The sequence below is a fragment of the Vulpes vulpes genome, chromosome 6 (assembly GCF_048418805.1).
Source record: "Vulpes vulpes isolate BD-2025 chromosome 6, VulVul3, whole genome shotgun sequence".
NCBI lineage: Eukaryota > Metazoa > Chordata > Mammalia > Carnivora > Canidae > Vulpes > Vulpes vulpes.
This window is the reverse complement of record NC_132785.1, coordinates 45,144,372-45,263,381: the sequence shown is the minus strand read 5'-3', so window position 1 is coordinate 45,263,381 and position 119,010 is coordinate 45,144,372. Positions and strand designations below refer to the sequence as shown.

Here is a 119,010-nt window from a genome sequence, read left to right as displayed (position 1 = left end):
TTTTTCTGTGTCATTTGTTTTTGCACGTATTTTTGCATACACTTTTACTTCCAGTGCCATTATATTTAATATGGCTTAGCCTTTATCATTTATCTAGTCTCAGGATATGACCTTGACAAGCATTAGGAACATATCATGAAAAATCAGTGGAAAGATAGAAAGGACAAGACAGCGGAAGAGTAGGGGTCCTCAACTCATCTGGTCCCACAAACTTACCTAGATAACTTTCAAAACATCCTGAGCACCTATGAATCTGACCTGAGATTTAAAGAGAGAACAGCTGGAATGCTACAGAGAGAAAAGTTTTTGCTTCTAATAAGGTAGGAAGGGGAAAAAAATAAAAAAGAATCAAGTGGGGGATGGAGCTATTCTATTTATAAATAGAGTCATGGAGCCTGGCTAAGGCCAGGCAGTGAAAGCCTCCAGCGCACAAAACCCCAGCCCCAGAGAAGCAGGAACTTTAAAAACCCTCACTGGAGTTTTCCCTGACAGAAAAGTGCTTAGCAGGGAAATTGGGCAGAATCGCAGGAGGAGCAGTGGAGCCTCAAGATCCCTGGAATCACTATAGGAGGAGCGGTGCCTGCAGGAAAGCTCACTATGAACCATGGTGCGATATCGGTAAAGAGCTGGAGTGCCGCAGCCCTCTGGGCCGTTTCAGAGAAGCCGGTCGGTTAGGCGGGTTGGCTCTGGAGCTGCCCTTACACTAGAGTTTGCCAACAGAGGGAGGTGGCTGTACTCCATTCCCTTTGGGAGAGGCGGTCCCCAGGAGTGCAGGTCCAATGGTGCAGAGCCCGGGATCCCAGGGCACCCTGGGATAGACAAATGGACAAAGTCAGTGATCCTCTGCCTACCCCCGCCCCCCCGCCCCCGGGACAGTTAGATGCAGGGAGGGCACAGAAAAGTGAAAACTCTCCTGCCACTGGGCGCCCTGCAAACTGTGCAGATCAGAGCACCTGCGCCTGCCGGCAGGAGTACATCTAAGCCAGTGTGGATTGGGAGACTGTAGTTAGTTACTTGTGGGGAGCTCGACTCCAGCACTGGAAATCTGGCCTCCACTTTTTTTTTTTTTTTTTTTTTTTTTACCTTTGTTTCACCTTGTGCCTGGGAGAGGCGGGGTCTCTAAGGAACAAAGGCTTCACAGGATACACAGCTCATGCTGAGCCTAGCACCTGACAAGTGGGCATCTCCACCCAGGCACAGACAACTAAGAATTAGCACAGCAGACCCATACCCCAGAAGAACTGCTGGAAGTACAAGGGAAAAGCAAGTTTACTGAACAAGCAGCACTGGAAAGCTCTAGGACTGAGGGAAAATAGTATATAGAACTAAAGGGTCCTTTTTTGTCCTTTATCCATTATGACTTGTTTTTATATCAGACTAAAAATTTCCAATATTTTCTTCTCTTTTCCTACCTTAACTATAATATTTTACCAACTCTTCATTTTTAAGTTTTTTTCCTTTTTGACTTCCATTTTTCCACAATTATGTGTTTTAGAAATATCTTTCACTTCTGGATTCCCTTCAACATATTCAATTTAATTTGGTAGATATATGAGATATGGGTATTTCTTTTTTGTTTTTTGTTTTTTCTGCCTTTTGTTTTAAGGTGGTAGAAGTTAATACCTCCTAACACACGACCAGAATACACCAAGAACCAAGTGGAACACCATGTTGGTTCATTCTATGAGATTATATTCTCTCTTCATTCCCATTCTGCCCCCCTCTTTAATCTTGTTTATGTTTTTGTGGTGAATGTTGGGGCTTTTTATAAGTATTGATGGTTTATATAAATTTGAGATTGAGCATATTCTAAAACACAGAACAAAATACACTCAGAACCAAGAGGATGACCCTCTAGGACCTCTCAGGTAGACTACTTTCTCTCTCCACTACCACTTCCTCACCACCACCATCCCCCCCTTTTTTTCTATTTTATTTACTTTTTTTTCCTTCTTTGTTTTTGGTTTTTGGCTTTTTACTACTTTGTTTCAAAAATTTTCACTTTAGTGGTCCTTTTGTTCTGTTCTTTTTCTTTTATTTTTCTAGTCTCTGATCTCTTCAGAAATCATCGAGGGTGTATTTTACTTAGGTTGTGGTTGATATTTTTGATTCAGCCCACTCATACAGCCAGTCTGTGCTGGAAAAAATGACTAGAAGGAAAAGTTCACCACAAAAGAAAGAACTGGAAACAATACTCTCTGCCACAGAGTTATAGAATTTGGATTTAAAAACAATGTCAGAAATTCACTTCAGAAGTACAATTATAAAGCTACTGGTGGCTCTGGAAAAAAGTGTAAAGGACTTTAGAGACTTCGTTACTGCAGAATTGAGATCTAATCAGACCAAAATTAAAAACAGATTAAATGAGATTCAATCCAAACTGAATGCTCTAACTGGTAGGGTTAATGAGGTGGAAGAAAGAGTGAGTGACATAGAAGACAAGTTGATGGTAAGGAAGGAAGCTGAGGAAAGAGAAAAACAATTAGGCCCACAAGGAAAGGCTTAGGGAAATAAATGATAGCTTGAGAAGGAAGAATAGACATATAATTGTATTGAGATTCCAGAAGAGGCTGAGAGAGGACCACAAAGTATATTTGAAAAAATCATAGCTGAGAACTTCCCAAATCTGGGGAAGGAAACAGGCATCCAGATCCAAGAGATAGAGAGGATCCTTCCCCCCACCCCCCAAAAAATCAATAAAAACCATTCAATACCTCGACATTTAATAGTGAAACTTAACAAATTCCAAAGACAAAGAGAAAATTCTTAAAGCAGCAGGAGACAAGAGATTCTTAACTTATATGGGGAGAAATATCAGATTAACAGCAGACTTCTCTACAGAGACCTGGCAGGCCAGAAAGGGCTGGCAGGATATATTCAGGGTACTGAATGAGAAGAACATGCAGCCAAGAATACTTTATCCAGCAAGGCTGTCATTCAGAATAGAAGGAGAGATAAAGAACTTCCAGGATAGGCAAAAACTGAAAGAATACATGACCACCAAACCAGCTCTGCAAGAAATATTAAAGGAGATGCTGTAAAAAAGGAAGAGGGAGCCTAAAGAAACAATCCACAAAAACAGGGACTGAATAGGTAATACAAAGATACTAAATTCATATCTTTCAATAGTTACTCTGAACGTGACTGGGCTAAATGATCTCATCAAAAGACACAGGGTATCAGACTGGATAAAAAAAGCAAGATCCATCTACATGCTATCTACAAGAGACTTGTTTTAGACCTAAGGACACCTCCAGCCTGAAAATGAAGAGGTGGAGAACCATTTACCATTCAAATGGTCCTCAAAAGAAAGCTGGGGTAGCAATCCTCATATCAGATAAATTAGAGTTTATATCAAAGACTGTAGTAAGAGATGAAGAGAGACACTATATCATACTTAAATGGTCTACCCAACAAGAAGACCTAACAATCATGAATATTTATGCCCTTAAGGTGGGAGCTGTCAAGTATATCAATCAGTTAATAACCAAAGTAAAGAGATACTTAGATAATAATATACTAATAGTAGGAGACTTCAATGCAGCACTTTCAGCAAATGACAGATCTTCCAAGAAGCATCCCCAAAGAAACAAGGGCCTTAAATGATACACTGAACCAAATAGATTTCACAGATATATACAGAACTTTCCATCCAACTGCAGCTGAATACACATTCTTCTCAAGTGCACATGGAACCTTCTCCAAAATAGACCAGATACTGGGTCACATATCAGGTCTCAACTGATACCAAAAGATTGGGATTGTCCCCTGCATGTTTTCAGACCACAATGCTTTGAAACTAGAATTCAGTCACAAGAAGAAATTTGGAAGACACTCAAACACACAGAGGTTAAAGACCATCCTACTAAAAGATGAATGGGTGAACCAGGAAATTAGAGAAGAACTAAAAAGATTCATGGAAACTCATGAAAATGAAGATACAACCATTCAAAATCTTTGGGATACAGCAAAAGCAGTCCTAAGAGGGAAATACATCACAATACAAGCCTCCCTCAAAAAAATTGGAAAAAAAATACACAAGCTAACCTCACACCTAAAGGAATTGGAGAAATAACAGCAAATAAAGCCTAGACCAAGCAGAAGAAGAGGGATCATAAAGATCCTAGCAGAAATCAATGAAATAGAGACCAGAAGAACTGTAGAACAGGTCAACAAAACCAGGAGCTGGTTCTTTGAAAGAATTAATAAGAGATAAACCCCTGGACAGCCTTATTAAAAAGAAAAGAGAAAAGACTCAAATTAATAAAATCACGAATGAAAGAGGAGAGATCACAACCAATACCAAGGAAATACAAACGATTAAAAAATGTATTATGAACAGCTATATGCCAACAAATTAGGCAATTTAGAAGAAATGGATGCATTTCTGGAAAATCACAAATTACCAAAACTGGAACAAGAAGAAATAGAAAACATGAACAGGCCAATAACCAGCAAGGAAATTGAAGCAGTCATCAAGAAACTCCCAAGACAGAAAAGTCCAGGCCCAGATGGCTTTCCAGGGGAATTCTATCAAACATTTAAAGAATGAATAATATATATATTACTAAAGCTGTGTTGAAAGATAGAAAGGGAGGGAATACTTCTAAACTCGTTTATGAGGCCAGCATCACCTTGATTCCAAAACCAGATGAAGACCCCACCAAAAAGGAGAATTATAGACCAATATCCCTGATGAACATGGATGCAAAAATTCTCACCAACATAGTAGCCAAGAGGATCCAACAGTACATTAAGAAGATTATTCACCATGACCAAGTGGGATTTATCTCTGGGATGCAAAAGTGGTTCAACACTCATAAAACAACATGATAGATCACATCAATAAGAGAAGAAACAAGAACCATATAATCCTCTCAATAGATGCAGAGAAAGCATTTGACAAAATACAGCATCCATTCCTGATTAAAACTCTTCAAAGTGTAGGGATAGAGGGAACATTCTTCAATATCTTAAAAGCCATTTATGAAAAGCCCACAACGAATATCATTCTCAATGAGGAAAAACTGAGAGCCTTTCCCTTAAGATCAGGAACATGACAGGGATGTCCAGTCTCACTACTGTTATTCAACATAGTACTAGAAGTCCTAGCTTCAGCAATCAGGCAACAAAAAGAAATAAAAGGCATTTAGATGGGCAAAGAAGAAGTCAAACTCTCCCTCTTTGCTGATGACATGATACTGTATATAGAAAACCCAAAAGACTCCACCCCAAGATTTCTAGAACTCATACAGCAATTCAGCAATGTGCAGGATACAAAATCAATGCCCAGAAATCAGTGGCATTTCTATACACTAACAATGAGACTGAAGAAAGAGAAATTAAGGAGTCAATCCCATTTACAATTGTACCCAAAAGCATAAGATACCTAGGAATAAACCTAACCAAAGAGGTAAAGGGTCTATACCCTAAAAATTACAAAACACTTCTGGAAGAAATTGAGGAAGACAGAAAGAGATGGCAAAACATTCCATACTCATGGATTGGAAGAATAAATATTGTGAAAATGTCTGTGCTACCCAGGGCAATTTACACGTTCAGTGCAATCCCTATTAAAATACCATGGACTTTCTTCAGAGAGTTGGAACAAATCATCTTAAGATTTGTATGGAATCACAAAAGACCCTGAATAGCCAGAAGAATATTGAAAAAGAAAACTAATGGCCAGGGGCATCACAATGCCGGATTTCAAGCTGTACTACAAAGCTGTGATCATGAAGACAGTGTGGTACAGGCACAAAAACAGACACATAGATCAATGGAACAGAATAGAGAACCCAGAAATGGGCCCTCAACATTATGGTCAACTAATATTCGACAAAGCAGGGAAAACTATCCACTGGAAAAAAAAGTCTATTCAATAAATGGTGCTGGGTAGATTGGATAGCCACATGCAGAAGAGTGGAACTAGACCATTCTCTTACACCAGACACAAAGATAAACTCAAAATGGATGAAATATCTAAATGTGAGACAAGAATCCATCAAAATCCTATAGGAGAACACAGGCAACAATCTTTTTGAACTTGGCCATAGCAACTTCTTGCAAGATACATCTATGAAGGAAAGGGAAACAAAAGCAAAAATGAAATATAGGCACATAATCAGGATAAAAAGCTTCTGCACAGCAAAAGAAACAGTCAGCAAAACTAAAAGACAACCTATAGAATGGGAGAAGGTATTGTAAATGACATATCAGATAAAAGGCTAGTATCCAAGATCTATAAAGAACTTATTAAACTCAATAGCAAAGAAACAGTCTGATCATGAAATGGGCAAAAGACATGAACGGAAATTTCACCAAAGAAGACATACACATGGCCAAAAAGTACATGACAAAATGCTCTGCATACTTGCCATCAGGGAAATACAAATCAAAACCACAATGAGATACCACCTCACACCAGTGAGAATGGGGAAAATTAACAAGGCAGGAAATAATAAATGTTGGAGAGGATGTGGAGAAAGGGGAACCCTCTTGCACTGTTGGTGGGAATGTGAACTGGTACAGCCACTCTGGAAAACTGTGTGGAGGCTCCTCAAAGAGTTAAAAATAGACCTGCCCTACGACCCAGGAATTGCACTACTGGGGATTTGCCCCAAAGATACAGATGTAGTGAAAAGCTGAGAAACCTGCACCCCAAAGTTTATAGCAGCAATGTCCACAATAGCCAAGCTGGAAGGAGCCACGATGTCCCTCTACAGATGAATGGATAAAGGAGATGTGGTCTATGTATACAATGGAATATTAATCAGCCATCAGAAGAGATGAATATCCACCATTTGCTTCGATGTGGATGGAACTGGAGGGTATTATGCCGAGTGAAATAAATCAGTTGGAGAAGGACAATAATCATATGGTTTCACTCATATGTAGAATATAAGAAATAGTGAAAGGGATTATAAGGGAAAGGAGGGGAACTGAGTGGGAAAAATTAGAGAGGGAGACAAACCTTGAGAGTCCTAACTCTGGGAAACAAAGAGTTGCAGAAGGGGAGGTGGGTGGGGGGAATGGGGTAACTGGGTGATGGGCACTGAGGAGAGCACTTGATGGGATGAGCACTGGGTGTTATACTATATGTTGGGAAATCGAATTTAAATAAAACAAATATAAAAAAATAAGAAATTTAAAATAAAAACCAGTAGGGGAAAACTTTATGCAAAAAGTGTAAAAAAATGGAATGTTCTACATCATATGTCATTAGAGAAGTACAGATTAAAACAAAAACTAAATACCTATTAGAATGGTCAGAGTCTAGAACACTGACACCACCAAATGCTGAAAAGGATGTAGAGCAACAAGAACTCTCATACATTGCTAGTGGTAATGCAAATGGTAATACCATATGATCCAGCAGTTGCACCCCTTGGCATTTACCCAAATGAGCTGAAACTTCTGTCCACAGAAAAACCTGCATGCAGATGTTTATATTAACTTTATTCATAGTTGTCAAAACTTGGGAGCAACCAAGATGTCCTTCAGCAGGGGAATGGATAAATAAACTGGTGCATCCAAACTATATGAATTGTCAAGCTCTGAAAGGACATGGAGGAAAGTTAAATGCATATTACTAAGAAGCCATTCTGAAAGGAATGTGCAGGAAACAGATGCTTCCTGCACATTCAATAAAAGAAGAAGCAAGATTGGACAGGATGATGGTTCTGGCTAAGGCTCTGTAGGCAGAAAGGGCAAAGCCATATGAAAAAGTATTATGAGAATAAACCACTGGCCCTTTGAGGATGGAAAGGACTCAACGGAGAGGCTTGCCACCCAGCAACTGGTTGGTTTCCTCAAGGAATAGTGTCATACTGGGGGCTCAGCCTTTGTCTGTTGCCAGCAGGTTGGATGTGCGGAAGTGGCAGCAGCCAGACTGGCATTGGTAAGTGAGAGTCCATGCTGGGGGTGCCAAGGGAAGGTTCCCTCTCTCCGACTGTGGTGAATCCATTCAGATGCCCACTGTGGCAGTTCTGGGGTAGTTGATGGTGAAGGCTAGCCAAAGTTAAGTAACCAACTCACTTTGTCTACCGGATGGTTAAGTGCCCCTTCCATGGTGTTTGCTCTCTAGTGGACATTAACACAGATCTTCACACTTCCCAGCCACCCCCCATGTGGCATTCACATACCTCCAAACCTGCCTTCTTATCTCTGCATCTCTAGTCCTGTTCCTTCCAAGTTCCCAGTGTGGCAGGGATACTTGCTGCCCCTTCCAACCCCACCCCACAGCTTAGACCTGCTGCAGGGCCCTTTCCTTGCTCCAGATAGCCTCTGTGTCACTAAGTTTACAGACTAGGGCATTATCCATAAGTGTGGAATGTGTTGCCTCCAGATTCCAGGGAGGCCCACCAGGCACTGCACTTCCTTCTTTGTGGAAGGGGTGCAAGAGGAAGCAGTTTGATTTTCACCACTGGACTTCTAAGAATATACTGAAATGGCAAGTCCTGAATCTTCATGGGATTGACCTTCCACCCTCTAGGCTGCATGTGAATTACCAAAGCCAGCTGTGTGCTAACCCCTCCTGCTAATCCTGCCGATCAGCATGATGCCATTAGTTAGTTTAATAGATCAATATGACCTTCTGCAGGATGGTCAGAAGACATGGTCAGGCCCAAGTCTCTTCAGGGAGCAGACTCAGTAACATCGTTCTGAGGCAAAACTGTAAATGCACCTGGATTCTGATCTTCTTTTTTGATTGAGATAAAAAATAACACATTCACCAGATCCATAGCTGGATACCATGTTCCAGGGAACTTGTAATCAGCTCTAGCAAAAGAGCAAAAGATGATGCCACAGGAGCACGGCAGCTGCCATGGGAGCTACTATTGATTGCACTGGCACCTCCCTGCAGCCTTTCTCCAGAATCCATCCAGACTGGTGAATTCAGTGGAGAGTTGATTAGGGATGCAGCCCTGGGTCCTTGTGACCCTTCAGGGTGGCGCTCATCTTCATGACCTCCTCTGAGTTGTGATTTTTTTTTAAAAATTCATTTATTTGAGAGAGAGAGAGACAGCACATGCAAGTGGGAGGAGAGAGAGAGAGAGAGAGACAAAGCAGACTCCGGGGACGCCTGGGCGGCTCAGTGGTTGAGCGCGTGCCTTCTGCCCAGGGCGACATCCTGGAGTTCCAGAATTGAGTCCACATCGGGCTCCAGTATGGAGCCTGCTTCTCCCTCTGTCTCTGCCTCTCTCTCTCTCTCTCTCTCTCTCTCTCTCTGTCTCTGTCTCATGAATAAATAAACAAATAATCTTAAAAAAAAAAAAAAAAAAAAAGCAGACTCCAAGCTGAGTGTGTGAGGCTGGATCCCATGACCCTAAGCCAAAATTAAGAGTTGGATGCTCAGAGCCACCCAGGTGCCCTGCGATTTTGTTTTTGACTTACTATCTCTGCTAGAGGAGGGGTTCAGGCTATTTAGAAAAACCTAGGCCCCTGACACTTAGCATAGGAATATGGGGGTAGATACCCACAAAGATTTTGACTCTTTGAAGTTTTTTAACTATTAAGGTCTGAGTTTGGTCGCAGGTTTTTTTCTGTTCTCCTATCTTAAGAAATAAGGCCCCCACACTTAATCATCACTTGTTTGTTAACTACCCTCAGCTTTTCCTCACCCTCTGTGGGTCATCTGTGTGACTCAGTAACATCCAGCAAATTCCATTGTCCTCATATGTCTTCTTTCCTGAACTTTTCAAATGCTTGAATTATTGCAAGTTTTAGCATTTGGGTGCGAGAGACAATTTGTGCCCCATGCCCCACTCAGGATGGCATTCTTGTGACCAGCCAGGCAGACAGTGATGTTTCCAAACCTGACTTACCATCTGCTTTGTTGGACCAATTCTTGGAACCATCTGTGTCAGTTGGATCCTCTGGGGAGTGGTGACTGAGACAGAGGTAGGGATGCAAGCAGTTTATTGTGAGGAGGGGTAATGCTTGTGAAAGATGTGCAAGGGAGGATGCTTAACTGGGCAGAAGGGATTCTTAAGCTGCACAGTGCAGGTCAGACAGCTGTAGAAAGGAAGGGTGGGAAGGGCAGGTAGGGAGAGCCTCAGCCCGCAATGCACATCTGCCCAAACAAATGCTAGCCAACTCCATAGGGAGCTCCAGAGCAAAGATGACCTGGCAGAGAAGTCGCGAACTGGGCAGAAATACCAGGTGCCCCGTTGTGCTCACTCCTGGGCTGGAGGCTGCTGTGAAAGAACTGAGGTGGATCCTGATGGCTCTGCAGACAGAGGCTGTCTGCTAACTGCATTCTTGGCAGCTGAATGGCAAGCTCCATCTTGAAGGGAAATTCACATGGTGAGACCTCCAGAGCCGCTGCAAGGCTGTTTGCCATGGGGAAGGGGTCTTGGGGCTTATCAGCTCCTTATATAGACTTTCAACCAAATAGTTTGGTTTTAGGCCAGTGCCTTACCCTCCTGCATGTCCCCTGTGCCCACCTTCCACAGCTCCTGGTGCTATAGGGGCCTTTGTTGAGGTCAGCTAGCCCAACCTAGAGGTTCAGAGAACACTTTCTACAGATGACGTTTGAGTTGTGTGGTGTTTTAAAGGATGAAGCACAGTCAGTAGAGGAAACTGAGGAGGATCCCAGCAGGAGGGCCAGCGCCATGGAAGCACCAAGCTGTGAATGATACCGTGTGTCCTTGGAGCAGAGGTCCTCAGTATTACTCTAGCACGGACATTCTGACAATGTGTCTCCAGTTAGAAACATAAAAACTGTAATGTGATACCACTTCATACCCCATTAGGATGGCTATTATTTTAAAAAACAAAATAATAAATAAATAATAAACACTATAAATAAATAAACGGTAAGGATACAGAGAAACTGGAACCCTGGTGCTGATGTGGGAGAGCTAGGTTCTTGTCTCACGGAATCGAAGAATGAATCTTGAGGACAAAGGTGAGTAAAGTGGTAGAGTTTCATTAAGTATGGATACAGAAAAAGCTCTCAGGAGTGAGAGGGGTCCCTACAGGGTTGCCACTGGGGGCATGTAAGGTTGGTTTTTTATTGAAAGCTATCCAGGGAACCTAAATCCTTTTAACACGTTTATTGATAGCATCATCCGGGGAGAACTAGTGATAACATCTCTAATGGTTTACTTCCTTATTAAGATCTGGAAATTCTTCCTTGGTCACAATGAAGACCCCACCTCTGACACCTAGGATCCAGTGGTCTGGTTGGTTTCTTTATCTCTGTTTTCCTTTCACCTTCACATTTTGGGGATTTTTGTGAGCCTGATCCCATGGCCCCCTACCTATCTCTCCCTACCTCGTCCCAACTGTCCCTCACTCAGTACATTGCTGGTGGGAATGTAAAATGGTGCAGCCACTGTGGAAGACAGTATGGCAAGTCCACAAAAAGTGAGACAAAGAATCACCATATGACTCAGCAATTCCACTTCTCAGTTATGTGCCTGAAAAAGTGGAAAGCAGGGGTTTGAACATACACTTGCACACCAACATTCATAGTGATATTCACAATGGCCAGAAGGTAGAAACAAACTACATGTATATCTCTAGATGAGTGGCTAAGTAAGATGTGATATATACAAATGATGGAATGGTATAAGTCCACTTATACCTAAAAATGGACAAATTCATAGACACAGAAACTAGTATAGAGGTTTCCAAGGAGCCAGGGGAAGGGGAGATGGGGATGTAATTGTTTAATGGCTCAGAGTTTCTGTTTGGGAGATGAAAAAGTGCTGAAAGTGCATAATAGTGATGGATCGTGCACTTAAAAGTAGTTAAGAAGGTAAATATTATCTTGTGTCTATTTTGCTACAATAATAATATTTTTTAAAGGTGTCCCCCAGATCAACTGCGTCTCTAGCACTTGTTAGAAATGCCAGTTCCTGGGCCCTACCCCAGACTTACAGAATCAGAACTTTGGCTGCAATCCCCCATGTTTGAGCACCACTGCTCTCTAACATTAGAGGGGAAGTGAAGCTACAGAGGAATGCAAGGTCCAGGGCCAGATCATTGAAGGCCTTGTGTGTCCCAAAAGAATGCTCGGACCTCATCCTGTCACCAGACAGCTAACTCAAGATTTTAAAGAAGAAATTGACTTTGTTAGATTTGTGGAACTAAACTTTTTCCTGTTTTCAAAAATAATGTGTGCTTATTACAGAAAGCTTGGAAAACTAAATTGATAAAAAAAGAAAATCAGGCAGCCCCGGTGGCGCAGTGATTTAGCGCCACCTGAAGCCAGGGGTGTGATTGAGTCCCACGGGCTCCCCATGTGGAGCCTGCTTCTCCTTCTGCCTGTGTCTCTGCCTCCCTCTCTCTGTGTCTCAATATATAAATAAAATCTTAAAAAAATAAAATAAAATCACCCATGATCTATCACTGGGCGATAACCCCTGTTAATATTTAGATGTATATTCTTCATTTCTTGGAGCATATATACACATTTTCAAAAAACCCAACATGGGATCATAATGGAGACATACTGTTTTGGAATCTGCTTTTTTTTCTCACTAAGCAATATATCATGAATGTTTTTACATATTATGAGATCTTTTGCCATTTTTATTGACTGCAGAATTACGTTTTTGATAGCTTATTCTGGCAACAGTATGGAAGATGAATTTGAGATTCTGGCAAGATTGAGCTCCTGCAGGGACCCGAGTTATGAAGCTGTTGCAATAAATCAGGCTGGTGATGATCAGGCCGAAAGCACAGCGCTGTGAACAGGTGGTGTCGAGACAGACGAGAGAACTCTTTAGATCAAAAAATTTGATTGATTATGCAGGGGAGGTTCACTTTCTTGTTGGGTGGTATTTTAATGTTTTGGATGTTGAATTTTTAAAAGAATGGTAAATTACATTGGGGGAAGACATTGAGCTATTAGAGATCCATGGGATGTCCAAGCAGACGAGATATCTAACAAACTGGCCAACAGGTGAATTAGAGCTCAAATTGGTGGGCAGGATTCAAGATCTACAGGTGCATATTTAGGGGTTACATAGCTATTAAAATGCTAAGAGTGGGGGTGAATGGGTGACGGGCACTGAGGGGGCACTTGACGGGATGAGCACTGGGTGTTATTCTGTATGTTGGTAAATTGAACACCAATCAAAAATGAATTTATTATAAAAAAATAAAATGCTGAGAGTGGATTAAATCTTCCCACGTAAAATGGCAAGGGGGGCAGCACCGATGCACAGACAAGCCATGAGAAACACCAAGATCTAAGTTGTAGGCAGAGGAGTCAAGGATAAAACTTAGAAGAAATGATTTAAAAAAAAAAAAAAAAAGAGGAGCGGAAGAGAATAGGGGGAAGTAATAATACAGAAACCAAAGGGGTTCAATATTCAATAACTAGCAGGGGGCTGGCTGAAGTTCAGAAAGGCAAAGACTTTAAAAGGTGTCTGTTTTGGCAACATGTAGGCAAACTTTCTAGACATTTTAGTGGAGTGTTGGAGAGAAGGAGAGCATGTGGGTGATGAAAATTGAGTAGTGATCAGGGATCGAAGTTTGGAGAAATGAAATTGAGACCAGTTTTTCAGGGAACTGGGAAAGGTCTAGAAATGGCCAGCCCTGAGGAAGATGTAGGGTCATGGAAGATGTGCATTAAAAATACATTTGGTCTTTGTCCCAGGCTCCGGGCACAGCTCCTAAAAGCCTAGGAATTTCCTGAGTGATAGGAGTGTCTTTGTTATTCCTAGTGAGCAGCTTCAGATCACAAGGGAGTTCATCTAAAGAGGTGACTTTGTGTTGGGACTCTGAGATAGCCTGAGGACAGGGCTGGTCATTGGAAAGATCAGGTAATTTGGGCATGGGATTTTTCAGCCCCGCCCACTGACCTCAGCAAGAGGCAAAGAGCCTGCAGATCAAGCTCTATAAAAAACTTTTTTTTTTTTTTCTTTTATGATAGTCACAGAGAGAGAAAAAGAGAGAGGCAGAGACATAGGCAGAGGGAGAAGCAAACTCCATGCACCGGGAGCCCGATGTGGGATTCGATCCCGGGTCTCCAGGATCGCGCCCTGGGCCAAAGGCAGGCGCCAAACCACTGCACCACCCAGGGATCCCTATAAAAAACTCTTAAACCAGATTTGCTGAGCTTCCAGGTTGGCGAACAGGTGGAGACGCTGGGAGAGGGTGCACCCAGGGAGGGTGTGCAAGCTCTGCACTCTTTATTCCACATCTTGCCCATACATCTCTTCCATCTGGCTGTTCCTGACTTGTATGCTTTCTGATAAGCTGGGAAATGTCAGTCAAGTGTTTCCCTGAGTTCTGTGAGCTATTCTAGCAAGTTATCAAGCCCCACAAAGGTGTCATGGGAACCTTCAAGTTAGTGCCAACTGGTCAGAAGCAGAGTGAACACCCTGGACTTGCCAGGAGTGTCTGAAGTTCGGTGGTCTGGTGAGACTGAGCCCTTGTCAAGTATGGGATCCAGTGGGATCCAGTGGGAACTCCAGTTGGTTAGTGTCAATGGAACTACATGGTTGGATCCCAGCTGGTGTCCCCAGCGAATTGAAGAACTGCTTGGTGTGGGAAAAACCCACACATGTGGTGGCCAGAAGTGTGAGTGGGGTAATAATAGAGTAGAGGAGGCAATCTAGTTTTTTTTCTTTTTTCCCCAGAAGGATTTTTCAGAAGCCATTCTATTTTGTTGTTAGCACCGCAGGGACTTCTCTAATAGTCTAAACTGCAAGCTGGGCCACAGAGGAGGAAAGATTGATGATCAGGGGTGGGTAATTACTGGGGTGCAATGTCTGAGGACATGGGCGTCATCGAGAAGGACTAGTTTCTGGGGTGAGGGGACTGAGATCGGCGGTGTCCACCTCATTGTCTAGGGCCAGGAAAGGCAGGAGTTGAGAATAGTTTGGCTATAGAGATATTGGGGAAGGAGCATGAGGGAATTTGCCTCAATTTCTTGGCCTCAGTGAGGCCTCCATAGCCTCAATTTCTTCTTGAGAGTAATGGAGGAAACGACAGGTGGGTGGGAGTTTTGAAAAGACTCAGGGGAACATGAAGGAGAGCTCTCTGCCACTGCCAAGGTGAAGGCGCAGCCAAGTCAAGGCCATGAGGTTTCAGTGGCGCCTGTTAGAGCTACTGAAAGAGCTGCTGCATCGACCTGTCTCTGTATACACCTCTCCCCCCCTACCCTCAGGTGTGTGTGGTTCTGAAGGGCTTGGCTTAGAAATGCTGTTTGGGGTTTTAGAGGCACAGGCATCCCAAGTTGGAAAGGCACCACGGCTGAACTGCCAGCTGTGGATATTAAACAACTCTTTAATCAGTGCCAAGTCAAAAGATGCAAACATTCTGTTGTTTTATTGCACTTCTATAATCTTTAGCGAGCTTAAGTCTCTCTGTGTATGTTTATTGGCCACTTGTGTTCCTTTTTCTCTGAACTGCCTGTTTGTGTTGCTGGTTTTTCAACCAGGGCGTTTGAAGCAGATCTCTTTTAATGACATGATTAAACATTAATTGGAACATCTGCTTTGATGTCATCTCCCCTGACATGGGCTTCAGGGACCATCCAGTCCTGCTCCCACCTCAGACCCCAGTCAGATCAGCCTCAGTGGTCTGTCTCATCATGCTCCACGCGGCTTCACTGCTCCTCCTACTCGGTCTGCACCCACAATGGTCCCAAATGGTGGAGACTCATTCCCAGCACTCTTAATTCTGTTGCCTGTGCCCTCTTGATGCTTCATTTATCGTTTATCCATTCATTCATTTACTCATTCAAACTCTTGAATACCTACTGTGTTTCAGGCACTGTCTTTACTTAGCCCAACCTTGAACGAACCTAACCTTTCTCCTTGCCTAATTCTATTCCTAAACTATAAGATATTGCTGAAAAAAAAAAAAATGTCTGAGTTTTACATACAAGTGCCACCAGCTTACCAGCTGGGCCCTCAAAACTGTCAGCGATGTTCTCATCTGCTCCCGCTTATCTCCCCTTTATACACCATAGAGAAGGTGCTCTCAATTTTTATCAGTGTTACATTTCTGACCCGATTGGGATCTCACTCATTCTCAGCCCATTCTTGTGTGACTGTTGTAGAAAAAAGGCAAAATGATATCACGGTCACAAGTGCTGGAGTTGTTGTCTCCTGGGCCAGAGACGAAATGTGAAAACTGGTGCTCACCTTTGAACACTCTTGAGTAACCCTTGAGCAGATGTGTTCAAGCTCACAAAATCCTAGATACCTAGATCCATTGGTCCTATGAATTTCCTTCCACCGTTCTGTGACTGAGAAGATTCTGGAAGAGGATCAGCCAGGGTGAGCGCCAGGACAACCATGTCTATACAGACTGCCTTCTGGACTGTCACTTGCTTGGAGTGACTGAGCAAGGGATCAGTCACATGGCATCCATACAGCTCCTAAGTTGTTGAGGAAGCATAAGCCCACCTATCTAAACCTGGGATGGAGAACTATGGTGTCCTAGGGTTATTTTGCTAGCCTCCTACTGGCCGTGAACAAAGTGAGCACCAGGGTTAGTTGTAAGGCTGTCCTAACCTGTTTCTCTGGACACTGCCTTTGAGCTGTCAAAATGGGCAGCTGAAAGTTAGCATCCCCACTGGACAACCATGAAACACCACAAAGGATCAGGAGACCCCAACACTTTCAAGTTCAAAGCCCAGTTCACCACTTTTGCTTCTTGATCTTTTGCACATTTCTTCAACAGGGGCTCAATATCCTCCTTTGTAAAAATGGGAATAGCAGTTATTGTGAATTCTATTTTATCTTTAAAAAATATTTATTTATTCATGAGAGACACACAGAGAGGGAGGCAGAGACATAGGCAGAGGGAGAAGCAGGCTCCCTGTGGGGACCCTGATGTGGGACTGGATCCTGGGATGCTGGGATCTGGACCACCTGAATCAAAGGCAGATGCTCATACACTGAGCCACCTAGGTGCCCCATTTACTGTGAATTTTAAATAAGGTAATGCATGTAAAATACTCAGACAGTGCCCGGTACATAAATAAAAAGCATTTATTTTTACTTTCCAGGGGAAAAAAATAGAGAAAATAGGAGTCTCTGGTCCCTAAACAAAAAATTGTTCCCTGTGTCCTGTCTCCTGTCTCAATTTCACAACAAACTCTCGAGAGCGCCCTCTCCACTCAGTCTGTTCACCTCCTGTTTCCCTGACTTTTGCCCCGTTACTTTACCAAGTCTGTTTTCACCATCTGCAGTCAATGTCCTAAATGGGAAGCCAAAGGCCAATTTTCTTCCTCATTCCCTGGCAGCAAGTGGCCCTCATCATGCCCCATGTGTTACAATATATTCTTCTTTGGCCTTTGGAGGCACCACTCTTCCATCTTGTTCCCTATTCCCCTCCTCTCTCCTTGTTGCCTGCTGCTTCTGCTTCTGTCCATTCCCTAAATTGACATTGTGGACTGGATCAGTCTGGGTTGTAAGGAGCAGTCGTGTGCATTGCAGAAGGCTTAATAGCATCGCTGGCCTCTACTCTTCCTCCGGTTGTGACAAACAAGAATGCCTTCAGACTTTGCCAACTGTCCCCTGGTGAGCAAAATCAACTCAGCTGAGAACCACTGCCCCAAGTGATGATGTTCCCAGAATTCCTTCCTCGGCACCCTTACTCACATGCTCTCCTGGTGGGGTCTCATTCATTCCTGTCACCTCAACTGCCATCTTCATGGTGACCATGATAACTACATTTCATTTTCCCAGCACTGCCTTTTTTTCTGGATTCTAGGCTCAGAGTTCTTATTGCATCCTGGTCCACCCATCTGTATTCCAGAAGATGGAATCAACTTCCCAACTTTTACAGATACACAAGAGAACTCCTCTCCTCCACAGCCTTGGATTAGTCGGCTTCCTATGTTCGCAGGCTTGTAAAAAGGTTATTACCATCCAGTCTATCCAAAGCCACCAACTGTGATGCCATCATTGACTTTCTCTTACTGTCTATGTCTACAGTCATTAAATGCTGCCAATTCCTCCTTGACCATCTCTGAAATCTGGCATCTCTTCTAAAGCTCCCATTACACTGCCTTACACTTAATGCTATTCTCTCCACTGGTTTCCACTCCAGAAGGTCTCCACTCAGACTTTTCCTTCACACTTTCCTGGACTTTGATTTTTAGAAATCAAACCACTTCCTGGTTCCCTGACACTCAATCCTTCAGATTTCAGAAAGTGATGCACACACAGGTTCTTCCTCCTTCGTGGTAGCTCCATCCCAGCAGCCCTCATAAGTGTCCACCGAAATGCCATCTATTCCCGGCAAGCTGGCCTTACCTGCAGATGCTAAGGTTCTGTCCTCTATCTTATCATCGCTCTCTATTAAAATGATTCACGAGTTTATGGGGTTGTGTGCTCTATCAGACTTGACGCTCCTGGGAGTGCAATCATCCCTGTATCCCACCACCTGGACACTCAGCATCTCTATCGTCTGTGGGGTTTTAAAGGAGCAGAGTCTGTGTCATGTCTCTTTGACTCTCTGGTTTTCTCTCTGTCTCTCTTTCCATCCATCCAATTTCCTTCATCTTCTCTCCATCCTCAGTCCAGGCAGAGCCTCTTGCTTTTTCACACTCCACCAGCCACTTAAAGCACACCTTTTCCTTGAACCTCAAATGTTAAGAGATAAACCAGTTTTGCAAGTCTTGAGCTGGCTACTGATTTCACTTATATTTTGTTGTTGTGTAGAAGGACTGATCTTTAATCCTCACGTTGGTTCTTCATTGTAGAAACGTATCTTTTGTGAAAATTAATAAAAGGAAACCTCATTTAGAATGGAATGGGGTGGGGTGAGGTGGGGGGGTGGAGGTGGCTGCAGGGGGAGCTCTCACGCCAGCACTAGTTTTCCATTGCAGACCCAAGAAGAGGGGGACCTTGCTAGTCCATACTATTTTCCTATCCCAGCAGGAGGAAAGAAGGAAGTTTTTTCTATCCCTCTGCTCCCCACCCTGGAACAGCCCAGCCCATGAGAAACAGTCACAGCTCAGCCAATGAGAAGCCACTATAGTTCCAACTCCAATTTTACTCCAGTGGACCTTCAGTTTATAAGAACCCCTCCCAAGCTCCCCTTTTTCCTCTATTAAAGAGCTGTCCTCTCTTTTGTTCTCTAGAGGTGCCTATGGTTTTGCCTTAGCCTGTTTGCCTGGAATGCCTTGCCTGGCTATTCCCAACGAACCCATATTTGCTGGTAAAAATAACTGGCAGTTTCATTTTTTAAGGTTAACACTTTGAATAATGTCTCTTTGATCTTTTCTTGGCTCTAATAGTATTTCTAATACTCTTGTGTTTATAGCTAAACTCATTATGTTCTAATTGACACACTTTTAAAAAGATGAGTTCTACCCACCCTTAGAAAACTTTTTATTTTACCAATGTAATCTTTCTATCCTAAATGCAGAAAGTGGGAAGACCCCTTTTCATCATCCTGACTTAAGTAGGTCAGTTTTGAGGAGCAAAAGAAATAATTCTAATTCATGGTCTCCTTCCCTTGGCTCTAAACTGGTGGAAAACCCTTCAATTGAATGTCTAATAACAGTTCTATACTTTGCTCAGTCCCCCATCTATTACTGACTTGGAGTGAAAATTTTGCTCACTTAATGAAGATAGCTGTGAGGATTAACTACAGGGGTAGGAGAGGAGAAAAAGCACATTTTCAGGTTAAAATGCTGAATAAAATTTACAGAGTCGAGAAATAGTAAATAAAAGAGGCCACATAAGCCCTTGAGAAATGTCTTTCTCTTTCCAGCAAATTTTAAAACTTTGATTAATGGTCCTGGAGTTCTGGCTTTCATTTTTTTTTTTTTAATAGAATAAACTTAGGTGAAAATATAAAGCAATTTCTTTTCCTGGAAAAAAAGTCTCTAAAGTAGAATGTTCATTTAGCTATTCGGAGGTTACAGGTGAAAATTCTATGTGTTAATGCTTAGAAAATACACATTTCCCTTACATACATCTTCTACTCTGCAAGTTTTCTGTTTGCCCTGGGAGCATTCTAAAGAAGTATGCTACTTCTGACTTACTCAAATATTTCAGTTATCATAAAAAAAGAATAGTGAACCACACAGCTAAAATTAAATTAGTTTAAAATTCTCAGGAGTTGAAATTATGGTTGCTTAAGTTAATGGACTAATCAAACTATAGTTTTAGATGATGTTTCTGCAATATTCTAATTACTACAATCTGATTTTCCTTAGTAATCGTGAAGGTCAAAACTGAAAGCCTGATTCAAAAAGGAAATTAAAAGTTAAGAATAAAAGACAAGGAAGACTTTTTTTTTATCCCCAACATATGTCATGATAGATTATTAAGTTGACCTTGTAAAGCGAACTAAAGATTTTGCTGTAAATCACATTGGAGTTGACTCTAAGATATGGAAACCACATTCCAAATCTTCTTGAAACAGAATGGCTTTATTTAATTGTGTTATTTTTCTTCGAAAAAAGGTGATTCATTATATATTAAATAAACAAAAAATAATCTCTATACATGTTTTGGTTTTATGCCTTTGGAAAGCTTTCATGTGAGTAAAAGCAGAAGTAAGGGGAAGAAATCTTTTGTCAGATCACATTTCCCGATTTGGTGATTCCAAAAATATGTTCCTTGTATATTTAGGACAAATCTTAGCAAAAGATGGACAAAAGGGACTACTAAGACTGATTATGGATTTTGGGAAGGGCTTCTCTAGTCTTACAAAATATATCCCTAAGTCACCATTCTGATACCCAAAATCCCATTAATAAGGAACAAAGTTCTTCAATCTTTAGTGGAAAGTAGCATTATATTCAGAAATTTCTAGGATCTGTAAGATAAGACCAATATTTACCTTTTTTTCAAATATTTATTATGAAAAATATAAAATTGTAAAAGTGAAAGAAATATTTCTCCACCTGGCTTCAACAACTGTTAACATTTTCCTATTGGTTTGATTTGTATGTGTGTGTGTTTGACACATTTGAAAATAAAGTGGAAAAAAAAAAAGAAAAGAAAGTGGGACATCATGACACTTTAGCCCAAAATACTTTAATTTAGCATTTCTAAAAAAATAACAGTTCCCTACATGAAGGCATTTCCCTACATGTTGGCAATATACCATATCATACTTAAGAAAATTAGTAGTTATTTCCTTTTTTTAAAAAAAGTAACTGGAGTCTTTTTTTTTTTTTTTTCACGTATTCATGAAAGACACAGAGAGGGAGGCAGAGACATAGGCAGAGGGAGAAGCAGGTTCCCTGCAGGGAGTGTGATGCAGGACTGGATCCCAGGACCCTGGGATCACACGACCTGAGCTGAAGGCGGACGCTCAACTGCTGCACCACCCAGATGCCCCAGTAGTTATGTCCTAGTAGACATATTTACATTTCTCCCCATTTCCCTAAGAATTAGCAAGAATATGCCCCCAAAACATGCCACTTAGGCATCAACAGGGATCCCTGGGTGGCGCAGTGGTTTGGCGCCTGCCTTTGGCCCAGGGCGCGATCCTGGAGACCCGGGATCGAATCCCACATCAGGCTCCCGGTGCATGGAGCCTGCTTCTCCCTCTGCCTGTGTCTCTGCCTCTCTCTCTCTCTCTGTGACTATCATAAATAAATAAAAAATTAAAAAAAAAAAAAAAGATTATTTTGAGCTTAAGGCAATTGAGAAGAAGCTGAGATGAGAAAAGCTCTGCTTTCCCACTATTTGCCTAAAAGCCGGACATAAATTTGTAAAGATGCCCCCCTCCCTTCTTACTGGGAAGGACAGAAGTTAATCACCAGTGATTACAACAGTACAGCCTGGCCAGCCCACAAATGGCACTAGAAGAATCTATGTAACAAATTTCACTAACAAACTTCTTCTGCATTGGTTTCCCGTACATTTACCTTCCCACAATTTGCTGCCCTAGGAACTCGGTCTTTTCCCTTTGCCTTGTCACTTGTCTACAGATTTATTGTTCTTTTGTTGAGATGCTTGAGTTACTCATCAACGGGTACTCCCATGAACAAATGGGTGCGGTGCCCAGGTTAGTAAATCCCTGTTTACATTTCTTTTATTAATCTGTCTTTTGTCAGTTTCATTACTAGGGCTCCTGCTGAGAAGCCAGGAGAGTAGTGGGGAAAAGTGTTTTCCTCCCCTGCATCCCCCAAAGTCTCTTATTTAGAGCTCTCTTTTTTCCTTTCTATAACAAGATCCAATAAAGATCCACACATTACTTTTGGTTACATTGTTTTAGCCTCTTAAATATAGAGATGTTTTTGTTTGCATACTGTTGACACTTTGAAGACATCGGGCCAGATGTCTTACTGTCTCATACTCTGGATTTATCTAGTTATTTTCATGGTGTTATCTAATTTATTTCTCCACTTCTGAATTTCATATAAACTGGAAGTTAGTTCTACCTCGAAGCTTGAGTAGTTTCAGGTCAAACATTTTTTCTGGCAAGAAGGCTTCCTAGGTGATGCTATGTATATTACGTTAGAGCACAGTAGGAGGACCAAAAAAATGAGGAGAAGGATGTCTCTTTATAGCGAAGTATAAATGATTTCTAGCAGGTCCTTTTCTGAAACCCAGATTTTTATTATGAGGAAGTGAGTTGAAAGCAATTAGGCCTCAAAATCCTCAGAGCAATATTGGCCTAAAGGTTCTTCATTTGCTGGGGAAATGAGCCAGGTTAGTGGAAGTGGCAAAATTCAATGTTGAGTAAGGTCAAGAAGACCATTTGCTCCAAAAGCAAATGTCCCCAAAGTATATGTGGGTCGTAGATGGAAATGAACTGTCATATTGTGATAAAGTTGGTCTAATATGGGACAAGCAGGGTGCAGTGTGGCAGCTCTGGCCAGGGAGCTTAGACTGAGTGTCTCATCTCTGTCACCAAATAACTGTGACACTGGGAATCATTAACCACTTTCATCAACTCACACATGGGGTAGAGACCACTGTCTCAGGTGCTCTGAGGTCACTTTGTAAATATTATGTAAGCAACCAATATGATTGTCAGAGGCTACCTCTTGCGGAGAGAAGGAACAACGCTTTGATTTCTTGCATTCCTCATGGGGCAAGCAGAGAAGCATCAGTCATACCTCCTCATCCAATCATTCAGACAGTCATTGTTCAGAGAGCAATATGCACAGTGTGAAGAGGGTGCTTCTGTCTGGGGTGATGGGTCCCTTCCCGCCCATCAAGGAGGATTTGGACGCTGGACTATGAATGGGAAAACACACAGAATGAATGATGCAGGGGAGCTGCAGCCCCTTCTAAATCACATGCAGCCTTATGTGTTGGGGAACTTTTCCAATTGCTAATGATGGGAAAGGGGTAGATACCTGAGAGGTCAAATATGGCATTAGGACCCTGCTTTCTGCCCTTTAATTGAGGAGAGCTCTGGAAAAGTGCCCAACTGCAGGACAGAGGAGAGCACATCTGATGAGGCTTCTGCCTCAAACTGGGGAGTCCTGCCCAAGTCTGGAGCACAGCAAGCAGCCAAAACCACTGTCTTTTGCTCTTAGCCCATCCCACCCATCCACAAACATGCTCTAGAAAAACTCTGGCCTGTGTGTGCAAGGATGATGGGGAGAAAAGGTAGAGACTTCCTCTGACTTGTCGCCAAGGCTCCTGAGTAAAACCCAGGTGGGTCAGGAATTGGCCAATCGCTGGACACAGAGTTGGGGTGTAAGGATGCAAAACAACAGGACTGCAGACGTGGATGAAAGCAGTACAGAGTCAAGAAGGCAAGATACTTGGAAGGGTGGGGGCACATTGGGGTCAAAGAGCACAGGGGCTTCTGAGTCCTGGCCTCTTTTCCTGAATCTCTGGTCATTTTACACCACCATCTCGGGCATCTTCACTGGCACAAAGGAACAGACTGATTTATTTCTTGTTTCTGTTGTCATCATCAAGGGATTTAGGAAACTCCTGTGCTAAGTTTACTTTTTCTTACTTCTTTGGGTGAATAACCAGGCTTTACCCCTTAAATCACTGCCTAGAGGTGGAGTGGGGAGACAGGGCAGAGATGCAATGGGGGGCTGGCCCACTTCATCAAGAAAGAGGCAAACAATTAAGCTAACAGTATTATAAAGCACCCAAGCCTCTGAAACTCAAGCCCTGGAATCCAAATTTTCTGGCCTGTGGGGCATTGTGCAAAATCCACATGGTTAGTTAGGCATTTGTTTGATGGATGTGGGAGGATTGGATCAGAATATACGAAAAGCTCGGTAGGTTGTTCTTGAGTATAATTTACTTGATTGTTTCTGGCCTGGTAAGTACACCCAGAGGCTTTATACTGATGTATGTGATTCAACAAAAACAAAAAACAATAAGGTCTTTATAGACTTGTGGTTTAATGGCTTTAAATAAACTAACTTCTTTTGGATCAATTCAGTACACGGATGATATTTACAATCTATTAACTTTCTTTGCAACTTCTCCCTAAGTTACCACTTTAATATACAAATTTGGAGAAATCACTTTATATCCCTCAAGCAAAATTATTATTTTCTACACACAGGGAACTTCAAAATGCATAGACGTGCCCATAATCATATACCAGGAAAAAGCTGAGCCCTAACCCTAGATTCCAGTTTCAGATTTAGACTCTCATGTTAATTTATATTTATGTATGTATGCATGTACTGTTTTAAAAAGATATTATTTGTTTATTCATGAGACACACAGAGAGAGGCAGAGACATAGGCAGAGGGAGAAGCAGGCTCCCTCCGGGGAGCCCAATGCGAGACTTGATTCCAGGACCCTGGGATCACGACCTGAGCTAAAGGCAGACACTCAACCACTGAGCCACCCAGGCATCCCTCATGCCAACTTTTAATTGAAATAGGAATTTTCTTTTAAAAAAATATTATGAGCCTTGGTGCAAGCTAAAGAATATGCTCTATATCAGTCATTTCTGCACCCAATTAATTGTGCAACTAGTCTGGACTGAAAAGTGTCTCTTTGGTCCCAATTCATATGTTGAATCCCGTTTTGCCACTGTAACTGTATTTAGAAATAGGGTTTTTAGGAGGTAATTAAAGTAAAAAAACTCACACGGTGGGGTCCTAATCCAATGAGATTGGTGGCTTTATAAGAAGAGGAAGAGAGAGGTCTCTCTCTGTCTGCACAGGCAGCAAAGAAAGGCCGGGTGAGCATACAGAGAGGGAAATCTGCAAGCCAGCAAGACCACTCATGAGGACAATTGGCTGGCACTGTGATCTTGGACTTCACAGCATCCAAACTGTTAGACAATAAATTTCTGTACCCCATTGATGGTGCTTTCTTGCAGCAGCCCAAGCTGAGCAAGATAGTAACCTCAACTAAATTATTTATAATGCCTCTGGGCCTCAGTTTTCTGATATGTAAAAATGTGTGGATCCTACTAAACTACCCTAAATTCTCTTCCATTCTCCAACATTCTAATCTGTGACAACTGAAATTATCTGGCTTCAGAAAAGCACCAAATTTTTATTAAATTTTTTTTTAATTCTGAATTTCCAATGTTCAGAATAGTTACAAAGTGGTATAGAGAAGTCTTGTATATCTTTTACCCAAATCCATGAACTTTTAATATTGTTCTCCATATGCTTTTTCATATTTTCTCTGTATTTATACATATATTATTTGTTTGCTGAACCACTTGAGGATAGACTGCAGATATGATATCTCTTCATTCTTTAATAGTTCAGTATGTATTCCCTAAAACCATGGATATTTTCTTACCTAATGACTGTTGTCAGCTCAAGGAAATTTAACAGTGGTATAACACTTCTATATAATCTATAGCCCATGTTCCAGTGTCTTCGATTTTTCTGTTAAGATCCTTTAAAACATTTTTCCCTCCCAAATGGGAATCATTCTAGGATGAAATACTGCTCTTTATCATGCTGCTATCATGTCTCCTTCTCCTGCCTCCATCTGGAAAGGTTCCTTGGCTTGTCTTTCTTTTCATGAGCATGAGTTTTGAAGACTACAGGCCAGTCATTTACTAGAATGACCTTCGCTTTGGATTTATTTAATGTTGCCTCATGATTCAAGTCAGGAAGTGCATTCCTGGCTCGATCTCTATATAAGTGACATTGTGTCCTTTCCAGGGAATCACATTAGGAGGCACATGATATCTGAATGTCCTTCATTGGTGATGTTAATCTTAATGGCTAGATCAAGGCATTGTCTAGTTTCTCCACTGTATGTATAGTTTCTATTTTTCCCTTGGCAACTATTATGCAATCTATGGAGAGACATTTTTGAGACCACATAGTGGTCCTGCCCATCATGTGACTTCCCCCCAGACTTAGCATCCACTGAGGATTCTTGACCAAATCAAGCTTTACTATGATGCTTGAAAAATGATAATGTCCGTTGTTATCATTCCCTCCACATTTATCAATCCATGCTAGTCATTCACCTGTAAACCAGAACCCTCAGTCTGGTTCTCCCCTTTATTATTGTACTAGTGGGTCTCTATTTAACCAAAGGGTAAATAATCTATGAATTTCCTTATTTATTTTGATGTTCTGATTAGCCCAGATATGGTCATCAGGAACTCTTTCAAACTAGCTCTTACATTCTTTTGATACACTCCCAGGTTTTTAACACTTTTGAGAAATATTGACTAAAGTAAGTGCTGTGTGTGTGTGTGCAAAGCTAAGGACAAATTATCAACTGACAGCAGCTAGCTCAAAAATTTATTAGATGCTATACCAAAATACAACATATTATCTTTAGTTGTATTATTCTTAGGTCTTCCAGTTAGTTGTCATAATTGGTTTTCATAGTTATCATAGGTAATTAGACTGGATTGCCAAAATCCTAGGGCTAATTTGGAAGACAGGACTGCAGCCTATGCAAAGCTTCCTTTCAACATGGAGTCTTCAAGATCTTACCTTTATCCAAGTGCCAACATCTTTATCATCTGTCCTTTACTCTGATGTGCGTGTACAAATTTTCACATCACTTTAGCCCTTGGCACTTGGTTTCTGTAGAATATCTGTTGGTTCTTCTTGCCTCTGCAATCTTGCTGAACAAAGCCACATTTTCTCCCAAATTCAGTAATAATTTTCATTTCTGCTATCAACACTAAGGCACTACGAGGTCTTCAAACTTTCATCATACTCTAAGTCTCCATAATTTTTTCTAATGCTCCCAGACCAACAGTTCCTTCTATTAAATATTTAGGCCCAAATAACTTATAAAGTATTTGTGTCCAAAAACTTTGTAACTGTTTGGAAGAATTCTACATAAATTGAAAGAAAGTTTTATTATTATTTTATCTTTAGATAACCATCATTACTTACCAATGGGGTGTATGCACCCGTTGGATAGTCCACAATTTCACAAGCCTTGAGGCAGATTGGACATCACCGCTTTTATTTCCTGCAACACATTTATTTTCATGGACAATTACTTTTTATCAGAACTGCTAAAAACCTAACTTTGCAGAGTGATGATGTCACTGAAAGCAATGTAGAGTGATCTATTGCTGAGACTATGAACTGCCTAGTAGTTTGAGCAGTGTCCCACAGATGTCTAGTTATCACTGTTTCCCTCAAAAATGTAAAATACTCTGTGCTGCAGTACTTCAGGGTGCTTTACTGCACAGTTTGGGAACCACGAAACTCAATCCTGGAGACCTTCAATCTCCTTTGTAAAAGAGCAACAAAAGTACTGAGTTGACGTTAATGGTAAAACTTAGTAGTGTTCATTATGCAGCCTCAAGCTGTGGGACTTTTTCACTATTTATAAATTGGGTGATCATATCATTTATTTTTACAGATACAGGACACTTTTAAGAGTGAAAGAGATATTACTGTGACAGTGTTCTCAGTGTTCTGGAAAACAGGCGTACAGGGCTGTCCTGGGCAAACGGAGCTTGTGTGGCCCCCCAGCTCACCCTGAATGCATGCATCCCAACACTTGCATTCTGAAATCCACCTTTACTCAACAAATGACCCGTACTACAATGTAGTTTCTACGATTTTGTAATTTGCCAAAGGATCTGATCACAGCACGTTGTAAATATGTAAAGTTCATCGGTGGCGCTCTTCTCTTCTCTGTCCTATTCTTTTTCTTCCATCTCCTCTCGGTCGCTGAGCCTTTTCTTTTCCTCTACTCCCACTTCAAATCCCATCAAAAACTTACCTGTCAAAAAAATAAAAATAAAAAAATAAAAAAACAAAAAAGAAAAACCTTACCTGTCACTTTCCTAGTCTGCCGGGTTCAAGTCTTTCCCGCAGGGCTTTGAGGACAATGTGAAAGACAGCTACGTTCAAGACTCACACGAAAGCCTGTAAAAGTCCTCTTTTCTCATCCCTTTATGTATGACCTGCACAAGGCAGCTGCTCCAAATTGCTCCTTCCTCCACACTCAGCCCCACAAAGCCTCCGCAGATCGACGTCCACACCCGAGTTTCCTTGGGTCTCTTTCCTCTCCTTAGCCATGACTTCTTTTAAATCTCAAGCTCTACTCTTACCTGGATTTGACACAACAGAGGAGCTCAGGAAGCGACTCTCCACCTTAGAGACCGCAAAGTCTTCCAATATTCAATCTTTCACCCACCCCTCCCTTTTTTCCCCCCTTTCTTTCCCATTCGAATGCATTCACCCACCCATGCATCCCTCAAAATTGCCTGTGAAAGTTCCACTTAAATGCAAAGCTCTATGGGGCGGGCTAAAAGGGCGTTAAAATAGGTGAATCGTGACTTGCTTTTAGAGAATCACAAATTAATCGGAGAGGAAAAAAAAAAATATATATATATATAGAAAGAGCAATAGGCTGTTTGGGCTTTGCGGAATGTGTGTGGCGGGCACGCAGCGGATGCCCCGGGGACAGGTCTGGGGGTGCAGGAAGCAGCGCTGGCACCGGGGAAATGGGCGCTAATGGGCTCGCCGAGCTTTGTGCCAGGCCAGCTCGGTGCAAAGTGCTGGTAGGTTCGAGGCGGTTCCCAGGAGCGAGCGTCCCTGGCAGGCTGCGTTCGGCCCCACGCTCCGGCCCGCCCGTCCGCTCCCAGGCCCGGCAGGCGCGGGTCGGCGGGAAGGGCCTGGAGGCCGAGCCTGCGGGGACCCCCCCCCCCCCCCCCATGCCCGCGGTCGCTACTCAGAAGCCGGAAATGCGGACTGTGCTGGGGAGAGTCAGGGCGCGTCCGCGGCGGGCGGTCCGGGCCGTAAGGAGCGAGGCGGCACCCGGGCGGAACCGCGCCTGCGAGCGCCGGGAAGGCCCCTCCGAGCGGCCGCGGGCGACGGAAGGGGCGGGCGCAGAGCGCAGTAATAGCCCGTTCCACGGCCGAGCGGGAGGCCGCCGAAATAGCTCAGTTGGGAGAGCGTTAGACTGAAGATCTAAAGGTCCCTGGTTCGATCCCGGGTTTCGGCAACGCCCCTTTTTTACCCACGTGCAGTCAAATTTCGAGCGAATCCCTTCTCGGGGTAACCCAGCCCGTGAAGGCCGGCCCGCTTGAAAACCGGGACTCGAAGGGTCCGCGAAACGAGAAGCGGAAACGGCCTCTCCGGGCGCCCCCGGGGACCACGGCCGCGCGCACCCCACTTGCGGGGCGCCTTCCCGGAGGCGCTGCTGCGCGTGCGCGGATCGGAGCCCGGGCCGGGGAGGCGGGCGGGGGCGGGGCCGGGGAGCTCGGCGGCGCGGGGCCTGCAGCGCGCGGTTCCCGGGGCCGCCCTGGCTCGGGGCCTGGCGTGACGACGCTTTCCAGGTGTCTGGAGCGGCGAGAAGGAGACTTTCACCCCCATTGCATTCCCCGGAGCATCCATCCCAGTTGGAGAAGCTGTTAAACCTTGCACCCAAACAACTCTATGTAGAGCGTCGACCGTTGGTTCTCAAAGTGTGGTCCCCGGCCCAGCAGCCGCGTCTTCAACTGGAAACCAGCCAGGAATGCCGAGCTGCGCCCCGGCTCACATCGACTCCCTGCATCGGAAACCGGTTTCCAGCGCCAGGGGTTTTAACGAGCCCTGCGAGTGGGATTCTGAAGCAGCTCCGGGTTTGAGGACCCACTTATGTAGACGTCCCTTTGCATTTCTAAAAGGGCCCTTTCCTAAGACTGTTTCTGTGAACAAGGCTTTTCCTTTTGCTGTCTTGTATCCTCCAAGTCTGAAATAAAACTTTTGACACGTGCTCGAAATACATCTTTTTCTGAGTTTTTGCTTTCACAGTGAGTGTGTGTGTTGGGGGTGGGATCAGCTCTCCTGGCTAATCCTAAACCCTCCTATTCTATATAGTGTGGCTTCTGGGAGCTGAGCCAGGACCCAAGGGGAGCAAGCAGTTGCAAGGATGTAGATTTGAATTAAAGGAGGAAGAAATTTCAAGTGAGTTGCTGGTCAACACATGAAAGAAAGTAACTTCTGGAGTTTATGCAGTAGGCCTTGCATATCTAATGGTTCTGCTGTTTTGAATTAAAGGAGGAAGAAATTTCAAGTGAGTTGCTGGTCAACACATGAAAGAGTAACTTCTGGAGTTTATGCAGTAGGACTTGCATATCTAATGGTTCTGTTGTTTTGAGAGGGTACTTCGCATTTATGAAGTACTGTGTACTCTCAGGTTATTAATTCATTCATCAATTGAGCCTTAATTTTTGACTTCCCACTACGTGCCAGGAATTATTTGATCTGCATAATTACCTGATGAAGTATGCATCATTATCTTCATTTTACACATATTAGTCCTTGTAGGATTGCAAAGATTAAACCTAATGTGTATCAGGCATCTAACATCTGCTACCTCTTAAATGTTAGTATACCTGAATAATTGTTGGCATGTTTGGTTAAGATGTGTGCATAAAAATGAGGGGAGCTCTAGGAAGAAACTAAAAGCCTTTGCTGGTTCATCTGAAAAGCCATCATGGGGAAGTGGGTGTTGGTTGGGCCCTCAGAGGCAGATTTCTTGAACAGGGAAAAACCAAACAGGTGCAACCAGCTGTCTGCATGTTTACATGCAAGGGGCATGGCGGGGATACTGGAAGTGAGAGGGGCTGTTCATTTCATACAACCTGAGGGTTGGCTACCCTGCCGGGCAGACAATACTCTCAAGTATTTGCAACTGGACATTTGGTATTTGGGGAGGCTAGAGGCATATATCAGATTGGAAGTCTGAAGAGGAAAAGGTAAAAGGGGATCTTTGGGCAGGCCCCCACTGGGGTGTGGTTGTAAAGGTTTTGTTGGACTTGGGGGAGCAAGGAATGAACGCAAAGAAGATAGGCAGCATTTAAAATTGTTTATGTATGTATGTATATATTGTAAATTAATTATATAATACATACATTTTTTTTTTTTTTACCTTAAGAAGTCTAAAGATGTAACTTGCTCATTTTCATTGCTTTTCATTGACATGGGAAGTGCTCTGATAGATGTTAAACACTGTCACTTCCCAGAGTGAAGTCTGAGAAAGACAATGTGATTCGTCTCCTGGGGATTCCCTGACACCTGCACTGGGAGAGCTCTTTAGAACTGAGGAGGGGCATTTTTTTGTGTGTGTCTGTCGGCCATTTGTATGTCTTCTTTGGAGAAATGTCTGTTCATGTCTTCTGCCCATTTCTTGACTGGATTGTTTGTTTTTTGGGGTGTAAGAAGACATACACATGGCCATCAGACACATGAAACAATGCTCAATCAACATCAACTGTCATCAAGGAAATACAGATCCAAACCACAATGAGATACCAATCTACACCAGTTAGAATGGCTAAAATTAACAAGACAGGAAAGAACAAATGTTGGTGAGGATGTGCAAAAAGGGAAATCCTCTTACACTGTTGGTGGGAATGCAACCTGGTGCAGCCACTGTGGAGAAATAGTATGGAGGTTCCTCAAGAAGTTAAAAACAGAGCTATGCTACGATCCAGCAATTGCATTACTGGGTATTTACCCCAAAGATAGAGATGTAGTGAAATGATGGAACACCTGCACCCCAATGTTCATAGCAGCAATGTTCACAATAGCCAAACTGTGGAAGGAGCTGAGATATCTATCGACAGATAGATGAATAAAGATGTGGCATGTGTGTGTGTGTGTGTGTGTGTATACATATATATATATACACACACACACACACAATGGAATATTACTCAGCCATCAGAAAGGATGAGTACTTACCATTTACATCGACACGGATGGAACTGGAGGGTGTTATGCTCAGTGAAATAAGTCAACTGGAGAAAGACAATGGTCACATGGTTTCACTCATATGAGGAATAGAAGAAATAGCACAGAGGATCATAAGGCAAGGGAGGGGAAACTAAATAGGAAGTCATGAGAGGGTGACAAACCACAAGAGACTCTTAACTCTGGGAAACAAACTGAGGATCTCTGAAGGGGAGGTAGGTGGGGGGATGGGGTAACTGGGTGATGGGCATTAAGGAGGGCACGTGATGTGATGAGCACTGGATGTTATACGCAACTGATGAATTATGAAAACTACATCTGAAACTAATGATGTACTGTATGTTGGTTAGTTGAATTTATATTAAAAAAATTGGGGAGGGGGTGAAGGGTGAAGGTGTGGAGTTAGCCCTTTAGGAAAAAAATGCTTTCTATGGGAAGGATGTGATCACATTGCACATTTATCAGTTAATGCTCAGCCCAGTTCTCTATAGTCCCAAAAAGGTTCTGAACGTCCAGTCTTGCTTCAGGCCATTTATCCAGTGTGGAAGTAAGTGGAGAGGCATCTGCTCACATTTCCTTGACAAGTTTTTAGAAATAGAAAAAAAAGTTTTTAGAAAGAAACCTGGGATATCTGGCTCAGGTGACAAATTTCTAAGGGAGACACAAGCACATTGCTAAATGACGTTTATTCCTTAATTATCCTGGATACTGTATGCATTTTAGGCCAGAATTAAGATATAGTGAAGCTGTTATAATTATTACATATACAATAAAACTAGATGGGCATTTAATAATCCATTGGGGGCCTTTTGTGTAATCAATAGATACATCAATACTCATTTTATTAGTCTTGGGTGATGGGTCTACTTTTTTTTTAACTGTATAGTGGTTTATAGCTGTTTAGTTTTGTGTTATATTTGGTACTATCTTAGATTTATATGTTGAGCCTTGGTCAGAAATACAACTCCTGTTTGGATTTGCCTCAGATTCCAGGAACGTATGGGTCCTGCATGATAATCCTTACTATGTGGCGTCAGAATGGATTACCTTGTGTAAGTGTAGCTCACCGATCTAACTGAAATCTTGGAGTATTGTTTGCAGTCCTAGGTATTGGAGCCCAGGAAATGAAGCAGGAAGTTTGAGCAAAGGCAAGGGTAATAGACACCCAAGTCAGGTATTACTTCCGTAAATTCCAATTTCCATATATGAGTTGTCTTAATGCAGGGTGCACAAATATTTGACTATTCATTGCAGAAATATATTCTACAGTGCATTTTGAGCAATTCTTCTCCCTACATACTTATTGGGTCTCTATCAAGAATATCCAGAGTCACCGTTTCTGGAATGCTCTTACGTGCTGGGAATTCTGATGAGCATGTTTCATACATAATCCTACTAAACTTGTCAATAACTCCATCAGGTAGGAAGCATAGTTGAATATAAATGAAAAAAAAAAGTACGTAGGTGTGTCTTTATAAAAAGCCAGCATAATTCTGAGATGTATCAAAATGAAAAATGAGCCATAAATATAAAGGAGTAGTTTTTTTGTACACTGTGTTAGTGAGACTCATGTTACAGCATTTCATTCAGTTCTGATTAACTCAATTTAAGAGGAGTTAGCAAAGAAGAAAAACATGGTTAAGGAAGTCCTAGGAGATTTATTTTACTTTATTTTTTAAAGATTTTATTAATTTATTCATGAGGAACACAGAGAGAGGCAGAGACACAGGCAGAGGGAGAAACCAGCTCCCCTTGGGGAGCTGGATGCAGGACTCTATCCCAGGGCCCTGGGATCATGACCGGAACCAAAGGCAGACACTCAACCACTGAGCCACAAGGCATCCCGAGAAGATTTATTATAAAAATAATAAAAAATGGGGCGACTGGGTGTTGCAGTTGGTCAAGCTCCTGACTCTTGGTTTCAGCTCCGGTCCTGTTCTCAAGGTTGTGAGATCAGCCCTGTCTCCAGCTCATTGCTGGGGGTGTGGAGCCTGCTTGGGATTCTCTGCCTCTCCCTATATCCCTCCTGCTCAGGCTAACATGCTCTCTCTCTAACATCTTTACAAAACAAAAAAACAACAAAAGGATATGAAATAGACTTGCCAAGATAAAAGAAATCTAAGAGGAACTTGATTACACTCTTCAAATTACTGTTTTGCAGGAGTGTATGATTTCCAGGGAGATGCTACAAGAAGAACAGGTTTAGATGAAGGCAGGAAAGGTAAAGAGAGGAATTGTGATCAGATATTTGGCCCATTTTGTGATAGAAAAGAGTCTGACTAAGATAGGGTAGATTAGAGAATTGCTGTTAATAGTTTATCAGTGCTTCAGAAGACTGCTAGTCAACCTTCGGGATTTAAGGGAGGAAGAAAAAAAAAAAAAAACACTTTTTCCCACTACCTTCTTAGCTTCTCAGTTGGGGCCCTGGAATTTAGACGACAGAAGAGATTAACAAGAAAAGAACCTCAACAGGCAGAAGGTTATTAACTTGTGCACTGCACACACATGTGGGAATACCCAGTGATGAGTAGCTCAGACGGGTGGTTAGAACTTAGACTTCCATGGCATCTTAACAAAAGAATAATACATTTGTAGAGCAGTGACAAGACAAAGGAAAAAGACTACCGTTCTAGGGTGGCAAATGGTGGGAAGGTAAACGTATGGGAAACTAATGGCAGATAAGGCTAGTTAGTAAAGTTTGTTACATAGCTTCCTCTGGTGCCACTTGTAGGCTGATCAGGGCATACTCTTGTCTTTGGTGGTTAACTTCTGTCCTTCCTGGTAGGACATGGGGTTGGCGAGGAACTTCTTCACAAATTTATGTCCTGCTTTTGGGCAAATGGGGAAGAGCAGTCAGCTTCTTGTCAATTGGCTTCAGATTAAAATAATCTTTATGCTAAAGTAGCATGTTTTGGGTGGAGTATTCATACTCTTCAGACACTTTCAAAAAAATCGGAGTTGTGATTGTTTTCTAAGTGTTACTGCCGATAGGTCAGGAAGGAAGCAGGTGGGATAGCATGGTGTCGACTGAAAGAAAACCAGCCTCAAAGTAGGTTAGTAAATGCTTTATCAGTTGTCCTACACAGGATGACAGCCTGGGAGAGAGTCTTTCAGCTTGCTCCAGGCTCTGTTCTGAGGCTCGTTAGCTACAGGGGACCATAAATACAAAAAAAAAAAGGAAAAGGGTACACGTACTTGCAAATGATTCTCCAAATAGTTGTGCATCATAACGTATAATCTGTTTGCTCGGAAAAATTAAAGTTTCTGATTCCCATATGGACATGGGAAGACCCTTAAGTCATCTTAGGTTTCTATCATATCTGATTGTTCAAAAATATTGCCTGCTTGCCTCTGCTTAACTGGTTTTCCAGTTCATTCTGTTTTTGATTTCTCTTGAAGGTCATGTGAGATGGTCAAGGAGGATGACATCAGTCACCTGCGGCAGTTTTAGTGCACATTGGGGTGTGGACATTGCTGGCAGAGACCCTAAAAAGGATGGTGACCACATTGGGATGCATCCTATTCTCTCTTAATAGTAAGTGTGTCTAAAAACAATTTGGCATTTGAACCTGTCTGACATGAGTTAGTGTGCATGAGAAATCACGTACTCTAGTGAGACAAAAAATTTTAAAGGCACTTTGCATCCTGAGATAAACCAAGGCAGTCTTCCAGAGGATTCCCCCTGTCCAGTAAGAGTTCCCATAATAAATGAAACCATAGTTGTTCCTGAAGTTACTGGCTCTACATCAAAGATAATTTTATCCATGACAATTTCAATGTTGATGGTGACTTTTTAAGATAAAATACTGTGAAAAGAATCTCTTGTTTCCCCCTAGAAACAAACTAAATGTAAACTGGGTAATATTGCTTGTGTGTAGATGTGTGTGCATTTCAATTTTTTTTTTTTTTTTGGTTAATTTCAGTTTTTTTGCTTGCTTTTGTTTTTAAGCCACTCTTTTTAAAACTTGGACTCCCTTATTAAACTTCTTAGCGAGTAAACTACTTTCTTTCTTTTTTTTTTCCTAAATGCTTTTCTCAGAGAAAGTATCTACTTAAAGATGAACCCTGGTGTTAGGAAAGTGAAGATTTTGGGCCTCCAATAGAGTTTCAGGCAAATTGCAATGTGTGGAGATGAATATATGAAGCGCTGGCTGGATGTTGTGAGAATTCAGGAAAGAAGTTTGCTATCCCATTCTTGATGGCCTTGAATGAAGGTAATAGGCATATAAAGGGGAATCCTGAGAATGACATGAAAAGTACATCTCTATTTTAGCCCTGAGCCTCGTTCCCCTCTGCAGAGGCCAACATTGTTAGGAGCTTCTAGTATCTCCTACAGTAAATAATTTCCACATAGGCAGGTATGTCTATATATTTTATTTTATATGGTGTCATTACTCACACTATTATAAAGCTTTTAAAAGCATACATTACCTCTCCTTTTTTTCTTTTTCTTTTTTTTCTCTTAACCAGTTGTAAACCTGGGCTGAACTTTTAAGCCATATTTAGTGTCCAGTAAAGTATTCAGAGATAATCTCACCCAAGAGCAATGATGTTTTCATTCCCTAATTGAAGGAAGTTCTAAAGATACAATTGTAAAAGACTTTAATATTCCATCCATAAACTGTATCTAAATTCGATGGGTCTGATCTCTTATTTTAGGAACAATAATTAACAGAAAAAAATTGGTTTTATTCTTTTTCCAAAATGAAGCCCTGATTTGTGGAGTAGGTTAAGCTGTTATCAGGCAGGAATGAAATACAGGTATCCAGCAGCATGGAAACATTTTGCTTTTAAGCATTTTCTTATGTCAAGTTGGTAAATTGCTCAGAAAAAATAGAATCGGATGTTTGTTTATTCTACATCTTACTCCTCCAGCGTCTCCTCGAATTCATAGCTGTTTTTCAAATTCTCTCAAGTTTTGCTTCAGCATGAAACCTTTCCCACAGTTTAAGCTGATCCGGATCTCTCCTATTTTGACCTCCCAGAGAGCTCACAATCTATCGCTCACTGGGCATAGGACTCTGCTCCAGCTTTCACTTTCTGTTTTGAATGTGTGCTCATTTCCTTATGGCAAAACGCCACCTGCTGTAAAAGGCGGCTTTGGCTTCAGGAAGGGATACTTCAGAGTTTCCACGTTCCAGCAAGAAAATGCTAGTATTATTGAGCAGTGGTGGGGGCTGCAAGAGGGCAGGTGACCTGGGATGACTGGTCACCCTAGACGGTGGGGTGGTGCTGGGTTCACAGCATGAGAGAAAGAGGGTGAAAACAGCAGAGACGTGAAACCAGGCAGGCTTGGAGCAGGGCAGTCACAAATCCTCTCTTCTGTGGCGCTGGGGTGACGGTGGGAAGCAGAAGGGCAGCTCTGACAACTCATCTGGCAGGTTATGGCAGGGAATCCTCAGAAAAGGGCTTTTTATCTCAGGCACAGAGAGAAACTTCAAGCCAGCCTGAATACAACTCTGTTCCTTTGAAATCTGGGTTCTGAGCTGCCTGCGTGCTGGGCAATGGAGGGGTGTTACTCTCGGCCAATCTGGCTGCAGGATTGGAGTCACAGCCTTAACCTCTTGCACTGTGAAAGCAGGCAGATGAGACACCATCACTGTGAAGAGGAGGAAATGCATCCCAGCAGGAGGCGGAGGAGAAGGGGAAGGAAACCAAGCCCCCCTGTCTGCTGTGTGTGCCTGTGACACGGGGAGTGGTTCCTAGCGCAGCCCCTGGAGGCAGGTGCCTGAGCCTCAGCTCCGACTCCACCTGTTGGCTGAGTAGTTCTTTAGTTCCAGAACCCTGCTCAGTTTCAGCCTCTCCAGCTGCAAAATAGAGAAAAAGTAAACGACTTCTTTTCTTTTTTAAATTTTTTAAAATAAAATTAAAAAATTTTATTAAAGATTTTATTTATTTGAAAGAGACAGTGAACGAGAGAGAGAGAGAGAGAGAGAGAGAGAGAGAGCAAAAGCAGGGGCAGAGGGAGAGGGAGAAGCAGGCTCCTTGCTGAGCAGGAAGCCTGAGGTGGGCCTTATCCCAGGAATCTAGGATCATGACTTGAGTGGAAGACAGATGCTTAACAGAATGAGCCACCCAGACACCCAGACACATTTTCTAGCACTACGGTGAGATGGAAGCCTGTCACATAGGACAAGTGCTTAATGCCAGACACATGGCGTGTTCAGTAAGTGCACCTGCACTCCACTCCCGGCCCGGGGTGGCATTGTCCGCATCAGCTCTTCTGTCTCCCCAGGGAAGGCTAAGTGTTCCATCACAGCACCTTGTCCATGTAGCCATCTAGGTAATATTTTGTTGAATCTCACAGGTCCTTTTTTCCCTGGCTACTATTATTTCCTGAAGACCTGGATCCATGTTCATAGCAGAGAGCACCTAGCAGGTACTCAATGCCTATTTAGTCAACAATAATGGCAAATAGTTTTGCCCCAACTATTTACTGAAGGCCTCAGGAATTGGAAGGAATCTTGCTTACCTGACTGGGGATGTTCCACATATTTTCACAAAAAGTCTCAGGTTTCTGGGCACCCTGACTGGAACTCTTGCCTATCAGGTTTCTCTCATCTCCTACCTGGCCACATGGACCTAAACACCAGAATTGTGTTTAACATAACACACTCCACCTTTGCACAAATACATCTCCTCCCTTTACTCCCCTCCCCCATCAGGGTGGCTCACCACCATCTCAGCCCCTGGCTGTATTTGTTTTTATTAGATCCCCTACCAAGAGAATGAATTCTTCTGAGGGTCTAGACTGAGGTTTCTGTTCCTTTTCTCTGCTTTTATAGGATCTAGCCCTGTGCCAGAAACATTTCAGGTTCTCAAGCCATGCTTCTTGACATCTATGATTTGATGATAAGCAACTCTTTCAGAGGGACTGTAACGGTGGTGTGGTTAATCTAAGATTGTGGACTGTTTTCAGTATTTTCTTCTTTTGTTTATCTGTATTTTGCAAAATTGCTCATTTGTGTAGTTTAAAAAACAGGGTGCGAAAATGCTCTAACCCTACAACAAAGCAGAACAGGAGAGCAGGAAGCTGAGATTCTTCATTGGTCTCCATAATGAGCGTGGTTTGTCTTGATCTGATAGAGACAAGTTGAGGCATCTTGGAGGCTAGGATCTGCCAGAAGCACTAACCCGGGTTAACTTAGGCCACACACCCGTGAGCTAGGATCCTAGTCACACATCACATGGTGCCATTCCTTATAATGACATTCAATAAATATCTTCACAACAACAGCAGTAACATTCTCTCCATCTTTCAAGTTACTTAAGATGTTCTGACTGCTCTTTTAAGAGAAAGATTCAAATAACTTTTCAGATAAACACATGTTAAAAACCTTCCAGGTGTAACTGAGGAATTAAGAGCTACATAAAGGTTTTGTGAAAGCAAACAGTCCAACATAAATAGAAACACATCTTAATACTGGAAACATTTTACTTAATCCACCAATTATCACTTCATTCATTTCTGTGGGGTTACGAGCCTGTGCATGTGTTGGTCTTCAGCAGGTGAGCTTGGGAGGTCCCCTTTGAAGAGCAGCTGCTGGACACCACAGGCCTTGGCAGCTCCCAGAACATTATTCTGTCCATTATCCATGTTCTATCATCAGGTCCAGGCCTTTTGATGAAAAGATTCTTGAAGGTTGGACCTGTCAACTCTGGATCATAGACCATGTCTATTATTGACCTTTAGAGTGGCTGCCACATTTCTGTGCACATCCTTGGGTTCAGTGGGGGCCTTAGATAAAGAGCTTACTTTCTCTGTATGTAGGGTGATTTTGTGTCACTACCAGCCTCAGAGCTAGAAGCACAGCCCAACTTTTCCCTGGCGTTGAGGGCCATACTATTGCCAGCTGACACCTCTTTGGGATGCCTGATGAGGAGCTGAATGGACTTTAGATTTCAGTTTTCCATAGAGCCTCTGCTGGGGTGGCCAGTGGTATCTTTTCTTGAAGAGGGCAACCAGGTGCATGGGTGGCTCAGTCAGTGAAGACTGTTGGTTTCAGTTTAGGTCATGATTTCAAGGTCATGGGATCGCGCACTGCATTATGCTCCATGCTCAGCAGGGAGTCTGCTTGAAATTCTCTCTCTCCCTCTCCCTTTGCCCTTCCCCTTGCTTGTGCTCTCTCCCAAACAAACAAATAAATTTTTTAAATTTTTTATTATTTTTTAATTTTTTAAAAGATTTTACTTATTTATTCATCAGACACACACACACACACACACAGAGAGAGAGAGAGAGAGAGAGAGAGAGAGAGAGAGGAAGAGGCAGAGACACAAGCAGAGGGAAAAGCAGGCTCCATGCAGAGAGCCCAATGTGGGACTTGATCCTGGGTCTCCAGGATCCCACCCTGGGCTGAAGGCAGGTGCTAAACTGCTGAGCCACCCAGGCGTCCCAAAATAATTTTTTTTTTTAAAGAAGAGGGCAACCTACCATGAGCTATGGCATTTTGAAGTAGTGACATACTCTTAGCACTTCTTTGTGATTTACCATGCTATACCAACTTGAAGGTATAGAAGGGGTCACAATATTGGTAATAACTCAGAATTTACTGGCTTTTGCCCCAACTATTTACTGAAGGCCTCAGGAATTGGAAGGAATCTTGCTTACCTGACTGGGGATGTTCCACATATTTTCACAAAAAGTCTCAGGTTTCTGGGCACCCTGACTAGAACTCTTGCCTATCAGGTTTCTCTCATCTCCTACCTGGCCACATGGACCTTCCCATGCTTCGGCTGGACACTTACATGGGTACATTAGTGCCCTCAGGGTATTGAGTGTTGCTGGGCTCTCCATGGGAGAGCTGCTGGTGGCTCCCAGTTCTGATAGTCTTATGGTATAAAACAACCCACCAGCAGTGGATGGGAGATATGTCATCATCCCATATTCAGGACACTGGCTGGGCAGAGATTACTGAAATCTGGAAGGATAGGCCATATTCAAAACCCCACATAAATGCCATTGATTCTGCTTATAAGATGCACAATGGTTTAGAGCCCAGATTCTGGTGCCAGACTGCAGCCTAGCTTTGCATCTTGGCTTTGCCACTGACCTTATAGAGGAAGTCATAAATCTCTCCTTGCCTTAGTTCCCTCACCTGTAAAGTAGGGATAATAATAATAATTGCTAATAATAATAATATTTCCTTCATAGGATTTTTGTGATCATTAAATTCGTAATGTATGTAACCAAACCTTAGAGGCTGGCACATACTAAGCTCTAAAAAGGCATTTGTTATAGTACTGTGCCAATTATTTGTCACGTAAAAATATCTCAACTCCCGGAAAATTTAGTACAAAGACATAAATGGAATGAAATTATCCAAAGGAAGTATCATTTTAGTATTCTCGGCTATGCAGAGGCCTCCAGAATTGTGTTTAACATAACACACTCCACCTTTGCACAAAGCCCTGCAGAGGCAGAAGGAGCACCCCCTCTCCCTAAAATGAGACTAGAATGAAAGAGGCACGTTTCCCTGTGATACGAGGGAAAGATACAAGATGAGATGGGAAGTAATTCCAAAAACCCAGGAAAGGGGCCTGTATTCATTCACTGGGGCTGCCATGACCACAGACTTGGTAGCTATTGTCTCGCAGCTGTGAAAGCTGAGTTCCAAGATCAAGGTGTCAGCATGGTTGGCTCCTTCTGAGGCTCCGAAGGAGAATGGATTCTGTGCCTCTCACCTGGCTCCTGGTTGTTTGCTAGCAATCCCTTGGCGTACAGAGGCAGTACTTGATCTCTGCCTTCATCTTTACATGGTGTTCTCCCTCTATGTCTATCTGTGTCCACATTTTCCCTTTTTATAAGGACACCCGTTGTATCGGGTGATTACATCTGCAACAACTCTAGTTCCAAACATGGTGATATTCTGAGATACTGGGGGTTAGGACTTCAAACTCTGAATTTTGGCCCGGGGGCTGTGGGACGCAATTCAATCCATAATGAAATGCTGTTGGGGATCTCCAGAAACAACCCCTAAGGATGAACCAAGAGAAGATTCCATTATTTCTTGGGGGACAAACGTAACTGAGCAACACATGCTTCAAATGGAATAAAGTGTCTTTTGATTGAAGGAAAGGGTCACCAAGGAGCCTGCACAGTGATGCTGGCTCTCGGCTTACCTTCTCCCACTCCAGCATACTGGGCTCTGAGTCTATGCATCTGAAGGGCCCCAAAGCCATTTGCAAACAACACCAGTGAGGGGCTGGGCTGAACAAAGGCCGAGGACTGATAAGAAATGGCAGGCCCTGTGGCAAAGGTCCCAAGCTGGCCTGGTCCTGGATTCTCTGCAGCCACACATCCTTCTCATCCTGAGTGGACAGGAGACCATTTGCACAGTGGCTCCCTGGCATGCCTGCCACACTTTGTGCAGTGTTGCTTTTACTTATCCAGCCATTCTGAAGATGCTGAAGCCCACTGAACTTCTCTGTGTCTGTGAGGAGATTTGCTGGGTGGATCACAGCTTTCAAGAGAAAGTAAGGAACTGATATTTCATGGTTAGCCCCAATCACAGCTCATTTTGAGTTTTGCAGGTGAGAGTCCTTCCTGGGTAGACTGGAAGGAGACCGTCTTTTTGCTGGTATAAAGTGAGGGAGAGGGAGACAGTAATAAACTCATTTTACTGAATTTAAATCCACAGATGGGTTCCAAACTCTTTTTTTTTTTCTCTTTCCCCCACTCCCAAAGTGGTTTCCAGATTTTGTATACACATCCATACACACTAGCCTTGGATACATCAATGGTTATTGTTAACAAATCACTTTGATTTAGGCTTGGGGGAAATAAAAGATGATTAAAAAAGAAAGTTCTCAGGGTGCCTTGATGGCTCAGTTGGTTAAGCGTCTACCTTTGGCTCAGGTCATGATCTCAGGGTTCTGGGATCAAGCCCTGCATTGGTCTCCCTGCTCACCGGGGAGTCTGCTTCTCCTTCTCCCACTGCCCCTCCCTCCGATTTTATCTCACTCTCTCTCAAACAAATAAAATCTTTAAAAAAGATTCTCAGAATGTCTTCTGAAAAGTAAAATAATTTGGGGCCATTTCTCCCCAGCCAAAGGAGCAGGACAATTTAAACAACAGGAGGGAACTGGCTATTGTATGAATTTGCAGCAAAGCATAGGGGCTCATCTGGGGGTTTAAATACAGAAGGAAGTTCTCCTTCTCCCTTCAGACCAGGCCAAGTGTGTATCTGATCATATTGGTGCTGCTTAGAAATGGCATCGTTGTTCAACCTCAACTAGGCACTTAGCCAGGTGGGGGGGGGAGGATGGGAAGATGAAATGCTTAACAAAGAACTGTTGTTTTGCTTCTTAAGGAATGGGTCAACTCCAGTAGAAGCTGCCATATAAGTGATAAATGCACTTTGAAGATGCAGAGCCAAGATCCCCTACCCCTTGCTGGTGACTCTATTTTGTGAGCAAGTAAATGTCATGGAAATGAGCTTTTATTTGTCATCTTCTCTCAGCATCTTCCAAGACACAAAAAGCATACCTGAAGCTATGGACCTTCACATACCCTGGTTGTTTGACAGGCTAGTACTCATTGCAGCTCAGTTGTATCAGGAGAAGTGTGGACTCAATTCAGAAGATCTGAATTTGAATCCCAGCTCTGCCCATAACTGTGTGGCTATAAATCTTTGCTAAGGCGTCTAACTTCTTCAGGCTCATCTGTGCAATGTACACCTGCCACCTGGGATTGTTGTGAGCTGCAGATTATATTGTTCAGGTTCAAATGAAATCACATATGTTCACACACTCTGTAGGCTAGCAAAGCAGCTCTGAATGAAGGTTGTTATTATATGTTATTACGCTTTTATTATTTAGCACTGAATTCACAATGACTCTATCAAGGAAAAATAGCAATGGATAAGCAAAATGTAAGTATACTCATATAATAAAATATTGTTCAACCATAAAAAGGAATGAAGTCCTGATAATATGCTATAGCAAGGATGAACCTTGAAAACATAACGCTAAGTGAAAGAAATCACTCACAGAAAGACTACATATGATTCCATTTCTATGAAATATTTGAAATACACAAATCTATAGAGACAGAAAGTGGATTAGTGGTTGCTAAGGGCTGGGACAAAGTAGGGCTTGAGGGGGTGATAACTAATGAGTATGGAGTTTCTTTCTGCAGTAATGAAATGTTCTAAAATTGATTGTTGTGATGGCAGCAGAGCTCCGTGAATGCACCAAAAACCATCAAAGTGGGCACTTTAAACAGGTTAATTGTACCTCATATGAATTATAACTCAGTAAAGCCGTTACCTAAAAAACAAACAGCAGCAATTGAAATTACTATGGGTTTCTTAACCTGAAACAGAATCTTTCTTCATACTCATTAAAGATATTTGAGTTCCTTTACTCACAATTATCATAGCTAATCTTACTAAGAGCTAACAAAGAGTCAGGTTCTGTGTTGCAAGCATTGTCTGTTTCATGCTCACAACACAGGTTTTTGTCCTCCTTTTACAGATACGTAACAAAAGCTCAGAGAGGTTAAGCAGCTTACCCTAGATCACACAGCTAGTGAGTTTTCACAGTTGGGTTTGAGAGCAAACTGATGGACTCTCCAGCCTCCATTTTTCCCATGTGTCCTCACGTCTTCATTGAGAACGTATGTGAAAATGTTTTGGATTCTATTCTGTCTCTATGATCTTTCCACTAAGTTTAAGTGGATATGGCTAATCTAAATATTTACATGAGAAAAAATAAAGCAAAATCTACTTTTTTGGAGGAGTAATTATTCCAGATAAGTACAAACTTAGTACCAGCAATTCCATCTGACTTTATGTAATGGCAGGTGTATAATTTGATCTCAAGATCATTTGAGGAAGGTGTATGTTTCTTAGCCTTTTCTTCCACCTTCATAGAAAGCTGAGCTTCAGATGTTATTTAATGCCTACATGTTAACCCCTTTTCAGAGGAAAAAGGAAGGTAGGTTAAATTAACTGGGGGAATCATTCCAGATTTGTACAAGATTTGGGGTGTGCAGTATGGCCTTGTGCGAGAACTTGTCACTAATCCACAAGGCTATCTGCCATGAATCCCCTGTTTCTCCACACTCAGAACTGCTTTCCCTTTGATGCGGGGTCGGAGGCTGTTTGCAGCACCGTGGAAGGCCTCGCCACCAGAATAGATTAATTTTGTCATTACCCTTTCTCCATTTCTGTCTTTAACCAGAAAAAAGAGGTTAATTGTGTGCCATTTCTCAGGAGAATGAGGTATCAGCATTTTAATTCCTGATATTTTATGAATTGTGGGCAGCTAATTAAAACTTAAAGATTAGAGGAGCTATTTTGGCGAAGAGGCCATTTGCAGGCTTGTGAAATGAGGAGAACAAAGGGCTGTCTTTTCTTTTTCTTCCTACAGCTTAAATGAACCTTCATGCTGAAATAGAGCCTTGGATTGTTTTACATACTGAGGATTCATTGTATTGATTCTAATTTTAATTTTGCAGCAAGTGGCGCAGTATCTGAAAGGAACTGAGAGGTTACCATCGAGATCATTGGAATTGTGAAATAGCAAGATTTGTGTTTGGGGGCTCTCTTTGACCCTTCTTGACTTTTAAGAGACGTCTTAAAGTCAGAGAGGAACCACTCACAGATGCTGTTAGATGTCCTTAATTGCCATGTCAGAGCTCACTCTGTATTTAGATCATCTCTTCTGTTCTCTCTCCCTGCTGGAGTTGCTTCGTGGTGGATTAATGGACCTGCCATAAGCATTGGGCTTTGTCTCCGCTTCTTTCTTATCTGATTGACTTTCAAGCTATCTCATTTCTTTGGACAGCACTGAAATCACCAAAGGGCCCACATCTTTGGGATGTGAGTCAGGAAACCACCAGTCCCAACCCTACTTCATGCAAAGGACAAAGAAGATGCATCTTGGGTGGGTGCAGTCCCCACAGATGCGCTGCATTGCAAGCCAAGTGTGGGTGGATTTTTGCTCCTATCCACCTCCTGACTCTCTGTTCCCTTGAGCAGGACAGAACCCCCACAGTGGATTACAGTGGCCATGATTCAAATAATTCTATCTTAAGTTTCTTAGCCATGTGACTCAATTTACTTACTTCTGGATGTAAAATCATTTCTTCTTTCTAAGATGGGATTAAGTTAGGTGAGTTGAAGCAAGTGTCCAGTGCAAATTCATCACACGCAAAACCAGGCTGGACTTATCCTTTCTGTCCCCAGCCTCCTATTTTTTTCCTTCAATCCAAGAAGTAACTAGGGCTAAGAAATAACCAGAATGGGGGGGAGAGGGACAGGTCAAGCAATGGAGAAAGGCCGTTCTATCCACGCAGAAGAGTGTGGGCAAAGACTCTGAAACTGGAAAGAATCTGGTACATTCTAAGAATTGAAATAAGACCAGCAAGACTGAAGCTTGGTGATTAAGGAGAGGCACAGGGCAAGATGGAACTGCAGGGAGGGGAAGAGGCCAAGTCTTGGGGGGCCTTGAGTTCATGCTAAGGATTTGGGGTCTTCCCCTGTAAAGAACTAGGATCCATTCAGATATTCAGATTTAAGCCACAGGTGTGAGATGATCAAACCAGGATTTTAAATAATAACTCTAGAGGGGAATGACAATAAGTGTGGGAGATCTGTACAGAGGTTATGGGCCCTGCTCAGGCAATGGACAGCACTGAGTAGAACGTGGCATTGAGAGGGCACCTGGGTGGCTCAGTTGGTTAAACATCTGCTTTAGACTTAGTTCATGATCCCAGGCTCCTGGGATCGACCTCCATGTTGGGCTCTCTGCTCAGTGGGGAGTCTGCTTGTCTCCCTCTCCCTCTGCTTGCTCTTCTGCCTGCTTGTGCTCTCTCTGTGTCAAATCAATCAATACATATATATATACATATATATTTAAAGAACAAGGCATTGGTGAAAAAGTAGAGAAAAGTTTTGACAAAACTTTAGGAAGCATAATCAATAGTATTTGGTGATGGGTTGGCCAAGAGCATTCCTCTTTTCCTTTAGGAGGACAGGTGGAAAGGAGGAATTTATTGGAGATGAAGCCCAGATAGTGGATGGATGTTCACATGGACCTGGAATTGGACAAAGGCAAGAGTGGTAATGGTCAACTGTCAAAGTCTTCAGAGGATGAGTAAAAGTGATTGGAAGTTGGAAGAAGACAGAAAAGTATGAGATATTGTTGGCAGGTAGAATAAAACTCAAAGAGTGGAAGAGAAATGGTTCCGAAGCTCCTTCCCACCCATGCCACTCCACCACTTGCCCTCTTGTAATTTAGCAAATGATTACATCTGGGGACAATTACAGAAATTACATATGTAGTATGCCTTGAGATATCTTAGTTGCAATGGTGAATCTTCATACAAACTTTGTTTTTTAGAACATACTTTCAATATTAGTTTATTTTGCCTTTCCTTCAATGATCTTAAACATTACTTGGTTGGTAAAAATGGATTGCTTTTAAAAATTTATTCCTTTAAAAAGTTTTTTTTTCCTCCCATGGCAAATGAGAAAAACCATGAAATCTTTAACACAAAGAAGTATTGCTTAGTTCACTTACTTCGAATCATGTGGTTTTCATCAGACATATTTCCCTTCTGGGCTGCAGTTATAGAAGGTTTAAATTTAATGTAGAAAATAGCCTCCCCAATTTGTAACTCAGGCTCTCATTCTGCCAGTTTTCCTCCCCACCCACCCACCTCCACTTGACCATCATCTCTTTCTACTTTGAGTTAATTGGGGCTCAAAATACTTGCCAACAGATCCTGTTCCATAATAAGCCCTAACATGAGGTGTGGGAGTTGCAGGGACCACCTGAATCTGGGGTCTGAGTCTGCTTTAAAGTTAGAGACTGGGTGGCCAGCATTGGGAAGTTTGCTCTATGGCCTTATATTTGGGCTAGTGGCAGATACTGTATTTCTCACTTCTCTCTTTATAGTCTCTGGGTGACCTAAAGTTTGAGCCCTACAACTTTCAAATCTGTCTTTCCAGCCAAGAACTCATTCTTGCTGTCTGAACGCATATATCGAAGATCTCCCTTGGCGTGAGGGGGTACACACAGCATACCCCAACTCAACTTTCCATTCTCCCAGCTGAACTCTCACGTGAGCACCTAATAATGGTGGTCTAGACATCTGCTGGCTCCTTCTTGGCGATTGCCTGCATTGCTGCTGCAGCCTGAGGTCCAGCCTTTCTATAAATTCTTGAGATTTAAAATAGTTTTTCCTCTGGGTAGCAACCATAGAGCTTCTGAGGACCACCGCTCACCCTTCTTGAGATTTTGTAAGTCCTTCATTCCTTGTATTAAAACCCTTCATACTGACGGGGGCACTTGATGGGATGAGCACTGGGTGTTATGCTATATGTTGGCAAATCAAACTCCAACAAAACAAAACAAAACAAAACAACAAATGACATACCACAATTTACAAAAAATAAAAATAAGAATAAATAAAACCCTTCATGCTTGGAATACATAGGGTGGCTTCCTGACCAGTGCTGTCCAATTCTGTAATTATTAGTGGCCTCACCATCCACTCTGCTAGCTAAGGCTTAAGCTTGGGGAGGGTCCTTCACAAACCTGTCCCTCACTTCCCATGTCCAGTTGATTTCCAAGTTCTGCTTATTCTCTTGTACCTCCTTAATATAATGTGAACTTGTCTATCCTCTTCATTCCTCACTGTTGCCAGCTTGGTTTAGAAACTGATTTATTTAGTAATTTGATTATTTTAATGGGCTTCTAACTAATTTTTCTGCCTTCTGTATCTCCTTGAACCCCGTCTATTTTTTCCACACTCTTGTGAGATGAATCTTTCTAAAATACCGCTCTGATTATGTTACCTAAAGTCACTCAAACTCCTCACTGCCTTTAGTATACCAACCACACTCCTCTGCTTCCAACCACATTGAAGGTCTCAAGAGCACAGGCCTTACTCATTTCTTTGTCCTTCTCTGTGATCCGCCCTTTGCCTATTTACTCCCTGCTTTGCCAGGTTGACTCCTATTTACTGCAGGCAGGCACAGTCTTTCCTGACACTGTCCTGAAGTCTGGGTCACATGCCTCCTCCTATGCTATTATAGTCCTGGGAATGTGCAAAATCTTCAGCGACTCAACCCAGCCAAGGGATCCCCGTGGGTGATCTCCTGGGAGCTTGCTGCTGACTCCACTTACCTTAGATTCTGCAGTGGTCAGGCCTGCGTCTGCAGGCTGGAAGGGAGAAAAGAGGGCGAGGTTCAGAAAGTCAGCCTGAATTCATATATGGTGAGCCTACCTACTTCTGCTCTTGTGTCCCAGGGCGTAAGAAGTGACACAACATTGTTTTCATCTCTGACAGTCCTGCGTCCTTGAGGATGCCCAGGACTCATCAGAAAGGCACAGTCCTTCGCCCTGCACCATGAGTGACACAGAACCACAGAATGAGACAGAGGAAATGAGGATAACAGTCCTTTGCAGTTTTTAATGACACAGGTGAAATGGCACTTAACGGAGGAGCCAAACCAGCATTCTTGGGACGTGCTCGTGGTCTCTTCCATGCTTTTGCTCACACTGTTGCCTCCGCCTTGGAAAGCCCCTCTTCCTCCTTTCTGTGCATTCCATCTGTTTCACCTTCCTTTTCAAATCTTACTACATGAAGGAAGGGTCCCTGATTACGGTAGTCCCCACTAATCTCTCTCTCTTCTGAAGTTCTAATGGGCTTGGATACCTTGTTTGCACTCTGTTGCTTTAAATGATTCATGTGTTTCCTTACTATCTCCTAATTATTTTCACATGTATATACATTGACACGCACCCACAGCTGTATGTTTAGAGAAATATAATATTCATCGTGGCACCGTATTATAAATATCACAGAGATTGCTAAATGGGAAAATGAATGGGGATTATTTAAGATTGGGCAGAAGCATCCCAGGCTTAGTTAATGTTGGTGAGCAAAATCATATACTCTGTAGGATCTCAATTTCACTAAATACTTTGCATCCTTTTCTTATTTCTGGTTTCTCAACTGTTCATGATCACTAGGATTTATATTGATGTATTTTTCTTTTTAGATGCAAGAACAATTCTCCTTTAATAAATTACAAGGTTTATTTGAATGATGTCTTTCTTTGGGTGGTGATTTTGTCTGGAAGAATCATGCACTATTATTGTTACCCAATTATATTTTCACTTCTTCAGAGACTATTTTGTGGTGTTTCTTTTCCTTTTCTTTTTTTAAAAAAAAGTTTATTTATTTATTCATGAGAGACACAGAGAGAGGCAGAGACATAGGTAGAGGGGGAAGCAGACTCCCTGTGGGGAGCCCGATGTAGGACTTGATCCCAGGACCCCAGGATCACGACCTGAGCCAAAGGCAGACACTAAACTCTTGAGCCACACTGGTGCCCCTATTTTGTAGTGTTTCATATAGTCCTGGGCACGTACTTAAATTTTATGGTTTTAATAAACATGATAAAGCTATTTTCTTTACATATTTATTTATTTATTTGAGAGAGAGAGAGTGAGCACACACGAGTAGGAGGAGGAGCAGAGAATCTTCAAGCAGACTTCCCACTGATTGGGAAGCCCACCTGGGGCTCTATCCTCGACCCATGAGATCACGACCTGAGCTGAAACCAAGTCTGATGCTCAACTAATTGAGCCACCCCAACATGATGAAATTCTTACTAAAAGTGACAATATGTATGGAGCAGAGAGCACAGTTTCTGACATGCAGCAACTGCTCAATACCTGTTGCTGTTATTGTCATTGTTGGGATGATGATAATGATGATGGTCATGAAGATATTATTATTATGCACTGGACACTGAGTGAGACACTGGGGATATAAAGACATATCAGGGATGGCTATTGCCTTTAAGAGGCTCATAGTCTGATGGCAAAAGTGGACACGGTAAAAAGACAGCATGGTGCCCACTGGGGCATATGATGCAAGGAGACACAGGTGGCTATGAGAGCATGTGTGGCCTCCTTATCGAGTCTGAGGGTTGGGTTGGCTGGGGAAGGCTTTACAGGAGGAGCTCAGGAGTCCTGAAGAATGAAAGCTATGCCAGCATAGGAGAACCAGAAGAACATTCCAGGCAGAGAGTATAGTTTGGGCAAAGATCCAGAGTCCTGGGAGAGTGGGTGCATTGTCTGCATCTGTGGCTCAACACAGCTGGAGGGGCAGTGCCAGGTGGGAACCAGGAAAAGGCAGGTAAGGACAGTATCCTATCTAAAGGCCTGAGAGACTCCTCAGGCCCCTGAGGGCATGAAGGGACATTTGAGCAGGGGAGATTTGGATTTTAAAACATCCAACTGTCGTTAGCTGCCTACCATAGGTTAGTGAGGAGGTCAGGAGAGCCTGCTAAAAGGCTGTGAGGGCAGTAACAGTAGAAATGGAGTACAGTGGGAGTTCTGAGAGAAAGTTAAGAAGTCAGAGGGGTGGGAGTTGATCCACAGGGTTTGGGGAAGATGTGAAGAGAGAGGAGCAGGGAAGCGCTGCAGGCTTCTGGTCTGCTGACCCAGTAGATGTGGACAGTACACAGGCAGAGCTGCAGGAAGAGTAAGAATAGATTTTGTGAAGATGTGTGACACTGAAGTTCAGAAAAGAAACAGGTGCTGGAGAAACATGCCTGAGGGTGATCAGTGTACAGGTGGTAAAAGCCATGAGAAGAGATGGCATCATTCATCAAGTGTGTAGAGAAGCTCTTTCTAGTTGGAATACAACATAAGCCATGAGATAGGCCTTTAGATAGGATACTGTCCTTACCTGCCTCTTCCTGGTTCCCACCTGGCACTGCCCCTCCAGCTGTGTTGAGCCACAGATGCAGACAATGCACCCACTCTCCCAGGACTCTGGATCTTTGCCCAAACTATAATCTCTGCCTGGAATGTTCTTCTCGTTCTCCTGTGCTGGCATAGCTTTCATTCTTCAGGACTCCCGAGCTCTTCCTGCAAAGCCTTCCCCAACCAATCCAACCCTCAGACTGGATAAGGAGGCCCCACATGGTCTCATGCTCTAATTTAAAATTTTCTAACAACCACATTAAAAAGTAAAAATAAATAGGTAAAATGAATTTTAATAACATATTTCATTTAACTCTATCTGAAATGTCATCATTCCAACATGCGCTCAATAGAAAAGTTATTAAGGAATCACTTCACGTGCTTTTCTTCATCCTAGTCTTTGAAATCTGCTATGCATTTTACACCTATAGCACATCATATTTGGATTCATCACATTTTAAGTTCTTGATGGCTACATGTGACAGGTGGCCACTGTGTTGGACAGGGCGGGTAGAGAGTGCTAGTTCTTTACTTTGGCTTGGTGAGCTTTTAAATATGCTGATGCCCAGATGCACTGAGTCCAGTTACATCAGGATACCCAGGGTGAGACCCACTCATTAGTACTTTATTAAAAGCTACCCAGTAATTCCAATATGAAGAGGACCAAGCCCTCATTCTGCAGAATGGCACTGATAATAAGGGATGGAAAGAGGATCTGGAAAGGGGTTTGCAGAGGGGCCAGAGAAGGAGGAAGAAACCAGTCAAGAGAGGTAGCTTAAGAAGCAAAGGGAGAGTTTCGAGGAGGAAGCTGCTACTAGAGAGGTTACAACTGGATATTGTTCATTGGGTTGGTGTTGGCTGGGGATGCATCATTAATGTTCTTGTCGAGAACAACTGAATTTACTTTTACACAAATTTTCACCGAGTGCCTGCACTGTGCCAGGCCACCTGGTTCCTGATTCAGTGGAGCTTATGGCATAGTGGTAATAGTAGAGATACTATTAGGAGCACTTACTTATAAGCCAGGGACTGGGTGAAGCATTTGGTAAGCATTAGCTCTCGCATTTGATTCCCATAGCACTCTTATGAGATGGGAGCTGTTATTCTTCCATTTTATGGATGGGAAGCCTGAGGTTTATAGATGTTAAGTAACTGGCCCAGAGCAAGTGTATCACTCAGGGGAGGCTGAGTTTTGCTCAGGTCACATTCCCAAATCTAAGTGGGTTAAAACAAGAAAGATAATTTTTCTCACTCACACTGCATGACCATCAGGAACAGCTGGGAGCTCTGCTCTACACTGTTCTTATTTTATAACCAAGCTGCAAATCACACACTGATTTTACAGCTTTCAGGTCACTACCCAGAGCAAGTCACATGATGTGGTGGGGAATGTCTAATCCTACCACGCAGGAGAAAAGATCTGGAAATATTTGGGTAAAGAGCACCAGTGACCACCACAATCAGGGGATGGGAACCAGGATTTATCCCCAGGCAGGCTAACTCCAGAGATGATTTCTCTCTCTTTTGAACAGATTTATGTATTTATTTATTTGAGAAGGGGGAAAGGGCAGAGAGAGAGGGAGGGAGAGAGAGAACCTCAATCAGAGTCCCCACTGAGCATGGAGCCTCAAGGTGGGGCTCTATCTCATGACCCTGAGATCATGACCTAAGCTGAAATCAAGAGTTGGATGCTCAACTGACTGAACCACCCAGGTATCCCTAGAGATGATCTCTTCTTCATCACACTGCACAGCCTTCTACTTATAGGTGAGGGCTGACCAGGACCATCAGGGACAGAAGTTCACAAAAGTGAGTCTTCCAAATTTTAGAGCTCATGTGGCTGGAGGCTCCCCTCAACTTTTTGCCATATGGGTTTTGTGAATAAGGCAGCTTACTTCAGAAATGGTTTAAGCAGAGAAGGAAATGGAGGGTTTGCTAGCAAGATGGAAGTCTGTATTTTACAGCCAAATGATAAAGTGGCATTCTGTTATTTTTGTCATATTCTATTTTCTCTGCTTTTGTGCCATACTCATTCTCTTTCAACTCTGACTACCTAAAACATCTCTCGGTATCCTCCCTTTCTTAGTCTTAGGGCTGACAAAAAAAGTACTCTTCCATGAGACCAAGATGACACATGACCACATAGATTACATTCTAGAACCAGTTACATTTGTTTTTTTTTTTAAAGGCATTTCAAAAATGGATGTTTGGCCAAATCTAGACTTTGACACTGAATATGATAAAGAATGCTGTTAGATTACTCAAGAATTTTAAATGGTTTGCACCCAGCAATATGGCTATAGTGTCTAATCTGGATGTGCTTTTATCTTTATTTAACAAAGAAGCAAAATTTTTGAAGCTGAAAAAGACCTTAGAATAATGCAGACCAAACTCCAACTCCCCTTGTTCTTCAGTTGAAGAAACCAGGACCTAGTAAGATTATAGTAGAATTGGCATGTCAGGAACCCCAGGCCAGGACATCAAATCCTACATTCTTTCCCCAAAGAGTACTTCTGTAACAAAATGGATCATTTGTTCTTATAAAAATTTTTCTCAACTTTTTGGTTTACCAGGGTTTCATTCCTTTACTCATCAAACTGAAATGAGCACTCATTCTGTTCCTAACATGTGCTAGGGATACAAAGATGAATGAAATATGTCTCAATTCTGATGTAACACAGAGACTAGGGAAAGAGGGATGTGTGAACACACCATCTGATGGGAAAAAGATCTAAGGGAGTTATCCATAAGGTATCTTGGATACCGAGAGAGGAAGCCAATACAAATTACTTTTTAGTATTTTTCACACAGCTAAAGACAAAAGACATCTTTTTGGCATGTCACAAATGTTGCATTGGAAATCTATGTCAGTGGTGGTTATGGATGTTTTGAGGGGGGCAGTCTTGATTCCCATTCCTGTCCATTGAATTCCAGTAACAAGCATCTCCTGAATCAAAAACAAATACACCAACACCACCAAGGGTGTGCACTGTGTTGGCTGAGAACCTCTGCCTAAGCTAACAGACAAGCATCAGCCTGCAATAAAGCCGCTGAACTCGCTCTGAGAAACAAACAGAAGCTGAGTGGTGCTTTCCAAATGGTATGAAGCATTGAGAATAGGAGTGTAGATTTGGAGCCAATGATTTTGGCTGATGATTAAGTACATTAGCCAAACACAAACACAAGCATCACCTTCTATAAAAATAGCAAAGATCTCACCATTTTACAGTAGCATCTTAGTAATTCCACATCTCACAAGTCTGGCTTTGGATCAGGATAGTCTAATGTTTATTTTTGCTTTGACTTTGATAAATGAGTTCACTAAGCAAAAGCATAAACAAACAGAGGAAGAAACTGGTTACCTCACTTAAGCACAATCAACATCGCTCATTTTGCAGGTAAAAAACAAACATGTAACTTGTGAAGGATTCTAGTAGTTATGGAAGTCAAGGCCCCAGCTTGATAATTATACGACCAATTTTAAAAAGGAGCATAATGAATATGTATTAGTTTGCCACAACAAATGACCACAAACTTGGTGGTTTACTGCAATAAAAACTTACTCTCTCACAGCCGTGGAGGCCAGAAATCTGAGATCAAGATGTAGGCAGTCTGCTCTCTCTCTGGAGTTTCCAGGGGAGAATTTCTTGTTGTCTCTTCCAGCTTCTGCTGGCTCCAGCCAGGTCCTTTCCAAGCTCTTTGATTTTCCAGCCACATTTCAGTGGTCTGTCTCAGGGCCTTTGTTATACTGTTCCCTATGCTTGGGACACTACTTTCCTCCTCATCCTCGAGTTCTGATGTTCTTGCCACTGTTCCACAGCCCTGTCACTTCCTCTACCTCAGTGTGTCCATGTACCATGAATGCAAGAATCATGGCTTGTCTTTATTATTGTGAGCCTGGTTCTGAGCACAGTGTCTGACATACAGTAGGTAACTAGTAAACATGATTTCAAGGAACGAATCAATAATGAAGGGAGGAAGGACAGATGGAAGGGTGAGAAGGTCAAGTTATCTTCTATGTACTAGGTGTGTGAACTTGTTTAATTTTCCCAACCACCTGATCACATAGCTGTTATGCATACCATCTTCTTTTTATAAATGGTAAAAACAGAGGCGTGGGAAGGAGAAAGTGCTCAAACTGCTTTAAAAGCTTTTCGGAGCAATTATTTAGAAAGAAAGAAACTAAAAATGACCTGTGTGAGGTTGGCAGTGGGAGAAAAGTCTGGAAAGAGAGCCACCAAATGTTAATTAGGGTCATCTCTGAGTGATGAATTGTATTATTAAGCGTTTGCTCTTCTTGTTCATCTGAATGATTTTAAAAAAATGAAACAATATTTAACAGATGAAAGGCAGCTGCATTGGGCTGGAGTACAGGGGGATACAAGCATCTCCGATGGGAAGGGTGCAAGTCTGGAACACAGAATGGTCCAGAGCTGCTAGGAGAGAGTAGTTTAATGTACTTCATGTCTTGGAGCTTGAGGTTAGACCTAGGAGTCAAATGACTTATAATTTCATTTATTTGTGTCCAGTGGAAAACTGGAATGGCATTTAACCACTGATGCTACACTTATTTTTCAAGAAGAGTCAGGAATATTCTGTGCATTTCTAATTCATGCAGATGGTTTTGCTTTTGAGCATCTTGAAGAGAATGTTGCTCTCTCTGCTGTGGTCACCAACAGCCATTGTTTTGTGCTTCAGAGGGAAAAAATCCTTCCTCTGTACTCTTAGTGCTTCTGGAATGGGAATAAGTAGCTCACACTTTTAGCTTTCCTTACACTAAATTTTATTTAGGAGGGTAAATGTACAGCTCCCTAGCTTTTTGCTTCAACTCTGATTTACTTATTTAGGTTTCTCCAACAATTTTAACTGTAGGATTGAACAGATAATCAGCAAAGTCCCTCTCATTATGCCAGGCCCACCTGTTTTCTCTCACTAAAGGATTAAACAGGATACTTAGTGTGTGGTGGAGTTCTCCATACATTTACCTACATGCAACTCTTGACACGCCAATCTCGGTGGTCTGACTGATCCAGCATTTTCCCTTCCTGGGGGGAAAGGAGACTTGTGATTGTCTTGCTGTTGTTGCCCATCCTATTTTTGTTTCCTGAGGATAGAAGCTCTATTTAGGCCCCCTAAAGATACCCTGGTTCTTACAATTTTGGAATCTTCCCATCTGAAAAGTGTTGAGCAGGTGCATTAGTCAGTATTCTCCAGAGAACAGAACCAATAGAATGTGTATGTGTGTGTATGTGTTCGTTTATGTATGTAGAGATGTGAGTGTCTCTCTCTTTCTATATATATACATCTATCTATCTATCTATCTATCTACCATCTATCTATTTCTCAGTCAAGAGATATTTAAGGGATTGGTTCACGTGGTTATGGAAGCTGGCAAGTCTGAAATCTGCAGGGTGAGCCAGCAGGCTGAAGGCCCAGGAGACAACTGATGTTGCAGTTCAGGTCCAAAAGCCATCCACTAGCAGAATTCCTTCTTGCTCAGCGAGGTCAATCTTTGTTGTATTAGGGCCTTCAACTGATTGGGTGAGGCCCACCCAGTTTGTGGAGAATAATCTACTTTTCTCCAAATCCACCGATTCAGTGGAGATTCCTTATTTATCCCTGGCTCATCCGTTGAGGTTGTTTTGACATCTTGTGATATGCTGTAGTGAAATTTAGTTTTAATTATGTGAGGCTCTGCTGTCTTTCTTTAAAATTACCAAGGGAGCAGATGGATATCATGGGGGAGAAAATTACACAGGAAGCATTTTATTAAAAGAGTATTCGGAAGGAAACAAGTGAAACAAATGAAAAATGCTGGCAGTGTGTAAGTCCAGTTGGCTCCATTTTTGAGACCATTCTGGTTCTGGATAACTTTTTTCAAGCTCTGGCCCCAGCCTAGGTCTTGTCTTCTCTTCTCTATCAGATTTTCTAACACTTCTCCAACTGTGAATCATTCCTAGGAGGCTTGTGAGCATTCATTTGTAAGACTTGGGGATTTAGCTCTATTTGGAATCTATGGAGTCCACCTATGCTTTGGTAAACAGCAAGCCAACATTTGGCACAGGCGTTTTGGAGGCACCGTGGATCATGGCTGCCCCAAGGCATGGGGATCATGGTGATCTGGGGTCATTGGGAAACTAGCCTAGGATGATTTGGCTGGCATACAACTGGTCATCTTTGGAAATTTCTGAACAGTAGTAGGGAGCAGTAGGACTTTGGTTTTATATTGATTACTGACAGCTGACCGGATTTCACACAATGCTGCCATCCTAATGCTTTGGCAGTTAAAACGGCTCAACATATCACGTCCAAAATACACCATATGCAAATATTTTCTTTCCTTCACAGCTTCTGTTCCTATGCCTTAGCACATTCAAATTATGTGCCTTACCACCAGCCCATACTTGAAGAAGATCCTTGAGATCCATACATGCCATAGTAACATCCCTGAGATGGGTGAAAATGTTGATAACATGCCAGAATCCATTCCAAAAACAACTAGCATAGAATACACCTCTTTAGCTCTCAGTTGCTTAATCTGGATTGCACTTTACAAGGTTCAGAACAAGGTCAGAAGATAGGGTTGGGTAAGAGCACCATGTCATGGAAGGTAAGTGGATGTTGATGACAGAGTGAATGGAGAATGAGAAAGGGAGAGAGAAGAGTCAGTTGGCAATGCCCAGAGGCATGCAGGCATGTTGCACACATCTGGGAAGAGCCTGCTATCTAAGCTTATTTCATACAACCGACTTACCAGGCAAGGTCCCTGGGCATCGCAGAGGAGTCTTTGTGTGAATGCTGAAGAGGTGCATATTACATTATTTATAATCAGGTTTAAAAGAAATTCTTCATAATTGAAATCTAAAAGATCATGTAAACCTCTTATGACTCTAAAAAGGCTTATACAGTTAAACCATATTTCCCTCTCGCTTTGAGACACTGTCATTCTTCTATTCTCTACAGTTGTAGAGTGATTAATATAGAGTGAATTACAATTAACATTTAACAGAAATACTGTGTCATAACACAGTCCAGGAAAGTCTTATGTTATATTCTTATTATCTCTCCAAATTTATGCATCTTACATTTTGACAAGCTCTCCCTAACCCACCAAAGTTTAAATTCTGATGTGTCCTTTGAGTTTTGACTTTAATGATGAAATCATTTCTTGGGCACTTGGTACTCTGCTTTTGGGAGGGGAGATGGTGCAATGTTTCTGGAAGGCAATTTGGAAAGATGTAACAAAAGCATTACAAATAAACATGTACTTCAACACAACAGTCCGACTTCTAGGAATTTTACCTGTGAAAATGATCAGAGATGAATACAAAGATTAGTTGACAAGGATGTTTGTTGCAGAATTATTAATACAGGTGGAAAACTGCAAACAATACTACATGTCCAAAGATAGGGGAATTGATTAAAGCAATTATGATAACATCACAATTACTTACTGTGCAGTGAGTTATTATACAGCCCTTAAAATTGGATGAGAAAATGTGCATAATACACTGTTCAGTGGAAACAAATTATACTACAGGGCAGCCTGGGTGGCTCAGCGGTTTAGCGCCGCCTTCAGCCCAGGGCCTGATCCTGGAGACCTGGGATCGAGTCCCATGTCAGGCTCCCTGCATGGGGCCTGCTTCTCCCTCTGCCTGTGTCTCTGCCTCTCTCTCTCTCTCTCTCTCTCTCTCTCTCTCTCTCTCTCATGAATAAATAAATAAAATCTTTAAAAAGAAACAAATTATACCACAGAACATAATATGTTCATTTAAAAAAAATTATGTTTATGTACTGAAAAAAGATTGAAGGTATAAACATCAAAATGTAAACTGTAGTTATCTTTGAAGAAGGTATAATGGGTGAATGCCTTCCTCTTTGGCTTCCCTAATATGTTATAAACCTTCTACAATTAAACGAGTCATTCCTTTGCCAGAGAGTAAATATGAGATCAATGCTAAGGAAGACCTACAAGAAACCAGACAGCAAAGGGCTGAAGAAGATTTTATACATGGATGCCCTAATTTTGCCACACAGGGAAGAGTGGGTGCACATGAGGAAGGTGGGTGGGAAAGGAAGATCAGTGAATAATCCCAATTAAAGGCAATCTTGAGTAGAACCCTGCCTAGGAAATCTCCAAAAATAAAAAATATAAATTAGTGTCAGAAGACCCTCAGTGGAAGGAGGGTGTCAGACTGCACCTAAAATAGATTGAAAGAGCCCAAACCAAAGGATGGAGACTGGGGATGGAGGGACAAAGAAATGAGATCAGAACTCCAGGGAAAAATCTCCTGGGATCTGCCAGGAACAAGACCCTGGGAGGCCAACCCCAAAGGCAGCTGTCACTGACTCTAAGACTCACAGGGTGAGAGCCTGGAGGGTTGCAAGTGGGTTTAAAGCAGAGTTGCTGGGGTTTCCCATTTTGGGGGATGAGCTTGAGATTTGAGCTGTGAGGGGAATCTCCTCATTTGGTAATTGTTAGCACCTTAATTTTTTTTTAATTGGTAGATTATTTTGCTAGAGTTAGTTTTAGGTTTGCATAAAAACTGAGCAGAAAGTAGAGGGATTTTCAGTATACTCTCTCACCTCTGCCCCTAGTTTCCACTGTCATTTAACATCTTATGTTATCGAGGTACATTCCTTACAGTTGATGAGCCAATATCAATACATTATTGTGAACTGAAGTCCATGGTTTATACTAAGGTCAACTCTTTGTGTTACACACTGTATGGTTGCTGACAAGTGTCTCTATCATTATAGTATCATTCAGAATAATTTCACTGGCCTAAAGATCCTCTGTGCTCTGCTCATTCATCCCTCTCTCTCTTCCCCTTAACCCCCAGCACCATAATTTTGTCTTTTCCACAATGATGTAGAATTGGAATCATACAGTTTGTCGCCTTTTCAATAGGCTTTATTTACTAAGTAACATGCATTTTGGTCTCTATATTGTCTTTTCATGCCTTGATAAGGCTTTTTTTTAAAATTTTTATTTATTTATGATAGTCACAGAGAGAGAGAGGGAGAGAGAGAGAGGCAGAGACATAGGCAGAGGGAGAAGCAGGCTCCATGCACCGGGAGCCTGATGTGGGACTCGATCCTGGGTCTCCATGATCGTGCCCTGGGCCAAAGGCAGACGCCAAACCGCTGCGCCACCCAGGGATCCCCTTGATAAGGCTTTTAAAAAAATATGTGACTAGAATTCCATTTATGGATGTACCATACAGTTTGTTTATGCATACATCTGTTGAAGGGCATCGCAGTTGCTTCTAGCACATTTATTTGTTTTTACAGCTTTGTTGAGATACAATTGATATACAATAAACTGCACACATTGCAAGTCTAACATTTGTTGAGTTTTCACGAAGTACTTATACACCAGTGAGACACACAATATATATACACAATGAATGTATATATATCTACTACCTCAAAGTTTCCCCATAGCCTTTTATAATTCCTTCTTCACACCCTTACCTGCCACCTTGTCCTCATGTGAACACTCTGATTTCTATCACTTGAGGTTAGTTTGTGTTTACTAAATGTTTATATAAATGGAATCATACAGTATGAACTCATTTTGTCTGATTTTTTTTTCATTAAGCACAAGGGAGGGGGGAAGCCTTTCCCCTGGATTCTATAGAGGTCTAAATTTCAAGAAATTGGCAAGTCTCCTGAGGATGTCAATAAAAAATATGTAGCCAGAGGTTTTTCCTAATGTTAACTATCCCCTCATTGGATATCTCCTTATATTTGACTTTAGTTATGACAATAGCTAAAACTGTTCTTTCCTTCAGAATCATGTTGTAAAAGAGTTTCCAACCTCTTTGGTAGAGCCATGAAGCATTTTCATGACCTGATACAATGAACCTTCCAAGCCCAAATGAATCCTCTGGGTGCTGCCACTGCCTATGAGACTGCCATGTTTTGATACGACTGACACAGTTTTGACTGAGTGAAGCATGCAGCCTTCTTTAGTCTGTACTTTGACAACTGCAAATTATGGAAAAGCGTATTCATTGTGTAATTAAATGGAGAATAAAAGTAGATTATAAAAATGTGTGTATTATAATTCCAATTTGATTAAAAAGACTACTGAAGGAATGAATAATTATACTCATCTGGAATGATAAACAGCAAAAGATTAATTAGATTTTTTTTCTCAGTGGTGCAATTGAGTGATTTAAGTTTTCTTCTTCATCCTTTTCTGTGTTTTGCAAATTTTCTAATGACTTGTGTATTCGTATCAGAAATGGTGTGAAAAAATTTTATATTAAGCCCCAAATTTGGGCTTTTGATTTGCAAGAAATCAGCAAGTTATTTGAAATAGTTCCCATCTCCAACTACCTTGAACCCAAGGCAACAAGTGTCGTTATTTATTATCCATCATTCATGCATTCAGTTATGCCTCCAACAAACATTTGTTATTCAGTAACTAGGTGCTAGGCTCTGTGTTAGATATTGGATATAAAGATGAACAAAATAGCCATCCTTTTCCCTTAGAAAGGACCCTTATAGTTAGTCAGTTATATGGGTCAGTTCATTGATCTGAATGGGTCAGTCCATGGGGCTGCTTAAGATTTCATCCAGGAAATAGGCCTTGGAAGAGAAGGAGATATGTGCTGCTCTTGGTTTTCAAGGATGTGAACCCATTCCAAAGACAAATGTTATTCTGATTGTACTGGTGCTTCCATCGGTCAACTGCAAAAACAAGGAAGGGCCTTAAAGTGCTTTAGTGCTCTGGCAACTGTTGTTCTACCAGTATGCTTGCTGACTCCTCCTTCTAGAGATTTTTTAAAGTTAATTTTTACTTTAAATTGTAAGTTCCTATATGCAGTTGTAAGAGAATGATACAAAGAGATTCTATGTGCCTCTTATTCAATTGCTCCTAATGGTAACATCTTGCAGAGCTATAGTACAGTATCACATGTTCTGGAGCAGTTAATATTGGGAAAAGGAAAAACAGACAGCTTTGACCCCTCATCAAACTTTGAACATCACAGGTACCTCTCCCTTTCTTAGCAGGATTCTGAAACATTGGCTCTGTCTCTCACACTATTTAATAAAGGTGTTCCTTGAGATAGATTTTTTTCTTGACATCTTAAAATATTTAAATATTTCCTTAAAGGGTGATGTGACAATCACCTTAAATTTGGATTATCTTCTTGGATGAGGTTAACATATAAATGTGAAAGAACATCAGGTTGTGGGGACTCCGGGCAGAATAACTTCACCTGGGAACATTAAGTATGTTTGTAGGAATACAACTGTTGGAGGGAATATTCCCGAAGGAGATCATCCAGCTGTGCCCAGTCTCAAAGGAGCTTGATAGTGGAAACCAGAAGTGAATGCAGTCTCCAGCCACAGCCAGCCAGTCTCCAATGTCTTGCCAGACATGAGGAGGCTTCTCTTTCTTCTATAAGAAGAGGAGCAGCCACACTTGGAAACCCTAAAGAGTCAGTTCAAGGAAAACATCTAGGAGGGGAAGACAGGCAAAGTGTTTCCAGAAGGAGCCCAACCCACCTCCCAATTCAGAAGACAGTGAAGGAGCTCCCACAGTCTTTCCAGTGTGATGGAGATGCAAGGAAGTCAGGAGGCCACCTGATGTTTAGCCGAAGTTTAGCCTTACAGGCACAGTACTTCCTTGACCTCATTCGTAAATTCATTTAATAAATAGCATTGAGCACTTGCTATCTGTCCATCCATCACTGTTGAATTGGCAGAGAGACAAGAATTAAGAGTGACTTTTAAATATGAGATGCTTGAGGCAAAGATGGGGGGGGGGAAGTATCCTTATTGGAGAGAGACATCTCATATTTTACTTATCCCAATTGCCTGGTGTCAGGAAAGAGCACTGCACTACGAATCAGGAGACTGAGGCTTTGTTGCTAGACTAGTTGGGTGGGCCTTGGCTTTCTCAGTTGAGAGTTCTATCTAAATTATTTTTAATGATTTCTCGTCACATCTATATTTTGTGAGGTGATAGAGTTCAGAGACCATGGGTAAACTCCTGGTATTGTCTGACACAGGCTAACCTTTACAGAAGTGGGTTCCCCTCCACCCAGTCTGGAATTTTTGATGAAATTAAGCAGAGTTCAACATGTCACTGGAAATTAGCTAAGGCTTATATGATGGTGTCATCCTGGTTTCTCTTCAGTCTCCTTCTCATCCATGGGACCCACTCCATCTCTCCTTCTAAATTCAACAGTTTTGAGAATGTAGTAAGGGTGACCTAGTTGTGAAAAGAGAATGTGCTTGTAAGCTTTGATGACCGGGTTTACCTCTTACCATCTGTTATGGGCTCAATTGTGTCCCCCGTCAACAAATTTATATGTTGAAGTCCTAAACCCAGTACCTCAGAATGCAAGCCTATTTGTGAATGGGCCATTTGCAGGTCTAATTAGACATACTACGAAGTCATGCTGGAGAAAAATGGGCCCAAACTGATATACCACTGTCCTGATAAGTAGGGGAAATTTGGATACATACGAGCACATGAGGAAAAGGTTGGAGCTGTGTTGCCACAAACCAAGGAACCACCAGAAGCTGGGAATGAATCCTGGAATGGATCCTTCCTTCCCTGCTGCTTTCAGAGTGAGCCTGGCCTGGCCAGCAACCTGAGCTCCAACTTTCAGCTTCCAGATCCGTGAGAGAATAAATGCCTATTATTCAAGTCACTCAGTCTGTGATACTTTGTGTTAAAGCAGTCAAACAAAGAGGCGGTAGGTCTAAGGTGGCCCTAATGCGTTGGTAGTCTACATAAGCAAACCCAAATCCAAGCCAGAGTGAATTCTTGTGAAAGATTACAAACAACTAGTCTCAAACAGCCAAGGGAGTTTTCCCAAAGAATGCAACCACATGAAGTATTGCCAATCCAATAATTTCCTTGCTTTGCTTTCCGATTTTCTGTGGAAAAGCCTTGCGCCCAGCTCCTGTTGGGGGGAGTGCTCCTAATCACTTCTGGTTTGGAGTTACCCAGTTTGAATTGATGTTTACTCAAATCAACTCTTAAAAATTTTAAATGCTTCAGTTTATCTTTCAATGGCTCCTTATGACAGCCATAGCAAACTAATAGACCATCTGTGCAATCTTAGATAACTCACACAAATTCTATGAGCTCAAATTTTCTCAGTGGAAATTGAAGACAGATAGGGAGGTTTTGTTTTGTTTTAACTGTTCACCCTCCCTGATTCCTGGTCCCCTTACACACCATGACTTTGCTTGTTCAAGTAGTTTTCTATTTGCCCAGGACTTCTGTGAGGATAAACATGTTTCCACTGAGAAGAGTGTTCACCCCTCCATCATTTCTGCATCTTCTCCTGAGTTCTGACCTGGTCTTTCAACTACCCTGCTCAAGACAGAATCCATTTCCATGGCATAAATCCAATAGATTTTGTGACTGTAAAAATATATTATTATAAGCTTCTTTTATAACTAAAGCTAAACCAAAACCCCCATGAAATTATCTTGTTGTGTCTGTTTTTCTTATACTAGAGCATGTTTTAGAAATGAAAAATTCATAACAGGGAAATTTATATTTAGCAGGCAGCTGTCTGCCATGATTTGTAAGAACATAATTCTTTTTTGTAGCTTATGAAATGAATTGGAAGTTTATTCTTTTGGGCTGTGTGTGTGTGTGTGCACTTGGCTTATTAAAAGTAACTGAATTAGAGCAGCTGAGATTAAATGAGAAAGAGTCATTTTCAAAGAGAATACCAGACACCATGATTATATGCTTTTTGACAGCAGTTATAAAATAATGTGCTTCATATAAAGCACCAGATTCGGATCAAGTCATTTTTGAAGAAGATATATTTTTCTTATTTTTAATGATAGAATTCATTTTTGTCAGCTCTTAAAATTAATAAGAATGGTTTCAAATCTGGTTTATCCATAGTCTCTTTGGCTTTATTTAAGTTTTGTTCACACATATCCTTGTTATAATTGATGGAGATTCATAAGTTCCAAGGCTAAGAGAATACCATATCTAAAAACATAACATATCATTTAATTAATCCTGCAGAATCTAAGAAAGAACAATTCCAGAGCGCCTGGCTGACTCAGTTGGAGGAACATGTGACTCTTGATTTCAGGGTCATGAGTTTGAGTCCCAGGTTGGTGTAGAGATTACTTAAATACAACTAAAAAAACAAAAACAAAAACAAAACAAAACAACAAAAACAATTCCTTTCATTTCTAGGTAGTAACATTGCATTATGGATGAGAATATTTTCTATATGCCAAAGTGAGAAGCACTGATTTAGTTTCCAGAGAGAAACATATTAGAGGAAGTACTTATAATTAGGTTCTTGGATTAGGTGTGTTTATGTGTATAGGTATGAATGCATGTGTGTGCATGCATATGTGTGTATTAATTGATAAATCCTGCGATAAAGATTCAGTGGGGAGGATTTTTCAGTATCCTGGTGAGATTTTCCCCCTTCTTTGTTGTCCATTGAAATAGAGGTATTATAGGCTATTGATTAGGAGGATAATGGCCCTCCAAACAAATAAAAAATGGCATAATGGGTCAGGCCAATGATTTGCCAGTACAGAAATTTAAAAAGTTGATTGTGGTCTCAATGGATTTTTTTCTGAAAATAATAATTATAGTCACTCTTCGCTGAGTACCTACTGTATGCCAGGTTCTGCTAGGCAATTTATATGTAGTGCTATATTTAACCCTTAGAATTAAACCTAGTAGATATTATCATCTTGGGCTGATAGATGAGGAACCTGGGGCTAACAGAAGGTAACCACATTGTCCAAGGTCATCAAACTAGGAAGTGGCAGGGTCCAAATCAATAAAACCAATCTGGATTGTGCCAAAGCCATGGTGCTTTTCCTAAACTTACAGAAAAAGCTCTTCTACATAATGTCATTCTCACAAATGCTCCTTGTTCTACATTTTTTAACTTAAAATTTTTGATGTCTGATTAAAAAAAAATAAGTACTGTATATGCATGGTTCAAAATTCAAAATGTACAAAAATATCAATCAAAAATAAGTCTCTTTTCCTCTCTGATTTCCCAGCCCTTTGCTTGCTTCCCAGAGATAGGCAACTTATTTCCTGTGTATGCCCTATACATTTACACACAGCTAGATAGGCACAGCCTCTCCCTTCTCTCCCTCCCCTAACTCAGCATAATGAACATGACCATAATGACCATTATGTTTTTCACTTGACAATGTATTTTGGTGATCCTTCTAGATCCCAAACAGTTTTAGTCACACCTTTATAAACTCTGGTGGATCTGTTAGTATTAGAATTGGCCAGAAGAGTTTACATTTTCAGCCCATACAATTTCTTGCAAACTTGCTGGGTTTGATCAGAAGTGGGCAGAAAGGGGAATTACCTTCCTTTTTCCCACAAATCCATATTTTGAAGGAGGAGTAGCTATATTACCTATCCAAGTGGGTCATTAAATTATAGGGGTACACACACACACACAAATCTAAATTGGATACCTGTTACTAGGGTGAAGGATAAAAGAACGAAAGGATAAAAATAAGAATTGGAGGGCACCAGTGTGCATAACAAAGAGCTGAGATGAACATAAAGATGAGCAATGCAAAGTCTGAAATTAAAAAATGTGTTTGATGTATCAACACAGCCTTAACGACAGACTATCCCAAAATGCACACAGTGGGGAACAACTACATCCAACTGAAATACTAGAAACCACACAGCACATTCCTAACCCTTAATTTCTCTGAAGAACAATTTATAACACCAAGAAAAGAAAAGCTCTTAGATGTAGAAAGCAAAACCCTTATCAGGACAGATGCCCAGCATTTAGGAAACAATTTGGACACAGGGGAAAAAAATAATCTCTTTTCCCCATGATGTGGCAGCAGAGAATAGATCAAAAAGCATCAGGCAGAGGAGTCCAGCAGGGAACAAAAACAGGGAGGATTTTCACATTCAGAGGCATAGAGAAAAGAGCAGGCAACTCACAGTCAGGCAGAAGAAAGATGTAAATCATTTTTTCTGTATTAACCTTAGCAACAGCTCTAAAACATTTACTGCCCCATTGGGTGGCTTACCAGGCTTTGAGCCATGTCTTCTTCCTTTGAATGTAGGAAAGCACAGGCTGGCATCCTACTGTAAAGTTTTGCATGCCCACCCTGCACCATTCACTCATAAACTCCCTAAAGTATCTGATTTAATTCACTCCCAGAAACACCCATTGAATCCTTCTTATGTGCAAGAAGATGCTAAGTGCTGAGATGCAAAATGAAAGTGTGCAGAACATTCTTTTTATTAAGCTGCTTCCCTCTACTCTAAAACACATTGCTTTTTAATAAGGCACTCTCTGCTCTCAGATTATTTAGCTCTGTGATATACAGCTTACTCTCTACTGCGTTTCAGAACATTCTTTAGAATAGTCTTTGATTTTATGGTTTCCAGTGGTAGCAAACAGTCTCAATCTGCCCATGAGACATTTCCTCCTGGATCCTGGTCTTCAGTTTCTAGCAAAGAGTTTTGCTTTTGTAAACAAGGCAATATTTAATGACAGCTGTGCTTATGATGTGACATCTTCTTAGCTTATCTTGGCTTGGTTCTTAGATTTCTGGTTACTTGCACCAACTTCTCCAAGAATTCTTGAATTCTTCTCTAACCCCTGGCTTACTTATAAACAACTACTTGGCTGGGTGGCTTCTTACCTTTGGACCTTCACAGCAGTATATGTGTGATATTTAGAGATTTGAGATAGGCTGGAAAAAAAACGCATAAATTTGCAAAAGGATAAAATAAGAATCCCAGAATCCAGGAACATATGGGAATGAAAATATCAAACTAGATAAATACTGTGAGAATCAGTTGCTTGACATGAGGGCTGCAGATTGGCTCTAAGTTTCATAACTAGTCAATGCAAAGAAAGAAACACCATTGTAAGATCCACGTGGTCTAAAAGTCCAGGATAAGCTAGTTGCTATGTGGAAACACAGCTTTCCTGGATATTGAGCCCTGTGAGAAATCTCTCCCCTAGATCCTCATAAAGTGGCATCAAGAGGTGTATTAGATGACATCAAAAATGCTTTAGAAGTCCCACCTAGTTGTTTCCCATAACACGCCTTCATGTTGGCTGATGGCTTGATATCAAAAGGTAATTCTAATTTAATAGAGACAAAAGTAAACTCTTGCATTTTGACCCTGTTATGGACTGAATGGTGTTCCCTCAAAATTAACACGTTGAAACCCTAATCCTCAGTACCACAGAATGTGACTGTATACGGAGATGGGGCCTTTAAAGAGGTGAAGTTAAAACAAGGTTTTTTTGGGGGGGGCCCTAATCCAATCTGACTGGTGTCCGTACAAGAAGAGGATGTCTGGACACACAAGGAGGCATCAGGGCCCGTGCACGCAGGGGAGAAACCATGAGAGGGACAGCCATTTGCCAGCCAGGGGGAAGGGCTTCAGATGAAACCAGTCCTGCTGGCACCTTAGTCTTGGACCTCCCGGCCTCAGTACTGTGAGAAATAAATTTCTGTTTATTGTGCCATTTTATTATGGCAACCCCAGCAAAGTAATACAGACCCCAAAGGCAAGTCCATAAGAAAAGAATAGGGGATGGAGATAGGAGAGACACTTGACTTTGAAGAAGTTTCATGAAAGCTATATGAAAGAAGAGTAGGGATTTAAGATGATTTTAAATGCAGTAAACTACTTGCTGACCCTCCCTGTAGGAGTTCTCTTTACAGAGTCCCTGTCTTTGAGAACAGCAGTCTTGCCCATGAGGCTTGCATTTGCCAGTAGAGTGAGCAGAAATGAGCGAGGTAGACTACTTACAAGCAGTGGCCCATCACTGACTTCTTTGTTAAAAGATGAGCAGCATCAGGAGAGTAAGGAAACAGTGCTCCTTCACCCTGAGTCCTGGGGTGAAGGCAGTGTGGAGCATAACTAGAGCTGATGAGTAGTAAACATTGTTTCACAAGCCAATGAGATTTTGAGGTCTTTACTGCCACATGACTTAGCTTAAGCTTACAGATACAAAATTGTTGAGTGATGTGGCTACTAAGCAAAGCTCACAAGCTAATTTTTTAGTCATCTTAGGTTGTATAAGGAACATTGAATTAACTCATGGGAAACGTGCATCAAGGGGTCAAAAAAGGCAAGCTGAATTTTCCAGAAAAGGAGAGTATAGGCTAATGGGAGGATTTAAAATTAGGTCATATGAAGGAAAAATGTAAGCAACTGAGGAAATTTCATTGGAAAAAAGAGAAGATAAGGAAGAAAATTCTATAAAAAGTGGACTGTATCCATTCTAGGGAGCTGGGGTGGGGAAGTTCCCAAGGGCTTTTGCTGGAAACATTGGCAAAGGAAATTTTCACTATTTATATTTAAATTCAAATTATATTAAATATTAAATACTTACTAAAAATGAAGGATTTACTAACCTTTAGAACTATTTCTTAAAGGAATCTCCTTACTAGAGGCGTTTAACCAGACACTGCTGATATCTTGTTAGAAATATTGAGGAGGGGGCAGTCCCGGTGGCTTAGCGGTTTAGCACCGCCTGCAGCCCAGGGCATGATCCTGGAATCCCGGGATCGAGTCCCATGTCAGGCTCCCTGCATGGAGCCCGCTTTTCCCTCTGCCTGTGTCTCTGCCTCTCTCTCCTTCCTTTCTCTCTCTGTGTTTCTATGAATAAATAAAATTTTAAAAAAGAAATATTGAGGAGGGAATTTGTTGTTGGTGGTGATGTGGTGGGAGCCAAGTGTGGAGTGTTGGACCAGACCAGTGGTTTTCAAACATAACAAATCTTATGAGGAACCCTTAATACTATAGTGGTATTTAGTAGTCTAAATTTACTTTATTTAGTTAAATTAATAACATTTAATTTGTATAAAGTCAATCCCTTTAATGGTGAGACTCTTCTGATGAACATAAAAAATTGAACTGAGGAAATTTACTCACCAGCTGTTATCAAGCAGTCTCTTTGCCACATACTGTTTTTAGTGCTAGGGAAAGCAACATGGTTAGGTCTCTTGCTTCCCTGGAATTTATACCAGGATAGAAGACACAGATTATCAGAAACTAAACCAACAAGAAGGATAATTTTAGATAGTCATAAGTGCTCTGAAGAAAAATAATGCAATCGGTGGAGAGTAGCTACCTGGTGTAGTCACAGTAGAGTGAGTGGTCTGGGATGACCTCTCTCAGGAGCTAACATTTGAGCTGACACCTGAGTGACAAGGAGGGTTCTGAAGAAGAACATTCCAGGCAGTGGGAATGGCAAAAGAAAGACCAACTTGGAAATGAACGTGTATTTGAGTACTAGAGAGATGGGTGCGCTCTGTGATGGCCGAACAAGAAGGAAAGAGAGATGGGCAAGGCACAGACCATGGAGGATCTTACATACCAGTTCTTCTCAAACTGTCCATGGCAAAGAGCTTAAAAAACAATTAAAATTTTCTTTCAGCTATAGGCCAACATGTAATCAAATGTGACTAGTCTATAGGTTGTGCTACAAGATCATGTCCATGCAAGTTTGACAATTCTCTAAGTAGATCTCCTCTTCAATGAGATGAGTCCATTGATCATGTGCCTGAACAATGTCGCAATGCCAAATTGCCATGATGGTTTCTAAATGCTGACTCTCCATTTCTCTACTTATTGTATTTATTTTGATGCAGACCAGGATCACATGCTTGTGGATCTGTGGCCTTCACTTTGATTAGTGCATGGAACGGACCTTGGATTTTACTCTAAGTGCACTGGAAAGCATATACAGGGGAGGTGGGAAAAAGAAGAATTGAGGACCACTAATGGGATTGTGGTGCTGCTCTTTTCTAAGACGAAGACTAATGGAGAAGAAAATTGGGTGGAGAGAAAAAAACTTTACTTTGAAATGTTAAGTGAGACATGTCTAGATCTCCAAGTGAGAGGTCAAGCACCTCTCACTTGGTAGTTAGATAGAAAATAGATAGTTAGATATAACTATCTAGTTAGATATAAAAGTCTGGGGCTCACAGCTGAGGTCAGGACCAGAGTTGTAATTTGGGGGAATCATGATAGCCTGCATTTAAAGCCACAGACTAGATGAGTTATCTAGCAAGTGTTGTTATAAAAGAAAAGTGATCCTAGGACTAGGCCTGGGGGCATTCTGAGAGGTGTTTGTGTCAGTGGTGTCATCTAAGAACTTTGAATCTGATATTTATGGAACCAGGGCATCACAACACAGAATGGAAATACATAGTGGCAAAATGTTGGCATGAACTGGATTAGTAGGTACATATGGAATGGATGAATGGGCTCCGAAAACCCTTCCACTTTGAAATATGGCAATTCTGGTATTACTCAACTTTCATATCCATGAAATAGAGGGTTGAATGGTGGCTACCGAGAAATTATGCCCATACCCTAGAACTTATGAATGTGACTTTATTTGATAAGAGGGTCTTTACAGATGCAATTAACTTAAGAATATGAAGATGAGACCATTCTGGATTATCAAGGTGGGCTCTAAATTTGATGATAAGTGTCCTAATAGGAGACACACAGAGAAGAGAGACAGAAGAGGAGAGGCCATGTGACTATGGCAGAGATTGGAATGATGCTGCTCCCAACCAGGGGAATGGAGCTTCCAGCCACCCGAAGCTGGAAGAGGCAAGAAAGACTCTCTGCTAGAGCCTTCAAAGGGAGGGCAGCCATATCGACACACTGACTTTGAACTTCTGCCCTCAGAATTATGAGAGAAAATATTTCTATTTTAAGTCACTCAGTTTATGGTGATTCTCTAAGGCAGCTCCAGGAAACTAACACACATACAATTTTTGTAGCTGACTCTATTCCAACATTTCTTTGGGAACTATGCTTTATTCTAACCCCATGCTTCTCAACTGTGGCTGCACAATACCCACAATACCACGGCTTAGAGAACTTCTAACAAACACTGGCCTGGCCACACCTTCAGAGATTTTGCTTCTCTGGGCTTGGGTATCGGCTGGCATGGGAGTACAGGCAGAGATGAGGACAGCCATTTGACTAAGTCACAACACGAATGCCTATCATTTGCTTCAACATGGATGGAACTGGAGGGTATTATGCTGAATGAAATAAGTCAGTCAGAGAAGGATAATCATGATATGGTTTCACTCATATGTGGAATATAAGAAATAGTGAAAGGGATTATAAGGGAAAAGAGGGGAACTGAGAGGGAAAAAATTAGAGAGGAAGACAAACCATGAGAGACTCCTAACTCTGGGAAACAAAGGGTTGCAGAAGGGGAGGTGGGTGGGGGGATGGGGTGACTGGATGATGGGCACTGAGGAGGGCACTTGATGGGATGAGCACTGGGTGTTATATGTTGGCAAATTGAATTTAAATAAAATAACTAACTAACTAACTAACTAACTAAATAATTAAGTCATAACAACTTAATATCATGGGGATGACAGAAGTGCCCGAGAGAGGAGCATCTATATAAACATTTCTTTAACCTTAGGAATTTTCTTTGAAATATTCTGTGTCTTTATGCCTAGATATATTCTTGGAAACCATCTGAAGCAGTGTCACGTAGGCTGTCTACACAGATTCTAATGGCACGAAGTCAGTCCTGTTTCCCCCACGAAGGGATAAACGGATGCTCTCACGGTAGCCGTCATTATTGATCGGGACGCTCCCTTCGCTGCCCCAGAAGAACTGGGGGAGGCATTATGTTCTAAACTGAAGCTTGGCAATGCTTAACTTCAACATAAATCAAAAGATGTGACTTGCAAGCCCTTGCTCCCAACTATCCCACTGCCATCCTCATAACCAGATAATTATAATTTTGAATTTCTGAGCATGCTACTTTGTGTGATTAAAAAACATCTACTGCCTAGATGTGCTGAATAGGAGAATAGTACACGCTTATCTGGAGGGAAGAGGGCCCTTAATTGTGGAACAAAGCAATTCCTTGTATGTCAGCCCTAAATAAATATTTCTTTATTTCTGAAGTTGTGTGACCTCCTGTCGTGGTCTTTCTAGCACGTCAGGGAGCAGTCAGGAGTGAATTGTGGTTAGCAATGCACGCTTGTCTGTAAAGGCCTTTTAACGACAACGAGGAGCTCACTGCATCTATTGACTCCCCGGGAAGTCTGAGGTCACAAGCTTGGCTGGGGCACATGAGCCCAGATAATGAAGATGGTTTTGCCCTTTTGAAACAAAGCCAGCAACTGTATGCACTTCATTATACACTTTGGGTCATGTGCTAACAATGAGGGTTTCTCTAATACTAATCCCCCTAATGATGGCTTCTCCCAGCCCTTACACAAACCCCACCAGGCCCCGTGGTTTGGCACGCCAGACAGAATAAAGGCAGCACGGTGTTTGGCTTTTGAACTGAGTTCAAGGCAATTAAAGTTATGGGTAAGGAGGGAAGGAGGGGTTTAGAAATACCAGTATAATAAGTAGTATGACTGCAGTACCCCGTAAATTAACTCAATTAGACAAAGCCTGATTTAACGGGGGAAAGATGGTGAGAAGCGCTACCCTCATTAAATCTGGCTGTTAGAGGTGCTTCTAATGGTATTAAATTTGTTTTAGTTGTTTGAATCACATAAAATAGTCTGTGCGTGTGCACATACACATGTGCACACACGTGGGCTCTGCGATTTTTGTAGGTATTTTTTAAGGAGGAGAGGAATAGAACTGCAAAACAGAACTTTATCAACTCCCCCACCCCCCTAAACCAAAAATCGACTGAATGAAGCCTCAAGAGCTCAAGAGTGGAAGAGGAGGAGAAGGACAGGATAGGATCAGGGAGTGGAAAGCAAGAGGGAGCTCTCCTGCTGATAAAGCCATGAGCCCTCTTGGGTGGGGGCTTGTGCTCTGTTGCCTGGGTGGTGGACTCCTACCTGGAGCCTGGGCACAGTTTCCCCGGGTCTGCATGACCGTGGACAACCTGATGGCTAAGGAGTGCTGCCCGCCGCTGGGTCTGGAGCCAGCCAACATCTGCGGCTCTCAGGAGGGCCGGGGCCAGTGCATGGAGGTGCAAACTGACGCCAGGCCCTGGAGTGGCCCCTATGTCCTGCGGAACCGGGATGACCGAGAAGGGTGGCCAAGGAAATTCTTCCACCGGACCTGCCGATGCACAGGTGAGGGAGGTGGGCAGAGCTGGGCGTGACCTGAGCCAGGTGGGGAGGCCCCCACTGGGCAAGGAGCCCCTTCTCAGGAAGAGATGAGACTCTTAAAATTGTTAGACTACGCATTAAATGGCCAACCAAGTTTGTTTTTCACAGGCAGTGAACTGAGTAAGGCTGATGTCTTGGTTATATTTCTCACACCCTCTAGGATATCTAGTTATGGAAACCAAATGAATATAACATGGGCCAAGCCTGGTTATGTGAACTCATGCCAACATGCCATTGGCTTGTTTGTTGGAAGGGGAAGCTAACGAGCTCCAGAGTCAGCTTTGAACCTCAGAGCAAGTCCTTTCAAGATGGATTCAGTGGCCTCCCCTTCTGAAATGGGTTTGCACTTGTAGAAGAGGGGGTTGGGTAGCCTTGGCATCTAGAAGACAGGCAGGCGTCAAAGGCAGGTGTTCCGTGGTCCCAGCCTCAGCCTTTCTAACGTTTTGAACAGGTCTCAGGTAGAGTACATCTTGCTAGTTAAGGTTCTGTCTGGGTTGTCACTCTGCCAAAGTCAGAAGGATGTGGTAGGACAGGGCTTCAGTGAACTGGGGAAGAAGAGTCATAAGATAACAATGGCTTTTCCTGCTCTTACCTCGATTGGATGTGGGCAATTCGAAATTTGCTCAGTGTCCCTCTTTCAGACCTTGGTCTCTCTTACTACTCATTTCTTTGAAATCTCTGTGCATTTCTTATGCCTCCAGCTCTTCTGAGCCTTCCCAAATCCTCAGTGGAGTCTGTCTGTGTTCGGGAGCCATGCACAGCAGTGATAAACACTCAAAGGCTGGCAGGGCATTTGACACACAGCGCAAGCAAGAACTTTAGCAAAGCACTTGGCCACTGTTCTACAGCATCTAGCTGCATAACAAGTTCTCCTTTTAAAATTATTATTATTATTATTATTACTTACATTCACACATGGTAGGGAATACAGATAATTGGGCTATGGAAGGATACAAAAAGGTAAACTAAGGAAAAGTACAAAGGACTTGGATGTTGGTGTAGGAATGATGTTAGTTTTTTTAACTTGCAAAAGTTCTGGCTGTATAATCCTTTTGTAGTCATAATGTTAATTCTGTGATTCAAAGGAACCATTAGTTTTGTGTTGGGTATTCATTGTGACAAAAGTATATTGAGCATATTCTATCCATTTTTTTTCTAAGCTAATTGAGCACTGTCTTCTATAGACAGTATCTCATGGATTCCCATGGCTTTTGTCTGAGAAGCAGCAGATTTCATATTGCCTGTGTGATCTAAACCACATTATATAGTAACTTCTTTGTCTATGACTCAAGAATTCTTCTAGAACACTTATTTCTGGGCCAACCAACGATAGAGTGCCACAACTTACAATGGTTCCATCTCCATTTATGAAATCCTGGGGCAGAAGATATTAAGAAATCAGATATGACTCTTACCTCTTCTTATCATCATCTGCTTTATATTTCTGACCTATCAAGTTTGTTTTGTTTTGTTTTGTCTTCTAAAGGTGGGGATGGAGAGAATAGAGAATAACAGAATAGAAGGGGTAATTATAATCTCCCTTTCCAGAAGGAAGACCTATAAATATTCTTCCAGAAGTGGCAGGAAGTTAGGGTCACAGTGGCCTTCTTCCTAACATAAAAAGGGATCCTCTGTTCTGAGGAGGATAAACATATACCTAGGAGGCAGTGGGTCAGAAACAGGATTTGTCCTGTGAGTCCAGACTGTTAAGGACATCACATGTCCGTAGGCCAGTCCAAGGAAGCAGAGTTCCCTTGGCGTGTATGGTTTTTTACAGCTGTTATCAAGGGCATGGCTGCTCTTGAGACCAACTACTAGGCTATAGCTCCCCACCCCTCTTCTATGATTTGATCTGTGTAGACTCATTCAGGACCATAGCTCTTTCCATACCAATTCTGGATGGCTCCACTTATGTTGGCTAGCTTGTCTTATTCTTTGAGTCTCAGAGCATCAGAACAAGTCCTAGTGGATGAGCTGGGAACCAATTTATTATAAATAGTAATGATCATTCTGTGATGGGCCACACGTCCCAAAGCAAGACCTAGGACCTTCATTCAGCTTATTCTCCCCCAAAGAGTGAATTGCTTGCCCTCCAGCAGTAGTTCTTCATGGTTGGGGATGCAGTCTTCAGAATTTAAACCTGACCTTGAACCTCCAAAAGCTCTCCTCTCTGGTATCTTCATAATTTTTTGCAAATAGGGCCCTAGGATTCTTCTAGGACACCCAATATTTATTAAGCAAGAGATATAGGTTAGCTTCTGGAACCCACATTATTGATGACCTGAACTTTGTTAATGCAATGGAAAAACAAACAGACCATTTATCCATCAAGGGACATTTTTTAAAAAAAGAGTTTATTTATTTATTCATGAGAGACACAGAGAGAGAGAGAGAGAGAAAGAAAGAGAGAGAGAGAGAGAGGCAGAGACTGAGGCAGAGGGAGAAACAGGCTCCATGCAGGGAGCCCAACATGAGACTCGATCTCAGGACTCCAGGATCATGCCTTGGGCAAAAGGCAACGCGCTAAACCACGAGCTACCCAGGGATCCCCTGTTTTTAATTTTTGAGGAAGCTCTACAGTTTTTTTTTCCATAGTGGCTGCACCATTTTGTGTTCCCACCAACAGTGCACAAGGATTCCATTTCTCCACATTTTAGTTAAGTGGTGTAATGGATGTATATTAAAAAAAAAAAAGGGAAGTCATGTAGTATGTGACAACATGGATGAACGTAAGAGGCATTATATGAAGGAAATAAGTCAGTCACAAAAAGATAAATAGGATATAATCCTACTTAAATGAGGTACTCAAATTTATAGAATCAAAGAGTGGAATGGAGGTTACCAGGGGCTGGGGAGTGAGACATAGAGTTAGTAATCAGTACACATAAAGTTTCAGTTAAGCAAGATGATTCAACTCGAGAGAGCTACTTTAGAACATTGCACCCAGTGTCAACAGTAACATATTGTACCCTTAAAAAAATGCCTTAAGGGGGTAGATCTCATGTGAAATGTTTTTACCACAATAAAATAAAATTTAAAAAGCTACTCCATAATCTTCACCAGCTTCAAGCTGGTAAAAGATATAGCCTAACAAAGAGAAATAAAAACAAACTCTGAAGGGGAAAAATCCCCTAAATTATATGCTCACATCCTCTAGAGACAATTTCTCTGTTCTCTGGAGGGATAAATTGAAACCAGAAGCTTACAGAACTTAATTGTCAGGAAGAGTCGAATTTCAGGAGACTTTGGCGTTGGCTCCTCACCTTATATATCTCACTTGCCAGCTGGCATTTCTGAGAACATATCAGTTGCAGTTGTTTTTGGACTTTTGGAAAATGTGCACACTGAATAGTTTTTGAACGGTTGTTGAACTTCTTGTTTGTACAGTGACCAAGTGCCTCTGTTTTTCCAATCTCTGAAATGGGAATGATGATGAACCACACTTGTAAAACCTTTTTGAGCTCTGTAGATGAAAGGCTTTATGTGAGTATAAAGTATTGTTATTAAAATAATAGAATCTCTAATTAAAAGGAATAGGCTATTTAGAGTTCCTTGTAAATTCACTAATCGGTGGTCTTTAAGCATATTTAGTCTAATAGCCTTCTGAGGTGAGCTGATACAGTTCATGTAGGAACATGCACGGTTTGGTTGTTCTCACTTTTTTCCATTTCTATCCCAGTCCTAAGTAGGTTTAGGACTTTGTCTTTTTAAATTTAATTTTTGCCAAGGACATACTCAATGGTAGATAGATTGGTATCTAGGGATCCTTTGGTTTTGTTTCTCACTCCATTTTCCAGTAAGATAATGCAATCTTTTCTAAAAGGCCTGTCTCCTTGTATTTTTTGCTGCTGCTATTGGTAGATTAAGGGAATAAATGAACTGAGCTTAAGTTGATGTAGGGAACCACTAGGGAATCTAAATTAGAGAAATAAACATTTTGAGCGCGGGACTTCCAAGTGAAGACACTTTTCAGTTGTCTGCAGCATTTTAATGAAATCTTTAGGTCACATTTAGAAGCTCAAAACATAAGAGAGGGACAGCCTGGGTGGCTCAGTGGTTTAGCACCACCTTCAGCCCAGGGTGTGACCCTGGAGACCTGGAATCGAGTCCCACATCAGGCTCCCTGCAAGGAGCCTGCTTCTCCCTCTGCTTGTGTCTCTGTCTCTCTTTCTCTCTGTGTCTCTCATGAATAAAGAAATAAAATCTTAAAAAAAAAAAAACAAAAACATAAGAGAGGCCTGACTACAGAGCTTTTGGAGAGATGCTGGAAAAGGAATTTTTTACCTTTCTAGGGCACAGGTCAGCTCACATTCAGACAAATGCTTTCTTTCTTTCTTTTTAAAATTTATTGGGGTGTAATTGATATATGATATTATATTATTTTCAGATGCACAATACAGTGACCCGACACTTGTATACACTGTTCAGTGGAAGTTAATACCTAGTGATGTTGACTATATTCCTCATACTGTACGTTACACCCCCATGACTTCTTTATTTTGTCACTTGATGTTTGTTCTTCTTAATCCCCTTCACCCACTTTTGCCTCCTTCCCCACTTCAATTCTTTCTCAATATTCCTTCTACGTTGCTTTTCAGAGGCAAGGATGGTTTTGTAAAAAGAAACATCTTTGCTCAACATAATTGTAAGGCAGCTCTGGTCTTCTGAGTCAGAATTAATCATTTTGTCTTTTGTCTTCTGTGGTGTTTGGTTTATTCTTTTGTTTTCACTTTTCCCACAGTTGTGTTGGTGGTCCATTGCACATGTGCCCTTCATCTCCTGGATGAAGGCATTGTGCCTTCTTTCTTCTTCTTCTTCATCTTTTTTTTTTTTTTTAAAGATTGCATTTATTTATTCATGAGAGACACAGAGAGAAGCAAAGACATAGGAGGAAGGAGAAGCAGGTTCCCTGCGAGGACCTTGATCCCAGGACCCCAGGATCACTCCTGAGCCAAAGGGAGATGCTCAACCATTGAGCCACCCAGGGGTCCCCATTGTGCTTTATTTCTATCTGTATCTTCTAGTAACTAATGCCTTTTATTCAATTATTCACCCACCCAACCAATGGTTATGTAGCCCCAGTTATGCTAGGCCCTTCAGGTATAAAGAGGGGAAAAACATGATTTTTTTAAGGTGTCCACAGTGTAGTCGATGAGGAAGACAGACATGAAAATATTTTTTACTATACTGCTTGTAAGTGGCATCTAGTAATAATAATAACACTTAATATAGAACTTACTATGTTCCAGACACTGTTCTAAGTGCTTAATATGTTAATCTACTTGTTTTCCACAAGGACTTTATTAGGTAGCACTCTCATCCTAATATGACAGGTTTGGAGAAGTGAAGTTCAAAGTTACAAAGCATGTAACTTCAAGCGGGAACACACCAAGTGGGAACACAGAGAGAGGCATGCTGAGTTTTGACTGGCCTTTAGGTGGCAGGTGTTAATGAATGATCTGTTGAATAAATAAATGAGGGAGATAATTATCTACTGATAATTTTGTTTCCAGCAACCAAAAATCATTGTAGTAAAGGAAGTGAAGGAATATTAAAACTCATGGCATAAGTTATGAATTATTCAATTTCAGCAAAATTTAAAGACAAGTTTTATGCATTTAAATGTAGAAATGAATTGATTATTATAAAAATTTGGGGGTGCTATTCCTTAGCATTTTGAAGGAGAGACTCACTCTTCTATTGTAAAGCGTGGCTATTTATTCATCTCCAGTCATCTGGCGGTAGGTAAATAGCTGGAAGCTTGGGCATTTAGTAGTCTTTGGATGTATTTTTTTCACTCACTCCTCAAAAATATTGCTGTAAAAGTTGCCAGAGAAGGTGATACATTTTAATCAAAGGTGTTTTGAAACAGATATACAATTTTAGTAGGTTTCCTGGGGGTGGGGTGGGGTGGGGTGGGGTGGGGGAATAACCCTAGAGCTTGATGTATAGCAGCTGGTACTGTAGTAGTTGTTCAATAAATATTTATAAATAGTTTGTATGTAATAGCTTCACTCTAGTAATGTAAATTTTAATGTTTAACCAAAAATATTAAAAAAACATGTTTCAGTCTTGGGACTAGTAGAATTTTTTCCTTTTAATAATTTTTTATTTATGTTCTCATATGATGTTACAATATAAAAAACTACAGCTAACTGAACTATGTGAGGATACATAGGATATTTTGTATGTTACAAGGAGGGTAGAACCCAAATAAACTACCTTAAGAAAAATTCTTCCTACTCATGATATTTTTAATGACATTTTCTTTAACCATAAAAAAGTCTATTGGGTTAGTAGAAAAGGAGGACTGTGTATTTTTGTTTACATAATACAAATGCTAATTGTTTTGTTTCATGCTATTGTACAATTTTCTTTGTCTTTAGAAATTCAAATGATCCTCTCTCTGCTATGGTCATAGCATTTTTTGCTTACCTCTGCTTTGGTATTTACAGTTTATCAAAATTATTTGCAAGGCCTGCTTTTCCTCTAATCCATAAGGATAGGGAGAAAAAGAAGAAATTTTTATTTTAAGAGAAGAAATATTATGTATATTGGATTATCTACCACATGATTTATACTTTTTTGTTTTTAGTTAATTTTTCAAAAAAAATTTCAGCTTTATTGAGATATGGCTATAAATAAAAGTGCAAGATTTTTAAAGTGCACATCGTGGTGATTTGGCTTTATGTTTCTTTTATTCATTCAACAAATATTCATTTTGTACAAGGCTAAGCACAGACCTAGGCAGTGGAGAAACTGTCTTCCAGTTGTCTGTATCTGAGACAAGTAGATAATTACTGTTGGTGTGATCAATCTAATGGAAGGGGCATAGGAGGTTCCAGGGAATTCAGGGCAAGAACATCTGACCCTGACATGTAGAGTCAAGGATGACCTTGTAGACAACCCACTGTGAGGCTGCAAGCAAGTGTAGGCAACCCAGGCAAAGAGGAATTTAAGGAGATGAGGGGAAAATGCTGTGGACTGAAGTAAGAGCAAGTAAAGAGGTCTGGAAGGGGGAAGAAGGGGAGGAAGAGGAGGAGGAGAGCAGAATTGGTCTCCACATTAATGCTTTATGTAACCCTTCTTTTTTAAAAAATATTTTTAAATGTATTTATTCATGAGACACACACACACACACACACACACACACAGAGATTGAGAGAGAGGTAGAGGGAGAAGCAGGCTCTCTGTGGGGAGACTGATGCGGGACTCAATCCCAGGACCCTGGGATCACAACCTGAGCTAAAGGCAGACGCTCAACCACTGAGCCACCCAGGTGCCCCTTTATGTAGCCCTTCTAATCCCCTGGGAGATAAGCATTGCCATCCCCTTTGGTTTCAACATTTTGCTCCAATCATACTTAAATGTTTACTCCCTAATTGATCACCACCTAAGGGATGAGGTGCTGGTTAAACCAAAAGCAGTAATTAAGACTGGAAAGGGAAAAGTCAAGGACGAGTTGAAAGGATTTCCACTATAGATGCTAATCAGAAAGATGCTTAGTTCACATGACTAGTACTCATTCCCAGGTTGATACAGCAGAGACATTTGTGCTGTGGATGGGGAGCCCTGCAGTGATTTGCACTTCTTGATACCATAGTGGCTAATTTACCTTTATGACCTGCTAGTCTCCATCAATTTTGTCTTAACTCTGTCTCCTTTGTGAAATAAACCAGCTTTTGTAATGTTAGATTTCACCTAAATTCCTGGAAATCAGCTTATTTATTTTGGTTCCACCTTGAGCTTGGTGTTTATTCTCTTCCTTCTCTAAATCAATGGAACCACTCTGTGTTGGCCCTTTGGTGTGTGCCACAGGATAGTAGGGCTCAGCCGCGTGGACACCCAAGAGTGCTGTGTAGCCTGGCGGGGGGGTGGTGGGATGTGGGGAGGACATTGTGTGTGTGGGGTGACATGGTGTGGGCAGGGACACCTGCATGAGCCATGAGAGGAGGGATATCTGGGAAAGTGGCACGTGGATTGGTTTGCTAGGGCTGCTGTAACAGAGTGCTACACACTGGGTGGCAAAGAGAAACTCATTGTCCCACAGTTCTGGAGGACTGAGGTCCCAGATAGAGGTGTCAGCAGGGTTAGATTCTTCTGGGCCTCCCTCCTGCTTTGTCCAAATTTCCTCTTCTTATAAGGACATCAGTTGTATTGGATTTGGGGCCACCTAATGATCTCATTTTTAACTTTATTAAGCCTTTGAAGACCCTAGCTCCAGATATAGTTATATGCTGAGGAAGTAGGGGTTAGAACTTCAATGTACAAATTTTGAAGGGACACAGTGACATGGTCCACCCATAACAGCATGTGAAACCTTTCATCCTCCTTCTTTTAAGGATTTTATTTATTTGAGATGGAAAGAGAGATAAAGAGAGAGCATGAAAGAGGATGAGAGGATGGGGGGAGGAGGGAGGAGGAGGGACAGAGCAGAGGGAGAAGCAGGCTCCTCACTGAGCAGGAAGCCCCACATGGGGCTCTATCCCAGGACTCTGGGATCATGTCTTGAGCCCAAGGCAGGGGTTTAACTGACTGAGTCACCAGGGTGCCCCTCTTTGCTGGGAGTATTTCTAAGGAACTCCAGTACTCAGTTCACTTGAAGATGCAACCATTTCAAGAGAAGAGTAAAGGAAGGAAATTGGCTTTCTTTGCCCTCTTGTAACAACTTCATCTTCTCTTTTCTTTCCCAGAGCACAAATTCAGAAATTTCTTCCAACTACATAAACTGACTCCCTCTTCCATCTCTCCTTTTTTTTTCTTTTAAAAATAAACTAGGACATTATGGTGGCTACAACTGTGGAGTTTGCAAGTTTGGCTGGACCGGCCATGACTGCAATCAGAGGAAAGCTCGGGTTATTCGGAAAAATATCCATTCCTTGACTCCTGAGGAGAGGGAGCAATTCTTGGAGGCCTTAGACCTTGCAAAGAACACGACACACCCGGACTACGTGATCACCACACAACACTGGCTCGGCCTGCTTGGGCCCAATGGGACCCAGCCACAGATCGCCAACTGCAGCATTTATGATTTCTTTGTATGGCTCCATTATTACTCTGTTAGGGATACTTTATTAGGTAGGTTTTTTCCTTAGCCGAGGGTATATTATTATCATTTGGGGCTGCGGAGGAATGGGTGGGGAAGTAATTTCAGGCAGGTTAATTAACAAGAGAGCAACCTCAGGGAGGGTTAGGCTTATGAAAGTCATAGGATGATCAAATGCTGCCTGAAGCTACAATGAAACACTTTCTACCAGTATGTTGGCTGACATTTGGGAAAATGTTTTCTCCTGTAGTTTGTGTTTTGGGTTCAAAGTCTAAACTCTCCTTTATGAAGCTGTTAATCCTCAAAGGCAAGAGTTGGTGAAGCAGAGGCAAATTCCTTTTGATTCTAGAAAAAAACATGTCAAAATCTGGCCACAGAAGCCTTCTCTGACATTAGTCCTCAGATTAGAGGAATTAACTGGACATGCGCTAAAGCACATGAAGCTTCTTTGAGCAGAATTAGAGTGTTTGTGTAGAAAGTGCATTTTATTAAACTCACGTGTGTTGGTCTTTAGACTTTTGAGTTATTTATGGTGTCCATAATATGGTGCATCGCTGCTGGGATCCTCGGGTTCTTTTGGAGTTGTACTGTCAAGGAAGAGCATAAACTGCTCCAGCAATGCAGAGGCAATGTAGAGTTCCTCCTGAATTAGCCCCTTGGACTGTTAGAGGGGATACTCGGGAGCATGGTGCCCTGCCTTTCTAGATCCTAGAAATTGGGGGCCTGTATAAGACTTGGAATGGGGGGGATGTTTGTTAGGAACTTCATTAATCTAGGAGGACCAGTTATGCCCTCAGATATTTCTTAGTCAGTGGATGCCACAGATGCTGTTTCACTCCAGGGTGATGTGAATCCATTCCTGGTTCTGCTTGGTGCAGTTCTTTTTTTCTTAAATTTTAAAAAGATTTTATTTATTTATTCATGAGAGACACACACAGAGAGGCAGAGACATAGGCAGAGGGAGAAGCAGGCTCTCCATGGACAGCCTGATGGGGGACAATCCCAGGACCGCAGGATCATGACCTGAGCCAAAGGTAGACACTCAACCACTGAGCCACTGAGGCATACCTTCCTTTTTCCTTTCTTTTCTTTCTTTCTTTCTTTCTTTCTTTCTTTCTTTCTTTCTTTCTTTCTTTCTTTCTTTCTTTCTTTCTTCTTTCTTTCTTTTTTTTTCTTGGTGCAGTTCTGAAGCTTTGGCTGTACCTATTATCTCCACCTTTGGGACCCCTTGTTGGGGTCAGGGTGAATTGAGGCATCAAGCTCCCTTTGAATAGTCAGATTCTCACTAGAATTGTCTGTCCTTGTGTTTATCACTGGTTCCCCGTCGCTTGATGTCACCTCATTAGTTTGTTTTGGAATATTAAGCTTTGTTCTGAATTAAAACATTTAAAAAGGACAGACTACATAGCCATGAGCAGCGATAGCATTTCTTTCCTCAGTGTGAGTCCTTTAAAATCTTGCCTCTCAGGTAAGCATCTGTCTTTCTTTATCAATAGATAAGGAGGCTCTTCTGGCTATAAACCTTTATAGCTTTCCTGTCATCACTTGGAGAAATTTTTGCTTTATGAGAGGATAGTATCTCAAGAGAGAAAGAAGACTATAGTTTCTGGCCATACCTAGGAATTAAATTTATATTCGTGTCTGTTCAGCTCTCTGAAGTTATTATAGGTACTTTGAAAAAGAACTAAAGTTAGCGAAAGTTTCTACATAACCATCAAAAACTGTTATGAAAGCAGAAGAAGGATGGAACAGGCAGTAAGGGGGTCATTAAATTGCCCAAAGCTTTTCACTAAAACTGGCAGTTCCAGTGGCCAGCCAAATTGGTTTGAATATATTTTTCTCTCTTCTAGTCTTGGCGACCATGCTTGTCAGCTAGTGGTTGTAACTGATTGATGGCTGAGGCAAAATCCATAGAAGTTCTTTTTGGTGACATAAATGCCTGAATTAGGACGAAATGTAGTTGAAGTTGCTTTATTACTAATTAATCCCTCTCTTATAAATGTGTGCATTTGTAAGGAATAAGTTAGAAAATGTCTTTCGAAATATATTTCCCTGAGGTCTTGATGATCGAATCTTTCGGATATGCTTATTTCATCTTGCTGTAATGTTACTTAAAAAATTAAATATTTGGCAGGGACTCTCAAAGCTAAAAGTGACCTGAATGTTTCTAGATCTCTGTTGACAATCAAACTTTTGAGAGATGGAGGATTTATTCTAGAAGTGTTAGTTGCTTCTGAAATTGTTTTATTGTTGTTGTTGCTTTCAGAGAGATAAATAAAAAAAATAATTTTTTTTTCAATTAAAACAGCATGGACTTATTGGCTCTGCAGGCACATCCCACTGGCATAAGTTTTCACATTTAAAATTCCACGATCTTTAATATGTTTCCCAACTGTTTTAGGACCAGGGCGCCCATACAAGGCCATAGACTTCTCACACCAAGGTCCTGCCTTTGTTACCTGGCACCGGTACCATTTGTTGTGGCTGGAAAGGGATCTCCAGGTTGGTCAAAACTAAGCATTTGGTATTTTTAATTTTGCATTTGGTCAAGACCCATGTTAGTGTTTGCTTTATATGCTTTCTTATTGCATTTGATATTATGAGTTAAATAACTGGCTGTGCATTTTGCTTTTAGCAACTTATCGGCAACGAATCCTTTGCTTTGCCCTACTGGAACTTTGCTACTGGGAGGAATGATTGTGATGTGTGCACAGACCAGCTTCTTGGGGCAGCGAGACAAGATGATCCAACTCTCATTAGTGAGAACTCAAGATTCTCCAACTGGGAAATTGTCTGTGATAGGTAAAGTCACATGTACCTGCAATAAAAATCCAGAGACATATTTTCTTATGCATGAGAGATGGAGAGGCACTTTATATTTCAGTTTCGAATGCATGCTGGGTTCTTTTTACATGTTTCTGAAAATGATTTTCCTGAGGGAAGTGGGATTTAAAAGAAATTCTAAGCCCTTTTATTCAAAAAAATTGAGGTATAGAAATCACACTTGTGAATTGAATGTGCTTGGTTATCATTTCTAGATCAACTGTTTTAAAATTAGAAGTAGGGGATCCCTGGGTGGCTCAGCAGTTTGGCGCCTGCCTTTGACCCAGGGCATGATCCTGGAGTCCCAGGATCGAGTCCTGCATCTGGCTCCCGGCATGGAGCCTGCTTCTCCCTCCTCCTGTGTCTCTGCCTCTCTCTCTCTCTCTCTCTATGTCTATCATAAACAAATAAATCTTAAAAAAAAATTAAAAATAAAATAAGAAGTAGTTTCTGCATTCAGCCAAACATTTCTTAAGTACTGATCATATTCCAAGCAGTGTAATCATTTTTTTTTGTTTTTTTTCCTCAAGCAGTGTAATCGTATGACAATACAAGGATGAGTAAAATCGAGCTTCCCTTTTGCATATTGTTTTATATTTACCAAGGCAGATTGCTTGTAAACAAATTACAGTACAGTGTGAAAAGTATCATGACTGATGTAAGTGCAAAGCTAGGAAGAGAGGGAAAGTCTCTAAGAGGCAGAGGCACAGACCTCAAGCAGACGTAAGAGAGTGTGGTAAGTCTGTCCTAGGTAGAGGGAACATCATGTCTAAAGCTGGAAAAGTCTTTGGCAACACCCTGGGATGGCTGGACCATAAGGCGAGAGTGAGCGGAAAGGGACAGGGGATGGAGCAGGGCAGAATGATCTCTGAAGTATTGAAGAACACATCATAAGCAAATTGAAAAACCTACAGCCCATGGAAAATCCTGTCCTCAGTGATACCTTACATTTGTTTTTTTTCTTGACACACATCTCAGAAAAAGATTCCCCAAGAGGCTCCTCTGCCTTCCTTTATTTATCTGTTTCCTCCAAATCCTCTGGTTTTTAACCCTATTGCTACCTAGCTCCCCTGCCCTGTGTCTTTCTCCTGCTCCATGGCACTGAGCTTCTTTGTCAACACCTTCCTTCAATCTGGGCATATGCATGTTTGCAGGGGTGTAGGCCAACCTAGCAGGGATCCCCTCTCCTACATCCTAAGCTTTTCCTACAGCCTGCTGGATATTACTCCACAACATGTAGGGATGTCATAAGTGCTCTTTAATGTGGTGGTATAATTCCATAAAGCACCATTTCTCATAGTGCCTTGGGGTATTAGTAGGTGGTATGCAAAGAGAGATTCCTATGATCAAATTTAGGGAATACTGAGTTAAAAAGGTTTTAAATTTGAAACTATCTCAGAACTTTTCCTCTGGAAGTCTATTATTAGAGGTTGCCTAAACTTACCTGACTCTGGCACCTTTAATTCATAGACCATGTCACTGGCACATGTTTAAAAAATGCTGCCTTCGAGGCCTTTTTTTGCCTTATTGTTAGGGACTGGCCTCTTTGATTCTCACATGTGTGCTGATTCTATTCTCACATACCCATAACTATCCCCATTAAAACACACACAGAGGGGCACCTGGGTGGCTCAGTGGTTGAGTGTCTGCCTTTGGCTCAGGTCGTGATCCCAGGGTCCTGGGATTGAGTTCTGCATCAGTCTCCCCGCAAGGAGCTTGCTTTTTTGTCTGCCTATGTCTCTGCCTCTCTGTGTGTATCTGTCATGAATAAATAAAATCTCAACACACACACACACACACACACACACACACACACACATAAAGAAACATCTTCAATATTTTATATCCCACAACGAAGTAATGCTCTACTGGTAGAATTCCAGACCGTAGCAGGTATACTCTTTAATGGGTGTGGAACCTTTTTGGCCTCCTTGTTTACCCCATATTCATCCCCATTGCCTTGGAACATTTTCTGACACAGCATTTCTCTTGACATTTGTCCTCTACCTAGTTTCATCTGCTTTTTACTCTTGCACCCTACGTTTGCCTTCATTTTGCCTAAAATGTTCTCCTAGCTTTACACAGACACTTCTGCCAAAACTGGCTTAGCTCTGTATAAAACAGGTCACTCTGCTCAGTTGCTCAACTTCAGTTACTCAACAACATTCAAAGGCACCTCCTAGGAGTCAGCATCTTGCTCTGGAGATCTTACTTTCCAGTAAAATGGCACTTTGTCTTCATAGTTATGCATATATCCATATTTTGTGCATCTGGGTTTTTGAAACTTCTTAATCCATAATTACTTTTGGAGGTAGTACTTTTACCATGTATTTTTGACCTTCTTAAGGTAACTCTAATAAGATTTAATCACAACTAAGATCTTGATTTTTTTGGTTGGCCCAAAGTTTTGATACTATTCACAAATTAAAGCTTATTATTTTTACTCTCCTTACAACCTATAGCCTAGATGATTATAACCGCCGGGTCACCCTGTGTAATGGGACCTATGAAGGCCTGTTAAGAAGAAATCAAGTGGGACTAAACAGTGAGAAATTGCCAACTTTAAAAGACATACAAGATTGTCTGTCTCTCAAGAAGTTTGACAGCCCCCCTTTCTTCCAGAACTCTACCTTCAGCTTCAGGTTGGTGCTCTAAGCTCTGTTAGATTGGCATTTTAAAAATACTTTTAAGATTTTCATGCCACTGGTCGTAATGAACTGGAAGGAAATCCAGTTGTTGGGAGCCATGTATAAAGCTAAGTAAGCAGAAGGCCTTGACATGTGAGGATAAGGAACCAGTGTTAGGAAAGTCATCATCCACCCACTATAATGAATAGTGTAGTTTTAATTTTTTCTAACTTAGCTATTCAAACCCATCATTTATATTTCTAATTTCACATATATAGGTACAGTCTTCAGAACCAGGGTACTTCACTAAATATAGTATTTAAAAAATATTTGCTCATGCTCTTTTTCTTTTCTTTTAAATTTATCAGCCATAGACCTAAGATTGAAATCTGAGATCTCAGAGGAGTATTGTAAGCCAAATGCAACTCAAGTTACAGCACAGCAATGACATTACAATACTTGAAATTTAAAGGCCAACTAATAATTCTCCCCCTCTAAAAAGACTTTAAGAATTGTGAGAAATACGGGATCCCTGGGTGGCGCAGCGGTTTGGCGCCTGCCTTTGGCCCAGGGCGCGATCCTGGAGACCTGGGATCGAGTCCCATGTCGGGCTCCCGGTGCATGGAGCCTGCTTCTCCCTCTGCCTGTGTCTCTGCCTCTCTCTCTCACTGTGTGCCTATCATAAATAAATAAAAAAAAATTAAAAAAAAAAAAAAAGAATTGTGAGAAATAAGTATGGATATAAATAAGATTTTAAGCAAAGATGAATGGGGCTCCCAAAAGGCATGGTGAATAGATTCATGGTCTTTTCCCAAACCAAATTCTCTCTCTCCTAACTGTGTGTGAATTATACAGCTGATGGGTTATATGGGGCTGGGGTGGGGCAAACTGAAAAATGCAAAGGTTGTGATGAGTGCAGCAGAGCTCACAGTCTGTGTGGGGGTTGGACATGGCTCTCAGAGTAGTGTCAAAGGTCATATAAAGGCTGACATTTAAGATTGTTTGGAAATGCATTCGTTTTTCACAGTAGTAAAAATGCTATTGAAATGGAGTGCAATCTTTATAGATTTGAGTTAAGGGAGTGATTATCAAAATACGGTGCCTAGACCACCATAAATGGCATCACTTGGGAGCTAGTTAGAAATATAAATATGAAGACCCAGCTCACACCTACTGAATCAGAAATTCTGAAAGTGGGGCATGAAATATGTGTTTTTTTCCAGTGATTCCCATATATGCTTAAATTTGAGGATCACTGAGTTAGGATAAGGACAATTTGAATTTCCTAAAAATGAGGAGGAGAAAAAGACAAGGATAGGAGGAATTTGGTTGAGCTGAATTTAGAATGCTGAATATATTATAGTCAAGCTAGAGGTTTACTTAGTTGAAAAATGGGACTATAAGATTATATGTTAATTCAAAAAATATTTCTGATCACAGAGCCTATGCTGGGCATGGTACTGAGTCTGGCAATGAAAATCTGAAAAAAACAGTCTGTGTGCTCTAGGAGATCATAGTCTGGCACAGGAGAAAGATATGAAGAATTGTCATACAGTACATAAAAGAGGTTTAATCCAACTGAGCAGGTGCAAAAGTAGCATTGATTAAGAGTTCCAGCCCCGTATAGAAGATCATCATTAAAAGTTGGAGTTAATTTGTAGTTAATTAGCTATGACAGAACTGCCCATTTCCCTACCCCATATCAAGTTAGAAGACTATTATTTAGGTTAGAAACAATAAAAAGAGACCTTTGTCAATTGTAACTGTTGTCATTGACAAACTGATTTTCTCTCAGGAATGCCCTGGAAGGATTTGATAAAGCAAATGGAATCCTGGACTCTCAAGTGATGAGCCTACACAACTTGGTTCATTCCTTCTTGAATGGGACAAGCGCTTTGCCACATTCGGCTGCCAATGATCCTGTTTTTGTGGTATGTTCAAAGGCTCAGAATAGATGAAAAATTTTCTACATTTGATGTTGGATTTATTTGCTTTTCAGTAAGATTAAGGTTTGGTGTGTGTTTTATTCTCTTTGTGAACAAAGGGATGTATTCATATGTAAATTTATTTATTCTCCACCCTAGAGGTGGTTAGATAGTATTTAAACTCCCCTTTTCACACACCCATGCTTTAGAGATGGTTAGTTTTGGAATGACACCAGACAGGAGTTTATAGTTGAGAGGTGGATTCATAAGTTAGCATAATGATATTATATCACAATTTAGCATAATTTATATAACAAGTTAGTATAATGACAATAATTTTTCAGTGATAAAATGAGTGATGTTGAAGATGAGTGTAGAACCACCATGACTCTTGCACGAAGCCCAGCCACCTGGCACCTTTGGGGCAGCACACGAAGTCCACAGCTCTGTTTGATGTTTGGCCCTGGCCCCCTCACTTCACAAAGTATTATGCCTAAAAATGAGCTACTCCTGGGGTCATAATATCATTGTGTCCCAGTTTGGACTGAATCTTCCATGTAAGACACTTGTCAGAAGAGAGTGTGAACCTCCCTGGGTGTACAAGAACAGGTTCTTTTACTCATTCGGTGTCTACTTGTTGATCAGTGTAGGTTTACCAGAATCTGGTCTTGCTTTCATGATTATATGTCACCTAGTAACAAGTTTATTCGAGATGGTGAGGACTATGGCAATACCCACCCACTATGAACACCCGGTCGTGCTGAACAGAAAAATTGATTTGGGTCAGTTTGCAAAGTTGCAGGTATATTCAGCCATTTCTTTTTTGCTTGCAAATGAACAGATTCTACTCAAACTAATTTAGGAGAAAAATTAATTTATTGACTTGAATAACTGGGAAACTGAGGAGTGCTGCTGGTTTCAGGTATTGCTGAATCTGTGGGCTCAAATGATGTCAGCTCTGTCCCTGTCTTCATAAGCAACCTCTTCCCACGTGGAATTGAGCTAGCCAGGAACCTGCATGCTACCAGCTTAGCAAGTGGGGGAGCAGCCATGTTACCATAGTAACGGAGACAGTCTCAGGATTGGCCAGGCCTGGATGATCTGCCTTCTGTGAACCGGTGTGGCAAGGGGAATGAGGTATTCTGATTGGCCAGAGCAAGGTCACATGTTCATCGCCTCTGTCGGAGCAGGTGTGTGAACCCCCACACACTCCACTCTAGGGAGCTCCCTGCAGGGAAGAAAGTTTGTGTTAGTCAGCAGAGGGGTGGAGAGTGAGGAAGGAGGGCTGGATAGAAAAAATGACACATGCCTTTAGTTAATATAAAAACCACATTTGGTGTTTCTTAATTTAAAAAAAAAAAAAAAAAAAAAAGAGGGATCCCTGGGTGGCTCAGCGGTTTAGTGCCTGCCTTCCGCCCAGGGTGTGATCCTGGAGACTCCGGATCAGGTCCCATGTCAGGCTCCCTGAACGGAGCCTGCTTCTCCCTCTGCCTGTGTCTCTGCTTCTCTCTCTCTCTCTCTCTCTCTCTCTCTCTCTCTCTCTCTGTGCCTCTCATGAATAAATAAATAAAATCTTTAAAAAAATTGTATGTATGTATGTATGTATGTATGTATGTATGTATTTATTTATTCATGGGAGACACAGAGAGAGGCAGAGACACAGGCAGAGGGAGAAGCAGGCTCCATGCAGGGAGCCCGATGCAGGACTCGATTCCAGGACCCCAGTATCACACCCTGAGCCGAAAGCAGATGCTCAACCATTGAGCTAATAAACACCCCTGATGCTTCTTAATTTCCTAATTGCCTTCATATCCCTGAGAGTAAATACAGCCAGGACAGCGGGCTGCTGTTGACTAGGGTGAAATCTCATAGTTCTTTAAAATTCAAAGTGTGATGGACCCCCACTTGATGTGCTTGAGTCTGATTTCTGTCTCACTTTAAAACAAAAGGAAAAACAGAAAGAAACTTGACGCTGGGATTGTAAATAATCCAAGTTTTGTTAGTTTTAAAAATGTGTTTACCAAGGGCCTCCCAGACAGTGCCAGGCCAGCTCCAGGATGTCTGGGGTTACTTTCTTCCCCCTTAAATACAGCTCACCCAGAGTTAGCTTAGAACCTTTAGATATCTTAAAAATTTGTATTCTAGCTGCTAACCCCCTCCAACCATCTCCACTTTACAGATACTTAACTCATTATCCACTATTTTAACATTGTCTGTTTTCAGGGTTGTGTGTCTTGGATTGATGGTTTCTGAGCAATTAGAAGAAGAAATTGCACCACTGGTCCTTTTTTTTTTTTTTTTTGAGAGTATTTTGATGAATTGTTATTAGTATAGATTGTATAGTAATAAGCACTTTTTCCAGAGTTTTCCTAACCGTAATGTTAATTTTATCAATGAATCTTAGTCTGCTTGGGTTGCCATGACAAAAATAAAATAGACTGTTAAACAACAGAAATTTATATCTCACAGTTCTGGAGGCTGAAAGTCCAGGAGCAAGGCACTGAATGCCATAGTTCCTGGTGAAAGCCCTCTTCCTAGCTTACAGATCACTGCCTCCTTGGTGCTGTGTTCTTACATAGTGGAGAGAGGCAATGAGTTTTCTAGTGGGTGTTTCTTCTTATAAGAACACTAGTCCTATAATCTCAGGGCCCCACACACATGACCGTGTTTAACCCAATAACCTCCTTGTACATCCCATCTCTGAATACAGTCTCATTGGGGGTTAGGGCTTCAACATTTGATTTTGAGAGGGCCATAATTCAGTCCATATCATAATGTATCCTGAAACCATCAGTTTACAGCAGTTTGTTTTTTGGACTCCAGGGAGGCCACGTCAAAAGAGCCCTGGATTAAAAATTAAATAAGTTTTTTATTTAGTCCTGTATTGTGTAATTTTGGGAGTCTCACTGAACTGTGTGAAGCCTCTGTTTCTTATGCTGCAAAGGGCAGGTCACAGGGCTTGATGTGGTGTTAGAGGAGAGTGGTGTGCTCATTAAGGCAACACTTAATAGATTAGAATAATATGAGACTGCCTTAGAAACTGCCAAATACAATACAAAAATTATAAAACAATAATGTGTTCTTACGGTAGTCGCTGGGAAAGAATTAGAGAACTGTATGTTGGCTCTGAATTTCCAAGCCTTAATTAAGATTTCTTTATCTTGTTCTCCATAACAGACTGTTGTGACCTAAGGCAATTTTACTGACAAGAAATACTTAGGTATTTCAAAGATGATTTATTATTTTTACTCCACCCAGGGTACAAAAAAGGAGATATGAAGAGGGAGGGTAAAGGTATAGCTCACAATGCTCTAGGCTTGCCTGGTGGTGTGAAGGTCTAGGTAGCTTTCTGGATTCCCAGATAGGTGAATGCCTGGGAAGGGTGAGCTGTGGGAAATGCAAAAACAGAGCAGTTGATGGAACTGTTCTTTCTTTCTAAAAAGTGTTTCTTCCCTCATATTTGTGTGTAGCAAAACATGAAGGAGTTGTCAGAAATGTGAATTCTTGATCCCAACCTCCAGCAAGGCAGGGGCTTGTGTGCAAGTTCTCCACAGCCATCTTAGTTTCTTCTGGAGGATGCTTGCCTTATTTATTGGTTCTAACCTGTTATTTCACATCATTTTTCTGGCTCTTATCTCAGCCGTCAGCTTATGCCATGCAGTACTTGTGTCTTCCTCTGCTCTATATCTTTAAATCTGCTTATCTATACTGTATTTCTCTAAGTTTATAAAACATATTTCAACTATATAATTTATACACAGTCTATATTCATGAGAAAAAAAATGTCACAGCACTCTTTATCCAGTACTTCAAAATATTATAAATAGAACAGCACACTCTTCTGACAAATTGAGGATTATATGTCCACATACAACCTTTCTCTCCTACTAAAGGAAACAAGGGTGATGCCAGTAACTTGCTTTTCAACACCTTAAGTTTCAAGGATTGTTACATCTTATCTCCTTATTAGGAGGCTGCCCAGTAAGTGTGTAGGGCTAGGCACCACTTTTCCGTGAATGCAGGCCAAATGCTCTCTGTTGCAACTACTGAAAGCTGCCACTGTGGCGTGAAAGCAGCCATAGACAATACATGAATGAATCAGTGTGGTGTTCTAATAAAACTTTATTTAAAAAACAGGTAGTGAAGGGCACCTGGGTGGCTCAGTTGGTTAAGCATCTGACTCTTGATTTTGGCTTGGATCATGACCTCAGGGTTGTGAGACTGAGTCCTGCATTGGGCTTGATCTGAGTGTGGAGCCTGCTTGGGATTCTCCTCCCCTCCCTCTGCCCCCCACTCCATTCCTTCTCTCTCTCTCTCAAAAGAGAGCCTAGTCCACAGGTTTTAGTTTGCCAAATCCTGCTCTAAGGAATCAATGTTCCCTCTCTGCAGTATTTTCTATCAATCATATTTCTCTTCCTCTTCTAGGAGAACCCACATTATGATTTTATGGATGAGGAATTCTGTGACTTACATGTAATGCAACATACTAGACGTTTAATCATCCTCATCTTCATTACTTTTAATACCTTGAATATTTAAAATTCTGTTTTTCTTTGATATAAGTTGTCCTACGCATATAAATAGACAAAAAGCCACAGCCTTTTTTTGCTGTTGTTGCAGGCGTGCAGTGTTTCAGCACTAGTTCCAGAACTCACAATTACTTTAGGCTATTTATATAGTTTCATGTTGAGACCATTTCAAGCTTAAATGACTTTTGCACATATTGAGATCCAGGTTAAATCATTTCAATTAAAAGAGTGATAGCTTCTGGAATTTCAAATTCACAAGGCAATTTATGCAAATATATTACATACAACATTTATTAAAATTATTTTAGTGAAATCTCTTCAAGCAAGAGAGGTACAAAGTTGTATATGATCACAATAATGAGTAAAAGATACAATGTTAAAATACAGGAAAAACTCTGAAACCAGTCTCTGAAGTCCTAATAATTCATAAGGTAATTGAAGGAAATGCACATATTTATCATGGAAAGTAAGATTAGGTCACAGAAATGCTAAGTAGTGCTGTCTTCAATATTGAATCTAGGCATAATCTAACAGTGGCGGGGGAGAGAAAGACCAATAGACCCTAAAGTTAAATAGTTGAGTTAACTGCCAAGAAAGAAACTATGTTAGAGACTAAATATTTTCCTCTCAGTTTCAAAGCAATTCTTCTTCGGGCTGCATTTGGATGTTACTCTTTTAGAAAGGTACATCTGGCAAGTTCTAATTCTTTCCATTCCTAAGTGATTGGGGATGTCATAGGTTGCATGGCTAATACTCACTGCATAGTTCATGTGTTTGTCACCTCCTACACTGAAATTCTACATGGGATAAGATGTACACAGAGTCTTATCATTGTTTTTATTTCTTGACTATGACTAATAGTTGGATAAAATAGTTCCATTAATTTAGGGGAAAAAAGCAAGAAAAGTGAAAATGAGTTTCTAAAAATAAGAATCTAATGGACAATGCGAAGTTAATCCCTTTCTGACTCTACTGTTCTAGGCTGTAATAAAATTAGTAAAATGAATAGGTCATAATAACATACAAAATACTTGTGAATTAGTCTGAGTTTAGTTAAAATTTTTAAAGAGAAGTATATAGGACATTGCTTTTCTCTCTCTAGGAGTGAAGCACTTAAAAATGGATCCATTTTGTTTCTCTTTCTTACAAAAGAAAAAGCATATCAGTTAAGCATCTGACTCTTGATTTTGGCTTAAGTCAGAATCTCAGGGTTATGAGATCAAGCCCCACATCAGGCTCCTTGCTCACTGGGGAATCTGCTGGAGATTTTCTCTCTCTTCCTCTGTCTCTTCCCCCACCCCCTCAAAAAAGTAAATGAATCTTTTTAAAAAAGCATACTTAAGCTAATAACTTGAATATTTAACATTGCCTACCTTTTATGTTAATTTTTAATTTTCAAATAGTTTAACAATTTTTAATAATTGAGCGTTTCAGAAATATTGGCAAAAAGGTTTTTAACTGTCTGTAATTTAGTCTCAATTTTCTGCTTATTTCCTCTTATATTCTATGTTCATACAATTGCACTTATAATGTACACATTTTAGGCTGTTACTTAGTTTCCTAAATATTTTCTTTTCGAAATTTTAAAATAGATAATGCACAGAAGGAGTTCAAATATAAAAGATGTAAAATGAAGTCTCTGTATCACTGCCATCTCCCAGCTGGCCATTATCATTTTTCCCTATTCTTCCAGATTTATTTTATAAATATACAAGCAAATATGTTATCTGAATTGTAGCATACTTAGACACTTCTGTGACTTCATTGTTTCTATTTGTATTTTTTCATTATTCTAAATCATTCCATTTCAGTTCATAAAGGCCATTCCAGTTCCTTTTGTATGGCTGTATGGTATTCTATAGGATGGCTTTATCCTGAAATTTTTAACCAGTTGTCTTTTGATGGTCGTGTAGGTGGTTTCTAATCTCTCACTTTGCAAACAACATTACAGTGCATGAACATATAGCATAAGTCAGGAGAATAGGTCAAAGATTAAATAAATGCATCTGAAATATCAGTGAATACTGACAAATTGCCCTCCAGAAGGTTAAATAATTCTACATTTGTTTAATTAATGTATTTTTAAACAACTGAGATAAAGTCACCAATTCCTAAGGAGTGTGACACCTTGGTGAATTTTATAAGAGCTGAGGTATTGGATATGGTTGGGCTGCTTGGGCAGAGAATCCCAAGGTGGCACAATTGCTATATGCTTAGTCTAGGAGATAATTTGGTTTTTTAACTTGGCAGGGGCTAAATGACGCCTGAAGAAATTCTTTTCAGCTCTTAACTTTATAAGGATAGACCCATGCTGTATTGAGAAAAATTAAACCTATACTGAGGTGAACTACATACTCTTCATCATTGATGAAATTAAGTAGTATAATGACAAACCACATTTATATACAAATTTAAAGTGGTTATAGCATTGATTTGGATTCCTTTCTCCCAGAGCTTTGATAATTCCTTAGACATGAATGGCCTGGAAGTATCTCAGTTCTTCTCTAGAATCTCTGCTAACATCACCTTGGTTCTCTCCCTCCCATGTGCTAATGACTGAATCAGTGACTTCTTCTGAGGATGTTCGTCTAATAGCAGAACTTCTTGTAGTCCTCTGTTTGTATGTGTTCCAAATTTAATTCTTAAAGTATAAGCTTTCTTCCTCAAAGGCTCAACTAGCATTTCTTTTTTAAATTGAAATATAATTGACATATAAAATTAAGTTAGTTGCAGGTGTACAACGTAATTACTCAATATTTGTATATATCATAAAAACAGTCATCACAATTCATATAGTTGTCATCTGTCACCACACATAATTGATATTTCTTTTTATATACATGCTAATGTATCTTACATACAATATATATTGCATACATTTTATGTATACTTATGTGTATTTTGTATACAATGCCATTATATTCATATATGTAGAAAGGATGCTCTTTCTTTTTCTTTTTTTTAAGGTTTTATTTATTTATTTGAGAGAGAAAGAGAGAGCGTGAACGGTGGTGGGGCAGGGCAGAGGCAGAAGGAGAAGTAAACTCTCCACTGAGCAGGGAGCCCAATGTAGTGGCTCTGTCCCAGGACTGAAGGCAGATGCCTAACCAGCTGAGCCACCCATGCACCTGAAAAGGTGCTTTTTCAGCGTGACTCCTCCAAGCCTGAAAAATGTCTTCAATTTTGTCTGTTCAGGATTCAGTGAGAAAGAAGGTAGGAAAGGTTAGGGAGAAAAAATATTGGCAAAATGGAAACCATACACTATCCTGGCAGAGCACTGCCTGGAGGACTATTATTGCTCAAATGTCCTTTTTTTTTTTCAGATTGTTTTAAGTCTCTCACTGAATGTGCTATCTATGGCATATCCACCTCCCTGTGTCCCAGCTGAGTCAGCTAAGGAGGGCGGGGGAGGGGGGGGTGTGTTGAACTATTTCATGCTTTATTACATATGGTTTCTTTAGGGAATGTAAAGCCAATATTCTATAGTACATTGCCTCAAATTCTTGGTAGAACAAGGCAAGAGTAAATAAATATCATCATGAAATAGTAAGTGTGATGAGAGAGGTTTTGGGAATTACAATTAGGGATTCTTTTATTTACAACTTTTGTCTTGACTTTTTATTTATGCCTTCTACCTTAAGTGTTTTTTTTTAAGACTTTATTTATTTATTTGAAAGAGAGAGAGAGAGAGAGAGAGAAAAGGAACAGAGGGAGAGGGACAAGGAGATTTCATGTTGAGTGTGGAGCCTGCTGCAGGGCTCGATCCCGTGACCCTGAGATCATGACCTGAGCCAAAATCAGGCTCAGGCTTAACTGACTGAGCCAACCAGACACCCCTACCTTAAGTTTTAAATGGGTGTCTATCACATATGAGTTCTCAGAGGAGCAAAACATTACTACAATAAGAGTCACTCTGACTATGAATGATGTCTTCTGGATAGTAATGCATGAGCACAAGTGGTGAAAATAACAATGTTCTGGTCTTTGGTGACATACTGGTGTCAGTCATTGTGGCAGGAATCCGAAAGTGCAGATGCAGACATCTTAGTTAAGGTTGAGTCTGATAGTAACTTTATCCTCCAGTGATCCTGAAAAATATATGCACGCTTTCCTTGTATTTTATTCAAGTACTTTTATGCCTGCAAACACAATAGCCATTGATTGATTATTTTTTTTTCTGCAAGGGTTGCATTTAAAAATTTTTACCTTGAAAGCCCATGGAATCACATTTTCTTTTTTTTTTTTTAAAGATTTTATTTGTTCATTTATTCATGAGACACACACACACACACACACAGAGAGAGAGAGAGAGAGAGAGAGAGGCAGAGACACAGGCAGAGGGAGAAGCAGGCTCCATGCTGACGTGGGACTCGATCCCAGGTCTCCAGGATCACGCCCTGGGCTGAAGGTGGCACTAAATTGCTGAGCCACCCAAACTGCCCCACATTTTCTTCAATTCTGCCTTCAAGGTGAAAGTTTGTTTCTTCCTGTACCTATCCTTATGTTGTTGGAGCAAGCTAGAATGGGTTTGTAAACCAAAATTGTAACCTCATATCTGAAGCACTCAATATTTAATATCAAAATATAACTATGTATCTCTATAGCAGATATAAGGCAACAATGGTATACTGTTACTTTACTTTAGCTTTTTTTTACTAAGTACCCTCAAATTGTACTTAGCCTTACAGAGACTTTAACTGAGCTCATTTTTAACCCATGTCAAACAAAGATACTATTAGTTTCTCAAGAGCAATTGAAGGTATCTTGTTTAGGAACAATGTTGACAACTCTAACAAAAATACCTATTCTATAGGTTGCACTACTTACTTCTCTTTATGGCTGTGGATACGTTATTGCTTGCAGCATTTTGTTTATTGCATTCTTTGCATCTTCTTGGCACACACTAGCCTCTTTTACTACCTTCTATAAATTGGGTGCTCTGTATATAGTTCCTACTAGAGCATTTATTGTAAAATATTTTATAGCCCTTCTGAGACCTATAATCTCTCATTATTTTTCCCTGATCTTTTATCTCTCCAAATTATGAATTGCTGCAGAGTCTTGTCCCCTCCTTAATTATTTAAATTTTACACTGGGTGAATTCTGGTATTTTCCAAAAGTTATTTGCTTCTTGCAGCACTGAATCTGACCTTTCTATGTCCTGAGAGTTCCTTGTCTCTTTTTCTAACTACAATTTGATCTCTGACTTGAACTCAGTATCTAAAAGCTCAGGAGATACCATGTGACCTTCATTGGCAAATATACTCTGGTACACCCCTAGATACTTTTCCTGCCTATCGCTTAGGATTTGGTTCAGCTGCTTAGAACAGAAAACCTGTTATAGAAACCCAAGCAAAAAAGAGTTTTTTTTTTTCTCCTAATGTAAAAGATCCCCAGTGGCAGGCAGTCCAAGGCTGGTATAGTACCTCTATAGTCATGATGGCCCCTTCTGTATCTTTGCTCTACCACCTTGGGTGAGTGGCTTCTTTTCCTAACTTTGTTCACTGGTAATTAAGATGACTGCTGCAGCACCAACCATCACATCCATGTTCCAGGAAACAGCAAGGATAAATGGAAAGGGAAAGAGGGACATTTTTAAGCTGAGACCACTACCTTTAAATACCTTTCTTAGAAGTCATGTCTAGTGACTCCTAGTTCAGTCTCAGAGATAGTTTGATACATTGCTTCACTCAGAATTCAAAGGAAGTTACAGAGGAAAATGAGGAGGGTGGAAATTTGGTAAGCAACTCTTAGTGCTTGTTATCCTTAGGCATTCCATCTTGCTTGGGCTCCATGCTCATGGCAAAAGTTCTATTTGAAGCTGGCAGGCTCCCCAGGCTGCAGCTGTAAGATGAAGCATAACTTTTCTGTGTGGGTAACTTCTAACCTTATCTGGAGTTCCCAGGATTCAGGACATAAGGTACCTTTTCAGCAACCTACACCAACAACTAACATTTAGCTCTTTTACCAGGGCTGGTGACTTTTTCTAAACTCTCCTTGTAGGAAACATTGATCACTTCCATTAGCACGTGTCTTCCAAAGTCGTTGCTTATACAATAAACATTATATCTTTATTTCTTTGGAGCTTCAGTTTTGTTATTCAAAGCTAAGATTTTAGAATTTAGAAAAATCTTTTATCTCTGCAAAAGCCCAGTTCTTAAAATTTGATGTTTTTGTTTTTAAGATGATTTTCTCTGCCATGAACTGTAAAAATCCATTTGGAAAAAAGAACCCCTTGAGTAAATCACTTGATTCCTTTAACTATCCTGTATGTAGTCATGTGAGATAATGCAGGTAGAAAGTTCTCACTGTTGCTTGATAGGGGAAGTAACTACAAGGACCCTCGGGTAAGATTTGAAAATATTATTTCATAAGTAAACAACAGCAACACAAGCCAGCAGGGCAATGCACTTAAGCATTTGAGAAGTACAAGAAGTTATGAATCCAGGCTGGGAGCAATCAGGGAAAACGCTTCAGGGCAGAGACCATTGCATTGGTCTTTGATAGACTGATACCAGAAAACAGAAGAAATGGTATTGCAAGCTGAGGAAACAGCACCAGTTAGAAAGGAGCCTCTTCAGTTGAAACTGTACAAAAGATAAAACTGCTTTGCGTGACACTGTCTTCAGGCAACAAATCCTTATTAAACATTGATTCTGTCTGGGTTGAATGCTAAACCGATGCTTCACAGGTGAAAAGACCTGATCTCTGACCTTTATGAGTTAGGGGTGTTGTTAAGGAAAATAGATAAATAAGTAACAAATTATAGTATACTTTGTTCAGTGCTCTAATTGGAGTACAAGGAACAGTGGTGATTGATTAGGTGAATGAATTCATTTGATAAGCATTTATTTATTGGAATCAGTACCCTCCTGCCCCCATGTGACAGGCTCTGGGATGACAGCACATAGGACCCAGGGGCGAGAAGAGAAGTGTCCTTAGGTCCTTGAACTTACAGTCTAGGAATAAAAGAGGAACCCAGCAGAAAGGCTAACTTTCCCATTTACATCGTGTTGCAAAATTGGGGCTATAAATGTGGAACTTTTGCTGTTAATTATTTTAAGACATGTAATAATTGCTGTATTTGAGAAGGACTTTAATAGCTTCCTTGAGAAAATAAAAATGAGCGCTACGCACATCACATTTTTTAGACTTAGTTTTGCTGGCGTTAACACTGAAAATTTAAATGAGAGGGCTATAAAATGAGTACATAGAAGAGCCATCCTTTTGAAAAAAATTTGAAAACTCATTTTGGAGATTTTCTTTCTTTTCTTTCTTTCTTTCTTTCTTTCTTTCTTTCTTTCTTTCTTTCTTTCTTTCTTCTTTCTTTTCTTCTTTCTTCTTTCCTGTTCATTTGTATTTTAATAGTGTTAAACACAGCCTCTTCTTTCTCTTCTATTAAAACCAAACCAAAGACATATATCTAATCATATTTGCATCTTCCTCAACTTAATAATTAACACTCACTTATTGAAAGCATCAGATGTTTTCAAACCAGTGTTAAATCTGCAAATGAACTTCCTTTCATTTGTTCGCTTGACAAAGGGGTTTATGATCCTGTTTGGGGAGATGTCAGGCAGCCTTGAAAACTTAACTAAAAATGTCAGTGGGTATGTCACTATGACAAGGTTGGGTATAGAGAAGCTCCTCATGTCAGGAAGAACCCCATTCCCCTTTAGAGAAAGCTCCAGTCAGACTGGCCTGATTGGAATAGATAGATCAATGTCAATGCCACGTTCAATTGTCTTGCAGGTACTTCATTCCTTTACTGATGCCATTTTTGATGAGTGGATGAAAAGATCCAATCCTTCTGTGGATGCCTGGCCTCAGGAGCTGGCACCCATCGGTCACAATCGGATGTATAACATGGTTCCTTTCTTCCCTCCGGTGACTAATGAAGAACTCTTTTTAACTGCAGACCAACTTGGCTACAGCTATGCCATCGATCTACCAGGTAACAAATACAACTTTGAAGTGGGTAATTCATTCATCTTCTGAAGGACCTTTCTTTCTTTTCTTTTTTTTTTTTTTTAAATTTTTATTTATTTATGATAGTCACAGAGAGAGAGAAAGGGAGAGAGAGAGGCAGAGACATAGGCAGAGGGAGAAGCAGGCTCCATGCACCGGGAGCCCGATGTGGGATTCGATCCCGGGTCTCCAGGATCGCGCCCTGGGCCAAAGGCAGGCGCCAAACCGCTGCGCCGCCCAGGGATCCCTGAAGGACCTTTCTTTTTAAAAATGCAAACCAAGATCTAGAATTCAAGTACTCAGGTTTAGTTAATTTTATTAGCAGTTTTCTAGAATATAGGTTAGGCAAAAGAGCCTTTACACTACCAATTAAACATCAGAAGAGGGACTGATTTGGTGACTGAATTAATAAATAATAATATATAATAAATATATAGTAAATAATCTGAATTAATAAAAAAAACAGCTGTGGTTTGAAATGTCTAATCAATAAAATCAAAATGCATTAGCCACATGTGGATGGGGATCATCGGGACTTGGAGAATGGTTACTTGATGGCAGGGCTGGGTTTGAGGTAAGGCAAGTGCAGCACTGGCCCTGAGCACAAAGTTTGAGGGGGGACCAAAAACTTTAGTAATTGAAATAAATAATAATGTAAGGCACTATTTTTTGAAAAATCAAAATTAATGCAAAAAAGATGAATACACTCTCAAAATTTTAAATAAAGACAGGCTGCTGTTATTGTTTGTTTTGTAATGAGACCTGTTGTTTCCAATTAGCCCCTTCAAGCCCTGCTGGGTCGGTTTATGAGGTTGACCTTGGCCTGCAAACAGATTGGGCTACATGGGGATTCATGTGTATGTGTTCTTTTTTTTTTTTTGTATATGTGTTCTTAATTAAAGTTCTTTAAGTCATGTTTTTTCACTGTAGGTTTTTTATTGGCTTTTTCCACTTGGTTGAAAATATGGGAAGATGTTTTGATAAGTGTCTATATGGGCACATATTTTTCTATTGGCCCAGGGCCCAGTATAGCTCCATGGGCCACTTAGGCAATGTTAGGACAGATTGAGAAAGAAAAGATAATGTGATTAAAAATATCTTATTTTGTCCAGAACCCCCAAAAAACAGAGTCCATCTGCTGGTGAGTTTTCCCCATTTGTGTCTATCCCATTTTCCCTAAACCTCTGCCTGTGGTGTCATCATAGTGACTTGTGAGCTCATCTCTCTCTCTCTCTCTCTCTCTCTCTCTGACTTCAGAGTCTTCCAGACCCAGGAATCTGTCCCTTGCTTTTCCTTCTAGTCCTGCAACCTTGACTGCCTGTTCTCCTTACTGATTTGAAGTTTCCTTTCTTTGGACAACTGAGATATCTTTTTGAAACTTCATTCTTGTTTCTCTAGAATTGAATAGAGTAACAATCACAAAGTTTAGGATGTGCCTTTGTCCCTCTGACATCAGCCAATTAACAGGCGTAGACTGAAAGTCTAAATATGCCCAGAATGTGGGAAGACACATGGGAAGACACAAATTCACATTTCATTTATTGGTCTGACAAAGAAATTCACAATCCTATCTGGGGAGACAACGATAGCTGAATATTGGTGAAGGCAGTAGGACATTTGGGACAGGCTTCTTGAAAGGGATGGGTCTTTGAACAACTCAAAGAGATAGTGGATCTTTTATTGGTGAAGCAGAAAGAAGGGAGCATTTTAGATTGAAAAGAGGTAGGGGACAGAGTTGTGAAAGGTGTAGTCTGTTTAGAGAACTGCGTGAAGAAGCCTGGCTGGAGAAGAAGGCTTGGGAAGATTACCTGAATTAAGTCTGGATCTGTGAGAAGAGCCTGATTATGGAGGGCTTTAAAAGCTAGGCAGAAACCATAATGAGATGCCACTTTCCCCTCATTAGGATGACTATTACTGACAAAGCAGTAGATAAGAAGTGCCGATGAGGCTGTGGAGTAATTGGAGCCCTTGTGAACTGCTGGTGGGAGTGTAGAGTGGTATTTAGCCTCTGTGGAAAGCAATATGGTAGCTCCTCAAAAAATTAAACATCAGATTACCATACGAGCCAGCAAAGGATTAAAAGCAAGTACTCAAACAGATTATTTGTGAACCTCTATTTATAGTAGCATTATTCACAATAGGCAAAAGAAAGAACTCAATATCCATTGATGGATGAATGGATAAACAAAGTGTGGTGTATGCACACAATGGAATGTTATGTAGCCTTAAAAAAGAAGGAAATCCTGTTGTATGCTACAATGTGTGTGAATCTTGAAGCTATTATGTTAACTGAAAATGCCAGGCACAAAACAGTAAAAACTTTATGATTCCACTTATATGAGTTTTCTAGAGTAGTCAAACCTATAGAGACAGAAAGTAGAATGGGGGTTGCAGGGGCTGGAGGGCTGGTGGGCTGGGGCACTGGGGAGGTATTATGTCTGTTTTGCAAGCTGAAAAAAGTCCTGTTGGGTAGATGGCAGTGATGGTTGCACAACAGTGTGAATGCGCTAATGCCACAGAACTGAGCATTTAAAAATGATTACGATGGTTAAATCTACATCATATGTATTTTTCCACAATTAAAAGAATAGTCATTTTGGTTCCTGAACAAAGAAATGTCAGAATAAACATCTGCGTTTTAAGAAGATGGTTCTGGCAACAGATGCTGGATTGCTGGAGGAGAAAAATTAGAATCTTGGAGAAATCCCTTCAGGATGAGTAAGGGCCCTCTGCAGAATGGAGGAAAAAACTAGATGGAAGATTTTTACATTTAGGCCTGTGCAGGGTTTAGAATAAGAACCCAGGTCAGAGAAATTGAATTTAAGAATAGCTGGCCAAGGGGAACCTGGGTGGCTCAGTTGGTTGAGCATCTGCCTTTGGCTCAGGTCATGATCCCAGGGTTCTGGGATCAAGCCCAGCTTCTTGCTCAGTAGGGAATCTGCTTCTCCCTCTCCCCCTGCCCCTCCCCCTGCCCCTCCCCCTGCTTGTGCATGCGCGCGCGCTCTCTCTCTCTCAAATAATAATATCTTTTAAAAAATTAAAAAATTTTAATTTGGCCAAATAGCTGGCCAAGAATAAGAGAATTTTTAAAGAAACAACAAATAGGCATCAATATATTAAAATGAAACCCATTAATTTTGTAGAGAGTTCTTATAAAATATATTTGGGCCTAGTATTAGCTTTATCAGGTGGAAAATTCAGATTTTATTCACAACTATTTAAATGGATACAAATTTCATCTGCACTGCTATTGAATGTCTCCTATTACAATAGCTAATCTGATCTGCCTTACACATTTATCACCCTATAAAAAGGTAGAGACAATAGCAGAATTTCTCCACCTGAGGGTTGTGTATTTTGCAGTTCCCCAGATACTACTTTACATCCACTTTAACAAATGAGTTTCTAACTCACAAAAGTAGTTATATACTTCCTTGGAGGGTTTATTCTGTATAAGTGTTTATTGTAAGAAATTCAAAAAATGCAATCAGCTGTATTTAAATAATGAAATGCCATTTCCTCAAGACAAACAATTGTGGATATGACACATTGTTGGTGGGGAAGAAGATAAATTTTATTCTAGCCAGTATAGTTTTGCTTTTTCAACAAAAATGCATATGAAAGGCAAATTGGTTCATTCTTTTCTTCTCTGAGAGTATTCAGCTGATAAACTCCCAATCATAGAACCTTATCTTCTGCTTTGATTCCAGTTGAAGAAACTCCAGCTTGGACCACAACCCTCTTGGCGGTCATGGGAATGCTGGTGGCTTTGGTTGGTGTTTTTGTGGTGCTGTTTTTCCTTCAGTACCGAAGACTCCGAAAAGGCTATACACCCCTAATGGAGACACATTTAAGCGACAAGAAGTACACAGAAGAAGCCTAGAGATCTCGTGCCTTCCTCTAGAGAGGCATGAGCCAAGCTGGAGTTCTGACCTTGCTGATGAACAATTACTCAGTGTTCTTCCTTTAGCTGAAGATGTTCCATATAGTCCCCCACTGCAGGGCTTATCCCAAATACACAGGATGCTTAGCTCGAGTTTTTAGTTTACTCGTTGTTTAACAAACACAGACTAGGATATTTGAGGCTATCTCTACCATCAAACGAAGGTAAAGCTGACAATTTGTGGTATCTGATAATAATTCCCCATTTTGATCAAGCCTCCTTGTTCTGAAACACACACACACAATTGAAAGAGAAGTATTCATTTTAATTTGCAGGTCAGTGTAATTTGAGACCTGGACATGGTTCATGTTCATTTTTTCTTAGCCCAAGTGTCTTCCTTTGTAATGGGGTGGGGGCTGGGGGTGGCAGGTACTCCTTGAGTCTCCATGAGATTGGCTATAAACATCTATGCTTTTAGGTACCTTCCTGATCATCTTTCTGTGGCTTATTTTTCTCCTTTCTTTTTTTTTGTCTTCTCCAGCCTGTAAAATGGACTTGAAGATGAAAATAGGCCTTATTTTCCAAATAGGATGGAAAGTAAATAAATGAATGAATGAATGATCAGTTTGGTTCTCTTTTGTACATTAGACTTTCCAGAATTTATCCAAATCTGTAGTTCTTAACAGTAGACATATCATGAGATTCAATAGCTGGGTAAACATTGATCCTGTAGTGATAAATAGATGAGAGATTAAATTACAGAGTTTTCTAGTTAATTAAACACTGTTTTAAATCTACTAACACTTATAGAACCACTTCTTCCAGGAAAGCGTAGCTGGGAAAGGCTGTGAGGCTAGAATCCTAACAATTTGATTAGAGTTCCATTGCTCTGAGGTCTTATTTGGCTGGTCCCAACCAATTTCTTTAGCAGGTAACCTCAGATGAAAAATTATTCACGTATAATGCAGTTGGTTTATTTTTAAGAGTTGACCTCAGACTTTAATGCTGCACTGTACTGACAGTTATTTAGGGATGCTCATCAACTAACTCCTATCATTTAAAAGCAAACCATCCATACAAAACAACACTTCAGAATTAAATGGTTATATTCCACTACGTAATCATCACATCACGAGAGATAAGAATGAAGCCATCTTTACTAATATGCTCAGGCTTACCAAGATGATCCCTACTTCTGAGAAGTTAGCAGTTACTGAGATGTCACGGTAAATCTCATCTGCTCCTATCTGGTACATGTGCTTCAAGGGTGAGGCCAAAGTTCTAGAAGGTAGCCTGTCTGTCCATTCATTTTACCTCCTCTCTACTGGAATGGATGTGTGTAAAGAATGTATGGGAAGAGGACCCTGGGGCTAGCTGTCTTCTACATATGGAGGAGGGGAATAGAAGGTGTGTTATCTCCTCAGAATGACACTGTGACAGCCAGAGAACTGGACAAAGCCCAATCTGAACCGAATTTGAGTCTGAGTGAGCCTCATAAAGCTACAGGCATATCTGAGAGTGGGCTCAGCAGATGAGAATCAAGATAGCCCAGAGTTCTTCATGGGCTGAAGCCCTGCATGGGCCTTTGTAGCCACCACCACAAGTAGATCTTAATCCCTGCATTTAACAGCATCTATGGAAAATACAGCAAAGTTTCATGAACATACTCATTCTGGAAGGTTTATGCTCTGAACTCAGGGTTGCTGGGGAACACGGTTTTACATCCTGTTTTTAAGCCAAAAGAGAAATGTTGAAATGAAGACATAACTTTTCATGGTAGGTGTGTTTCTAAAAAGTTATCTTTAAATTAATTACATGTTAAAAATAGTAGGGGAGGGGCACCTGGGTGGCTCAGTCAGTTAGGGAGGGACTCTTTGTTTGCTCTCAGGTCTTGATCTCAAGGTAGTAAGACAGAGGCCACCTTTGGCTCAGGCCTCCCCTGGGAGTCGGCTTCAAATTCTCCCTTCCCTCTGCACCCCCCCAACTTGTGTGCTCTCTCTCTCTCTGAAATAAATAAAATACATCTTAAAAAATAAAATAAAAAATAAAAGTAGCAGGAAAAATGACTTTTTATAGATGAGCCATATGAATAATTCTACAAAGCAAATAGCCACCTCTCTCTTCCCTTTCCAGTACATCAGAATTTTCATTCACTGTATTCCCACGTGATTTATTTAAAGCAAGATCTGAGGTAGAAATAGAGGGTAATCATTTATACTTAGCTACTTTTATCTGTAGCAGATGCAACTTCTTATAAATATTATGTTTTATAATGTCTTCCTAAGAGAAACGATTTCCTAATCTTGTAGTTCATAGAAGAGAAATAAAATTTTCTAACATTTCCTGACATTACAGTCAGTCAATGATGAATACCTTTTAAGAAATTTAAAGGTAGAACAAACCTGTTAGAATGAAAAAATTAGTATTTACCTACATGAATATTATGCAAATCAACTCATAAAATACCTCGAAGCATTGTAGGGTTGGTTATATTTCTCAATGATGGAGGAAAACTCTAACCTTGAAGAAAATGAATAGACCACTTTACATGCTTATATCCTCAGAATTAGAAAAATTGTATGTATATGAATTACTGTTTCAAAAGAAATGCTGTTATAAAGTTAACATTCAGAAGTGAAATTAAATCTAATAGCCTCTTTCCTTTGTGAATTAAATTCCCTTCTAATTTTAAAATTCTTTGATACTAATTTCTGTCTTGCTTAGGATTTAACATTGTTAATTATAGTAATCTTAATGAATAATTTTAATCTCATATTAACAAGAAATAAAAAATTTATTAAAGAGGAAAATAAAAATAAATGTTTTGCAGATTATATTGTTCATCTGTTGGGGCTATTATTTTTTAATTTGTGAACATCCATTCCCATTTTTTTGGTACTCAGCATGCATATATTAGAATATGTATACATGTATATGTATATATAATACATACTACTTCACTTTTGAAAATAAGTTCTTAGATAAACTGATGTTTCTACCTTCTTTTGAGTTTCTCAGTAATTGCTACTTCCTGGCTCTCAATTATACAGGCAGAAAAACAAGACACTCGTCTCTCCCCAGGTCTTGAGTTACTTTTGACTTCCCCACAGTCTTAAAGACTGGTCTTGGGGTTGGGGATGGGGTAGGGTGGCTACTTCGAGTCACTGACCAGGGAGCCAAGGTCCCACAGCAGCTAGCTTTCTGATCCTCCTGGAAAGCCTGCCAATTCAAACATTTTGTTGGAGACCCCAGAAGAAAGAAGGTAGAGTCAATGAGGTTATATGGAGTTGGTTTCCATATTTAGAATTGAAGCTTCTAGAGATCAGATTGGACACCTGTCTGTATAGGTTCAATGCCATTGTATCAAAGCACTTTCAGTACCCAGAAAATGTTGGTGGTTAATCAGACAGGCACATAAAAGAGCCACTTCACTCCCCAGTGGGGAGATAGTTACTCTCCTCAATGCAATGGCAAAACCCAAGGTGGAACTCTTCCTATTTCTACAGAGCCATGCTCATCCTGAGTCCTTTATAAATATTATTTACTGAATAAACTGAACTCAAAGTAGAACTTTTCATTCAGGGCCTCTGGCATCTGTTTTAACATGTGCTGGATAAAGCAGAAGACCATGTGAGGTCTTGAATCCCTGACATGAGATTAGTAACAACCTCTTTTTTGGATTTTGAGTTGTATATACGCTACCTGGATGTTTACTCTGTGCACCCTAATGCAAGGGGGCACTTTCAGCTATATTCTTCCCACCATCAGTAGGCCTTCATTCGTACCATTTGTAGGGACGAGGATAGAAAGTGAAGACTTCATGATATCATTTTAGGGATCTCCACTATCTGATGTCTTAAAAGCTTTGTTTCAGTGGAAGGAGTCAGTGGCCAAATAATGAAGGCAGGCAAGCCAGACTCAAGGGTTGCTTCAGAAACTGTCCACCTATGACATGAGACTTTGGCTTTAGTTACAAGGGTAATTCAAGATGAAAATACTCCTGCAACGGGAATTATGCTTTGGTGGTAGTTTAATGAAATCTTGAAAACAACATGCAAGAAAATTGTGAGCAATTGGATAAGTTGAAGTCTTCTAAAAAAAATAAAACCCAACATTTCTATTCAAAGCATGTATGCTTTATTTATTTTCATCAAGATTGTATCTCTTTGGTAAAAACCCTAAACCCATTTGTGCAATTTGCCTCATTGACTCAAGTCAGACTTCATGGATGCAATATGAATGTGGTTCTTTCTTCTTCAAGCCATTCTCTGGTAAAGCTACCCCCATGTCCCCCCAAGTGTAATTGTGCTCTGTGTCATAAATAATGTCTCATAGAAAGACTTAAGCTTGTCATTTATTAAAGCAGCAAAGCTTTCACTGCCAGAGCACAAACTCTGATTACTCATTCACTTTGTTATTAAGCATTTCTGAATTCGTAATTAGCACAATGACCACCTTGAAGAACAGCAGAGTGAAATTAGGCCTACACTAAAGCAAAACCTGCCCTCTTGTGTTTTATTAGAAAATTGCACCATGGCAAAAAAAAAAAAAAAATTGCACCACGTGTTAAAGTTCTCATAGCTTTACTGTGGTTAATCGCCTAGATTGGGGAAAAAAATGTTGCAAGATTTGTCAGTTCAGAAATCAGAACAGATAAAGCACACTATTTGGAAGGAAATGATTTCCTGTGCAAGCAAGGTAGTAGTTTTTAAGAATAGTAGTAGTTTTTAGAATCTCTCTTTTAATATATTTTGAAATGTTAAATGCAAACCATAAAAAATTTGGGGGAACATTTCAGCTGCTGGGCAAAACTCTTTTATGCTTGTCAAATATACTCAGGGGATAATTTATCATACAATATTATTAATAAGATCACACCATAGCTGGAGGTTGGGGAAATTTTTTTTTCAATTAAAATCTATTATTGAGAAGCTGGTAAATTTTGGAAAAGTTTTGAGAAGTGTTCAGAAAAACTACTGGATTGGTGAGTTGAAACCAGGCATAAATAAGTGTCTGAGTTCAGGTGAGGGTGTGAATAGTGTCAGGCAACATCCTTCACTGTGGAAAACTCACTTTTCAAGACTACACAACAGGTATGATGGTACCAAAAGCAAGTATTTTATTTGGGTGCCCACAGGGGGTTTATCTGATATTAGGTGACTGAAAAAAGGACTCAAATAGTAAAGAAAGCATGCTTTATATGTAGTTTTTATAAAGTTTCCATTTCTAATATATATACCCAGGCAAGGATTAAAGGAGGAAATACAGGGCACAGCTCCTCTCTTCTCTCCTCTCCTCTCGTCTCCTTTCTCTTCTCTCTTTCTTTCCCTTCTTTTCTTTTCTTCTTCTTTCTTCTTCTTTCTTCTTCTTCTTCTTCTTCTTCTTCTTCTTCTTCTTCTTTGCTTATTTTGAGAAGTTGTGTGTACATGAGAAAAATGGAGTCTCAAAATTTTGCACCTCAATATACCTGTCACTCTCCTTCTCTGGTGGTTCTCTCAAATGGCAATTCCAGACACAATGATGGTACCTGTTTTTATGGAGAGTAGGAAAAAGGCAAAAAAATATTGGGAAGTCAGATTTGAAACACTTAGAATGCTTCCAGAAGATGAAGCCTTCTCTTGAAGGGAATCATTAATATATTCCCCATTGATAAATATGTTATTATATGGCACACTTTGCTGAAAAGCTAATTCCCAAAGCAGCAAATTTATTATTAATGTTTCTACCGAAAGTCTCACTTCCAATATTTTTATGTGCTTCTTTAAATAGCAAGCTTTGACTCGACTGTTGCCAGGGATCGGTCTTTTCTTCTTAGAAGAATACTTGTATTTCAAAAGTCTTGTGTTTGATACCAAGGAGGCACACTCGGCTAAAATGCATATGTGTTGGGGCTCGAAGTCACAGACCTACTTCTGCAGGCAAGTGATCAGCCTTGAACACAGACATGTAATCTCAGTCATAATCCTGCAGTAGCCTATTGTTCCCCCAATAGTCTCTTCTTCCATTGTGACAAGCATACAACTTCCAACCTTTTCAGCTCTGCAGCTCTCATCCCAGCTGCACATTTTCTTTTCATTTCAGGCATTTTACAATTCCGAGGCTTGTAACATATTATGCATTCAAGGTCGTTTTCTTTCTCTCCGTGCATTTCTCTCCTCTCGATGTCCTCTTATCAAGATGTTGGCTTCTTTGTGTTTTTAACACTTTTACTTGAGATAGTCCCCACTCTTTGATCTTGTGCTGACTCTAAATCGTTTGCTGTCAGCCGCCGGGAGTGGAGATCTGCTGCGTCCCGGGTGCCCTGTCTGCCCGCGCTTGACAGCATCATCGTGTGTCTCTGACAATCAAAGGGCTCTTCCAGCCCAGTAACATGCAAATTTGTTCCTTTTCTGCTTCAGGATGTCACAGTCCACATTTTCCAGCTTAGCGGCACAAGAGCAGGCTTGATAAAATCATTCGGAAATTGACAGAGGGCGTAGTGGATGTAAATTCCTTGGTTTTGAACAGCTGCTACTCCGAGCGGCAGGTTACTGTGAACTCACCTTGCAGCTAGATGGCTGCCTCGGACCTGGTTTTCCACTTGCTGGCGACAGGATGCAATGGCATGCAGGCTTTTATCACAGAGCAATCTGCTCACCTCTGTTGTAGCTGTCAGAAGGCAAGAACTCTGCTCTCCGGAAGCTTTGGCTGAGACTTCTGCATATGTACCTCACTATAGATAGACGCAGGACAAGACAGATGCTGCAGCCCGTTTCCCATTTATAGCTGTCACTTACCCCACTGGAGCTTGTTCCTTTCCTCTCTACACTAAAAAAAAAAGCCACTAGAAGATATCTGTTAAAAAAGCCCACTATTTTTTTTCCCATTCAAGCCACCAGTAAGAGACTTGACCTTAATTATCTCCCTGTGTGAAATATCTGGCAGTCTAAGATAAGGGTTCTCTGCTCTCATGAATAGCATGGTATTTCCTGAGCCCTGTCACAGGCCAGTGTTCAATACAATCTGAGCATAATTTTCTGTGTTGACATTTGGCAGGTTTTTTTTTTATGCCCGTTGGCCTTGGCGCTGGTTCAGTGGTTAGGGAGGGTCCCCAAGGGCTATTTTCAATGGCAAAGGGGCACTTTGCGGATGAAATACCAACTGGCTTCAGCTGGCATGCAAGTGAAATGTGTTAAGAAAGTTTTTAATTTTATTTTTTAAATTAATTTTTTTGTGGCAAAATATACGTAACGTAGTTTGCCATTTCAACCATTTTTAAGTGTACAGTTCAGCAGCATTAAGTACATTCACAGTGTTGTGCACTGTCACCACCATCTATTTCCAGACCTTTTTGGTCATCCCAAACAGAAACTCTGTGCCCCTTAAACAATAATTCCTCATTCTCCCCTCTCCACTGGCCTTGGAAATCTTTATTTTTATTTATTTAAAGATTTATTTATTTATTCATGAGAGACACAGAGGGAGGCAGAGACATAGGCAGAGGGAGAAGCAGGCTCCCTGCGGAGAACCCCATGTGGGCCTCGATCCCAGGAACCCGGGATCATGACCTGAGCCCAAGGCAGATACCACTGAGCCACCCAGGTGCCCCTGGATACCTTTATTTAACAAGGTATTCAGGAGTCTCTCCCATCTCCATCCTGAGACCCTCAGCTCTGTGTGTTTTTTGTTTGTTTGTTTTTGCTTTTTAAAGATTTTATTTATTCATGAGACACACACACACACACACACACACACACACACACACACACACAGAGACAAGCTGAGAAGCAGGCCCCATGCAGGGAGCCTGATGTGGGGCTCCATCCTGGGTCTCCAGGATCCCACCCTGGGCTGAAGGTGGCGCTAGACCGCTGAGCCACCTGGGCTGCCCAAACTGTGTTTTGGATGGGAACCTTATTGTCTTAAATCAATTACTGCATTCCATCCCCTTGGCTGTAGGGTTTCAGCCATGAATTCAAAATGGAAGGACTTAACCTCGGAAAGAAATCTTTCTGAGGTTTCTGGGAGGTAAAGCCAAAAGATGAGGTCTTACCCTTGAGTGTTATGGTATGGAGACATGAAGTCTGGAATCACAGCAACCATTTTGTCTCCTTGAGGGAAACTTTGATAGTGAAGGGGGCAATTTTTTTCTTTCTTTTAAGACGTTTGAGCTGGGATTTCTCTTACGATATGAAGGTAAATCATCTTCAGGGAATTTAAAAAATATTTTATTTATTTTTGAGAGAGAGAGAGTGTGTGTGTGTGTGTGTGGGAGGGAGAAGGAGAGAGACTCTAAAGCAGAATCTGCAATGAATACGGAGCCCAACTCCGGGCTTGATCCACAACTGTGAGATCATAACCTGAGCTGAAACTCAGAGTCAGATACTTAACCAACTGAGCCACCCTCATCTTCAAGGAATTTAAAAATAAAGTGAGAAAGCAGAGGAGCTGGTTTCTTTATTTTCAGACACCATAATCTATGCCTTTATTGGAACATATTTTCTTTGTTGCTTAAAAATTGCAAGAAAAACACTGGTGCATAAGAAGGGCTTTTTCTTTTTTCACTGTCTGGGCTTTAGTTTCCTGGTCTGCAAGATGCTCCTCCCACTCCCTCCACACACAGGTCGTTGTAGGAATGAATTGAGTTCATATACGTAAGTTCTTCAGAACACTGCCTATGTATGAAACTGGGTGGTCTAAGCAAGAGAAATTTATTCCCTCACAGTGCTGGAGGCTGGAAATACAAGATCAAGGTGCCCGCAGAGTTGGTTTCCTCTGATGATTCCTTGGTTGCAGACAGCCACCCTCCTGCTGCCTCTTCACATGGTCTCTCTTCCGTGCACATGCCCCCACTGGTGTCTCCCTGTGTGTGTTCAAATGTCTTCTTTTCTAAGGACTCCAGCCAGATTGGATTTGGGCTGCCTAATTGCTTCATTGAAACTTAATCACCCCCTTTAAAGCCCTATCTCCACATATGGCGATACTCTGAGATACTGCATGCAGGTTGGGATTTCAACATATAAAGTGGGACCAGGATGTAATTCAGCCTATAGCAGCCTGGAACAGAAAAGCCGCTCAGTAAATGTTGACGTTACCTGTCAGATCTCTTTGGAATGCCCAGTGTGTGAAATCAGTGCCGCAGGTGAAATCTCATTGATCAAGCCAAGCCATCAGAGCTCCGAAACGCAAAAGCAGGCTCTATGGGGTCTGTAGAGTTATCTGCAAAACTAAGCATGATTCTGCTGGAGGATCATTGCTCTTTCACGCCCGAAGGGCCTGTGTGATTTCTTGGTGCTCCGCTGGGGGCGGAGTGTCACTGAGCCACAGATGGTCTCAACTGGCATGAAGATCTCTCACTACCGAGTCAGGAAAAAGGGGAAGGGAGAAAGTGACAGGGAGAGAGACACTTCAAGGAGGCCAACCAGCCTGTGAAGCCCCAAAGGGCACCACTGCCTTTTTCACTTGGTGGAGAGAGAACAGGAGTGTAAATGGTGTGTGAAATGTTAAATGTGAGTGAACTTTAAGCAACTGACATGGTGCTTCTGCTTCATTACCAATTTCATTTTTTCTTTCTTTCTTTCTTTCTTTCTTTCTTTCTTTCTTTCTTTCTTTCTTTCTTTCTTTCTTTCTTTCTTTCGCTAGTGAAGCCAGAGCAAATGCTCCTAGTTTCCTGTCCTTCCTAAGAATTGAACTTTACTGGCAGGCTCAAGTTGGATTCACCACAGATATACCCGGGATCCTTAGACACTGCCCTTTCCTTAGTTTGCTCCTTTGGTTTGGCTTGGAGGTGGGAGATAAACAGGAGACTGAACAGTTGGGAGGGAAGGGTTGACTAACTCTCCATCTCTGTCTGGAGTGTGAGCCATTTACTGGCAGGAAAAATGAAGAGATGCCCCCTGCTAAGCCACATGCCCCTTAGCACACACCTAAATATTTGGAGGTTTCAATTTATTTTTTATTATTTTTTAAAAAGATTATTTATTTATTCATGAGAGACACAGAGAGAGGCAGAGACACAGGCAGAGGGAGAAGCAAACTCCCCGTAGGGAGCCCACTGGGGAACTCGATCCCAGGACCTCAGGATCACGACCTGAGCCAAAGGTAGATGGCTCTACCACTAAGCTACCCAATCACCCCAAAGATTTCAATTTATAATTTCAAACTTCCAGAGGTAATTTTTGGTCTTTTCATATTGTGTCTGTTGTCTTTCACGTAGTTGAGTGCTGGACAACATATTCTTCCCCAAATCATGCATTGATACCTTTAGACTGCCTTACACATTGCACATGGGATTTGCATATATCATTGCACCAATGAAGATTGTGTGCTACACCCCACAGCGGGGCTGCCTGCCAGGGGCCGGCTCAGTTTCCAGAGTTGTTAGGTTTTTCTTCCTGCACAGTTTGCATACTTATTTGAATATTTAATTTCATTTTAATCCTTACTATTTTAGAAAGGTGAGTGGGAAACAAACAAACATAAGAAAGTAACCCTAGTGGTAAGTTTCACAAATGTAATATCTCTGGATGGAAGATGGTGATTAAGTGGGGATAGACTTAACACTCCCAGGATGTTACCTGGTTAACTGTGGGTGTAGTTGCAAAAGGAAAGAATAGAAAGGGTAATAAAAACCCTGAAAGTGCATCATCAGAGATTATGTGGAAATGGTGAAGTGTACTTGAAATGTTTAGAATATCGTTTCACTCCCTGAGAATATATTTTTGCTGCTGGTCATTCAACCTCAACGTCTTTGGATATTTACCATCATTAGAATTAGATTTGGCTGCTGTCCAGTAAACGGTATTTGGCCAAGGTTAGTTTTATCTATCTATCTATCTATCTATCTATCTATCTATCTATCTATCTATCATCTATCTATCTATCATCTATCATCTATCTATCTATCATCTATCTAATCTATTTATAAAGATTTAATTATTTGAGAGAATCGAGAGAGAGAGGGAGTGTGAAGTGGTAGGGACAGAAGGGGAAGGAGAAAGAGAATCTCAAGCAGACTCCTTGGCTGAGTGTAGAGTCCAATCTCATGACCCCAAAGTCATGACCATGACTTTACCAACTGAACCACCCATGTGCCCCTAGCTAAGGCTAATTTTAATTTGCAATCCTAACCCTGGACTATTCTGTTTCATTAGGCTATTAAGCATGTAAAAGTAATGTCTGCGTATTTAAAGTGCTAAATCTGAGCAAAATGAATTTCATTCCCCCTCTCTCCAAATTATATACTTACTGAACAAGCTTAAAGAAACTAAGCAAATGTAGCTTGGCTCTTTTATCACTCATCACTGTTACAATTCAATTAACAAATAGTAATTATATTCCTAACCCTAATTAAAAAGG

General features: G+C 41.1%; 1 protein-coding gene and 1 non-coding gene across 4 annotated transcripts; both read left to right on the top strand.

The window, feature by feature from the left end:
• Positions 1–29,209: 29,209 nt before the first annotated feature.
• On the top strand, positions 29,210–29,282 carry TRNAF-GAA (transfer RNA phenylalanine (anticodon GAA)). Its single transcript has one exon. It is a non-coding gene; the product is annotated as a tRNA-Phe (tRNA).
• A 314-nt stretch (positions 29,283–29,596) lies between these two features.
• Positions 29,597–108,291, top strand: DCT (dopachrome tautomerase). Of its 3 annotated transcripts, XM_026003624.2 has the most exons (10): positions 29,597–29,616; positions 34,923–35,070; positions 35,417–35,552; positions 83,651–83,950; positions 86,320–86,420; positions 86,554–86,720; positions 89,204–89,383; positions 91,164–91,299; positions 103,575–103,776; positions 107,501–108,291. In XM_026003624.2, exons 3-10 carry the CDS (start codon positions 35,513–35,515, stop codon positions 107,671–107,673), a joined length of 1,299 nt encoding a protein of 432 aa, XP_025859409.1. In that variant the 5' UTR covers positions 29,597–29,616; positions 34,923–35,070; positions 35,417–35,512; the 3' UTR covers positions 107,674–108,291. The 3 variants fall into 3 exon arrangements, with proteins under 3 accessions (XP_025859409.1, XP_025859407.2, XP_025859408.2); XM_026003622.2 differs by lacking the exons at positions 29,597–29,616; positions 34,923–35,070; positions 35,417–35,552 and adding an exon at positions 74,013–74,836; XM_026003623.2 differs by lacking the exons at positions 29,597–29,616; positions 34,923–35,070; positions 35,417–35,552; positions 83,651–83,950 and adding an exon at positions 74,084–74,836.
• Positions 108,292–119,010: the final 10,719 nt, after the last annotated feature.

What these genes read in the sequence shown, in the direction of transcription:
- DCT (XM_026003622.2), top strand. Translation starts at nt 74,446, where the DNA reads ATGAAGCCTCAAGAGCTCAAGAGTGGAAGAGGAGGAGAAGGACAGGAT. An exon ending in CCAATGATCCTGTTTTTGTG is followed by an intron (nt 91,300 to 103,574) that starts GTATGTTCAAAG and finishes ATTGTCTTGCAG; the next exon opens with GTACTTCATTCCTTTACTGA. An exon ending in CTATGCCATCGATCTACCAG is followed by an intron (nt 103,777 to 107,500) that starts GTAACAAATACA and finishes CTTTGATTCCAG; the next exon opens with TTGAAGAAACTCCAGCTTGG.